Raw genomic sequence first — 144,179 nt, 5'->3', positions numbered from 1 at the left:
AGGATCTGTACCCTAAAAACTGCAGAACACTTCTGAAAGAAATTGAGGAAGACACAAAGAGATGGAAAAATATTCCATGCTCATGGATTGGCAGAATTAATATTGTGAAAATGTCAATGTTACCGAGGGAAATATACACGTTTAATGCAATCCCTATCAAAATTCCATGGACTTTCTTCAGAGAGTTGGAAGAAATCATCTTAGGATTTGTGTGGAATCAGAAAAGACCCCAAATAGCCAGGGGAATTTTAAAAAAGAAAACCATATCTGGGGGCATCACAATGCCAGATTTCAGGTTGTACTACAAAGCTGTGGTCATCAAGACAGTGTGGTACTGGCACAAAAACAGACACATAGATCAATGGAACAGAATAGAGAATCCAGAAGTGGACCCTCACCTTATGGTCAACTAATATTCGACAAAGCAGGAAAGACTCTCCACTGGAAAAAGGACAGTCCTTTCAATAAATGGTGCTGGGAAAATTGGACATCCACATGCAGAAGAATGAAACTAGACCACTCTCTTACACCAGGCACAAAGATAAACTTAAAATGGATGAAAGATCTAAATGTGAGACAAGAATCCATCAGAATCCTAGAGGAGAACACAGGCAACACCCTTTTTGAACTTGGCCACAGCAATTTCTTGCAAGATACATCTATGAAGGCAAGGGACACAAAAGCAAAACTGAATTGGTGGGACTTAATGAAGATAAAAAGCTTCTGCACAGCAAAAGAAATGGTTAACAAAACTAAAAAACCTACAGAATGGGAGAAGATATTTGCAAATGACCTATCAGATAAAGGGCTAGTATCCAAGATCTATAAAGAACATATGAAACTCAACAGCAAAGAAAAAAACAATCCAATCATGAAATGGGCAAAAGACATGAAGAGAAATCTCACACAGGAAGACATAGACATGGTCAACACGCACATGAGAAAATGCTCCGCATCACTTGCCATCAGGGAAATACAAATCCAAACAACAATGAGATCTCACCTCACACCAGTGAGAATGGGGAACATTAACAAGGCAGGAAACCACAAATGTTGGAGAGGATGCGGAGAAAGGGGAACCCTCCTGCACTGTTGGTGGGAATGTGAACTGGTGCAGCCACTCTGGAAAACTGTGTGGAGGTTCCTCAAAGAGGTAAAAATAGACCTGCCCTACGACCCAGCAATTGTACTGCTGGGGATTTACCCCAAAGATACAGATGCAATGAAACGCCGGGACACCTGCACCCCGATGTTTCTAGCAGCAATGGCCACAATAGCCAAACTGTGGAAGGAGCCTCGGTGTCCATCGAAAGATGAATGGATAAAGAAGCTGTGGTCTATGTATACAATGGAATATTCCTCAGCCATTAGAAAGGACAAATACCCACCATTTGCTTCGACGTGGATGGTACTGGAGGGTATTATGCTGAGTGAAGTAAGTCAATCGGAGAAGGACAAACATTATATGGCCTCATTCATTTGAGGAATATAAAAGTTAGTGAAAAGGAATAAAAGGGAAAGGAGAGAAAATGAGTTAAAATATCAGATAGGGTGACAAAACATGAGAGACTCCTAACTCTGAGAAATGAACAAGGGGTAGTGGAAGGGGAGGAGGGCGGGGGGTTGTGGTGACTGGGTGACGGGCACTGAGGGGGGCACTTGGTGGGATGAGCACTGGGTGTTATGCTATATATTGGCAAATTGAACTCCAATAATAAATTAATTAATTAATTAATTGGGGAAAATAAGTAAATAAATGAATGACCCAAATCATCTATATTATCCCTGGAGCTCCAGGATTCTAAAGCTAGTGATATTTTTCGTTAAATGTCTAATGTTTGTTGCAAGTAGCATATCAGTTAATGGTATTAATTCATGACGGAGTAGAGTTGTTCTTTATATGCCATGTGCAGATGTCATAGCATGCTGGAGACTACTGTATAGATATTTTATATATCTACTGTAGTAGATAGTATAAATATTCTACTTTAGAGGGTTTTTATGTGTGTGCCATGGTTTTAAGATCTACTGATTAGAGTTCTGGTCCCAAATTTGCTCTTGTAACCATGACCTACATCTGGCAAGTCACTTAACCCTTTGGAGCCTCAGATTTGCCATCTATAAAGTGAGGAGTTGCATTAAAGAATCCCTCTGGATTTGATATTTTTCTCTGCCTTAGTTGATAATTTTTATTTTAAAATTTACTTTAAAAAAGATTGTATTTATTTATTCATGAGAGACACACAGAGAGAGGCAGAGACACAGGCAGAGGGAGAAGCAGGCTCCTTGCAGGGAGCCTGACATGGGACTGGATCCCTGGTCTCCAGGATCACGCCCTGGGCTACAGGCGGCGCTTTCTTTTTTTTTTTTTTTTTTAAGATTTTTAACTACCAAGTCTTATAGACATTTTCTGCTTTTTGTGTTCATTAGAGAAGTGAATTGACAACCATTGTGCCAGGAAGTGTTCCGATGGTCTCTCTCTATAAAATGTAAGCTAGGCCTTACAACCCTTGCAAGTGTTGTGACCATCTCCCATCCTAACTGAGGAAACAGACTCACAGGGAGCAGTGGCCTTCCTCAAATTTATATTGCAGAGCCAAGATTTGCTTAACTTCTAAACCCTTGCTGCTTCTACTAAAACAGTCTTTTATTAATCAATGCCTGACTTATTTGTGTCCAAATACTAAATCTGAATGCAATCTTCAATTGTATTGTTGTTAACGTGTAAAGATACTAAAACTTTATGAACATACACTTCACGACGGGGCTCTCAAGAAAGCACTGGAGTGAAAGCAGCAAGTATGTATTAAAGCAAACATCCAGGGTGATATGTCAATTCAACAAAATAATGTAAACAGAAAGCCAATGCTGTGCATAGTAATAGGAAACTTATTTTCATAACCAGCTGGCAATCTACATTGAGATAAAATTTTGAAATATTAATCTGTGTATGTTTTCTCCTTTCTTTATATAACTTGAGACTGCCTTCAAGCAATCAGGAACATTCACATAGCATTGAGGAGAAAGAGAGTTATCAGACAAAGAAGAATCACTGATACTCAGTGTTACAATGTACAAACTAAGCTTTTTAGAAAAGGGAATGTCTCTTAGGTAATGAAACATAGGGACCAAGGGGAGCATCCCTGTTGACTAATCCCTACCCTGCACTAAGCAAATGACAGCAAGATTTAGTATCCTTTTCCCTTTCAGCCAGGGTACAAGGGGGAGACTACAGACAGGAGGGATCTAAAGAAAAGAATCCTTCAAATCTGTGTATGAATCTTAGGCTCACCCTCAGATGGCCTAAGATTCATAAAACCAAGCAAAATCAAAATAGCTAAATGAAAGCAGAGCTGTGGTATGGAATACCACCCAGGTTTCAAATTGGTCTCTCTATGGTACACAAGTAAGTCAAACCAAAATACCGCTGCAAAATCTTTCTAATCTAAATTGCTATTTGAACCACAATTCACAAAAGAGGGATGGGATGTATATCTTGAACCTACATATTCTCAGCTCAAATGGAAGATTTAAATGGCAATCAGAGGCACAGAGTATAATATTCAAAATGTCTAATCCCGAATTACTCAGCATACCAAGAACTAAGAAAAACCTCAAGCCAAATGAGAAAAGACTAGGGATATCAATACTAAGACAAATATTAGAATTATCTGTCAAGAATTTTAAAGTAGATACAAAAATGTTCTCAAAAGCAATTACGAATACTCTTGAAACCATTGGAAAAATGGTTTCAGAAAAAAATTAGGAGAAGAACCCAATGAGGACTTTAGAAGTGAAAAGTATAATAACTGAAATTTTAAAAACTCATTAGATGGGCTATTTATATATTGAGAATATATAAAAGGTTCTCAATACTCAAGAGTAAGAACACAAATGATCTAATTAAAAAACAGGCAAACATTAAGAAACAAAACAAATGAGCAAAGAAAAAAAGAGAGAGGGAGAGAGAGAGAAACAAACCAAAAAACAGATTTTTATCGATAGAGAACAAACTGATGGTTACCAGGGGGAAGGGGATGGGAGCATAGGTGTTATAGGTGATGGGGATTAAGGAGTCTGCTTATTATGATAAGCACTGAGTAATGTGCAAGAATTGTTGAATCACTATATTACATATCTGAAACTAATATGACACTGTATGTTAACTATAATGGAATTAAAATTTAAAAACTGAAAATAATAAAAGCAAACAATCAGACACTTCCCAAACAGAATATACAGATAGGATAGGTGCATGGAAAGATGTATTATATCAGTAACCATTAGTTAGACACAACTTAAAACCACAATTAGATATCACTCTGTCGCTATTAGAATTTCTAAGACACAAAATGTGGACTATCACAAGTGCTAGTGAGGATGAGGAACACTTGGATCGCTGATACAATACTTCAAAATGTAAAATAGCTCGTTTTGGAAGAGATTTTGGAAGTCTTTTATTAAGTTAAACATTTACTTATCATATGACCCAATAATCCCACTTAACCTAGAGAAATAAGAACTTATATTCACAAAAATATGTGTACATAAATACATGGATGCTATGACAGCTGTATTTGTAATGGTCAAAAACTGGAAACAATCCAAATATCTTTTAAGGATAAATGGATAAACAAACCATAGTGTATTCTTTGAACACAATATTACTGAACAGTAAAAAGAAACATACTACTGAGGTCTGCTATAGCTTGGATGAATTCCAAGGGAATTATGCTAAATGAAAAGAACCAATCTCAAGAGAACACATATGGAATAATTTCATCCATATAACATTCTCAGAAGAACTAAACTATAGTGATGTTGAACGGATGAGTGGTTGTTGGACATTAGGTTTGTGTGGAAGGCATGAGTACAAAGGAATAGCATGAGGGAGTTCCTCTGGGATGCTGGAACATTTTTTATTCTGATTATGGTAGTGTGAATGTGTATGTATGATAAAATTCAAGAACTGCACACACACAAAACACTGCACATAAAAAACCTGACGAAATCTGAATTCTGAATCTCACTGCTGAATAAAAAAACTGATGAAATCTGCAAGCAGTTTAGTTAATGCTATTTTTATGCTAATATTAACTACTCGGTCTTGACTATTATACTACTGTTTTTAAAGATATCACCAGGGGAATCCAGATGAAGGGTAAATGGGAACTCTGGAGTTTTTGCAATTCTGTCTAAAGCCTAAAATTACTTCAGAATAAAATTCTTAAAAATGTCTAATTCTTATAGATAGTGAATTTGTGTCAGTTATTATTTAACTAATGAATGATGGAACAGGCAAGATGACAAAGCTGTGCCCCTCCAGGCACAACCATGGCACATAAGACCAGGACATTCGTTAACATCCTCCTCTAAACAAGGGTGTGTTATTTGACTCTCAAAGGAGCAGTGGTAATGTGAAAGGAAAAGCCCCACCAGTAGTACTTGGGAGGAAGCGGACTTTGGGAAAAGCTGCTTACATAAACCGATTATGGGAAATCCCAATGGTCATGCACTGATATAATCCAATAAATCATTAAAATAGCATTTTTGATATCAGGTATTGTGATACAAAATCATTTTATCCAAATACCAATTGAATTAATAGAAAGAAGGTATTGAAATGCATAATAAACATCAGATTTTAAAGAGAAAAACAACCCCACGATTTTGCAACAGTGAGTGAATTTGCTTTACTGCTATAACTTCTCCAATAAAGAATATGCCGAGTGTTGATAGAAGATTGTTATTTGTTATTGTTTTTGTTATCGATCTGGGTAAAGGTACATCTATGCAAGTGAAGCTATGCTGCAAAATCAACTTGGCTGAAAGATAACCCTGGGATCACAGGAGAATTAGATAATACGATAGGCCAGCAATGGGTCGTTCGGATGTGGTGCCTTTCTAATTAACCAGAGAATGAACATTTCATTTTTTTCCTGTTAATTGTACAATGTTTGATTTCTCTAGAGAAATTTAGGTCTGGTAAACAGTTTCCCCGAATGCCTTGCATGCAGGTTCTAATGTATTGACACTGAAGGAATGATCCAATTATTATGTGATTAACTGAGGACTGCTGTTGGTCTTAGACTGATTACATTGATAGTTTATGGAGCAGAATCTGTATTTGGCTCGGATGTCTTCACCTAAACTGGCAACTTCTACCTAGGGATCAGAACTACATTGAAAAAATATTGCAAGCACAAGCACATGTAATAATTATTCAGCTAATTCCCATTGTCACTCAGAGACATGCTGTTACCAAGCAATGGTAATTACAATTGCAGCATGTGTACGCTGTTGCCATGTTTAAAATTAATGAATATTTTATTGTCAATACACATATACAGAAATACCCTGCATTTGTTGTGCAGATAAATCTTCAGTGTTTCAGCAACAGAGACAAATAAAATTTACTCCCATGCAAATTTAATTACAATATGATACATGAGAAAATGAGTGACATTTCATAAATTAGAAAGAGAATTAGAAATTCAAAAATGCTAATTTTTAATAAAGCCAATTAACACACACTAGAATTAAACACAATCTTTGACTTCATCAAATGATTTCTCCATTATTCTTCAGTGCAACATTAAAATTCAAGATGTGAAAGGAAGCAAACATCCAGGAAATACTGATTATAACAAGAAAAGAGGATGAATTCAGGTCTCCCTTCAGGGGTTATTTTTAAATAGGTGACTGATAACTAGAAAAAAAATTCCGTCTGCTACTTCCAAGATGCCAGTCTGTCTTTTCAATTTTTTCTACTAGTTTATTTGTAATATCGTGGCTGGCTGGCATCTTCTAATCCATCCTTTGATACCTGTCTCATACAGTTCATTTGATCATGGTAGAGATGGGGACCAACTAAGGAAAATGAATAGTCTGATATTAAGGCCTCAGAATGAGGGATGCCTTGATTGCTACTTAACAAATGGCATTTTTGGTAAACCTTTAAAAAGAATTTATTGTTGAATAATTTTACCCACTGTATAGGGTAAAATTACCCTTTTCCAAATTTTGAGGTAGATAGAGTTTTTTGCTGCCCTACATATGCCACTAAGAAATTTCTGTTTGTTTTTGCTTTCAAAGGAGGGAGAAATATACACAAAAGTATAAAATTTACTAAATGTGTAGAATGTATAGTAGGACCTTGATCTGAAAAGAACACCTCATAAAGAGGATTTATTATTTTACAATAGAAGGGAAATGAAGTATCCTGCTATGTTGTAACAAATGAAGTCTTCCATTATGTTTTCTTATTGTTTTTAGAAATGTGAATCACAATTTTCACCCTTCCAACACTGGAAACCTGTCCAACACTGGAAAAAATTACTATCCAATATTTGATATGTATCAGTACTATGTACATTTTCTATCTTAAAATATACATACATTTTATATATGCACATGTATATATATAAATCATTGTTTTATATGAATAATCACATGCTATATATATTTTTCTGCAAATTGCCTTTTTTGGCCAATCTTATCTTTGTGAGATTTATTCACAGATTGAAACATGTAACCCTAATTCATTTTCACTACTGAATAGTATTTCACTTACACATGTATAACTCAACCTATGTATCTTACTACTGATGCATGTTGTGTCGTTTCCACTTATTTTTCATTACAATGCTGCCACAATAATTTTGGCATAAGTATTCCTTTGTGCACATATACAAATTTCTTTAAGGCAGTTGTCTGGAAACAGGAGTATATTTACCCCTGATGGCATGCAAAAACCTCCCAATGGTATGCCAATATAGGTAATTTTAAGGTATGGAGTTCCATATCATAAGCTTCTCCGGAAACTCATTCTTAGTTGTGATAGTTTACAAAAGAATTGACATCTTTTTAACAGCAATTCTTCTGATCCATTAATCTGATGCAGCTCTTTAATTACTTAGGTTCTCCTTAATACACTTCAACAGAATTCTGTAAAATTCCTCATAAGGTCTTGCCATATTTTTGGTACAGCAAGCCTCTTTTCCTAAATTATACTTTTAGCTATTTGTGCTAATAGATAGGAATGTGATTGATTTCAATCACAATATACAATTGCTAGACTCATAATTGCTGATAGTTTTTCTATACATCCTCGGGGGATTCCAACGTAGGACAGAAAAATTGTTTTCAAATGACAACTTTGTTTTTTTTTCCTTTTGATTCCTCAAAGCTTTTCTTTTTCTTGTCTTACTTCAATTGTTAGACTCTCTGTTATAATTTTCACCTCGTGAAATATAGAAATATTTACACCTGTTCTTTTTTGTTTCTTTGTTTAGCTTTTGAATTTGTATTCATTCAATTTCTTTGATGACTACGTCTATTCAGGTTTTCTACTTTCTTCTTGAGTTTTCTTTAGTAAGTTAGAGTTTTCCAAAAAATATTCTATGTTGTTAGGTGAAGGGGAGTGGGAAGTACAGGCTTCCAGTTATAGAACGGATATGTCACAGGGATGGAAGGTACAGCATAGGGAATGGAGTCAATGGTATGGTAATAGCATTGTCTGGTGACTGAAGGAAGATGCACTTGTAGTGAGCATAGCATAACACATAGACTTGTTGAATCACTATGTTGTATGCCTGAAAGAAAGGTAACATGGTGTGTTAACTATACTTCAATTAAAATATAAAAATATAAATCTTCCTTTTTTCCTGTGAGTTTTCAAATTAATTGTCAATTACCTCTGATATAATAGGTAGCCATGATTAGACTGGTCTCAGCCTAGGCTGAGAGCTCAAGACAAATAATAAAATAGCTACCAAGCACTTCACTTCTTAAAGTAAGTTATCCTTACAAGATTGCCAGCATATTTTCATCACCCACTGTTGTGGTATAAAGAACAGGGGTAAAAAAAAACAAAACAAAACAAAAAACAAACAAAAAAATAAAAAACAAAGGTTAACAATGTGTGGGGGGGAACAAGCCAAGATACTTTTTCATGTCTTCCTCCCTCTGTGTGAGACGGAATTAGTTTCTTCTTCCCCTTTGCCTTAGGAAGTTGAATGAAGAGGACTGAAAGATAACCATGCCAAGAAGTTCAGACATGCCTCCCAGAGCCAAGACTATGTGTGGAATGGTGTTTAAAAGCGACAAACTAAACATAAGAGATGGTCTGGAGCTAACACAGCAGTGGCAGAGAAGGCTGCATTTGAACCAAAGACTCTTCCTCCAAAAGGGCAAAGGTGGATCTATGTGTCCCCAGAAGGGAATAGCCAAGAGTCATCTTAAAAAGGGATTCAGTTCAAGAGGATCATCTGGGGGAGCAATATGACCCAATTAGAAACTCAAGTGCGGAGGGGGAGTTATAACTGGCCAGACAACAGGGATAGCCTCTATGAGGAGGGCCCCGGTGAGGATGTCTGAGGAACGACTTATTGTTTTTCATGAAATAAACACTGAAGAAGAGTGTATCTGCCCTACCCAGAGGCAAACTGTGTTAGCCACATTTGCATTTCTCCTTTTCTTTTAGTCCCCTTTACCCTTCATGTCTTCCCTGAAGGAGTAGAACTCTGCGACTAGTCAGTTGGAAAAGATAGAAGAGAAAGGAAGATACAAGAAGACAACAGCCTCCCCACTCTCATCACTTACTGAAGACTGAGCCAGGCCCTCATTAGAAGAGGTAGAGAATCTTTTAAGAAGTTCAGAGCACTGACATTAATCTGGACTGGACTTTTACTACTAAAAGTAAAGGCTATTTTCTAAGAAACTAGGAGAATTGTAGAATTTGCTAGAGATCTTTATCCAATGGCAAGGCAAACTATTTTTCACTATATCTTTGCAAGGCAAGTGTTAGAAAAAGCGAAGATCATTTCTGCTCACATCCAAAGAGGTCTAGTCCATTAAATAAATTGGCAAGTTCTCCAGCATTGTTTTTAAAAATCTCTGCTGTGTCTGTAGTTACGTCCCACTTTGTCATTCATTTCATTATTTATTTATTCCCTTATGATCCATATACTATACATTAGCGTCAAAGAATGTATTTTTGGCTTTGTTGGTCCTCTTTATTATCTTTGTTTCCTACTCCATTACTTTATATGCTTTAAATTGCTGTTTGTTGAATTTCTTTGGATTTGTTGTGTAATCATTCTAACTTTAGCAAACTGAACTTTAAGTTCATTGCCTTTCAGCACTTCTTTTGTTCTTCCCTACTATAATCTTATGATATTATGTATTTTTATCTAATGCTCACTCACCATCACTCCAACAACTATTCTCTAGTTCACATTAAAATTCTTGTCTATCTAGTTATTTAGAAGTTCAGGGTCCTTTTTAATTATAAGTTTCTTTTTCCTTTTTAGTTATTTTTTAAATTGATTTCTAACTTAATTACATTGTGGTTAGAGAATGTCACCATATGATACCAGTCCTTTAAAACTGCCTGAGATTTGTTTTATGCCTTATTATACAGTTGGTTTGCAGAAATATTCCCCATGTTCTTGAGAAAAATATATTAATTGCTGGGCAAAAAGTTCTATTTTCATTTATTATGTCTTCCTCATTAATTGTATTGTTCATATTTTTTCCTGCCTGATCTCAAATATGGGAGAACTGTAAAAGGGTACATTTGTCCTTATACTTGTCAATTCTGTTTTATTTTTATTCCAGTCTTTTTCTTTTCATATCTAATAACTAGCCAACTCAAGAATTATTATAGCTTCATGGGAATAGAAATTTTAACTCTTAAGATTACCAAAACTGGAAGTATAGATGTTCTCTGAAGATTAATCCTATCCAAGGAAGGTACAAAGTGAGAAAAGGTAAGAACTCTCTAGGCATCCAAGAGGTCATGAAGAAGTCTCAAGACATGAGACTAGGAATACTCTTCACCAGGCCTTGATCCTTCTAAGTGCAAGAGTTCAGAGAAATTCAGAGTGCTCAAAACAAGAGTATCATGGCCCCCAGCCTCCCACATACAAGGTATCTCATATGTTGGCAAATTGAACTCCAATAAAAAAAAATACAAAAAAACCCCACAAACAAACAAGGTATCTCAGACATCCTTTCATTTCTATTTCCTTGAACTTATGGCCTAGACTCCACTACCTCTCTTGAGACTACTGGTATAATCACATTGGGCACATAAGTGAGCTCTTCTGGGCCATATGGTAATGCTGTGTTTAACATTTTGGGAAACTGAAGATTGTTTTCAATATTCCACTGCAGTATGATTTATTATTAGTTTTACCATTTGGAATGTTCTCACTCTACATTTTATTCTTGAGGTGTTGGTAGTCAGATGATGCATGGAGTAAGAAAAGTGCAAAAAATATCTATAAAAATGTTTTATTCTCTATTGTACTTTATATTAACTTTATTACTTTTGGAAATGATGATTATTAGTATTAGAAAAAAATGGAAATTTGGGAACTGAAAATACAGAACAGAGGGATTGTGCAGAAATAAATATGTGCCAAATAAAGAAACAAAGTAAAAACAAAAAAATCGCCAGGGTCTTTAAATAAAAATATCAAAATCAAAGGCAAAAAATCCCCAAAATATACTCACATATTGAACAGAAAATGGATTAATTTCTTAATAAAAATATTTTGCAACTCACTGAAAAATAGGTACACATACCATAAAACTAAGATTAGAGAGTTGACAAGGATTTCATTATAACATATACAAATGAGTAAAAATATTTTTCAACATTCAAACTTACTTCAAATTTTCAGAATGCAAATCAAAACAGCAACCAAATGAACTCTTCAGCTAAGAACTGGAAAAACTTGATCATTTTCCACACCAGTTCTTGTGTGGAAAGACAATCAAATATCACTGTTCATTGATAATGTCTGTTGCACACAGTACAACTCCAAATTGAAAAATTTTATACCCATCTGTCTGTTCATCAATGTAAACACATACATACCTGCCTTCCTGGAAAATATATACACACTAATTTTCTATCAACAGTGAAAATATAAAGTCCTTATAATCAAAACAGTATAATGATCTCCTTTGTGAGCTATTCATAGATACTAATAGAATGTAATTATAATATTTCAACATAGTTAGGAACTTGTCAAGTCAATCCACTAATTTAGGAAGAGCTTGAGTATGTTAATGGAGCCTAATTGGTGGCCTGCTGGGTTCAGCTGCACTTTGGTAGGTGGCACTAAAGCACTGGTATCTATTTTGGTTAGATCACATTTTTGGAGCAAAGGGTGCCTCTTTCTGCCCTCAGTGAATTCAGTTAGCATGCCAGTGGCATCTCAAGCCTTTGTTTATCAAAAGCATCTTAATCTCTCTTTGCCTCTTAGCCTGGCTACTCTCTGAGCTGGAATAAAAAGCGTATACAGAGTTTACCATTTTCATAGCTCTTTCAATGCATTATCTCATTTAATCCTCATAACATTTTGGGGGGTAGGTCTTATATTATAGGATATGAAACTTAATTAGTTTTAGAAAGTAGAATTGGTCCCCCAAGGCTAATATGTTCGATGTCACAATTAATAAGGGGCAGTATTATAATTCAAATTAGTTTCTCCCATCTCCACCATTATATACGCTTTCCACTATACATTTCAGCTTGTCCAGAGCTTTTTGAGTCAGGTGAGTATAGAAATATCTCCATTTTACAGAAGAGAGTTTTTTAAATAACTGATTTACAAATGAGTCATTACAAGAGGGAGTAGAGATTGTATTATTCCTAACAAAACGTAGAATCCAGAATTCCTAGCTCCTGACTCTGCTTTGTCATCTTTCCTCCACATGATGATGCCTCTGGGGATACACTGACAGTTCCCTGAGATACCACTCAAATTTTTTACTTTCTTTGGGGTAGAGTTATATCCCTTCCAAATAGCACCATAAAACATGGGCTGCCCACACAATACACAGTTCTCAGTACTCAGGCAAAGCCAACATCCTATTTACTTTTTTTTTTTAAGATCTTATTTATTTATTCATGAGAGACAGAGGGGTTGGGGTGTGCAGAGACACAGGCAGAGGAAGAAGCAGGCTCCATGCGGGGAGCCTGACATGGGACATGATCCCAGGACCCAGGATCACGCCCTGGGCTGAAGGCGACGCTAAACTGCTGAGCTACTCGGGCTGCCCTATTTACTTCTTTAAAAAAAAAAAAAAAAAACTGTAATGATAAATATGTATAACTGTCAGCTGAGACTTCATACCTAACCAGGTAGGGATTAAAAAAATAATTTCAGCAAAAAGTGAGAACGCCTGTTCACTTCATAAGAGTTTAGTTTGAAATGATCTTTTAAAAACCAGAAAGGTAAAAATTCATTTTCAAGTAAACAAAAGATGTTTGTGTTTGTATATATATTACTTTTGCCCAGAAAGAATACAATGTAGCTTACAATGATATATATATGAAATAAGGGAGCACAGATTAATTTTAGAAGCAAAATGATAAGCTGTAAAATTAGCCAGAGAATAGAGAATGAATATCTTTTGATGCATACATGACAAATTTGGTGAAAGCTTTTAATTGGAGAGATAGTTATCAAAATCTTTGTGTGTGTGTGTGTGTGTGTGTGTGTCATCCAGCTTCCTATAGTTTTGTGATATATCAACAAAGGAAATTACACTTTTGGGGATATACAATAAAACTTGCAGTGAGGAAATACCTTTTATTGCATGACTAAAAATACTGCTCTGCAATGTTGGATTTATATAGTATAAAGGGTTAAAATGTTAAGGATAAACCACAACTCTGGCCTGCATACAAAAAATTTACTCAAGCACCAGTTAGAAAATAAATATAAAAACAAATAAAAATATAGAAGTAATTAGGTCACCCAAACGTGCTGACAGACTGTTTCTCCAGGTAGGGTTAAGTCCTTTAGCAGCTCACACATCCCAGGAGAATAACTATGGTAAATAATCAAATCCCGAAGGGAGGTGAACAGGCACCGGGGTCAGTAAGTTCTTAACAGCTGACTTAGATGATCCCTCTGGTGGCATTTTCTTGGTGTGTGTGTTTTCATAAACTACTGCATTTCTTAGTAACCTAGAGCTTGCAGGTGTTCTGTGCTTGTTGTCCACTGGCCCTCACCACTATGCCTTTCACTACTTTAAGGGTTCTGTTTTTATGAAATTTGGAAGGGAGAAGAGAAAGGAGACACCATTAATATCCTCTGGAAGCAATGGTAGGCAGATATATCTCGGCAGAAGATAAGGTTTTGAGAATCATCTACTTTGGGTGCCAGCCAAGATTGGAAACTGCGGAAATGCTAGAGAGTTACCAAGGCTTCCAGGTGAGCATCTGTGTGTCACCTACCTCTACAGCGCTGTGCCCAAGCCTGCCAGTAGCTGTGTAAGCCATGAATTCTCAGTGTTAAAACCCTATTGTTTGGAATATCTGGAACAGTTTTTGTTTTCTGGGTCAATCTCTAACACTCCACCAAATGTGCTGACCAAAATACCTCCTTGTTAATGCTATTATGAGAAAATCAGAAATATTACATAATTTTATGTCCATAAAATAAAGGAGAACCATATACTCATAAGACATACAACTACTCTTAGTGTAAGAGACTTTTCCCTCAACACAGCCTTCAGATAAACAGAAGTTTCAAAGTGCTACTTTTCTAAATATCCATGGAGGCTTGACTCCATGGGATGGTGGTGTGGAAGGAAACAGGCAATACACTGTTATCATGATACTCAGCTCCCTGTTGGCACAGCTTGTGTCAAGAATATATTTTAGGATATGTAAATGAGTAGAAAGTCCAATCTTCAGGGGTTCCTTTGCTTAGTTCAGTCTTAACACACATCTGTTGATAGAGAGTTACATTATACTGGAGAACATGTTAACCTAGCATGTGTTTTGAATTACCAGTTAAAAAAATATAGGTTCATAGGCTTTAAACACAACCAACCTAGATGTGATACTACCTATCTCTGAAAAAGTCTGAAGTGTCTGACGGGATTGAATTCCTGATTAGAGATCCCCCACCCCCACCCTTTTCTTACAAGTTGCAAAGGTAGGATCTGTGTGCAAAATCATGACTCCCCTTAGAAACTTGTTTTACACCCTTTCTAGCACAAGGATACTTGGGTAGTCAGGGCCCATTGACAAAACTCCCTTAAATGAAAGTTCTAATGAATTTAGTTATGCAGATTTTTTTTTTTTTTTTGGAAAATGTGAATACTGCTAAGAAGCATGGTTCATATTACAGTATTTTGTATAAAAATGTTTTAATTATTACTTAAATTCTGATAGTAGATACTCTTTATAGATCGCCTCCATAAATCAAATAAAAAAGACACCTATCTGGAAACTAGAATACTACTGACGAGAATTCTTCCATCATATAGACACATTCTCATCTGTGGGAATTCAGATTGTTGCTATTTAAAGCTTCTAAAGACCAAAGAGTCATGATTGTACTTTTCAAACTAATAGTGCAAGTTTATTAAATCATTCAAGAAAGTATTTCTTGGATACCTACTATGTTTCAGTCAGACACCGTGTTTGCGTACCAGGGTATATCAATGAACAAAACAGACAAAATTATCTGTTCTTACATTCTAGTGGTAGAGGTAGAAAATATGTCAAAATAAGTAAAATTGAGTTGTATGTTAGAGGGTAGTGAGTGGCCCTGAAATACCTTGGGAGGAAAATGGAATGCAGAATGGCAGGGATGAGAGCTGCAATTTTAAAGGGGATTATGACTGAAAGCCTCAATGATAGATTTTAAAGAGCCATGCAGATAAGTGTGGAAAGAGCATGCCACACAGAGGAAATAGCTGTGCAAAGGCCCAGCAGTGGGAATGTGCACACATGTCTGGCAACCGACAAGCACAGTGAATATGGGGGAAGTATGAAGAGATGGGACCTAAGAGGATATCAGAAGCCAGCTGATAATGGGTCTTACAGACAATTTTAAGGATATTGGAATTTATTCTGAAGGACATGGGTCACCACTGGAGAACTCCGTGAAGCCAAATGATACTGTCTGATTCACATTTTATCTAGATCATTCTGACTGCTGGGTTGAGACCTGGAAGCAAGTATTTCTAGGGGCATCACTTTACATTTGTCTCACAGATGTCTCTTTTCCTCTTTGTCTCCTTCCTGGCATTTATCTGTTTGAAATCCACTAATGCATTATGTCCACTTGAAGAAGAGCTCCATCCAGTAGATTTATATTTCACATTGTATTCCTTCGTCCAGATTCATTGTAAAATATTAAATAAGATTGGACTATTTAGCAATCAGAAGCCTTCACAATTAACACTTTTATACCCCGGCGTGTAACAAATGTGTTAAACATTTATGCTATGATTTCAGCTGACAAATGAGGTCTTTCTATCTATAGTGGATACATGCAAGTTTCCACTATAATCTCAAATATATGAACATAACGTAAAAAGAAAAAAGATCAAACAGAAATATCCCAAATGTCTAAAAGATTAATTTCTTTTTCCCCCATCCAACTTTCAGTATTTTTTAATTCATGTGAGGAAACAAAAATTATTAGAAGGTGACTCAAGTCATTCTGTACCCATGTTATATGTTGAGTTCTCTGAAAGTAGACTCTGAAAAGTTTGGGGTATGAGATGCATTTTTAGGGACCAACACCTGTGAGAGGAAGGTGGGGATATAGAAGCAAGACTGGGGAGAGGGATAAGTCATATCAGCAATGCAGGTCTGACAATCTCAGGCAATCTGGTGAGAAATTCTGAAACAAAAATTGCCTGTAAGACTTCCACGCTGCTTATCCACCAAAATGGCCTGGCCTTTCTGTCCTCACCTCAGTCCGCCGGTGGTTGAAGGTATGGCCTCAAATGAGATAGTTTTCTAAACAAAGGCATACCCTGAGAAGTTAGCAGCTAGAACTGTCTAATGACTGAACTTCTCTCACCGCATCCCTTCCTGAAGGGTGGCACATTTCTGTTTTTCCCATGCACAGATGCCTTGTGACAAAACATGTCACACTCATACCAGGTGACGGCACTGTCTCCCTAGCCTCTCATTTTACAGCCATTCCCTGAGTAGAAAAATAATTAAAACTGAGCAAACAGATTCCGGCGACTAAAGCAAATGGAAGAAAAGGATGGGATTCTCTTAGGCATCTCTAGATGGGTTGGGGGAGGGAGAGAAGAGATCAGTTCACACACTGCAGTGACTCATGCGGGAAGCAACAGTGCTTTGAGGGCCTAAGGTACTGGGACTAGGAAGTCATTAAGCAGAAGAGATGAACAGTCTGACACCTGCTTTCTTCCCTTCTTTACCTCCCATTATGGCTTCTGACCCTGTAAATCCCTTGTGATACATCGGGCCAAAGACAACCACTGCAAATCTAAAGCACATTTTCAGTGCCTACCTTTGCTAGGTCTCTTGTTAGCCTTTGACATCTTGCATTACACACTTTTTTCTTAATTACACACCACCACCCTTTCTAGCTTGAGGCTCTCTCTTTGTGTGCTCCATCTTAACTTTTTGATAATTTCTCATTGTCCTTCCAAGAGCAAAATTTACTCAGAGCCACTTCCTATATCGCTTCACTCCTTTCTCTGTATGAAACTCCACATGATGTCATTATTTTGCATTGAGTTGCATTGCACCTCTATAAGATGATTCCCAAATTTACTTCTCCAGCCAATCTCTTGAGTTTCAAACTTGTATATGAAAGTTGTCTTTGAAATTTTCACACACTTAACACGTGCAAAACTGAACATTTAATCCTTTCTCCCCACTCCAACACACAATAGCTTTTCTCAAATCTTCCCCAACATTCTTGTAACTAGAACACACAGTTTTTTAAGCCAGAAATCTTATACTCATATAGTTAATATATAAATTCCAAACTATACACTTCCTTTTCTCTCTGTGGTTACTACCATTAACTGTAGGACACACTGGCATCAGATCTTATCCCGTTTCCTATAATCTTCCTAACTCTTTCCTACAAAAATCCATTCTCTAAGGAATAGTCAGGGTGATATTTTAAAATTGCAAATAGGATCATATTTGAAACCTTCTAAATGAGTCCCTATCGTACTTAATATAAAAATTCAAATTCCTTACCACAACTTACAAGTACCTGCATAATTTGTATCTAGTCTGACTCTTCATACTTATTTTACTCTTCTTCCCTGAGTTCACTCTGTCTACACATTAGCTTTCTTTCTCTTTCTCTAACACACTGGGCTCTTTCCCATTTTCTAACTTTTGCGTATTCTTTTCCTGGATTGCTCCTTCTCACTGTCCATGTTTATAGTCAATATCATTTCTTCAAGCAGTTCTCCATTGAGAATTTACTCTTGAATAGACTCCTTAAGTTACTTTATCTGTTCTATTTCTGTAGATCACTTACTGCAACTACAGATTTATTAGTTTGTTTAATAATCTCATATTATCTCCCCTATTATAGTATAAACCCCACGAGGGTCAGGAAAGTATCTATTTTGTTTCCTACTGGATCCTCAACAATTAGTACAATACCTGACATTCAGTAAATCCTTAAAATATAGTTGTTAGATGAATTAATAAACTCTTTAAACTATATAAATATTAAGAAATAACATTTTAACCCTTTCATTTTAGGAAGATAAAATGTCTTGCAAATTTGCTCACATTTTGTAAATAGTAAAAAGAAATGAAACAGAGAATCTTGAGGACCTTCTCTGGTACTGGCCAAGTAAGTCATCATAACTCATTACTTCAAGAGCCTCCTTAGTGATCTCCTCATTCCCTCCTTGTCTTTGCTAAAATTCACTCTCCACAGGATCATACATAATTTGAACTTAGTCTTTTGCCATGTTTTAAAGAAAAGGCAAAGGGGAGGAGTTAACATGGGGGAGTAGGAGGAGGATGCTGGGCTTGCCTCATTCCTTCAGTACAGCTAGATTAACATCAAAGCATTTTGAACTAGGAAATTGATCTGAGGATTAAGAAAACAATCTGCATAACTGGAGGGAGAGAACATGGCAGATATGAGGTTCAGAGATATGAATTGGGGGAAAGGAAAGCCATGGTACCACGGAGGGGAGGGAGCCCTGTTTGTGGAGAGAAGTCAAGGAGAGAGGGAGAGAGTGGAAGAGAGAGAGAGAGCACAATGTGTAGGGTTTGCATAAGACACCCTGGTATGGGGATCCCTTGGGTTACGCCGCTAGAGAATGAACATTCCCCTTCTTGGAATACATTTGGAAGAGGGTATATTGCCTTCCCAAGGACAAAGGACCCGTTAGGTACCACCGAGCAGACATTGAACAGCAGGGGACAGAGTCATGTGCAGAGAGTAGATGACCTGGTTGCAGCTTTTTGCTATGCTTCACCATAGACTCCAGGCACCTCCGTGACCCTCTGACTGTTTTTTGGGGACAGAGTGTTGGGTGCAGCACTGAGAGGCTCTCTTCCAAGGAAGTAGAATGGGTTTGTGCCTTGCTCAGTCCTTTAAGATTTGGAGTTTTGAATCCCAGCTGCAGGCCAGAGATAAAAAAACATAGAACTATGGCATGAGGCATGTCAATGCCCTAGGCACAGATAGGTTGAGTTTAGGGATCTGAGGAGGGCCTGGGACAACAGAGGGGAGAATGTTCACTTTTCTGTGAGGGCCTTCTCAACAGCAGTGGCAGGAAGTTCCCCTCCCCAGGGACAAGAGGGCAAGGTGACATCATCTTCCACCCCCTTAATCCCGGCCTCTGCTCACTAGCACCCTCAAACTTCAGAGAGAAATACAGTACCTCCAGTGGATGCTGGAGATATCTACACCAGACCCCATAGCCCTGCACCAGGCAGGGGCATCTTTACAAGGACAGGTCTGACTGTGAGCCAGCACAGCAAGCCTCTCCCTCAGAAGACCAAGACAGGCCTCCTGCGTGTACCAAGTTTACTGATCATATAGTGCCCCAAAGTGTCAGTTCAATTCTGGTGGAAATAAGACCAGGCTTACTTCCTTGCTTGCTTTTTTTTCTTACTTTATTTTATTTTTTAAATTTTTATTATTTTTTCTTTTTTCTTTGAAATCTGGCTTGCAGTGTTTTTGTTCTGTTGGTTTGTTTCCTTTTCTCATTTTTTGGGGTCAGGCTTTATTTTTCCTTCTCCTTTCTTCTTGGATCAGGCTTTTAAAAAATATATATGTAAGGCTTATCTTAATAAATAAGTCAAAGCACACATACTTAAAGGTACAAACATGCCCACTGCAAGCAAGGAGGACCTCTGCAGACGATGGAACTGTGGGAAAGAGCAACTAAAACACAACAGCTCAGTGCACACAGCACACACCAGAAACACTTCCTGAAGTGCTAGCCTGTGGACAGTTTATGACCCTTTCTTAATATAGTATTACTTTCAGAAGCAGGAAACACAAGCTTTTATAACACAAGAAAAGACAGAAACGTGGACATAATGACAAGATGGAGGAAATCTCCTCAAAAGAAAGATCAAGAAGAAATCACAGCCAGGGATCTGCTTAAAACATATATAAGCAATAAATCTGACGAAGAATTTAGAACGACATTCATAAGAATACTAGCTGGATTTGAAAGAAGCATAGAAGACATCAGAGGAATCTTGGCTGCAGAGTAAAGGACCTAAGAACTAGTCAGGACCAAATAAAAAATGCTATAACTGAGATGCAAAACTGGATGTAATCACAAAGAGGATGGAAGAAGCAGAGAAATGAGTAGGTGATATAGAAGATAAAATCATGGAACATAATGAAGCTGAAAAGCAGAGGGAAAGAAAACTATTAGATCACAAATATAAATCTAGAGAATTCAGCGATTCCACAAAGCACAATAATATCCATATCATAGGAGTCTCAGAAGAAGAAGAGCGGGAAAAGGGGACAAATTACAGCTGAGAACTTCACTATTCTTGGGAAGGAAACAGGCATTCAAATCAATAAGAAAAGGTCAACACCAAGATGTACCCTAGTGAAACTGGCAAAATACAAAGAGAGAATTCTGAAAGCAGATCAAGAGAAAAAGTCCTCAATCTACAAGGGTAGACACACAGGGTTAGGAGCAGATCTGTCCATAGAAACTTGGCAGGCCAGAAGAAAGTAGCATGATATCTTCAAAGTGCTGAATGGGAAAAATATGCAGCCAAGAATACTATATTCAGCAAGGCTGTCATTCAGAACAAAAGGAGAAAGAAAGAGTTTCCAAGACAGGCAAAAACTAAAGGAGTCTGTAAACACTAAACCAGCCCTGCAAGTAATATTAATGGGGACCCTCTGAGTGGGAAAGAAAGACGAAAAGCAGTATAAAGGCTAGAAAGGAACAGAGACAATCTATAGGGACAGCGAATTTCCAGATATTACAATGGCACTAAACTCATAACTACCAATAATTACTCAGAATGTAAATGAACTCAATGATCAATCAAAATACATAGGGTATCAGAATGGATTAAAAAATAAGACCCACTGATATGCAGCTTATAAAAAGACTCATTTTAGACCCAAAGACATCTCCAGATTAGAAGTGAGAGGGTGGAGAACCACGTATCATGCTAATGAACATCAAAAGAAAGCTGGAGTAGCCATACTTATATCAGACAAACTAGATTTTAAACCAAAGACTGTAATAAGAGATGAAGAAGGGCAAAGGAAAGGAGAAAAGGCAATGCAAAAATAAAGTACAACTTAAGATGAAGACTTTAATGGCTACTCAAATCCAATTAGTTCTTTCCTTCCAAACCCCTTGAGTTTCTTAGTTATTGAGAGAAAGATTACTGTGGACAAACTTTCTAAAGGCGATATTGGTGGCTTCCTTGAAAATCAGGAAAAGTCAATACTGAGATGGCAGTGAGAAGCAGCATAGATACAGTCTCCAAAGGGAGCTCATCAGTAGATTTCCCTTAGTATCAAAGACACACAGACACAAGCTCAATTGACTTTAATTAAAATCTCCCTAGACTCCCCAAGAGGTAAGCCTTCCTAGCATCCCTCGCACAATAACTAAGTAATTTGCCAACCAGGATAAGTGTGAAAGATACTGCAGCCCCAGGGTAGCTAGATAATCCTTGGAAGTAATTAGTAAGAGATTATAACCTGTTATTCTGCATTCACAGCAAAAACACCTTGTTATCATAGCAATGGCCTAGATATGTGTTAATTTGACACCTACTGAACAAAAATCATCACATCAAAAAAATATAGAACTAGGCTTGTGCTTTATTTTTTTTTATGTTTTTTAGGCTTGTGCTTTAATATCATAATGCTTTCTATGACAGATACTGATATTTAAGTGCAGTACTCCTTAACACATTTCTTCAACTATCATGCTCCATAATGATAAATATTAGAAGCAAACAGTACTTTCTTGGAAAACAGACTTTTAACATCTAAAACCATGAAGACTACAGAAATACTTGGCAAAAAACAAGAAAGTTTAGTAAGAAGCTGGAGTTTAAATTTATGTTGGATGCCAAATTTCAAAGACCTTTCAAGAATTCTTATTCATTACCCCTCATAGCAAGTTCAGTGCTTATTAGCATCGCAATTTTACAGATGAAGAAAATAGACATTCAGAGAGGTTAAGTGAGCTGCGTGGGGTCTCTTAAAAGTCAATATTGGCAGAGAATGGATTAGAGCCGAGAGCCCTTCTCCTTTTCAGGCAAGCAAGCAGTACTCACTCTGTGGGGTTCCTTTCCTGAGGAATGGAATACACATGACAAGCAACTATGGACATGTATAATGTATAAGAACTTCTTAGAAAGCAGTTCTCTCTGTTGATTAAACATCTGACTCTTGGTTTCAGCTCTGGTCATGATCAGAGACTTATGGGATCTAGCCCCACCGTGGGCTCTGTGGTCAGTGTGCAGTCTGCTCAAGATTCTCTCTCTCTGGGCAGCCCGGGGGGCTCAGCAGTTTAGCACCACCTTCAGCCCAGGGTGTGATCCTGGAGACCCGGGATCGAGTCCCATGTCAGGTTCCCTGCGTGGAGCCTGCCTCCTCTCTCTCTCTCTCTTTCTCATGAATAAATAAATAAAATCTTAAAACAAAACAAAACAAAAAAAGATTCTCTCTCTGTGCTCTCTGTGTCCCCTCCCAGCTCATACACACACACACACACACACACACACACACACACACTCACACTCACTCTCTCATAAATAAAATCTTTTTATTTATTTATTTTTAATAAATAAAATCTTAAAGAAAAAGAAAGCAAGCAGTTTTCTCAATGCAAAAAGTTCTTAAAAACGAATGATAGGGGCCCCCTGGGTGGCTCAGTTGGTTAAACATCTGCCTTCAGCTCAGGTCATGATCCTGGGGCCCTGGGATCGAGCCCCACATCGGGCTCCCTGCTCAGTGGGGAGCCTGTTTCCCCTCTTCTTGTCTCTTGTCTCTCTGCCTGTGTGCACTCTCTGTCAAATAAACAAATAAAATCTTTAAAAAAAAAGAATGATAAAAGAATGATTTTCTATATAGGTAGAATGGAAGTTGCAGTAAATTTCAACAGGAAAATTTCTCTTTCATTCTATCATCCTCCACTTACTAAATTATCTGTTCTTGGGCAAAACAACTCCTGTATGACTCAGTTTCTTCACTTCCAAATTTGATACAGTAACTAAAGCTACTTTCCAGGATTGTGGAAAAACCAAATAATTCCTTGAAAGGTGAACAAACAACTCTTTGAGTGTCTAATTACCTGGCAAGCACTCCAAATACTAAGATTCAGAGGCCTGGTCTCTAGCCAGGAATGCAGTGCTACTGAAAAATTTAAGATTGTTACTTTTATATTTGAGCAGCCATATGTCCTATCCAAATGTGGAAATGGAGCGGTCCAAGTTGTCTCATCTCAGGCATATATTTCCTTAGTACATCAATCTTTAGTTCTGAACTAGGGGTTAAGACAAATGTAAAGCACAAGGCAGCTGTGAAGGTAATTCAAAATTTGTTCAGAACCTAATTTCCTGAGAAAGGAGACATGTAAATAACACTAAGAAAGCAACTCCAAATAGAATATACCAGGAAACCTCATGCAGGTGAGTAAAAACTCTACAAATAACAAATAAATCAAGCTAGACACCTATTACCTAGATTGCTAAGAATTAATGTGCAAAATCTTTATCGTACTAATGTATGAATGATAAAATCCAAAACAGTAACTCATTCTTTTTAAAGAAAAAAAAATTAAGAATCCACACAGAAACAAAAGTATACTAGAGTTTGCCTTCAAAATTCCTTTCCTTTACAAGTAATTTTTCAAACAATTTTTTAAGACATTTTATTTATTTGAGAGAGAGAGAGAGCATAAGCGAGAGCAGGAGGAGGCGGAGAGGGACAAGGAGAAGCAGACTCCCTGCTGAACAGAGAGCCAGACCCAGGGCTCGATCCCAGGACCCCGGGATCACGATCTGAGCAAAAGACAGATGCTTTAGCCAACTGAGCCACCCAGGAGCCCCTCAAATAAATTTTTTAATCTAATAAGATTTATTATGTCTTTTTCTGCAAAATATGTTCCTGAATTTTCAGAGCATTCTGATATATTTTATGATTAAAATGTCTGCATTCACAGATTTTAGTTTACACACAGGTAGCGTCTGATTCATTCATCATAAATCTTGTAACTAAAAAAATGTCCAATGATTTAAAAAATACTTTTTCATGAGCACTGTATTAGTCATCAATTGCTGCGTAGCGATTGATTCCAAAACTTAGTGGTTGAAAACCATAAACGTTCATTAGTTCACAGTTTGAGCTGTTCAAGAACAGATTAGCAGGGCATGTCCCATTAAATTGTAGTCAGGGTGTGGGTAGGGGCTTCAGTCATCTGGAGGATTTATTTAAACTATAGAAGTTGCTTCCAAGATGGTTCATTCCCATGTCTGTTGGCAGGAGGTCTCAGTTGTCCTCACACAGGAACCAACCCCCCCCCCTCCGTGGCCTGCTAGAGTGTCCTCAAGGCAAGTCATCAGGTTTCCCTCACCATGATCCTAGACACAGGCAGACAGACCTACACGGTCTCCTAGGACTGGTCTCTGAAGTCTCATGCGCTCGCCTCCTCTTTTTGTATCTAGTCCTAAGTGAGTCACTAAATCCAGCCCTCACTCCAGGGGATGTGATTAGGAACCACTTTGTAAAAGGAGGAGCTTGAAAGAATTGGTGGACACATTTTAGAGGATCACAGGAGTTCTATTTTTAGAACCATTTCTAGAATTTGGTTATTATAGGGAGTCTAGCAGGTGTTGGTAACACCCAATTCTCTATCAGTTACCTGTTAGGTTGTACAAGCTAGTGACCCGGAGCTCAGATTCTGGATCCAGAGGGCCCTGGTCAAAACCTTGGCTCCAGGGGCACCTGGGGGGCTCAAGGGTTGAGCATCTGCCTTGAGCTCAGGGCATGATCCTGGGGACCCGGGATCGAGTCCCATTTCGGGCTCCCTACATGGAGCCTGCTTCTCCCTCTGCCTGTGTCTCTGCCTCTCTCTGTGTCTCTCTTGAATAAATAAAATCTTAAAAGAAATCTTGGCTCTAATATATAGACTAGCTGTATAATCCTGGGTAAATTACTTGACTAACGGGTGCCTCAGTGTTTCCTCTTCAGCCAGGAGCTAATTAGAGGTGTTACCTTTTAGTCTTTTTTTGTGAGGATAAAATGAATGAATGTGAATAAAGCACTTCGAATATTGCTGGCCACATTGTAAACCCTCAATAAGCTTTAATGACTATTATTGAGTTGGTGTTAATCATAATAGCCCAGCTTAGGTACTAATATGTTTATTTTCATAGTCAGAAATAGATTTTGGGGGAGATCAAAAATAGAAGATTTTGAATTGAACTATCAGACAACGAACATATCTTACCTAAGAACAACACAGGTGATTACTTGGCATTAAAAAAGAAAAATCAATTTGAGAACATTTCATTATTTATTTTTCCACAAGGCTTTACCTCCCCCTCTCTAATTTGGGAGTGATTTTCTTTGGCATTTTGTTTCCTGTAAGTAGTTTTATTCTTACCCCTCCAGCATAAGGATATTTATTTATCTCCAGGAGTTGAATCAAGTGAAAACAATGCTGTCTGCAATTAGTTTGGTTAATTTGTTTTTTTCTCTTTCCAAAAGCTTCTGTCTCAGCTCTACCTGAATGTACTTGGTTTTATTCTTTTGACAAGCTTATCCCCTCCGAAGCTGTGTTTCTTTACAGCTTGATTGCAGTGTGTCAAAACTGCTGGGCTCTAATCATGAGCCTCTTTTCAAAGACTCGGTTGCTTCCCAGGAGCTGAATCCTTCCATCCATCCTCCGACTGTTACTGTCAGTATCCTGCTGCCTCCTCATGGGAGGAGTTCCCAGGCTCTTTTTACTTCAGCAACTTAATGAGCACTTTGAGTTGTGAATACTATTTTCTCTGTGAGGCCAGGGCCATAAATCCCTTCAAGTCTCCCCCCTTCACCCATATTAGGGGCGGGGGAGGCTTCCTCTCTCCCCACCCCACCAGTCTTTCTCTTGGCAGAGCAACAAAATGCTCTCAGCTCTTCTCAACTGGCCATTACCAATCCTGCAATCTCAGTGTCTCTCTCTGCTTCCTGTTCAGAACCGAATGTAATTTTTCTAGACGGAATATGTGACAGCAGATCTGTCATACACCCAGATGATCAGATTGGGGCGGCCTTTCCAAGACTGGGTAGAAAAATATGCTGTGCACACACAAAGGGTGTACCTGCAAAATTGTATCCTTGAGCTCTCCTTTCACTTCTTCCTGAGAGTGTCTGGCTAGGCTATTTTTTTTTTCCGAAGACAAAAGAGGATATTAAATCATATTTCTATCCTATAATTTGCAAAGCTTCTGGTATTATTAGGAATGTACTACTCAGTAATTTTAGTGTTCCTTTCCCTTTCTACCTCCTGTGCTGTATACACTTCCACCTTTCAAACATACGCACACTTTTTCCCAATGTGGCCTCATAGCACAGAATATTCCTTAATCTGCTGCTTTCTATAACTAATATGTGGTGTAGCATCTATCCCATCAGTACCAGCAATGCACGTGGGATTTGTAATTGCCCTGAGTATGCATACACATCATCTCCTCCTTGCAGCGCTGTGTTGCAAATTTGTTAAATAATAGTGCTATGACAGTAATAATTATATTGATCGCCAAAGTACACAAATTGCTTTCTAATCCTCACAATAATCCTAGAGGTAGGTTAGACAGATAGGCAAGGGTTAAAAACATGAATAATTTTCCCGATTTAATAAATTTGCTTCATTTTGTTAAATATCCAAAAATAGTATTCCACTTTTTGAATTAACGAATCTCAGTGCATCCAACCATTTTCCTATTAATGGCTCTTTAGTGGATTCTAATTTTTTTGTCTTAGAACCTATGATGATGGACAGTCTCACATGGTCATCTCTGCATACTTATGGCTTTTTCTCTTTTTGCAATTTCCCCCAAATTCTTAGTAACACTGAAGAGTGTCCACAGAGATTAAGAATTTTTTTCCTTTTGCTAAAATTCCTCTTGCACATCTTTTTTTTTTTTTTAAGATTTTATTTATTTGTTCATGAGGGACACAGAGATGCAGAGAGAGAATGGCAGAGACACAGGCAGAGGGAGAAGCAGGCTCCCCGCATGGTGCCCGATGTGGGACTCGATCCCAGGTCCCGGGATCAGGACCTGAGCCAAAGGCAGACGCTCAACCACTGAGCCATCCAGGTGTCCCATCTTGCACATTTTTTTTCTGGCCTGTGCAGTAAAACTGCAACCTCACCCGACTATTGGACATTGCCTCCAGTCCTACCTCAACAAGAAGCTTGGTCAGAGAACCTAGACAGCCATGAAGCTCTTCCTATAGCCCTGCTCAGGCAGAGAGCCAAGGCAGCAGCCCTGCCCACCTGTTGAGCCACATAACCAGTCTGGGTAGCTTCTAAGTCTGACCAATGATACTGCTCATCATAGAGCCCAGCCTACGACCCCTCCCTAGTGGTGCAGCCCAGCCAGTGACCCCACCCAAAGGTGGAACATAGCCTGCAGTCTCACCTAACCACGGAACTTAGACGGCAACCCCAAGGGACCACTGAGCACAGTCTTCAGTCCCACTCTACTGTACAGCTAGAGGCCTAGGCCAACCAGAGAACCTAGCCAGCAGCCTAGTCTGACAGTGGAACACAGCCAATGGCCTAACCTGATGATGAAGCCCAGTTTGAAGCTCCATGCAACTTTGGAGCACAGTCTCAGGCCTCATCTAATGGCAAAGCTCTGCTCATGAATCTGCCTTAACAGGGAGTCAGCAGAGGCCCTGCCTGAATGTGAAGTTAGCCAATGGCATCATCAGGGTCACAGAGCACAGCCTGACCAGAAGTGACTACAGAGCCCAGTTGGTGGTCTCACCTGATGGTGGAGGATAGCCAGCAGTCCTGCCTGACTAGTAGCCCTACTTGAATATGTAGCATAGCCAGCTGGCCAACTCAACCACAGAGCCTAGCCAGCAACACCCTCATTCCCAACTCAGAGCACTGGCAATGGCCTCACCCAAATATAGGCTCTGATAGCAAACACAGCCTTCCCATGGACACTCTCAGCTCAACTAGTACCTCAAGCTAATCTGTCTCTCCCTACCAAAGTGAACCTATAAAATCTGAAAGAGAAGACCACTTATTCAAATGCAAAGATACCAACACAAGGATATATGGATCACAAATAATCAGGTAAACATGACACTACCCAAGGGAACTAATAGAGCTCCAATAATTCACCCTAAAGAAGTAGTAATATGAATTCTCTGAGAAAGAATTCAGAATAATCTTAAAGAATTTCAATAGACTGTAGGAGCACACTGACAACTAAATAAAAATAGGAAAACAGCAATAAGCAAAATGAGATCAACAAAGAAAGAAAAACCACACACCAAAAAACAGGAACCATAGAGCTGAAGAATGCAGTGACTGAAATTAAAAATTTGATGGAGAGCTTCAACAACAGATTTGACTAAGCAGAGAAAAGAATCAACATTTTGGTATCAGAATTAATACTGTTAAAATGTCCATATTGCCCAAAGCCATCTACAGATTCAATGCAATCTTTATAAAAAATCCAATGGTATTTTTTTTCAAATACAGAAAACAAAATCCTATAATTCATGTGGAACTACAAAAGCCAAATAGCCAAAGGAATCTTGAGAAAGAAGAACAAAACTGGATATATAGTTGACCCCTGAACAACATGGGTTTGAACTGCACAGGCCCACTTACCCATAGATTTTTTTACGCCACAGTACTGTAAATTTGTTTTCTCTTCCTCATGATTTTTTAATGACAGTTTATTTTCTCTAGATTACTTTATGCAAGAATATGCATTGTGTATATAATACATATAACATATAAAGTATGTGTTAATTGATTGTTCATGTTACAGGTAAGGCTCCCAGTCAATAGTAGGCTGCTAAGTTTCGGAGGAGTCAAAAGTTATACATGGATTTTTGACTGCATGGGAGTCGGTGCTCCTAACCTCTGCATTGTTTAAGGGTCAACTATCTATGTCTTAGCTATATATAAAAAGAGTAATGTTAACCTACTATTCCCATTTGGAGCATCAAAATCATAATTTTTTTAAATTTTTATTTATTTATTCATTTATTTTCAAAATCATAATTTTAAAAAAGTATTGGGTAGTACAAAATATTAAATAACACAAAAGAAAACATAAAATGAGAAAAAAGTCAAAACATTAAAAAATAGCTTATGTTAACATTGTTTACCTATTTCTTTAATGTATGTTTTTTCCTTTTACTATGACAAAAAAAACTTGGAATTTGGCACAGAATTACTGGTCAATAAATATTATATGTATTGTTCATAGTTGTGGGCATCTGAGTTCTGAATATCATAATGAATTGGTCTATCGAAACCGGGGAGCTTCCCAAAGCATTATCTGGAGTGTGTGTATGTGTGTACATTTATATATATAAATACATATACATAACTTATTAGAGCAGTTTTAGGTTGACCGCAAAGTTGAGAGGCAAGTACAGAGATTTCCCATGTATCCCCTTACTGACATATATGAATGGCCTCTCTCACTAACAAGAACCAACGTGGTACATTTTTTACAATCAGCCTACATTGATCATAATCATCCAATGTCCATAGTTTCCATTAGCATTCACTCTTGGTATACATCTGTGGGTTTTGGCAAATGTATAACGACATGGATCCACCATTATAGTATCATATAGAATAACTTCACTGCCCCCTACATCCTCTATGCTCTGCCTATTTATCACCTTATACTCCACTCCTACCCCCTGACAATAAATGACCTTTACTGTCTCTATAGTTTTGCCTTTTCCGGAATGTCATTTAGTTAAAAAAATCTGAAATCAATTTTCAGATTGGTTTCTTTCACCTAGTAATATGCATTTAAGCATATGCATAAGTAATATGCATGTCTTTTTATGATTGCTAGCTCATTTGGTTTTAGCAGTGAATAATTATTGTTTGGATGAATATGAAATATATATTTATTTAGTTCTTTGATTCTGTTTATTGGAGTTTTATAGTCTTCCTCTTATGTGATCTTGTACATGTTTTGTACTTTGCATCCTTGCTATAGTCACATATCAGCCAGGAGTATTTTTTGTTAATTCTCTCAGATTTTCTACCTACATGGTTATGTCATCTGTAAACAAAGATGGTTTTATCTCTTCTTTCTCAATTAGTAAAACATTTATTTCCTTTTCTTGTCTGAATTATCCAGGACTTGTAGCACAATGTTGAAAAAGAGTGCTGATATTTGTTCCTGATATTAATAGGATTGCTTCTGGTTTCTTATCATTAAGTATGATATTAACAGATTTGTAGACATATTTTCAAGTGTACTGAGAGCTTTTATGAACAGGTGATGGATTTTGTCAAATGCTTTTTCTGCATCTATTGATATAATCAAATAATTTTTCTTTCTTTTGCTTGTTGATATAATGGATTATATGAATTGAATTTCAATTGTTGAGCCAGATTTGCATACCTGGGATAAATTCCACTTGGTTATGATGTATAATTATTTTTATACATTGTGTTGGATTCAATTTGCTAATATTTTGTTGAGGATTTTCTATATTTATGTTCATAAGAAACATGGCTTGCACTTTTTTTTCTGACAATATGCTTGTCTGGTTTTGGCATTAGGGTAATGCTGGCCTCATAAAATGATTTAGAAAGTGTTCCCTCTGCTTTTATCTTCTGGAAGGGACTATGAAGGATTGGCATAAATTCTTCCTTAAATACTTGGTAGAGTTATCAGTGAACCCACCTGGGCCTACGCTTTCTGTTGTGGAAAATTATTACTTATAGATTAAATTTCTTTAACTGATAATATACCTACTGAAATAGTCTATTTTTTTCATGTGTGAGTTTGGCAGGTTGTATCTTTAAAGGAATTGTTCCATTTCATCTTTTTGTTAAATGGATGGGCATGAAATTGCTTATAATATTCCTTTATTATCCTTTAATGTCCATGGGATGAGTAATAATGTTTCTTCTTTTATTTCTTCCTTTATTTCTGATTTGAGTATTTTGTGTCTTTTCTCTTAGGTAACCTGGCTACAGGCTTATTAATTTCTTTTTTTTAATATTTTATTTATTTATTAATGACACACACACATACAGAGGGGGTGGGCAAAGACACAGGCAGAGGGAGAAGCAGGTTCCCTCTGGGGATCCCAATGCAGGACTCGATCCCAGGACCCCGGGATCATAACTTGAGCCAAAGGCAGACAATCAGTCACTAAATCACTCAGGTGCCCCAAGGCTTATTGTTTCATTGATGTTTTCAAAGAACTAGCTTTTGGTTTTGTTGCTTTTTATTTCCTGTTTTCAATTTCATTGGATTCTATTCTAATTCCTATAATTTCTTTCTTCTGTTTACTTTGCAATTAACTTTTCCTTTTTCTAGTTTTCTAGGCGGAAATTTAAATTATTGATTTTAGGTCTGTCTTATTTTCCAGTATTTCATTCTATGCTATAAATTTCCTCTCAGTACTGCTTTTACTGCATCCCACACATTTTGATAAATTGTATTTTCATTTTTATTTCATCCAAAATATTTAAAAACTTTTTAGATTTCTTCTTTGAACTTCGTGTTATTTAGAAGTGTTTTATTTAATCTGTAATTTTCAATTTTTCTAGCCATTTTTTAAACCATTGATTTCTAGTTTAATTCCATTGCAGTCTAAGATCAGACACTGTATAATTTCTATTCTTTTAAATTTTGTTTAGGTATGTTTTGTGACCCAGAATATGGGTCACAATGACTGTTCCTTGTGAGCTTGAGAAGAATGTGAATTCTGCTGTTGTTAGATGAAGCAGTCAATAAATGTTAATTATATCCAGTTGATTGATGGTACTGTTGAGTCTCATTATGTCTTTACTGATTTCTTGACTATTATATCTGCACGTTTATGGAAGAGTGATGTTGAAGTCTACAACTATAATAGTGAATTCGTCTATTTCTACTTATAGTTTTTGCTTCAAATATTTTGACACTCTTTTTTAGAGCATAGACATTAGGTATTTTTATGCCTTTTGAAGCACTGACCTCTTTATCAGTATATAGTGCCCCATTTTACTCCTAATAACTTTCTTTGCTTCGATGTCTATTTTGACTGAAATTAATACAGTTACTCCTATTTTCCTTTAATTAGTGTTAGTATGGTATATTTTTCTTTATCCATTTTCTTTTAATCAACATATGTCTATGTATTTGAAATAGGTTGTTTTTTTTTTTTTTTTTAAGTAGACTCTATGCCCAGCATGCAGCCCAACATGGGGCATGAACTCATGACCCTAAGATCAAAACCTGAGCTGAGATCAAGAGAGTGGTACTTAACTGGGCCACCCAGGTGCTCCTAAAATGGATTTCTTGAACATAACATATACTTGGGTCTTGTTTTTCTAATCTACTCTTTTGTGGTTTTAACTGAGCATTTTATATAATTCTATCTTTTTTACTCCTCTCTTAGCATATCAGTTATTTATTGCTTAAAATTTGCAATATACATTTGTGACTTATCAAAGTCCAACTTCAAGTAACACTATACCACTTCGCAAGTTATGGAAAGAATTTATAATAATAATGATCATAATTATTCCCTCTTGTCTCATATTATTCACTTTTATATGAGTACACACACACAAACATACACACATATATATGCCCACATAATTGAATACATTGTTGCTATTATTATTTTAAACTGATTGTTATCTCATGGGTCAATTAAGAATAAAGAAAATAAAAGTTTTGTTTTATTTTCACTTATTCCTTCTCCAGCATTCTTTCTTCATTTAGGTAGATCTGAGTTTCTAATCTATATCTTTTTCTTCTCTCAGAAGAACTTCTTTAAATATTTCATGCAAACAAGTCCACTAGCAATAAATTCCCTCAATTTTGTTATGAAAAAGTCTTTATGTGTACATTACTTTTGAAGGATAATTTTATAAGGTACTTAATCCTAGGTTGGTGGTCTTTTTCTCTTAGTAGTTTAAATATTTCACTATATTCTTTTCTCACTTTTATAGTTTCTGAAGAGAAATTGGATGTAATTCTTATTCTTGCTCCTTTATAGATAAGCTGTTTTTTCTCCCCTTGGGCTTCTTAATTTTTTTTTTTTTTACTTTATATAGTTTGAAAACAATATATCTAGATGAGGGTTTTTTGTTTGTTTGTTTGTTTTGCATATATCCTGCCTGTTCTCTGAGCTTCCTGGACCTGTGGTTTGGTGTTTGACATTAATTTAACAAAATTATCAGTCAGTAATGCTTCAAATATTTTGTTTGTTCCTTTTTCTACTTTCTTTTCCTTCAGCCTTCCCATTATGTATGTTGTACACCTTTTGAAGTCGTCTCACAGTTACTGGACATTCTATTTTTTTTTCAGCTACCTCTTTCCTATAGAACATGACATTACCAACACTTTGATTTCAGACTTCTAACCACAAATTCTGTTTTAAACCACCTAATCTGTAGCACTTTGTTATAACAAACCTAAAAAGCTAATACACTATTTCCATCTCATCATCTAATCCAGGCTATTATCACCTCACCTGTACTGCTGCAGAAGCTCTTTGCCTTTATCTAGGCAAAGATTAAGTCCTGATGCTTGATTTTTGAGGTGCCATCCCAGGGCAAGGAGACTGAAAATATAGCAAGTAAGAGAGGGAAAGATGGGAAGTAATGCAAGGCGATGATGCATTGTTATGTTGGTCTCATCATGATGAAGCACAAAGCAGACATGCCTAGTTACTCAATCACACGAATTATTTCTAGACATGATGTTCAAAGAAAATGTGCCAAGGCATAGTCTACAGGAAAGAGAAAAGAGATAATTTATTCATTTGGCTTCCTCCTATCTCCTGCTTACAATGATCAAAGTGACTTCACAAAGAATTAACTTTCAAGCACTTTGGAGTACCATTATCTGGCTCCTGTGGCTCATGTCCTCTAAAGTGGACGTCATACAAATCCAGAATTAGCTGGAAAAACCAGAAACTCACAGGATGTGGCTAACTGATTTGTTTTTTCAGCAGACATCAAAAGAGAAGACTGGGCCTTTCTGGTAAGTGTCTAGTAGACTCCAGGGATTACAACCACAAAAGGCCCAAGCCACTGAAGCTTGAATGAAGCAACTAGCTGAAGGTTTAAGAAAGGATGGTACAGAGGGAGGTGCATAACTGGTATCTGATACATGTCCTAACAGTACTTTCTACATCTGCTGATACCCAACTATTCCACTATCTACACTGTAGCCATAATAACTTTCTAAGATATAGTCTGATATACTTAGAGTTCTTCAATGACTTTCCAATGCTCTTAGGATGATGTCTTAGTCTATGTGGGCTGCTATAAAGGAATATCATAGACTATGTGGCTTAAACAACAGGAATTTATTTTTTCATAGTTTTAGAAGCTGAAAGTACAGCTGGACTTTGGTGTAGACTCTTCTTTGTTTGCAGATGACCTCTGGCTGTGTCCTCACATGGCAGAGAGAGAGGCAAAGAAGAAAGAGGGGAGGGGGTGATGAGGGAAGGAATGGGGGGCGGGAAGAGGGAGGGAGAAAGAGAGAGAGAAAGAAAGAGGAGAGAACGAGAACAAGCTTCTGGTGTCTGTTCTTATTAGGGCACTAAACCCATCATGAAGGCCCTTTCTCATGACCTCATCTAAACCTACTTTCCTACTAAGGTCCCACCTCCCAAAATTATCAGATTAGGGATTAAAGCTTCAACATATGAACTGTGGGGGACACAGCCTTTAGTCCGTAGCAAAGACTGGAGTCTTTAATATGACGTACATGGTTCGGATTCTATTGCCTCAAGCCCCTCTCACACCTTGTCCCTATGTTCTCTGCACCGCAACCATGATGCTATGCTTTCAGTTTCCTGCAATTGCCACTCTATCTTCCACCATAGGAACTTTGCATCTGCTACTGCCTCTGTCTGGAATGTTCTTTCCCATCCTCAAACCTCATTTTACCTAGTAAATCCCTACTATTCCTTCAGATCCATGGCCAATCTTCATTTCTTTAGGGAAAACTTTTCTCACCTACCTAGCTTCAAATTCTCATATCCATGTACCTCATCTTTGTTGTGTGTGTCACAAATATGTTTAAATATATTCATGTAATCTTTGATTAACTTCTAGATCTTCCAATATAATATAATTTCCATGAGGGCATAAATCTGTCTTTTTTTGTGGAGATGTTTTACCATCACCATCATAAACCTAGAATGTAGCACTGTGTCTAGTGTATGGTAGGCTAGACATTCAAAAAATGTTTGTTGAAAAATCCCTTTAAGGGTTAAGAACTAGTTTTACGGACAGGGAATATCCATAAAAGATAACATATACAAATCTGACTTGATATTTAAGTGTTCAAATAAAAACTTAATCCAAGAAGATCTATAATAGTATAGAAGAGAGCACAGTCCTAAAGGATAAGGCAACTTGAAGCTGCCAAAGAGGATCTGAGAATGGAGCTAGGAAGTGAAGAAACAGTGAAATTTAGATAATCAGGAAAGAGGAAGTAGGGCCTTCTCTGATGAAATATGCCAGTGTTAGTTATTGTTTATTTTATTTTTTTCTCTTTGGCCATGAACCATAAACCTGTGCTATTCCTATGAGTGATGCTATCTTAGCATAATATTTCATTCTGGTAATTCTCAACCTACCACTGTGATATAATTTATTTATTTGGTTAGAGTGGAAAAAAATTAGGCATTTGTGATAAATATGACATAAACTCATTGTAAATAATAGCTTTATGTACCACTACTACCACATAGCTCACATAATTCCATTTGCATAGCAGTCTTTATGTTAGTTATATAATCACAGAAATACTGGACAATAAGAATACAATTCAAAAGTTATGTTATTAAAAGAAACTTATCATAGAGGACACACCTGAAACACTATTATACTTAGATGACCATACATGTGTGTTATTTTTATGATTGTTAGTGTTTTATTTAAGAAGTGATGATGCTTCAAATAAAATTTGGGAAGAATTATTATTTTTGGGGGGGAAGAATTATTTTTGTTATGATATAACTAATTCTTCAGGCTTAAGTTTTCTAATACACTATGATGCATTTGAAAGATATATCTGCAAATTGCATTTTGGTATTTCAAATTGTAATTACTAGAAAATTAAAATGTAGCACATGTTATAAAATAAGGACCTATTAAGCATGTTAACACCATCAATTCCTCTACTTGTTCTAAATCCTCTCTCCTAAATGCTAAACATCTGAGCTTTTCCACAGTCTTAATTTTCCTAATTTATCCCTTCTCAAATCACACCTTCACCTACTTCTTTTGAGGGAACATAAATCATCATGTTCCCAAACATAAGATTGTTCCTGTGCCTGTGATTCCCTTCTGATCTAGTAGTGAACCAGTGACTTAAAAGTCCCTTTCCCACTTTGCAGTTCCCAAAGACCCTCCTACCAGGATAAAATGTTCATAGGTGTCACATACCTGCAGAAAACTGATTTGCGATTGCCTTTGGAACTGGGTGACAGGTAAAAGCTATAATGGAGCTAAGGAAATTATTATGAAAACAACATCAACTGTTAGATTATAGAAGATGAGTGAGGAAAGTGTTATTGGAGTCTAGAAAAAATGGTGAGCTGTGTGCGCAGTAATGAAAAAATTAACAAAAAGGTCATCTATGAAATAGAAAATATATGTAATTGTGAATCTGCTAAGGTTATTTCTAGGCAAAATGTTTGAAATGTCAATTGTCTTCTTTCAATGGTATATGATGAAATGCAGGAAACAAGAGATGACCTCAGGAGAGAACTGCTAAGTTTTCAAGCAGAATTAGATGAAATACAGAGAAGCCAGGAACTCTTAAGTTGGAATATAAAAACTATTTCACATCTCCAGTCCTTCTAGACAGACAAAGATTCTCGGAGAAAGAAATGGTTCCAGGGTAAAATTCCCATCAAGGCTAAAAGGCCTGAAATAGTAAGGACAATATCTATTAGACCCTCTCACTTTGACAGAAGGCATCAAGGAGTCTTAAAGTTATAATTCCCTGAAAGCCTAATTCCAAAACACTTTTGAAGATGACTAGGAAAGCAAATCTCAAAAAGAATTGTGTATGAGGCATTTGTCTAATAGAGTGGAATATCATCAAATTCATAGAAAACCTACGACATTTTTGAAAGAATTGGATCAGGGATAGAGATAGCTCAGAAGCAAAATTAGTCTCTGGGATTTAACTCTTAAGGTGGGAAACTGGATAAGAAACCTACTCAGCCATTTTTTATTAAAAAGAAAAGATTGATCAGAGGGCAGAGCCAAGACTTGGTGAAGGCAGTAGGTTAGAGAACTACCCAGGAAGCAGACAAACTGGATCTAATAAAGGAATAGTCCTCAAGATAGCAGTAGGCATATGGAGATCTGGCTATATTTCAGAATTTCTATGATCCTGCAACTTATATGCCTCCCATTCTTTGAATGGGACTGTCTATTGCAGTTATCCTTTTTCCTGTCTCATCACTGCATATTGTGTTGGGATGGAAGGCAAATAACTCTTTCTGTTTTAGTTAACTAGTAGGAAAGACTAGGTTCATTGGGGCCAGAGGGCATCTGTGGTATTATGTTACTATATAGTGACCCTAAAGGATCAACCTCCACAAGATATTCATATCTTTTGGCAGGACCCTCCACAATCCATCCTGATCTTGGCCATATGACTTGCTTTAGACATGAGACATTAGCAAATGCGACAGAAGCAGAGAATCAAAAGCTGAACTAGGATTTGCTGTCTCTTGGAGCATTTTTACTTGCTACATGGAACAGTTGGAACTAGCTTCCCCATGAATAAAATAGCATATGTGGAGAGGTGCGAGTCCTTTCCATCACAAATTAAGCCCAAAACACACATGAACCCAGCCAACACTGCCTGAGCAGCACCAAGTCAACCCAGATGAGATCAGCTCATATTATCAGCATATAGATGGTTGTGTTTTAAGCAACTAAGTTTTGAGGGCAGTCTGATACGGAGCCACAGATAATAGACATACCCACTATCTCAACCTCCTACATACACCTTATGAAATATTCTGTTCTCTGTGTCTTTCAAAAAGGAAGATTTCTCAGCCATTTTACTATTTAACCAAACATGCCAAGTATAACTTTATTGTATCTCTCCATAAAAGAATGTAGGCACTGAATGCAAAACTTAGAGCTTATATTGTATTCTTAGCACCCAACATAGTATTGGCATAGACCAGAACGTTATGAATTTGAATATGAATGAGTGGCCATAATTTTTTCATATGCCCAATACTAGATTTTGACTTGTTATCAAGCACTAATGATAATAATTAAAATAATTTATCTCAGGAGGACAACGAGTTTTGTCATTGCATTATACAATTTACATTAAAAGATTTCATTTTGCACAGGATCTTACTAATATTTTACATACTTGGATGCAGGCTGTGGAGAATGCAAGTCTAGAGATATTTTGTCCTAAATCCCAGATCTTATCTAGTGATATCCTTGTTCTAAGACCAAAGATAAAGGCTGTATATCAAAGGGATGTTTTGCAATTAAAAATATTTTGTAATAAGCAAAAAAAATGTCCTTATTACAGCCTTCTATGATAAATGACATTTGCAACAAAGTAAAAAATTACCCACGCTATGTTCCCAGAATTCAAGAGTCTTTCCAGACCCCTTGTCTTTCATTCCTCACCCCTGGTTCCAAATCCTCCCAGTGCTATAATCCATGAAAGATTTAATATTTGGAAAGGAAGTTTGGATAACATATGATTGGGGTTATCTTAATTTAATCCCTGCAGATACAGGAAAAAAATAATGTTAATTTTTTTAAATTTCTCTCTCTTTTTTTTTTTTTTAGAAGGAAGACAGTATATTGGCATTATACTGGCAATGCCTGCCAGGCTATTAGTCATTTGTTATGGTTGAGAGTCTTTCTACCTCACATCAATGAGGAGTGGATCTAGAACAGAAAGCTGCCTATTTTCTCACATCATTTTATTTCAGTTCATTATGTTTGTGGCATATCAATTTGGATTTATTTGTTTCTGCTCCAAACAGGATGCCTTGAGCCGGTTTAGAAGAGAGTGCTATAATTACTAGAAAATACCATGTGTTCATTTTCTTAATAACATTTTCTTTTCTCTAGCTTACTTTATTCTAAAAATATAGTGTATAATACGTATAGGAAATATGTGTTAATTGACTGTTTACCCATAAAGCTTCTGGTCAGCTGTATACTATTCATGGTTAAGTTCTGGGGGATCCAAAAGTTATATGTGGACTTTTGACTATATGGGGATGGTTCAAAGATCAAGTGTATTTTCATTATTCTTTAAAATGATTGAGTGGAAATTTTCTGCTCCTGGAAGCTTAAAAACTTCCTGAGAGACAGTTTTTCAAAAACCTAATACTAAATATTATCTCAAAAGTTTTTAATGTTTTTCCTATGGATAATATGAGGCTATTTATGTAATTTTATAGACTATTAAACTAGTAATTCTCATGAAAATTGGTTTATGGATCAGTTAAACAGGAAAGGGGTGGGCAGCCCAGGTGGCTCAGAGGTTTAGCGCCACCTTCAGCCCAGGGCCTGACCCTGGGGGCCCAGGATTGAGTCCCACATCAGGCTCCCTGCATGGAGCCTGCTTCTCCCTCAGCCTGTGTCTCTGCCTTTCTCTCTGTGTCTCACGAATAAATAAATAAAATATTAAAAAATAAAACAACAGGAAAGGGGTCTTTCCAGGCATCCTATTCAACATTTCTGTCCACTTTTGTCATGGATATAAAGGGAAAAAAAGCAGATTTTTACTACCTGGAGACTGAAATCTAAAGTTTGTGCACTAAAAAAATAAATAAATAAATACATAAATAAATACATAAATAAACAAATAAATAAAGTTTGTGCACTAAAAAAAAAAAATTAAAAAAAATACAGTTTGTGCACTGTCAAGGCCATTGGTGATATTTACTTATGGTTCCAGCCGTATTTTTCATTTGTCATTAATATTCATGTGTGTATATACATATTCATTATGTTATATATAGGATATTTATATATTATGCATTCTCTGTATTATATATATTTATCATATATATATATATATATATATATATATCTGATAAAATGCTAACAGAATCCCATTGTGGTCTATTGTTACACAAATTCATGTTTCCCACACCACACTGGGTTTTTTGTTGTTGTTCAAATATGCTTCCCATTTTTATTGATACAGTTGATGCTCCTGATGTTCTGTCCAGGTCTTTTCTTAATGGGTCGGTGGATGGCAGCCCCAATTCCTGTGCTATTGGCTCACAGCTATCCCCTTTTCCAGAGCATTGTCTTTGACTGAACAGGAGCTGCCTTGGGTAGGAAATTAATTCCACTTCCTGTAGCGATAACCAATTAGTGACTATCATAGGGGTACAAAAGATAGCCATTTTGCTTCAAGTTAAGACCAAATAGTGCAATTCATGGTTCAGAACACCCCATGGACAGGACTGAAGCTAATCTTCAATAGAATCTGAATCCCTGTTTAGTTTTCTTCTCCTACCCTATCTTGTTTCTTTCCTTCCCCTGCTCCTGAGAGTACTTCTCAATAAATCAATTTTACGAGAATCTTCATCTGAGAACCTGCTTCTAGAAAAACACAGCTAAGATAGTATTCCTGGATAATTTCTGACTATCTTCAAGATTCAGGTCTAGTGTCATTTAATTTATAGAACTATTAAAATTAAACTATTAAAACTATTATCATTTCATCTACGTAACTATTAAACTATTTAAAACTATTAAAAATAGCAATAGGCACTCTCCCACCTTCTGTTTACGTAATTAATATGTCAGCACTTACAACACTGTTTTAAACACATTTAAATCCCTTGTTAATCTTTCCTTCACACAGTAGGTTCTGAGAAGGAGAGATCTGCATCTACTAAATATGTGCATTCTCCATAACACAATGTATGGCAACAAAAGGGGCTTAAGAAAAATTTGAATAAGAAAACCATGATTTAGATTTCTTGAAAATAAGTCTTAAACAATAGGTAATAAAACAAAGATTTAAAACTTTTTGATATATATTTACTCAAGCCAGCAAAATGAATTTACAAAGTACAAATGTAAAATATTTAGTAGTGTTTTAGGAATTATTCGAAATAACAATTTTAAGCTTATCAGCACTGGGTTGGTTTTGATTCTTCAATTTTCCTCATCATAATGGGTCATATTTTCTTGCTTCTTTGCATGTCTAGAAAGTTTTTTAAGTTTATATTGGAAATTTTATTGCAATATACACCTAACAGCCAAAAGACTAGGAGCAAGATATGTTTACCTCTTATTAATGGTTCCAGGAAGAATTCTATAGTTCCATTTCTGATGAGCTATGTGCTTTGGAAAGTTCTAAATGTATATTCTGGCTTCAGATTTTCCTTTGAGCTACTGACTCACATATTCAATTGGCATATTTGTCAACTCCATCTCGATTTATTAGTTTTGCCCAACTCTGTTCTACTCACCCCAGTCTTGTCTCCCTATTTCAGTAAAGAGCATCACTGTACATATTATTGCTCAAACATTCAGAGTCATTATTGATCTGCCATTTTTGTGCCTCATCTCTTCTTACTACATCCAGTCTATTAGCAAGTCTGCCTGGAGATTCTTTATTAGTTGATACACAAAGTGATTTTTGCTTCTTTGAATGCTGGATATTTTTGTTTTGTTATTGGTTGTAGTTAAATTACTTGAAAACAGTTTAATCTTTTCAGGTCTTGCTCTTCTGATTTGATAGGTAGGAAGGAAGTAGTGCTCTGTCCAGGTCTAAGTATTTCTCAATACTGAGGCACAGCCCTTCTATGTACCAGTAAGCAAAGGATCTGTAATTTGAACATGTATACCAAATTCCGGACTCCTGATTCTGAAGCCTACTTTCCTTTTTTTTTTTTTTTAGATTTTTAAGTTTATTTATTCATGAGAGAGAGGCAGAGACACAGGCAGAGGGAGAAGCAGGCTCCATGCAGGGACTCCAGGATCATGCCCTGGGCTGAAGGCGGCGCTAAACCGCTGAGCCCCCCGGGGCTGCCCCCTTCTTTTCATTACATGATTCTGCTTCCTCCCTTTTTCTCTTACCTCTCATTACTCTTGAAAATTTGGAGTACAATTCACTAAATGACCTACATCGCACTTTTGCACTTGACCTGAAGATGTGCATTTCTCCATCCTGGGTTTGCAGAAGACTGGGCTTGGCTTGTTTCCTTTGCTGTCTACAGATCATCAGAACTTTATGTTTATCCCTACATGTTAGATTCAATGCATCGAATGGCTATGCCTGTCAAAACACTTTTAAACTCATATTCCAATTTCTATCTGATTCACGGTTTCTTGGAACTTTATATCATCAGCAATTTTTAAAAATTGTCCCCTTTATATTTTCTTCTGGTTATTGATATAAGCACTAAATAAGACAAGACCAAGAATAGTACTAAAAAGCTTCCCTTAAGTTATCCTCAATCCTTTAATTAACACTATGTAAGTAGGTTATTTTAGCTAGTTACTAATCCATCAAATCATACAACCATTCCAACAGCATTTCTCCATTTTTCTACAAGTAAAATAAAAAGTCCTTGTTGAATATTTTACTGGATTATAGTCTCATTATATGTGCTATATTTGACACATTCTCCCATCTAGAAATCAATTTCAAGTCACTTGCCATGGCCAAACTGAGAATATGCTATAAATCTCATGTGATTTTACAAGTGGATTATTTTACTATCCTTCTTAAATGTCAGTATGAAATATTTCTCACTGATATTTTAAAATCATTAAAAGTGATATTAAACATAAACTTAGTTAAATCACAGCATTAGCTCAGCCATCTGTTTTATATATGGTGTTTTAGTAATTTTAAAGATTCCACAGATTGCTTCATGAACTTGCATACCTATCCGTCTTCTTTAAGAACATGAACCTTGTGGTTAAGACAGAGAGACAGAGGAGCTGGATTCTACTCCCAATTCTGCCAATAACTACCTTAGTGATAGTATTATATCATTACTAATGTGGGTTTCATTTGATTCATTTATAAAGTGAAAACAATGGACCATATTAGCATTTTCCAAAATGCCCCTACAATTTTAATCCCAGAGCTTAATAAAAATTGCTAAAAATATGATATCTATGGTAAAATAGCTCTGGGAAATATCAATAAATTTCCTCACTATTGGATTATCAGAGCCTTAAAATTAAAATGACTTCTCCAACAAAGAGCTATGTAGTGTTTTCCAAACTTTCTAAGACATAGAACACCTCTACACAGTTTATTTGTTAGGTAGTTTATGCTGGGAAAAGTAAAAGATCTTAAGCATTAAAGATTTAAGTATTATTTCTACTTCATAAGATTCTACAATTACCATATATTCTGAACCCCATTACAGTACAAGATCCAGAATTTTTATTAGAAAGGCAAAATCCATGTGGACTGAATAAAAAGCAATGGCACCTGTAGATCTGAACAAAATTTAAATTGAGTCTTTATTGGTGAATGAATTATGAGTGTACTACTGGCAAATGGCTGTCTTATACATAAAAATAAACTCAGTTATTGTGACTGAAAAGTTGCTGTGATGAGGTGTGAGATGGCAACTTTAAGGATTATTGTAAATATTAAAAAAATAAAAGAAGGCCAAATTCTTCTTAAGTAAACTGGGAAACCAAACCACATTCTGCTATAGTTATTCACATATTGTTTGTTTGTTTTTTCAATAACAAGTAGGTATGCATAAATCAGGTAATCCTAAGGATTTTTGATAACTGAAATGGTTTGTAGCATGAACACCACAAACATAAAATAATTTTATAGCCACTCTTCCCTTTGCTTGTTTCAAGAATTATCTTACTCTACTACTGATTTTCTATATAATACCCTGGGGTCATATTCTGACTTTTGAGTTGCCTCCATATTATGATATCCTCTGTAAAGTGAATGACACTTGAGAACAATTTATATTTAGAATTTATCACCTAAATTCAGGGAACAATTCACTGCCAAAGGTCAACTATAAATGTCCAATTTCTTCAGAACTAAAGAAAGAGAACTCTATAGCCATAAAAATTTAAATTGTGTATTCATACAGTAAGCCATTCCATTCAAAAATAATATTTTCCATACAATTTAAGGGAGGAGCATTCAGAACTTTCAAAACCTCTTTTTAATATCTTTACTAATTCTATAACTTACTCTCCTATAATGTACAGGACACTCTTTTGTTGTGTACTCTCTCAAAACAATGCCTAGGCTCTTGTATACCTAGTCAACTAATGTGTGAGATATTTCTAATAGTTTTTCTTTTTTCCTGATACCTATGTAAAATCTGATACAAAAGTAAACTTGATCATGAAAATTGGGACAAAAATTCACTAGATCTCAATAGTCAAGAAGTAAATCAATTGGGAATAAATCTACTTTTATTGCCAGTGTTCATGATCCGCTTTCCTTTAGTAACATGGAGTTAATACTTATTAATGGCTTTCTAGTAAGTTTCCTTACATAAACCTTTATTTTTAATTTTTATGTCAACTTTCTTTAAAGAAACAAAGATGCATGTTAAAAGCCTAAAAACTATTTAAAATTTGATATGTCTTATTCTTTTTTAATGACTATGTTGTAAAGTATTTAACATTTTAAAATTTTATTAAGTTTTTAAATTTTAATTCCAGTATAGTTAACACATAGTGTTATTTTACTTTCATGTGTGCAATATAGTGATTTAACAATTCTATATATTACTCAGCTTTATCATGATAAGTGTACTCTTTAATTCCTATGACCAATTTCAACCATCCTCTCATACCTCCCTTCCGGTACCCAGACCATCAGTTTGTTCTCTGTAGTTAAGGGTCTGTTTCTTGGTTTGTCTCTCTCTTTTTTTCCTTTTTGCTATTTGTTTTATTTCTTAAATTCCAGATATAAGTGAAATTATATGGTATTTGTCTTTCTCTGATTTATTTCACGTACCATTATATTCTCTAGCTCCATCCTTGCTGTTGCAAATGGCAGGATTTTGTTCTTTTCAATGGCTGAATAATGTTCCATTATATGTATATATACCACTTCTTCTTATCTACCATCAATCAATAGAAATTGGGACTGCTTCCATCAAATGGCTATTGTAGATAATGTTGTAATACAGATAGGAGTGCATATATCCTTTCAAATTACTGTTTCTGCATTTTTTTAGTAACTCAGTAGTGTGATGACTAGACTATAGAGTAGTTCTATTTTTTTTTACTTTTTGAGGAATCTCCATACTGTTTTCCACAGTGGCTGCACCAGTTTGCATTCCCAACAACAGTATAAGAAGGTTCCTTTTTCTCCATATCCTCACTAATACTTGTTGTTTCTTGTGTTTTTGATGTTATCAATTCTGACAGGTGTGAAGTGATATTTCATTGTAGTTTTGATTTGTATTTCCCTGATGGATGAGTGATGTTGAACATCTTTTCATGTGTCTGTTGGCCATCTGGATGTCTTATTTGGAGAAATGTCTGTTTATGTCTTCTGTCAATTTTTAATCAGATTATTTGGGGGGCTTTTGGTACTGAATTATAGAAGTTCTTTATATATTTTGGATAATAATCCTTTATTGTCATTGCAAACATCTTCTCCAGATCAATAAATTACCTTTTAGATTTGTTCATTATTTCCTTCACTGTGCAGGAGCTTTTTATTTTGATGTAATCCCAATAGTTTCTTGCTTTTATTCCCTTTGCCTCAGGAGACTATCTAGAAAAATGTTGCTACAGCCAATGTCAGAGAAATTACTGCCTGTGCTCTATTCTAGGAATTTTATGGTTTTAGGTCTCACATCTAGACCTTTAATCCATTTTGAGTTTATTTTTGTGTATGGTATAAGAAAGTGGTCCATTTTCACTGTTTTGCATATTGCTGTCAAGTTTTCCCAACATCATTTGTTGGAGAGATTTTGTCCCACTGCATATTCTTGACTTTTATTGAAGATTAATTGACCATATAATCATGGGTTTCTGTTTTTTATATTGTTCTATTGATTTATGTGTCTATTTTTGTGCCAGTACTACATTGTTTTGATTACTACAGCTTTGTAGTATACCTTGAAATCTGGAATTGCGATACCTCCAGCATTCGTTTTCTTTTTTAAGATTGTTTTGGCTATTTGGGTTTTTAGGTGGTTCCATACAAATTTTAGAATTATTTGCTCTAGTTCTCTGAAGAATGCTGTTGGCATTTTGATGAGATTGCATTAAATCTGTAGACTGCTTTAGGTAGTATAGACATTTTAACAATATTTGATCTTCTAATCCATGAGCATGAGTATCTTTCCATTGCTTTGTGTCATCTTCAACCTCTTTCATTGACGGTTTGCAGTTTTCAGAGTACAGGTCTGTCATCATGGCTAAGTTTATTCCTCGTTATTTTATTATTTTTGGTGCAGTTATAAATGTGCTTACTTTCTTAATTTCTCTTTCTGTTCCTTCATTATTAGTATATAGAAATTCAACACTGTATACTGTACATTGTACAACATACAAGAAATTCAATTTCTGTACATTGGTTTTGTATCCTATGACATTCGTGGATTAATTACCAGTTTTAGTAGGTTTTTCTGGTGGAGTCTTTAGCATTTTCTAAATATAGTATCATGTTATCTACAAATAGTGAAATTTTTACTTTTCCTTACCAGTTTGTATGCATTTTATTCATTTTTCTTGTCTGATTGCTGTGGCTAGGACTTCTGGTACAATGTTGAATAAAAGTGGTGAGAGTGGACATCGGAGCTTTCAGGTTTTCACCACTAAGTATGATGGTAGCTGTGAGTTTTTAATATATGGTCTTTATTATGTTGAGGTAGATTTCTTTAAACCCTACCTTGTTGAGGGTTTTTTTCTATTATGAATGGATGTTGTACGTTGTCAAATACTTTTTTGCATCTATTGAAATGATCATATGGCTTTTATCCTTCCTCTTGTTAATGTATCACATTGATTGATTTACAAATATTGAACCGTCCTTGCACCCTGGGAATAAATCACACTTGATCATGGTGAATGTTATTTTTAAAATATGGTTGGATTCAGTTTGGTGGTATTTTGTTGAGGATTTTTGCACCAATGTTCTTCAGAGATACTGGCCTGTATTTATCTTTTTTGGTAACATCCTCATCTGGTTTTGGTACTAGATGCAGACCTCATAGAATGAATGTGGAAGATTTACTTCCTCTCATATTTTTTGGAATAGTTTGAGGAGAATAGGTATTAACTTTTCTTTAAATGTTTGGTTAAATTCACCAGTGAAATTATTCGGTCCTGGACTTTTGGGAATTTTTGATTATAAACAAACTGGAAAAAAAAACAGAAATATTCACAAATAGAGACACAAATTGGTTGGTTGCCTGTTGCAGGAAGATGGGTGAAAATAGAAGAAGGGCATTAAGAGGTACAAGCTTCCAGTTATGACATAAATGTCACAGAGATGAAAAATATAGCATAAAGAATATAGTTAGTAATATTGTAGTAACTTTGTATGGTAATTACACGTGTTGAGTATTTCATAATGTACATAGATGTCAAATCACTATTTTATATATTTGAAACTAATATAAGATGGTATGTCAACTATACTTTGATTAATTATATTTTTAAATTCATTAGAAATGTATGTTTTAATGAGATGAGAGTTATTTTATTCCAAATTAGATAATGTATCCAAGAGTAAATATTACTTTGACCAGAACAAGAAAGCTTTTAACACCAATCTATTCCTAATTTAAAAAAGAAAATAATCACTGAGGAACATTGTTCACATAAATATGTGGATGGGATTGGAAAGAGTTTCATAATAGCAATATAACATGATTCTTTAAACTTCTTTTGAGTTATTTGCCAAAAACTTCAGTAATCTATTATCAAAAATTATGTTTAATGATCTAGAAGCTGATAACTCGATTGGTTTTGTTTTAATTTTGTTGAAAGAAAATAATTAGAAGCCAGTGTGCTTGCAGAAAGATTTATTTTCTAGTCATTAGTGGCATTTGACTTCTCAACATCAACATCAATATTTTAAATTATCTCTGTATTTGGCACCCTGGCGGATTTACATATTGGAGTCACTGTGACATTGTTAGATTCATGGTGGGTAAGGCCTTGTTTTGTAAACTAGATGACCTGGTATAAGAAGGGATATGAGAAAAGAAAACCAGAATAATCCAAATATATTTTCAAGCAGATTAGCTTTAGGAATAGCACATGTGAAAATAGAGAATTTGAAAATTGATTCTCTGAGAATTATTTGAGCCTCCACACTTCTTTTCAAAATCTTTATGTGCCCCTAGAGATATGTATACCTTTTGCTAAAGCTGATGATTTAGGGTAGTTACTAAAAATTAAGATATTTAAAACCTAATCTCAGAAACTACAATTTCATAGGTCTCTTATGGGGCCAGCCAGGAATCTTCTCTCTCTCTCTCTCTCTCTCTCTCTCTCTTAAACAAACTCATACCAGATGATTCTGATGCAACTTATTCATAGACTGTTTTGCAAAAACAAAAACAAAAACAAAAAAAACCTTTGTGTGGAGAAAGTTAATGCTTAGATGATAACACTAGGTAACAGTTATTGATTGCTTTGCCTGTAGGACTGCTATATGTTACATGTTATAAATATTTATTAAATCCTTACAATTCTATGAAGTAGGTAGTACTGTTATTTTCATTTTGCTTGTGAAGAAATTGAATTAAGAGAAGTTAAATCACTTGTATAAAATATACAATAGAAATAGAGGTGACATGAGAAAACATGAGGTTGGAAAAGAGTCAAGCAAGGTATAGTCTAGAATTCTAGGTTGAAAAGTAGAGATGTTTTTGAGAATGCTATGGGAATCTATGGAATGGTTTTATAAAGGAAAATCATATACTCAGACCAGTCATATTCAATGAAGAAATAGATTTTGCATTTCTAGTAAGTTCTCAGGTGATGCTGATATTGCAGGTCCATGGACCACAGTTTAAGTGGTAAGGGGTCAGGACTACGTGGTTCAATATGACAGCTACTAGCCACATGGGGCTTTTTAATTTTAAATTTAAAATAGTTAAAATTAGGGGTGCCAGGGTGGCTCAGTCAGATAGGTATCCAACTCTTGGTCTCAGCTCAGGTCTTGATCTCAGGGTCATGAGTTCAAGCCCTGCACTGGGCATCATAGTGGGTGTGGAGCCTACTTAAAAATATTAAAATTAAATAAAATCAAAACTTAGTTCTTCAGATATATTAGCCACATTTCAAGAGCACAACCACAGCAAAGATATAGATAGACTATTTCTACCATTGCAGAAAGTAATAGACAGTGTTGAGTTAAAATAATATCGAAATAGTTCAAGGAGATAACAGTGATACTTTAAACAAATAGAAGATAAATGAATCTCAAGCCTGACTGGATGTGGGTAAAAGGGAAGAAGCAAGGATGAGTCCTGAGTTTTTGAAATGCACAGAAAAATGAGAAACAAAATAGCAGTCATAAGTTTGAGCTGATAAATACTATTTTGAATATACTGAAATGTAAGTGTCTGTGAAATATCCAGATTGAGATGTAGAGTCAGCTGGGCATATAGACAAGGAATTTAGGAAGGATATTGGGCTTAAAATATAAAGGTTTGAAAGCAATCATTTAATTAACATGTATCATTATGGGAAGCCATGGACTTCTTAAAAATCTGATACATATATATCCAACATTGGAGAACCTAAACATGTAAAACAAATAATAAACCTGAAGGGAGACATAAACAGAAATACAATAATAGTGAACTTCTATATCCACTTTCAATAATGGATAGATCATCAAGGCAGATAATTAATAAGGAAACACTAGACTAAAACTACACATTAGACTAGATGGGCCTAACAGATATTATAGAACTTACCATACAAAATCAGCAGAAAACACATTCTTCTCAAGTGCACATGGAACATTCTCTAGAACAGATGATATGCTAGGTCACAAAACAAGTTTTAATAAACTTGATTAGAACCTTATCAAGGCTCTTTACCAACAACAATGTCATTAAACTAGAAACTATAAATTATAAATAGAAGACTGGAAAATTCACAAATATGTGGAGATTAAACAACATGTTACTGAACTACCATGAGTTGAAGAAGAAATCAAAAGAAAAATTAGATATCTTGAGACAAATGAAAAGATAAACAATGCAAAGATAAACAAACAGATAAATCTTTAATCAGAGTTATCAAGAAAAAAGAGAATCCAAATAAGTAAAATTAGAAATAAAAGAGGAAACATTACAACTAATACCACAGAAATATAAAAGATCATGAGAAACTACTATGAAATATTATACAACAAATTGGACAATGTAAAATAAATTCTTAGAAGCATATAATCTACCAAGATTGAATCATAAGAGATAAAAAAAAATCTGAATAGACCAAGTACTAGTAAGGAGACTGAACCAGGACTCTGAAATCTCCCCCAAAAACAGCTTCATTGGTGAATTCTATCAAACATTCAATGAGAATTAATACTAGTATTTCTCAAACTCTTCCAAAACATAGAGAGGAAGGGAACACTTGAAAACTCATTAATAAAGCCAATATTACCCTGATATCAAAATGAGACAAGGAGGGATCCCTGGGTGGCGCAGCGGTTTGGCGCCTGCCTTTGGCCCAGGGCACGATCCTGGAGACCCGGGATCGAATCCCACGTCGGGCTCCCTGCATGGAGCCTGCTTCTCCCTCTGCCTGTGTCTCTGCCTCTCTCTCTCTCTCTCTGTGACTATCATAAATAAATAAAAATTTAAAAAAATAAATAATTTGATCTAAAGAGATGAAGAGGGATCCCTGGGTGGCGCAGCGGTTTGGCGCCTGCCTTTGGCCCAGGGCGCGATCCTGGAGACCCGGGATCGAGTCCCGCGTCGGGCTCCCAGTGCATGGAGCCTGCTTCTCCCTCTGCCTCTCTCTTTCTCTCTCTCTCTCTCTCTCTGTGATGTGACTATCATAAATAAATAAAAATTAAAAAAAAAATGAGACAAGGATGCCATGAGAAAAGAAAAAATATAGGCCAATAATCCTGATAAACATAGATGCAGAAATCCTCAACAAAATTTAGCAAACTGAATTCAACAATACATCAAAAGGACTATATACTATGATCAAGTGGAACATGTTCCAGGGAGGCAAGGTTGGTTCAACATCTGCAAATCAATCAATGTGTTACACCACACAAACAAAACAAAGGATAAAAATTCTATGTTCATCTCAACAGATGTAGAAAAATTATTTGGCAAAATTCAACATCCATTCAAGAAAAAACTATTAACAAGCTGGCTATAGAGAGAATAGAAAGATCATCAATAGAACATAGGCCGTATATGATAAGATCACAGCCAACATCATACTCCATGATGAAAAAGTTGTAAGTTTTCTTTAAAGATCAGAAAGAAGACAAAGCTATTCACTCTTGCCACTTTTATTTAACATAGTACTAGAAGTCCTAGCCAGAGGAGTTAGTCAAGAAGAAAGAAAGGCTTCTAAAGTAGAACAACAACAACAACAAAAGGTAAAACTCTATTTGCAGATGACATGATATTATACAGATACATAGAAAACCCTTAAGAGTCCATCAAAAAACTGTTAGAACTAATAAAGAAATTCAGTAAATTGCAGGATACAAAATCAGTATATAAAAATCAATTGCATTTATATCTATTAATACCAAACTATCTGAAAAAGAAATTAAGAAAACAATCCCACTTATGATTTCATCAAACAGAATAGAATACTGAGGAATAAATTTAATCAAGGAGGTGAAAGATCTGTACACTAAATATAGTAAGACATTAATGAAAGAAATTGAAGAAGGCATAAATAAATGGAAAAATATGCCAAGCTCATGGATTGGAAAAATGAATATTGCTAAAATGTTAATACTAACCAAAGGAATCTCCAGATTCCATCCATTTCCTAAATTCCAACAGCATTTTTCACAGAGAAAACAATCTTAAAATTTGCACAGAACCATAACAGATTTTGAATAGCCAAATAATCTTAAGAAAGAATTAAGCTAAAGATGTCAAACTTTCTGATTTCAAACTGTATTACCAAGTTATAGTAATCAACAGTATGACATTGGCCTAAAGACAGACACATACATGAATGGAACAGAATAGAGAATCTATAAATAAACCCATACATATAGGGTCAATTAATTCATGATACAGGAACCAAGAATATACGAGGAAAGGTTAGTCTCTCTAATAAATGGTGTTGGGAAAAATGAATGGCCACATGCAAAAAGAAAAATAAAAGAAAGAAAAAACTGGTCTCCTATATCACATCAAACACAAAAAATAAATCAGCCCAGAATGGATTAAAGACTTGAATATAAGACCTGAAACCACAAACCCCCCAAAAGAAACATTGAGAAGAAGCAAATTGATATAGGCCTTGGCAATGATACTTTGGCTTTAATACCAAAAGCAAAAATAAATGTTGGAACTACATCAAACTGAAAAGCTTCTGCATGGCAAAGGAAACCATTAACAAAATGAAAAGACAACCTACCTAATGAGGGAAAGAATCTGCAAGTCATATATCTGATAAGAGGTTAATATCCGAAGTATATAAAGAACTCATATAACTTACAGCAAAAAATCAATCTGATTAAGAAATGGGCAAAAAAAAATGAAAATCCATTTTCCAAAGAAGACATAGGGCCATACAAATGGCCCACAAGTATGCAATAAGGTGTTCAATATCACTAATGATCAGGAAACACAAATAAAAACCATAATGAGATAATGACAATTATCAAAAAGAAAAGAGATAAGAAGTGTTGGCAAGGATGTGAAGAAAAGGAATGCTTGTGCACTGGTGGTGAGAATGTAAAGTGGTTAGCCACTATGAAAAAGAATATGGAAGGTTAATTAAAATAAAACCACCATATCATCCAAAAATTTCATTTCTGAGTATATATCTGAAGGAAATCAAATCACTTTCTCAAAAAGATACCTGTACCCCATAATCACTGCAGCATTATTTACAACAGCTAAGGCATGGAAACAATATAAATGTCCATTGAAGAATGAATGTACAAAGAAAATGTGGCATATGTACACAATAGAATATTATTCAGCTATAAAAATGAAGGAAATCCTGCCATTTGCAACAACATAGATGGACCTTGGGGGTGTGAAATAAGTCTGACAGAGGAAGAAAACACATTACCACACTTACATGTGGAATCCAAAAAAAAAAAGCAATCTTATAGATAACAGACAACAGATTGCCGGGTGCTGGGAGTGAGGGGTAGGTGGTGGGTCATGTAGGTAATTGGGATCAAAAGGTACAAACTACCAGTTTGAAGATAAATAAGTTCCAGGGATGTAATACACAGTATGGGGACTATAGTTAGCAATACTGTATTGTGTATTTCCAAGTTGCCAAGACAGTACATCTTAGAAGGTTTCGTGCCAAGGGAAAGGAATTATAACTATGTGAGGTGATAGATGTTAACTAAACTTACTGTGGCAATCCTTTTGGGGTATATACACATATCAACTCACTTTATATACCTTAAATTAAAACAATGTAATATGTCAGTTGTATCTCAGTAAAACTGGGACAAAATCTGATACAACAAAATCTTTTTAAAGTAAAATTCACACAACATGTAATTAACCATTTTACAGTTTGGTGGTATCTAGTACATTCACTATGTTGTGCCATCACCACTCTTCAATTTAAAACCTTTTCATCACCTGAAAACACACTTTTCCCATTAAGTAATCATTATCAATTTCCCCTTTCCTCAGCTCTGACAACCACTCTTCTGCTTTCCATCTCTGTAGAGTTACTTATTTGGGACACTTCGTATAAATGGACTCATACAATATATACATTTTTGACTCTAGCTTCTTTCATTTAGCATAATGTTTTCAAGGTTCATCCAAGTTATAGCATGTTTCAGGGCTTCATTCCTCTTTCTGTGAATAATATTTTATTATATGTATATACCACAATTTATTTTTATTTTTGTGGGTTTTTTTAAAAAGATTTTATTTATTTGAGAGTGAGAGAAAGAGAGAGGCACAGAGTGAGCATGAGCGAGGGAAGAAGGAGAGGAAGAAGCAGACTCCCCTGAGCAGGGAGTCTGATGCAGGGCTCGATCCCAGGACTCTGGGATCATGACCCAAACTGAAAGCAGATGCTTAACACATGGAGCCACCCAGATGCCCCCAGAATTTATTTTGAATGAAAGTTCTAAGGATTCACAAACCTTTCCAAAAGGCAATGCATGAAGTCCCCTAAAAATGCACGGACCGTCAAGGGCTCCCAGATTACAAACCCCAAATATGACTGTGCACTGGCTAAGTTCATATGGTGTGAGAATGACAGTAAAAGAAGAGACAAGGACAGAATGCTGGAAGACACCATTATTTAAGGAATGGGTAAAGGAAGAGAAGCCTAAGTCGATACTGGAAGAGAGAGAAAGAATGATACAGTCAAAACAAGCCTCCAAAAAAAGTGAAATTAGTGATATTGTCATATGGTAGAGTAAGAAACAAAACAATACAAAATTTTCTACTAAATTTAGCAAAAGAGAGATCATTGTTGAAATGACTTAATTGAGGTCATAAAGATAGAGGCTAGATCGAGTCATTTGAGAAACAACAGAGGAAGAAGAATATGTAAAAAGTGCATAAAACGGATCCAAAAGACTTAACTGTGAAGGATAGAAGGGCTTGCTGCTAGTGCAAGGCTGAAGACTACGAGTATTTTTGAATGTGAGAACAAAGTATTTTTATATTCTGAAGAACTTAATGCATGAAGAGGTTAATGATAAGGAGCTGATAAATAACTCAAGAAAATAGAAAGGTAGGGACTCCAAGTCTCAGCAGGAAGCTAGCTACATAATCATTGAATTAATATAGGATAGAAACAAGATTTGGGCAGAAGGAAAAGATGTCTGGTGCTAAAATTCTGCTTCATGGGTAAGTACCAGCAGGTTAGCAGATGGCAGTGTTGAAGAGGAATAGAAGATGTTTCTGGATTATGAAACCCTCAAATGATCAGGGATTTCTATAAGAGTGTTCAAAGGAGCATGCTCAGAAAGTGAGGAGCTATGATAATGATAAATAAGCCAAATCTATAAGAAACAACTAAATTAGGGATCCTTGGGTGGCTCAGCGGTTTAGTGCCTGCCTTTGGCCCAGGACATGGAGACCAGGGATCGAGTCCTGTGTCGGGCTCCCTGTGTGGAGCCTGCTTTTCCCTCTGCCTGTGTCTCTGCCTCTCTGTGTGTGTGTGTATCTCGTGAATAAATAAATAAAATCTTTTAATAAAAAAAAAGGAACAACTAAGTTAGAAAGGATACTCTGAGTTGGCCATTTAACAAGTCTCTTGAGTGTTACCCTTCACAGGGAACTGTGCTAAGGACTTCAGTTATAAATATGGATCTTTCGGTAGTTCTCAACCAGTGATACTACTCAAGAGAATGGTGCTCACACAAAAAAAATAATAATAATAACTGAAGAATTTACAGAAGGCCTAGAACCATATATATGTCTTTAGGAGGAATCAAAAAAATTTAAGCAGCTTTTGTTGTTTTCATTTTGATGCTACCAGATTTATTTGTTGGAGTGATTACCAGTAGCTGGCTATGAGATGCTGGAATAAAGCACATCTATAAAATGGCATGGGAAGAGGGAATGGGAGTGTTCACTATGTCTAAATGTAGAGAAGGGAAAGTAACATGTAGGAGGAGCCTTGCACGTTAAGTCTCTCCTCCAATGTATTTTCTAGGTTTAGAAAGGGGGAGCAGAATGGGGGAGCAGCCCATGTAGGCAACTGTATGGATCATGGAGTCGGAACAACAGCGTAAAGCCATATTTGGAGGGACACGGCATGGATGTTATTTGTACTCATCCCCACAAGAAATTCTGGGAGGTGAGAGTGGAGATTGGGAGATCTCAAACAAAGAAGCAAATGAAATAATGAAGTTTATCTTCGAACACGTTCACTTTGCCACAGTGTAAAGGACAGGTTATTGAGGGCAAACTGGAGTGGAGAACGTCTTCTAAAAAGGTTACTGAGATTACTTACACCAAAGCTGATAAAAACCAAAACAGAGCTGAGGCTAGGGCAATAGGGTGGAGTACAAGGATTTGGCAAAGACTTGAGAAATATAGTGAGTATTAGAAAGGGTCAATAAAGACTCCATGTTCCTCAACATCAACAGCCTAACAGATAGATGGCGGTGACACTGGCCAAGGTAAGAGAGTCCAAAGAACATTCCTCAAGCAGAGGCTAAAGGAAACCACACATATCAAGTAAAATAATGCCAACATAAGAAATTCTCTCTCTATATTTTTTGTTACACACTTAGACAATTGATTATTTCACAGAAAAGTTAAAGCCGTATGTGTGACTTGCTGACAATTCGTGCATCTGTTTTTCAGCTTTCAAAGAAGTTCAGCTGCAAATGATGTGAGCCATTCTCTAGCTCACTTACCACATCACATAAACCAGGAGTTGCACAGCCAGGAGAGTTCTGGGAAATATGGACCTAAAGGAAGTCCTCCTCCTTCCTTCTTCCTCTTCCCCCTTTGTCTGTCTAAGGCATGAACATTGATCAGACATTTACAGCAGCAACTGGCAGGGTCTTATTCGTTGTGGTGTGAGGATGATTGCTGTGCTCCTCCAACAAAAGCAAAATGGCAGCATTTAAATGAACTGACACATCAGATCTCTTCAGCTGTTCTTTAAAGTAATACATTAATCAGGGGATAAACAAGGTATTGTCACCCTGACAAAATTCTAGAAGGACTGCATCAGAGAAATCTCCTGAAATTACTCCTATCGAATACAAACCGGGGCCTGACATTTTCCAAAAAGGACAATATGTCTCAGAAATTTTCCGCTGCTTCTTTTCTAATCTTTCTAAAGAAGGAATTGATTAGTGGTCTGATTCTACAGAATACGGTGAGTCTCGTCCAACATATTTACCGCTTATACGTTGAATTACTACCCAATATGAGTGTAGTGCAAACGAAATATTAAAAAGCTTCTGTTTATTCTTAGCTTGAGATGAACAAAAATTTGTTACCAAACGAAAATACAGTTTTTGCTTGAGAAAAACCAACACTACTTTGGGATAATCTCATGACCTATTTCAACACATGAAATGGTTGCTTTTGAGTGTGTTTTCAAATGCCACAATTAATGTAAATCTTAAATAATTTACGAAGTACACAAAATACAATGATATACTCTGAAGGTATGTATAGATTATATACAAATAGATCAATATTTGTTTCCACAAGAAATTCCTGTGCCCTTTTTTTACTTAGCTCCCTTATTTATTGAAAAAGGTGAAGTTTTCCTTTATTTCCTTGATTTTTATCAAAGCACTATCAGAAGACTTTCCTATTAGATACTTTCCTATTAGATATTAGACTTTCCTATTAGATACTTTCCTATTAGATTGGTGGTAACATAAAATAGTGACTTATTAATGATCTTCAATATATGGGGGCTAAAATCCCATAGTTTGTTACCAACTCGATAGACAAGAATAGAGTAGATCTTAAATATTTGCACCACAAAAAAGAAATGGTAATTATTTGGCAGGATGTAGGTGTTAGCTAGTTGCTGTGGTGGTAACCATTTTGCAATACCTAAGTATATCAAATCAACATGTTACACACCTTAAACTTAATACCACGTTATTTGACAGTTATGCTTCAATGAAGCTGAGGGAAAAAATAGAATAAAAGGTAGATGAAAACCATGTGGAGTAGATATATGATTGACTCTATTTTACAGCAGATAATTTTTAAGATAATTATGGTAATCTCATCACCTTTGCCAGAAATTGCTTCGGGTCCAATTTTTTTTTAATGATCCACAAAACCTGCTAAGATGTGGAAATGTGTTTCTTGTTCTTCTTCTTTTTTTTTTTTTTTAATATGGAATGATTCATGGATTTGCATGTCATCTTTGCATAGGGGCCATGCTAATCTCTGTCTTGTTCCAATTTTACTGTAGCGCTGCTAAGGGAGAACAATGTATCTTGTTCTTAAAAGAGATATATAAGAAAAGAGAATCTCTCATCCTTATCATCTCTGATATGTGAAAAGTGCCACCTTCCTACCAACATAATGATAGATGCCATTAAGGAAGGCAAGAGGGGAAAAAAGGAAGAAAAATAAAACTTGAGTCTCTGATACCATTCTTGAATCGCTAAATCAACCAACACTAGAATCTATTCTAACTCTTACTGTCATGTGAAGTAACTGTACATCCTATTGAAGGTCTTTGTCACCGGAGTTTGCTATTTCTTATAGCCAAAAACATACTAACCAGCATGTGAAGCAGTATGTGGAAGTATTAAACAATCTAGAGAGGAGAAGCCAAGTGGGAACACCGAAGCTGTTTCCAAAAAGATAGATTTAGTGCATGATTTTGTAATTTATAGAAGTCACAAGAAGATGAAACTCAGCTGAATAGAAACCTTGTTAGAGCTGTCTGAAAAGGCATATCTGCCCTAGGAAGTAGTAAATTCCCTCTCACCTGAGATTAGCTAACCATCTCTTAGTTATGCTGCAAATTAGAGAAGTTAGACTATATACCTCATGAGTCATTCCAATGCCAGGATTTCTTTGTTACTGTGAAAACTGAAAGAAAGAGTTCCCAAGGGGATGCAAAATCTAGTCCTAAAGCTTAACTGTAAAACAATCTTGCTTTTGTTGTCTATACGGGAACTGCCCTTATATTTTCAGTTCTCTAAACTAAGCATTTGTTGCATCTTTGCAAAGTTTCTAGATAGTGCTAGTGAGAATAAAAAGACTACAGAATTACTATATTAAAGAGTTTAATTCCTAACTAGGATGTATTTTCATTCAGTGAAAAATAAATTCTGGGCTACACATTGACTGTCAAAGTTTATGACGGAACTAATAAAGGATATGGTTATAACAGCAAGTAGGGAAATTAATATGAGCTAAAATAGTTGACCTCGAGCTTGACTTTAAGAGTGGATGAAAATTTACCAATGCTGATCTTAATAACATTGCATAGGTGTTATAAAGAGTGCTTTAAAAATGGAGTCAAATGGATACCATAGCATTTTGAGTTAGAGCTAATTATGCAATTGTCAATAATAATAGCTCTCACTATATGTAAGTATTAAATAAAATGTTAGAACTAGGTCAGGATTAAAAATAAGACACAAATTGAATTTGCCTTTGTCATGTTTGAGAAAAATCTATTTTTAATAGCAGGGACAGAACCCGTACCATTAGGAGGCACCTGGGTGGCCCAGTGGTTGAGTGTCCGCCTTTGGCTCAGGTCTTGATCTGGAGGTCCTGGGATCGAGTCTCGGCATCAGGCTCCCTACAGGGAGCCCACTTCTTCCTCTGCCTGTATCTCTGCCTCTCTCTCTCTTATGAATAAATAAAATCTTTTAAAAAAAGAACTCATACCATTATCTAAATAATGAAATTAGGAACTGTTAGTTATTTTACAACACTTTTTTCCTGTTGATGTTATTTGGGAGAAATAACATTTCCAGCAATGTTCCTTCTTTTTTACCTTTTCTACCACATTATTTGTGGTTTACAAAGACCTTGACTATTCACTGTGACTATTTTATAATCCCACACTCTTCTATTGTACCTCACCCTCTTTGCACTGGGCATAAAAAAGCTGAACACTACAAAAGTTCTTACAAACAACAGCAGCAACAATGGTTTTTAGGACTGTTGGAGAGTATATCAAAATTAACCAGGAGAGTACAGTGAAGGGATTCAATAAATTAAACCGGTAATAGGAGAACTACACAGAAACTCCAGCAGGAGTTGTTTATCTAGCTTCAAATCTAATAAATCACATTAATTTAAAAGACAGATATTCTGGTTTTTATTGATATAAGCTTTCTGATTTTCCTGCTGTCAGGTACATTAGTCCACTTACCATGTGCAGAGTTCTTAAGAGGGAATAAATGGAGAAAGTATAGCACAAAAAGGCAGAAAGAAAAAGGTAGGGCCAATCCTAATCATGCAGGGTTACTAATAATTCTATAAATCATCCGATCCAACATGACCTCCTGCTGTTACTAGCAGAAATCATGCTCTCATTTGCATTCTAAGAAATTTTCTGTCTTACAAGTAGTGAGAGAAAGATGAGTTCAGCTAAGAGTTCATTATTTTTCCCACAGCCCTCCCTTCATACATGGGTTTTGGTAAAAGAAAGCATTTGCAAAACATGTTCTGAGTATGCTGTGCTCCTTTTGCCTTCCATGCAACAGAATTGATTTCAAACCATTCCATTTATTTAAATTTAAGTTTTAGTTAGTGAACATACAATATAGTATTAGTTTCTAGAGAATTCAGTTATTCATCACTTACGTACAACACCAACAAGAGTTGCCCTCCTTAATACCCATCATTTGTCTAGCCCATTTCTCATCCACCTTCCTCCAACAACCCTCAGTTTGTTCTCTATCATTAAGAGCCTCTTTTAAAAAAAAAAAAATTACTTATTTAAGAGACAGAGATAGCAACAAAGAGCACAAGCTGGGAGGGGAGGGGGAAGAGGGAGAAGCAGACTCCCTGCTGAGCAGGGCTTCATCTCACGACCCTGGGATCATGATGTGAGCCAAGGGCAGATGCCCAACCAACTGAGCCACCCAGCCACCCAAGAGCCTCCTATGGCTTGTTTCCCTCTCCTTTTTTTTCTTTTCCTCCTTCCCCTACGTTCATGTGTTTTCTTTCTTAAATTCCACATATGAGTGAGATCATATGGTATTTGTCTTTGACTTATTTCACTTAACATAATACACTCTAGCTCCATCAACATCATTGCAAATGACAAAGTTTCATTTTTTCTTGATGGCTGAGTAATACTCCATTGTATATATACCACATCTTCTTTACCCCTTCAGCAGTTGATGGACATTTGGGCTCTTTCCTTAGTTTGGCTATTGCTGGCAATGCTGCTATAAACATCGGGGATGCACGTACACCTTCAAATCTGTATCTTTGTGTCCTTTAGGCAAATACCTAATAGTGCAATTGCTCTATTTTTAACTTTTTGAGGACCCTCTGTACCATCCTCCAGAATGGCTGCACCAGTTTGCATCCTCACCAACAGTGCAAGAGGGCTCCCCTTTCTCCACATCTTCGCCAACAGCCCTTGTTTTTCGTTTTGTTAATCTTACCCATTCTGACAGGTGTGAGATGGTATTTCATCGTGGTTTTGATTTGTATTTGCCTGGTGATGAGTGATGTTGAGCATCTTTTCATGTGTCGGTTGGCCACCTGGATGTCTTCTTTGGAAAAGTATCTATTCATGTCTTCTACCATTTCTTAATTGGATTGTTTGTTTTTAGGGAGGTGAGTTTGATAAGTTCTTTGTAGATTTTCGAAACTAATCCTTTATCAGATATGTTATTTGGAGATATCATCTCTCATTCCAAAGGCTGCCTTTCAATTTTGTTGATTGTTTCCTTCACTGTGCAGAAGCTTTTTATCTTGACGAAGCCCCAATAGTTCATTTTTGCTTGTTTCCCTTGCCGCTGGCGATGCAACTAGTAAAAAGTTGCTATGGCCACGGTGAAAGAGGTTTCTGCCTTTGTTTCCTTCTAGGATTTTAATGGTTTCTTGTCTCACATTCAGGTCTTTCATCCATCTTGAATTCATTTTTGTGCATGGTGTGAGAAATGGTCCAGTTTCATTCTTCTGCATGTGGCTGTCCAGTTTTCCCAACACCATTTGTTGAAGAGACTGTCTTTTTTCCATTGGATATTCTTTCCTGCTTTGTTGAAGATTAATTGAACATAGAGTTGTGCGTCCAGCTCTGGGTTCTCTATTCCATTGATCTGTGTCTGTTTTTGTGCCAGTACCACACTGTCTTAATGACTACAGCTGCATAATATAGCTTGAAATCTGGACTCATGATGCCTTCAGTTGTTTTTCTTTCTAAGAATTGATTTGGCCATTCAGGGTCTTTTGTGTTTCCATACATATTTTAGGACTCTGTTCTAGCTCTGTGAAAAATATTTGTTCTTCCAATCCATGAGCATGGAATACTTTTCCATTTCTTTATATCCTCTTCAATTACTTTCATAAGTGATCTTTAATTTTCAGAGTACAGATAGCTCTCTTATCTCTTTAGTCAGCAAACCATTCCATTTTTAACATAAAATCACATCCCAAGAGGATGGACCTACTGCCCTAAAATCAAAATATCTGTTCCTTTCTCCATTGTGTATTCTTGGCGCCCTTGCCAGAGATTAGCTGACTCTGTATGTGTGGGATTATTTTGGGGCTCTTGATTCTGTTCCATTGGTCTATGTGCCTGTTTTTAATGCCAGTACATACTGGTTTGACTACTATAATATAATTGAAGAGAAACTTCTAAAAGTAAACTTGCTGGTCAAAGGATATGGATATCTATTGTGAATTCCAAAAGTGTTGTGTTAATTGACCTCCCACTAAAATCACCTGCAACTTCTGTTTCTCAACACTTTTGTAAACATTTAGTAAATTTTCCTTAACTTTTGCTATTTTGATAGGTTAAAAAAATGGTTCCTCATTTTTATTTGCATTTCTTTAATATTAAAAATGTTTAAGTAACATAATTTATTTACTGTCAATTCATATTTTTTTTATTCTGGAATCCAACTATATGAATTATTTAATTTCCCTTGGTTATTTTAAGAAATTTTATATTATTTAGATTAAAAATCACATCATGAGTTACATAGATAAAATGAACATGTATTGAATAACAATCCTAAAATAGGACTTGAACAAAATAATTTTAGTATTATTGACAAGAAATACTATTGTATATAATTTTTCACAATATTTTAAAAATAAAATTAGAAAATTGATGGGTACAATATTAAGTTGGCCAGAATATACAAAAATACTTTCCAATTGTAAGACATTCTATGACATATAAAGAATGTTCTGATTGTATGAAATTTGGGCAAAACTAATATTTAAGTTGGGATTTGAGAAGGAAATGAAACATTCTCATGGCATAGTCTCTGCAGCAGATTTTGGTAAAAGAGTATTCAATTGGACTATATGGCAGACTTAGCAAGTCACTGCAAAAAAAAAAAAAAATCAGCCCATTGTAGCCTATGAAAACAGAGAAGAATTATGAGCAAGGGGTCAGAAAACAGAAAATAGAGGCTAGCTAATGAATAAAAATTAAATATAATAAGATTTCATAAATAATGAACTCTTTTGAAATGTACTTTTCTACCAGGGTCCTTTAAAAAATAAGTATTCATTTATTATTCAATAATAGAAATCACAGTATAGCAACAAAACATGTTAACTTTAACATCTTCCTGATGTCTTCAATAACTTCTATATAAATCATTTTACATCATTTACCATGAAGACAAAGTGAAATAAAATGCAGACTTTGAATTTCTTTTAATTTATTGTGGATAGAGTTCATGCTCTACAGTACTTCCTAGATATTATCCTATATGTATTAGGAATGCTGTAAGATGACATTAGATTATTAGAGATTTTGTAGAAATTGCCATCCTCATCTCGTTGTAGATTAGACCAACGCCTTTAAAGGAAGCTACAGAAATTTGAAACTGGATTTAGATTCAGATCTTGGACCCTCAATATTTAAATATATCTATAAAGAACTAGGCCATAAAATGGTACATCTCACCAGTTTTTTTTTTCTCTTCTTAACAACCAAAGGCTTTATCATTATATTTAGTGGCTTAGGCTCTTTCTGTGATGATCTACTAGCCTTTGTCTTTTTCTTTTTGTACAAATAAGAAAAGTGATAATGAATTATATTCTTGAAACTACACAAATAATTACATTTCAGGGCTGAAATGAAACTAAACAGATAAAATTGCATCTCTCAAATGCAGTAAGTCAGATGTTTTTAGACAATTCATGTTTTTCCTGCACCCTTGAAACTAGGCTGTGTAAAATATATATATAATCTGCAAAAGTGTTTATTCACTTCCTTTATTCTCAGAGAAAACTCCCTTTGGCTGTGACCCTGATAGGAAGGAATGTATCTGTGCGCAGGTGAGCCAGGATGAGTAGATTACAGAAAGCTCATAATGATTTAGAAAATGTAGAGGAGCCATGTGTTCAGGGAATCAGGTTAAAGACAGCCAAATACTCTGCTAACACTACACCTATCTGCTCCGCTGGAAACCACACATCAGTAAATTTCAATCTCTCACAGTTTTCTATAATGATAGCTTGAAGAAAGAAGAAATGTGTTTAATTTTTCTCACTCAATCTTTCAATTTCCTTTAGGAAAGAAGGAACAAATTTATACACCAGGAAGGAAGTTAATCGATACATCATCAACACAGCAAAGACATATGGGGAAAACGTGAACACGTGTGCCTGTCATCTGCAAGTTTTCAAATGGATGTTTTGTATCATGTTAACTAAATATTGGACTTGCTGAAATTTTTCATTTGGAATTTTTGGTATCATATAGATTTTTTTCTAACATACTGCTATCCCTGGATGCTGGTATGGTAGGAAGTAAGGTACTCTATTGTGGAAAAGTTATCAGGATTGGATTGAAGGAGACCTGTTAAGATTCATCAGAAACCAAAGTGATGGTAAATAAGTGAAGCCAGTTGACATCTCAATTGTCCATGTGTAGTAGGCACAACTCTCTTCATCAATCATTTCTTGGTAATGATTTTGCTTAAATCACAATAATATCAAAATTTAATTCAGGAGAAAAAATAGTGTGCCTTTGTTGGATAATATAAATTGGAAAGGAGGCAGGATGCCTGGGTGGATCAGTGGTTGAGCACCTGGCTTCAGCTCAGGGTGTGATCCCAGGGTGCAGGGATAGAGGCCCACATCGGGGTCCCTGCATGGAGCTTGCTTTTCCCTCTGCCTGTATCTCTGCCTCTCTCTGTGTGTCTCTCATGAATAAATAAATAAAATATTTTTAAAAAATAAATTGGAAAGGGGGGGAAGTGCCTTCTTTTGTGTGTGTGTGTGTGTGGTTTTTTTTGTTTTTTGTTTTTTGTTTTTTTTTTGAAAAGTGCCTTCTAACTGACTTAAGCCAATGCCAGTTAACTCGAGGGCAGTTCTTTCTGGCATATTGAAGATCTTGTTTTTTTATAAGGCTCTAGTTTCTTTTATCTGCTGTGATAATGTACTCAGGAACTCCAGGACTCTAATTAGTAAATAGAGGTCTTCACTAATTGACAAAATCAGGCATAGTGCCTCATAATCAGCTGACAAGTCCCACTTAAGCATGAAAAACAGCATTTACTGAGAATCTGCAGTGAACACTTACAGAATGAAATAGAAATGAAAATAAAACATGACACAAACAGGTCCTAAGTTCTAGCATTTTATGATCTAAAGCTAATAGAAATATTCTGAAACAACTAAACTATGAGATTTCCTTTAATTTGTTTATATTGTCATTACTTTCCTTTTCATTGTAGGTGTCCTTAAGAAAAGCATCCAAGTGGACGTCAAAAGGTATGGGGTCATGTGACACCAGATGTAGACACACACGTCTCATTGGATAGAAAATACTTGCAAGCACAAATGTGAAATGCCATGGGCTATGGAGGCCTTAGGGAAGGCACAGTTGATAAGAAACAAAAGAAAAAAGAGGTGCATAGTGTACATGTGTGTGTCAGAGAAAGGGGAATAAAAGTGAACATAAAAAATTTTAATTAAAGCTTTTATATTATAGCTTGAAATAAGGAGTATACAACTTTATCAGACATTGGACATGTTAGGGAGTTCCGCTGTCTTTGGCTAGTAGCCTGCAAGAAAGAGTTCCTCAGTCTGATAGTTTTCAGGGGGCTGAATGCTGCCAACACCATGTCTGTTTGGGAATCAGATCCTTCTTCAGTTGGGTTTTCAGCTGAGAACGCAGCTCTGGCTGCCCCTTGACCCCTTGAGTGTAGCCTATGAAAGACTGAACAGAGGACTGAGCTAAGTCACGCTCAGATTCCTGACCCACAAAAAAGATGAGATTGCAAACATATGTCGTTTTAAGCCATTAAGTGTATGTAAATTGTTATGCAGAAATGCACAATATAGATTCCAAACTCCTTAAATGCAGATGCCATGACTATAATGTCTTTGCCCAGCTCCTAACAGAGCTCCTGATCATAATCCAGGTTTAGTAAAATGTTAATAAAACTAATGTCAACTTCACACAAATAAAATTAAGGGTTTAAGTCACTGGCATGTGCATGAATGGAACTTAGGCTATCTTTTAATGCCTAATTTCTAGAAGAATAGTCTTGTGATATAAGACATCTAGGCCTATTTGCCACTTTCAGAGTAAAATAGCAATCAGGTAAATTTGATGATACTAAAGGCCGTGATGGAAAGTAGTTTCTTAATTTTGAGGCATTTTGCAGAGGTTTTGTTTCCTTCAGTTTTTTTTTTTTAATATAACCACATACCATCGAAAGATGAATGGATAAAGAAGATGTGGTTTATGTATACAATGGAATATTCCTCAGCCATTAGAAACAACAAATACCCACCATTTGCTTCAACGTGGATGGAACTGGAGGGTATTATGCTGAGTGAAGTAAGTCAGTCGGAGAAGGACAAACATTATATGTTCTCATTCATGTGGGGAATATAAACAATAGTGAAAGGGAATATAAGGGAAGGGAGAAGAAATGTGTGGGAAATATCAGAAAGGGAGACAGAACATAAAGACTCCTAACTCTGGGAAACGAACTAGGGGTGGTGGAAGGGGAGGAGGGCAGGAGGTGGGTGTGAATGGGTGGCAGGCACTGAGGAGGGTACTTAACGGGATGAGCACTGGGTGTTATTCTGTATGTTGGCAAATTGAACACCAATAAAAAACAAAATTATAAAAAATAAAGTTGGTTCCAAATAAATAAATAAATATAACCACATACCACTTGCTTATATATTCACTACCAAGTCAAACAGAATTCCTACTGACTGAGATACATTTAAAAGATAACTTTTAAAGACAATACTCAGTGAACAAGAAAATGTTTTCCTCTGTAGCCTTCAGAACCAAAAACAGTCTCCCTACTCTGTCTCTTTTTCTTTTAAAAATGTATTTATTTCTCGTAATAGTAAAGTGCTGGTTTTAAAGAAAGGGGTCTTTATCTTGGCAAATAAAGGGAGAAACCTGGAAGCAATGTATAAAATTGCAGGTAAGCAAAAAGAGGCGTTTAGTTATCAGAACAGATTTCAGCGGAGCAAACGTGAGCAGGGGAGAAAAGGAGTGGATAATAGCCCTTCTGTTGGCATTTCAAAAACATGACATGATTGTTAATTTGCAGTCACTCAATCCTTAGGAGGCAGTTTCACATTACAGATACTTTTACCAAATGCCTTAGTGGGGCAAGTTCAGTGGGCTGGTTTAAACAAATGTCAATCTAGGATGGACTTGGAAATTGTGCGTAAGGCCAGCATGCATTTGACCCCAGGCTTTACACTTAGAGAACCCACTTTGCCTCAAAAAGTATTAACACAAGAGCCATGTAATGGTTCTCGCTGCATATTTGCAAATAGAGTCAGGACAGAGTCAGGACATTCAGGTGTTATTCTATTCTTAATACTGCAAAGGATTGTAGCCAAGGGAAAAGACTATCCTTACCGTGAAGGGGCAACCCTTACTGTACCTTCTCAAGGGGTACAGATGCCTGGCATAGATATAATTAGTACAATACAGTTAATTCATCCTTTCTGAACTCAAATGTCATATTATCTAAAAGGAATAATTTTATAATTGATGTCAAGGATTTCAAGATTTTTTTTATCATCAGTGTTTACTTTCAAACCTAGAAAAAAATTATTGCAGAGCCTGTAACTCCCCTCTAATTACAAGTAATTGCAAAATTTTGTCTGACAGTGTTTTGACATAACATCACACTAGCTTTTATTTTAAAATCATTTCCCTTTATGAGATCATCTTGAAACATTCAAGAAAGGTTTGTACATTGTGCTTAATTTTGTTGACATCTAGAGAGATGTTCCTTCATTTGACAAAGAGCAATTTTTCAATTGTCAATCAAGACTTTGTAAATTGGTCTCCAAATATTTATCTCTCTGGAATTTCAATGGTTATAAGGAAGAGAAATGAGATTATATATTCATACTGCAGTTAAAACACAAAAGTTTCAAAAATACTCTAAGGCATTCTCCCTTTTATTCAACTCTTTAAAAGAGAAGAATTTAAGCAGTGGAACCATCATCAGTTTAATTAACATAGGAAATGTCTAAGGCAAAGTAAGCAATCTGGGACCTAATAAAAATGCCACAACTGAGTAAAAAAAAAAACAACCTTCAACTTGCTTTGGCATAATCAGGTGTGGATTTTTCTGAGTATATATTGTGCACAATGAAGCCTTGATTAGAACTATCTACGATACCTAACAGAAGTCTCTAATATTCTCATGATAGGAAAAGCAAACAAAAGAGCTTCAGGGAAAGTTTAGAAGTAAATAAAACTCTGAGATAATAAGGAAATATGTCTTCTATCTTAGAACAGAGATGGAAAGATAGCTCTACACTCTCCTCAAATGAAACCTAACATTCACATGCATTGAACATGATTAAAAAGACTAATCTTTGTCTTTTAAAAATCAAATTTGCATTCTTAGTGGGAACATATACTGATTCCCTTCAGAATGCCTCATCAAAACCTTCCTAAAATTAGCCCCAGATAAGCTATGAAACATCACTCAAGAAATACTTGTCAATTGATCTGTCATAAAAATAACATAAATGAAGTGGCTATTATCTACAGAATGACTATGGGTGGCTGTGAAGACTGGCGTGTCTCCAATAATATTTATCACACCTTGCCCCCCTTATAAGTCAAATAGGGGTACATACACATGTCTATTTCATGGGGTTGGAATGATGAATACTTGAATTAATAAGTGTAAAGCATTTAGGATTGTGCCCAAAACAATCTCTGCCCAGTGAAAGACTTTAGATGTATGCAAGAACAGAGGAAGAAGTCAGTAGATTAGCCGTGGGGAATACCAGAAAGCTTCACAAAGGAAAATGCATTTGAAATATGAATAGGATGTCCTTACCAAGGAAAGAATGTGAGGAAATTTTAAACACATTACTCTCCTGCTGTTTAAGTCCTTCAATAGCTTTCCCAAGCTATACGTACATGTTTGTGGATAATGTATGTGACATCCTCCACATATATAGACAATATGTAAATAGTCTACTTTGGCTTTAAAATCCCATCCTGGCCTGGCTGGTTAGATTTTGCTAATTGTGCACACTCATTTGTCACGCTTCTCATCCGATCTCTCCACTCAACATGCATGTATTTTTTTTCAATTTAGTCCTTTGCATGTCTCTCAACCTGAGTTTCTCTTCCCACTGCCTTTTTCCTTGCCAACTCTTACTCATCGTTTCTGGACTCAGCTTCATATCATTGCCTCTAGGAAGCCTTAAGGATCTTTCTAGATTTAGCTGGATGAGCCTGCTGTATATTTCTACTGGACCTGTGCACTTTTTTCTATCGGCATGTTACTAATTACCAGAAACTTAGCAACTTAAAATAAAATAACATTATTGTCTCAGAGTCTGTGGGGGCAGATGTCTGAGCAGGGTTGGCTGTGATTTCTGTTTGGGGATTCACAAAGCCGATCAAAGCACTGGCCAGCTGGCTGGGCTCTCCCAAGTTCATTCAGAGTGTTGGCAGATTCAGTTTCTCGTGGTTTTGAGGGTTCTCCTTTCCATGCTAGCTGTCAACCAGGGACTACTCTCACCTGCTAGAGGCCTCCTACCTGGTGGCCTCCTCCATCTTTATTTAAATCAGCAATTATACTTCAAATCTTTCTTATACTTCAGTATCTCTGACTTCCCCTGCTGCTATAGCCAGAGAAAACTCTCTGCTTCTAAGGGGCCTACATCATTAGATTGAGCTGACCGGATACTAACTAACCTAAAACTAACAGATTAAAAATCTTAATTACATATGTAAACATTCCTCTCACCATAATGTAATCACAAGGAGAGTGATATGACACAGAAGAATGATTTTTTTTTCAAAATTGTTTATTTGAATTTCTTTTGGTAGTAATACTCAATATTTAAGAAAAACAAACTGTGAGATTGTTTGAAATGTAGCTATTTTTCAAAAAGTGAAAATTGGTTTCTATATTTAATCAAGGCAAGAAGTGGGACATCTTCTACTTTGAAAACACCATTAAAAATGTAGTATTTTAAGAAACATATACTATGATTAACGTGATGTGTTTTATAGAATGGATACAAATCTAAGTGCCAGGCTGAATATGTAAGAAATACTTATGTCTTAAAATCACACTGGAAAACCAAATGTTCTTTTTCATAAAAAGTAGCTCGAGGGCACCTGGGTGGATCAGGTGGCTAAGCATCTGCATTTGGCTCAAGTCATGATCCCAGGGTTCTGGGATCGAGCCCTACATAGAGATCCCTCCTCAGCGGGGAGTCTGCTTCTCCCTCTGCCTTTCTCTCTGCTGCCCCCCCACCCCACCCCCGTTTGTGCTTTCTCTCTGTTTAAATAACAAAGACAATCTAAAAAAAGTAGTTCAAAATAAAAAGAAACCTGCTAGTAAATCCAATAAAGTTTTACATATGCTGTTTAAAGGAATTCTCACCTCCTCACACCCTTGAGGGGAAAAAAAAATGGTAGATTTGGATAGAAGCATTACATGATGGCTCATTTCTGTACAGGATGGTAACTGGTTATACAGTCAATGTTAAGTTCCTAAACTACATCTTTTGAAGACTTATCTAGTAAAACTACATATCAAATATCCACTCATAGTTAAAGAAAGGGCATTATACAAGGATGAGGATCATTGGGGGTCAGTCTTAGAATCTGATCCACTACAGAGGTCATATGCCCTCTTCTATTACTGACAGTTAATGGTAAATGCTTGTTTTTACTGTATTTAGCAAGCCATAAACTAGCACTTATTATGTGCTATGCAGTGTCCTGTTATTTTAGGAGTATACCATTATTATTCCCATTTTTCAAATGAGGAAAGTAGAAGCACACAGAGGTTAGGTAACCAAGCTCACAGCTGTAAAAATAGGAGAAATGAATTTCAAACCCAGTTAGTTCTGGTTCTAGAGTCTGAGCTCTTAACCTTATACAGCTCTGCACAGCTAAGGTGCAACCTCTTCAGTATGTGGCACTTAAATATTTACGTTATAAATCATATTAAACCTCTAAGTATTTTTTTCAAACAATGTTATTGAGCAATCATGGCGTGATTTGTGCCACATTGAGCAATCATGGCTGCATTATGCCACGGACATACCAGGCATGATTCTAGATACTGGGAAGATAATACTTAAAATCTGGACATTGAGACACACAAATAAATACCCAAATACAATATGATGTGGTAAGTGCTATAATAAAATTAAATTTCATTATCAGGTGAATTAAAGGAATATGTGCTGAAAATATGACGTCTACTTTCCTATATTTGAAGGTTCCACATCCGATCATCTAAAATAGTAATTTGGGAAATGACTTGAATAAAAGTGAAATCCTAAGAGCTGAAACATTAACTAATCAAGAAATTAAATTTAAAGTTCTCTCGCAATGTATTCTCTTTGTTACACTTTGAAATTAATCATATTCCCATAGGCAGAAAAGCTAATATAGGTAAGACCAGCAACAGGGATTTGCCCCAATTGCTACTGTTTGTGAATATATTACTTTCCCTAGGTGGAGTTTGAGTGGAGGTACTTCAAATCACATCAGCACCAGAATTAGTCTTCTTGATTAATGTCATGTTTTATAACAAGCATTTGTAAAGCAGTGAGCCTTTGCTACTATAAAATGGGGCATCTGTTAATATGTGTTTATATCTGCTCATCGATTAAACGTAATTATGCTTCCCTCTGGTTTTCAACCAAAGAAGATTTACGTGTAAATGTATGGATTCTTTTGAGATTACTAAAAATTCTGCATAAAGAGGAAAGGAGGGGGAGCAAATGAAGTTAGCATTTATTAAGTAATTATTATGTGCCAGGTACTTTTGATATATTATACCATTTAAACCTCACAATATCTGCATGACGTTTCTAGTAAACCCCTCGTTTACAAATAAAACCCCCTGAGCCTTAGTGTGGTTAATTGTTTAAGATCATGCAATTCACATCTAGCTCATTCATGCCTAGCATTAACCACCTGTAGGCATCTAAAAAAATACATGCCCATAGATTTTAGAATAAACACCCCGACTTTGCTACTTCCAAAGGGTGTTTTAGTTTAGTTTTTTTTTTTTTTTTAATTTCTCACTTTAGTGTGACTCACAAACACTGTGTAAGCATAGTTCTCTGGCTGGTACATCCAGTCCAGACAAGCAAATGTTCCTAACAGCTTTCCCTCTGACATTAGCAGAGTCTCTATCACGTCTCTTCTGTTCTGATGATATTTTGATAACCTTCTGGCTCCACCCTCATAATCCTCTATTCTTTTGCACTCCAGTTCCAATTGTCTGATAAAAATGGAAAAAAAAAACCATATGATTCAAAGTCTAGAGATTTTTGGTTTTTTGTTTTTTTTCCTGGGATTCAACTGAGGGCCAACTTTATGCCCCTCTCCCTCTCAGATTATAATCTATCTAAGCCATGATCCAAATGGCCCAGTAATAATTAAGAAAACAGTTTAACAAATAAAATGTAATTTGAAAATAAGTAAATGTGAACTTGCATTTCTCAATATGAAAATCATACTTAGATCACAGCAATGCTTAGTAATAGCCCCCTTTCTCTCTATAGTAACGTGAGTGCCTTTCTTTAAATGATCTGAAAAGTTCCCACTGAAGCCTTAGTACATGCATGTCTTATTTTTATAGTGTTCCTTTCCTTTTCAAAGCCTGCATGAGGGATAAAAGAGGAAGAAGTTTTCTTACAACTTAACCCCCAGAGGAACAGGTGAAGGGAACAAAATTGCAAGCAAAGCAAGGATTCATTTATAAGTAGAGAAGGGAAAGGTTAGGAATAACCTAATATCAATAATTTACAGGGTTCATGACTCTATGAGTGTATATATTTACCCAGAAATCTAAACAATGAAAACATCTAAACAATGAAACTCCACAAAATATTTTAACGGCTTTATTAGTATATAATACGTACAGTCACCCCATTAGAGGGTACTAATCCAGTGTCGGTTGCTATATCCACAGATGTTTAATATAAGCACAATCTAATTTTCAACAACTCTCTTATCCCAAAAACAAACTGGTAGAGCACGGAGGATTTTTGTGACAGTGAAACTATTCTGTGTAATACCATACTGGTGGGTACATGTCATTATACATTTGTCAAACCCACGGAATGTAGAACACCAAGAGCGAATCCTAATGTAAACTATGGACTTTGGGTGATGACGATGTGTCAATGTAAGTTCATCACTTATCACAAATAAACAATCCTGGTGCAGGATGTTGACAACATGGGAGGCCATACGCATGAGGAGCAAAGGGAGTATATGGAAAATCTCTGTACCTTCCACTCAATTTTGTTGGGAATTGATACTGCTTTAAAAAATACAGTCTATTAAAAAAGAAAAGAAACTATATCCATAAGAAGTAATTCCCGATCTCTCTATCCCCTAAGCTCTTGGCAACCACAAATCCACTTCCTGTCTTTATAGATTTTACCTTTCCTGGCAATTTCATATATGGTTATTTTAATTAAGTATGACACTAATGTTAGTAATAGAAAATTATTTGCTAAATTGATGGGATGTACTTCTGAGTTGTGCTGGAATAATGCCAGCTTTTTAGATCAAAATCTTTCCATACTTCCTCCAAAAAGCACACGAATCAACAGAGGGTAAATGAAACCACACAAGGCTGCCTTCTCTGGCATCACTTGGACACAGAATGTGTCACAAACCCTAACCTTCCTATAAGGAATGATGTAAACACCAAATTCCAGCAGACATGATTGTGACCTCATTCCATGGGGCTAGATGGAAATAAGTTGGTACCTGAAGAAACGCGGTAGCAACAGGATGATGGAGCTCAGAAGACATCATATCCCAAATGGCAACACCTAATCAAACTACAGAAATTCTGAAAAGTGTGAGACCTGGCAGTTCTGAGCACTGGCTCTAGGAAAAGTACTTGGAAATATGCAGGATCTGAAGAGGCAAATTCAAAAAGTAAACTCGGGATCCCTGGGTGGCCCAGCGGTTTGGCGCCTGCCTTTGGCCCAGGGCACGATCCTGGAGACCCGGGATCGAATCCCACATCGGGCTCCCGGTGCTTGGAGCCTGCTTCTCCCTCTGCCTGTGTCTCTGCCTCTCTCTCTCTCTCTCTCTGTGACTATCATAAATAATAAATAAAAGAAGAAAAAAAAATTTCAAAAAGTAAACTCTTCCGGAAAAGAATGAATAACACAAAAACACAAGACAAACTTTCCAGATTGCGAAAAAGAAAGAAATCTTCTTTCTTTCTCAGAAGTCTCTATGCCTTTTATTTTTCTTTATTGCCATACTGTACTGTATCCAGAACAATGCTGAATGAAAGCAGTGAGAGCAGGTACCTTGCCTTATTCCCAGTTTTAGAGGATAAGCTTTCAGTTGGATGTTAGCTATTGGGTTTAGTTGAGGCCCTTAATTAGTTTGAAAAGTTATTTTATTCCTGATTTATTGAGATTTTTATCATGAAAAAGTTTAAATATGATCTAATATACTTTTTTCCAATATCTGTTGAGATGATCATCTATATTTGTTCTTTATTCTGTTAATATGGTAAATATAATGAGTGACTGACTAAAGTTAAATCAACCTTACAACCCTGGAATAAATGATAGTCATGATACACTGTTTGGTAATAGAAAATAAATAAATAAATAAATAAATAAATAAATAAATATATATTAGCATATCTACGCAAACAATTTTCAAATATTTCAATAAATATTTTGTATCTGTTTCTTGAGAGTATTTTTGTGCCTATGTTTTTTGTTTTTTGGGGTTTTTTTTTGTAGTTTTCTTGTAATGTTGCATAATTTTACCATTAGCATAAAATATACTGGCAAGTATTCTCTCCTATACTACTTTTTCCGAGGATTTTAAGTAAGGTTAGGAATTACTTAGTTCTCAAATATTTGGTAGAATTAACCAGGAAATCCCTGGACCTAGATTACCTCTGGAGAACTTTTCAACCAGGAATTTAATATCTTTAATAAGTATAGGTCTATTCAGCTATTTATTCTTCTGCCAAATTTGACATTTTGCATCTCTTAATAACTTTAAATTGTCAAATTTATTAGATAGCCCCTGGGATTGTGCCCAATGAAATATCCCTGTATTTGATAACCTATAGCAACACTGATCTTTCTCACTGGTATAGTAAGGTAGGAGGGAAAAGAGAGGGCTAAATCTGTCATTTTTTTCCTGGGAGGGAGGGCAGGCAACAGATGAATACAAAAGAGTAGCTGGTATGTGGGTGTGTAGAAAGTTTGATTCAGAATATAATTTTGGATTGACAGCCTACTGCAGTTCAGATTTCCCCAAAAGTAGATATTGACATATACATTAGCATGAGGAACAGGGATTGGCCAAAGAAGTAAGCTGATTTGTGATTCAGTCCCAATCAAATTCTCAGTTGAGCCTGTCGGGAATTCTGGAACTCATGAATCTTAAAAGCTCTCTTAACTTGGGGACTGAGGACTTAGCTTTACTGTTGCTACATTGATCAGTCATCAAATGTGGGCTGCCTCTGGAAGGAGATGTGACCTCGAGTGAGGCAACTCTCTATTTTAAGGGCTGTTCCTTTCAAGAGCTGGCAATGAAATGTTCAATCCCCCATCTCTCAGCAGCTATGGGACTTAGTCATTCAGTAGTGCAAGGGGGATGCATCCCAGAGTCCACCCCACAGCCACCTTCTTAAATTGGTACAACTGATGGTTCAACTTACTCTAAAATGTTTATCATGTTGTGTTTCCTACCAAAGCATGTCTACTTATCAACATGCTCATGCATGAAAACAATCCATTGGCAAACTCAGCTAGAATCGTAAAGAAAGTGCACAGCCAAAAGTTACTCATGTCACACAAATCAGGCAGTCTATTCCCCAAATAAAAGTATAATTGTAAGACATTGGCCTGCCATTAATTTTTAATATGCTATCTAATTTAGGCAGTATATCAAGGATCCTCGTTGAGTCACAAAGTAATCTCTCTCCTTGAAATTTGTTAGAGGTTTGCTAAATATTACACTGTTGAGGCTATTAAAGTGACTTAGTATAAATCCCCAAAGAACAATTCTAATAAATGATGTATTATTTATTCCATTAGCATTATTTGCTCTCCAACACCTCAGTGCTAATAATTCCATGCAGGCTTCCTTTTTTTTTTTTTTTTTTTTTTTTTTTTTTTTTTAACAAACAACAGATTTCAAATAATAAGGAAGAGAGACTCCGTGGCCCAAATGAAGATTAACAGTCATAGTCTAGTCAAGACTGACTCATTCTGATGAATTTCTCATTGTTTCCTCTTTTAAGAAATAGAAGAGGTTAAAAAATGGCGTATTCCCAGCTATCAGGATAATTATTGTGCTCCACCAAGTGTCATCAAAACATTTAAATAAAGCATGCCATTGCAGTGTAAAGAATAGGGTTCTCATTTGTTACCATTCGCAAATGTGTTAGGAAGGTGTGTCTTCACAAGAGAGGGACAGTGCATACGTCCACCTTACTTGCACAGTAGTGCCTTGGCCTCTCGCAGGCTGTTTTCTAATCTAATTCCAGAGGCCATGGGAAGGGAAAAGTGATAATGTCACTGGTCCCTGTGGGCAACATTACACCTTGGCATTTTGCAACTAAGGTAAAGGCTCTTTGCCGGGGACCAGTTTAGTTTTGTCTAACTTCACCACCACCTGCATAGTCTCAGCTGAGTCTAAAAAAGGGCGTGTTTTGCAAGACTTGAAGACAGCTTTACATACCTATAGACTATGATATAGGACGTAGAATGGACAGTCTTTTCAAGATAACTGTCTATGTGAGATATGCCTCTGAATAATAGCACAACAGACTCCTTACCAGGAGGAAAATAGGTGCTCTCTCACAGAAAGATTGCAGTCACAAGCTTTTGGATTTGTTAGGGGACGGTGGAGGATGGGAGTGGAATCCTGCCCTGAAATGTTTCCTTCTTTGGGCATGGTATTCATTAACATCACACTCTCCATTCTCCCTTCATTCCTCCCTGGCGAGGCGGAAAGACATTCACAAGGGCTAAATTTGTGAAGAATAAACTGGGCTTTTCAGCTGAAAATGGGAGCTGCCAACAAGCTTCCTTGGTCACTCTAACGGCCTGTGGAAGGAGATCCACCAGTTCAGTGCTATCTGTGATCTTGTGGGTAGTTCTAACTCTGAAATAGAGCGTTAGGAAGCTGACCTGCTTGTATATGTGTAAGCCATGTACTCCAACTTGGCATTTACCAAAAATAAGCTGACATTTAAAAACTCCATCTGTATTCCTTTGTTTTATCTCTGAATTTGTTCAGAACCTAATTATAGAAGAGGAGTATATTGCTCCCTCTCCCCCAAAGATACCGTCCCTGCATGGCCCAGGAATTTTGAAGACTGAAATAGAATAGTGAAATGGAAGACCAAAGGTCCATGTGGACAGGCTTTGGGATGTTAGGCTTGGGCTTTACCATTTGGGAGGGGCGTTTTGAACTTGCAGTTTTCTTTTTTGAGATGTATATGAGGTTCAGTTTTAATTGTTGGGACATGAGGAAGAGATGCTAAACCTTGGGAAACATTATATTTTGACTTTGGTGTCTGAAAATGGTTTAGGGCAGCTTCATCCATAGGCAAATGACTGGATTTTTTTTAGACACTGGAGCTTAAGCAAAGAGTTCTGGCTTCAGTAAAGGTCTGACCTCGGTCAAATTCCTGGCCATCTGGAGGCCTGATAATAGACCCACTGGGAGGCCCTCACTAGTTCACTATAAAAAGCAAATCCAACTTCTTCAAAATAGTTGTGGCTGAGGCAATATTCCATTGCTGTGGGTCTTCCAGGTCTTATCAGTGCTGTGGGACAGAATCAGACTCCTTTAGAGTGAAAGTGCGCAGATTCTCCTAGTGTTATAGAGAGCACTAATGAGGTTCTGGCTTTAAACTTCTCATGCCAGGCCTAAATAGGCTTCCAAAATGTTCTTCCTTTGGATGCTTTGAATTGTGTTCAGAATGCAGGAAGGGGAACATGCTGAGGTTAGCCTTGGATATATGAGGTTTGGCCACAAACTCATTTTGGTTCTAGACTGGTTAATCATAATGTAATTAAAATGACAAAGACTCTCAGTGAAACAATTTGGGGGGCCCAAATATGACTTTAGATAGGAGGGCACGGCAGCAATAATAGTGGCTCGAGAACTAATCCTGCTCATAAAAGAAAGATGCTGCAGCACTAGATGGAGTCTACACCCAGTGTGGGAAGCAGTAGAAATCAAAAGGTTTTGAACACACAACCAAGTGGCTAGAAAGGCACCTTAGCTAACTCCTGATGTATGGGACTGTCAATGATGTGAATTCTGGGTGTCGTATACAGGCAAGAATGACTCTCATGCCCCTCTCTGAGCAAGAAAGTAGTATGCACAGGGGAGCACCCTACCCCCAGATTTGTGAATTGGTAGTACCTTCATTGGTTTCCTGCTGGAAGATTCCTGGATTTGATGTTTCTAGGTAGTGGAGTGCAGGCAACTGGTATGGACTGACCAGCATCCTTCTATCCTTCTGTCACAGAGCATTGAATCTCTGCAAAGGTCTCTGGTAACACTGGCTCCCAGCAACATAATCTTGTGTGAGATGAGAACTCAAGGGACTACGGATTAGTTTGTTTTCTAGATTTGATGGGTGTGGAGCCAATGCTGTAATAATCTCATTTCTTATTAATCCTTTGGTTTCTTTAAAGTGAGGTGCATTAGAGATGATATTACAAATTCTGAAGCCGTAAATGAGGGAACTGTACCTATTCCTCTGAGATCTCAAAGGCAGCTGTTGAAAGAAGACCAATTCTACCCAGGCAGCCAGAAACCCTCTGCTGAGACTGAGCTGAATAATAAATTTGGGAGGATAGCTTTGGTCTTAATTACAACTTAGAAATCTCAAACTTCAAACACTTAATTCCACAGGGAAAATAATTTGATATCAGACTTTAATTCATTTGGATGTTATTATATTTTGACTTTAACTTGAAAGGAGATTTAATCTTTGAACTTCAGTTTTGCCCTGGGACTTTTATGATGGTGGGGGTCTTTATATTCAGATTTGGGGTATTTCTAATGGTGATGGCATCTCCCTAGTAGAAAAATTTCATACTACTTATTTCCTTGTTGTCATTAAATCTCATGAAAGAACCTCTGATATGCTATAGGGAAATACAAGTGGACATAATCTGGAAATGGAAATAGAATAATGAATTTTAAATTTTGGATTGAGATTGGCCATAAAGTTGATTTACTTAATGAAACATGCATATCCATTTCAAGGAGGGAATTCTAGAGGCAAATTTTATAGTGACCAGGGATCCCAGGGGAATCCAAAAGGGCAGGTACAAGAACGTAGAGAACAACTTCATGAACATAGGGGCAAACTGTCCTGGACAGCTTGTGTATCTTCTCCTCTGAGGGCTAGCTATGGTATTATCATTTCAATGTAATGGTTAATCTGGGAAATTGGGGGGGGGGTGAATGCTTATTCCCCATTCTTGAGGTTTCTTTCCATGCAGATACAGAAGTTTTAGAGTTATCTTATAGACTTTTTGTGATTTTTCACTCACTCTACCCCAAGGAAAGCTCAGTAACTTAAGTGATGAGCAAATTGGGGAAGTCTGAGCTTAGAGTGCTTATCTCCTTCTGAGATTCTGTGACAGTGAGCTACTTTCAGGGAACAAGCTTTGTCCTTAGTTTCTCTAGACTAGTTAATATTTAGGCTCTATCCTTGCTGGGAATGAGAAGGGATAGGGAGAAAGCGAGAAAAGAAAGGAGAGGCAAAAGGGGTGGGAGTAGAAGGTCTGTCCCAGTTCTATGTGGGCAAATCTGCCTAATTCTAGGATTTGGTATTGGCAAGCATATGAGCTCCAACTTAACACTTAATATAAATACTGGTGATTTTTGTCCCCCTGTCTGTCACTTCTTGATTTATTCCTCAATTTTCTCAGAACTGGGCTCAGGGAAAAAGATATGATACTCCTAATTAACCCTCTTGAAGACTCTCAAAAGGATCAGGACTGGTTTCTACATTTGCTAGTAATGTGTTCTGACCATGCTTCCGAAACCTACTTTGCCCACCTGTAAAAATAAAAATATAAAACCTACATTACTTCAATGGTAGTGAATATTAAACAACATTTAGGGGATTACTGTGGACAAATGGGCTGGCTCACACATAGGCACAAAAAAAGAAAGATCAATCCAGTCTCAAGCAGAATTGGTCATTTGCAGGTGTTCTCACAGAGGATGAAATCAGCTCAGAATCCCCTCTGTGGGAGAGAAGTTCAGGGGCCAGCCAAGCATGTCCATCCCATTCTTACAGAACCATCAAACAAGGAAGAGACCTGTTCCTCTGAGGAAGAGTGGGTGAGGGTACAAGGAACATAAAGGGCCAGCAGTGTTATTCTAATAGAAATTCTTTTACATGAAAACAAGAGTGGAGATTAAATATCCCTATCAATGATATTTAGATACTGAATGAGCACATTAAATGAAGGAAAATGCTTCTTTAAGACTAGTCAATGCAAACATTTGAATCCCTAGCGTTAGAAGATCCAGACTTATCCTGTGAAAATGTCCTGGCTGTCATATAAATAATTAGAACTTTTCAATCACATTGAATAAAAGGAAACAAAATACCAGTGTGAATTTCCTTTGAATTCTCGTATTTTTTCATAGAAGGAACTGAAAAATTGATGTATTACTTCATGTTTAATCTAATTAGTGGAGAGGATATTTTAAAATAATGAATTAGTGCTTAACCTAATTGTTGACATAGTAAATGAGGGTTTTTTTTATTTCCTTTTATGACAGAGAATGTCCTCCCCACCCCTGACAGCAAATTCATTTTAGGCAAAACAGATTCATCCGTTTACTACAATTTGTATGTTTAAATAAATAGTTTGTAGAAGAATATACAGCAGAACAGAATTGGAGTTGGATTGTATTAAATTGGATTCCAGGAAGACTGTATCAGATGATGGCCTATCTGAAAAGATAAGGAAAATGAGGCCACAAGATTACATAATCTGCCTAAAGTCACTCCCCTTATTACTGGAAGATTCTGAGAAGGAAACCAGATTTACTGACACAGCAACACACTCTTCCTTCCATGCAGTCTGACAATTTGCTCACTTCAGAAGCAATGTTTTCATTTGTTTGTTACTATTTTTATTTTTGTGCCTAGACTTTTCACCTTAAGTAGGATTATGACAGAAATCAGTGGAGGATTTCACTCACATGTGGAATTTAAGAAACAAAACAATCATGTGGGGAAAACAGAGAGAGGCAAACCAAAAACAAACTCGTAACTGTAAAGAATGAACAAGTGGTCACCAGTGGGGAGGTTGTTGGGGGTGACAGGTGAAATAGGTTTTGGGGATTAAGGAGTAGTGTACTTATCCTGATGAGCCCCAGGTGTTACATAGATGTGTTGAAGCACTACACCATATGTCTGAAACTAATATTATACTGTATGTTAACTAAATGAATTTAAATAAAAATTTTAAAAAATTAATCAAAGAAGAAAGGAAGAGAGACTTAAGAGCCCTTTTTCCTGGAAAAAATTTTTAATTGTTCTTACTTTATTTAGGAAATTCCTTTAGAAACTTGCATAACCAGGGTCAGCCACTGTAATTTACCAGAGTGGTAAAAGGAATTTACCAGAGAGGAAAAGAAAATATTGCCCTGAAAGTAGGAGGCCCAAAAATTATCATAAAGTAGTTCAAATGCATTTTTTTTTAAAACTTAGCATAAAATTTTAAATATAAAGTTTAAATATAACGTTGAAAATATAAAGAACTCCCATGTCTCCATCACTCAGTTTCTACCATTACCAACACATGGTCAATCTTATTTCCTCTGTGTCCCTGTCTGAGATTACTTTGAAGCAAAGCTTAGCTATCAGAGCATTTTTGGCATCTATCTTTAAAAGATAAGAACTGTCTTCTTTTTTTAAACACAAGCACAACATCATTATCACACTTAAAATGTTAACAAAAATTGCTTTAAATCATCAAATTACCTTATTGTCTCATATATTACTTCAATGGTTTGTTCAATCAATCAAAATAAAAATAAGATCTATTGCAACTCCTTATCTCTCTTCTAAATTCACTGATTTTCCTCCTTCTCCTGAAATACATTTATTTAAAAGATCAGATGAGGTGTGCCTGGGTGGCTCAGTCAGTTAAGGGTCCAACTCTTGGTTTCAGCTCAGGTCATGATCCCAGGGGTGTGAGAGAGAGCCACACTCAGTATGGAGTCTGCTTGGGATTCTTTCCCTCCTCTCCCCCTCCCCTCATTCCTCCCCCCTAATCACTCTCTCTGTCTCTCAAATGAATAATTTTTTTTTTAAGTGAAAAATATGGGACATCTGGGTGGCTCAGCAGTTGGGCCTCTGCCTTCAGCTCAGGGCATGATCCTAGAGTCCCAGGATCGAGTCCCACATCGGGCTCCCTACATGGAGCCTGCTTCTCCCTCTGCCTGTGTCTCTGACCCTCTCTCTCTCTCTCTCTCTCTCTCTCTCTCTCTCTCTCTCTCTGTGTCTCTTATGAATAAATAAATAAAATCTTAAAAATAAATAGATAGATAGATAGATATATGATAGATAGATAGAGAAAAATAGAAACAACACAACCCAGGAATTCCATTACTGGGTATTTACCCAAAGAAAATGAAAACACACACTTGAAAAGATATATGCAGCCCTATGCTTATTGCAGTATTATTTACAGTAGCCAAGATATGGAAGCAACCTAAGCACTCATTAATAGATGAATGGATCAAAAAGATGTGATATATATCTCACATGTATAGCTATGCAATGGAATATTACTCAGCCATAAAAAGCAATGAGATCTTGGCATTTGTGACAACATGGATGGGCTTAGATGGTATTATGCTAAGTCAGATAGAGAAAGACAAATGCCATGATTCCACTTATAGGTGGAGTTAAAAGCAAACAAACAGAATCATAAATACAACAAACTGGTGGTGACCACCGGGGAGGGGGTTAGAAGGATGGGCAAATAGGCAAAGATTAAAAGGTACAAACTTCCAGTTGTAAAATAAGTAAGCCAAGATTATGAAAAGTGCAGTATAGGGAATATAATCAATAATATTTTAACAACATTGTTTGGTGACCACTGGTAACTACAATTACTGTGATGCGCACAGCATCGTATACAGAACTATCAAGTAAATGTGTTGTACACCTGAAACTAACATAACATTGGATGCCAACTATATTTCAATAAAAAATAAACAATAACTCTCCTATCATTGTCTCTCACAGTTCTAGAAGTTGGTTATACTCAGCTCATTGATTCACATTTGGAATTTTTTGTGTGATTGTAGTCAGACTGAAGTCAAATGGATAAATAAAATCTATTTATTTTATTTAGGACTCATCTTGAAGGCATATCCTCCATCACATGCATGGTCGTTAATGATGATTAACCACTGGGACCTCATATAATTTTGTCTGTTGACATATGCATGTCCACTCCACATGGCCCGGGCTTTCTCTACATGGTGGTTGATTTCTAAAAATAAGAGCTGCATCATCTTTTATGACCTAGCCTTAGAAATCACAGAGCATAGTCCTGTGCCTCATGGACCTCACATCTCAACGGAAAGAATGCCTGTCATAGAGTAAGAGGATCACACGGAATGATAAGTGTTGTCGCCATCATCTTGGGAAACACAATCTGCTACATTTTACCAGTTTTTAGTATAACCAGTTATTACAGCAACCACTAGTCAGTTACTATTATGATCATCATGAACTTCTGGTAGTAAATATGTTCTAGTCAATTACAGTTTTGTTTTTATTCATGTATGAATTCATTCATCTTAGCAAGTGAGAGCCTCTTTAAATGGATACCTTAGTTCTTTTATTTTTTTATATTTTTAAAAGATTTATTTATTTATTTATGAGAGACAGAGAGAGAGAGAGAGAGGGGCAGAGACACAGGCAGAGGGAGAAGCAGGCTCCATGTGGGGATCCTGACGTGGGACTCGATCCGGGGTCCCAGGATTAGGCCCTGGGCCAAAGGCGGCGCTAAACCAGTGAGCCACTCAGGGATCCCCCCTTAGTTCCTTTAATACAACTCCCCTAGCTTTTGAAAGTCTCTTTGTTTTCAGGTACTTCATAGCATTCGAGGCTTCTCTTAAATAATTCTCAACCTGGAACTAGAATCAGCTACTTCTCCAAAAGTTTCAGTTTTGTTTGTTTTTAGGTAAAATACAGTATGAATTCCTTCTGGTATTTCAAATTCAAATTTGAAAACACAGTTTTTACCACTCTTTGTGCTCTAATATCTCTGGCTCATTTTTCCCATACCTAAAACTTTTATTCCCAATAATATGAACATAATTTTGTATGTTTTATTTTACAAACGCACCAATCTCAAATACCAACAATAAAATTACTGAAAATAGTTCTTATACCCAAATTTCTTATACTCAAAACTGTATTTTTTTTTAGTCTGTCCCATAATGAATATAAAAATCAAACTTTTGTGTTTTAAAGTCACTTGAAATAACTCTTCTCTGTGATTATGCCACCATCTCTCTATAGAGGTAGATTCTTATGCTTTGTCATTTCAGGAATTGTATTTTTAAAGTTTAACTAGCTGTGTAAAATATTTACATAGGGCCAAAATCAAATCTGCCGAAAAAGGTATACTGAGGGAAGACCAACTTTCATTCCCATTTTTTCTGCTGTGCTCTCCTTCCCCACAATGAGAACTTTTTTTCAGTATTGGTTCATATTTTTAATATGAGGAAATGCATTTTTTATCTCATCCTCTTTCTTAGATAAAGTAGAAACACATAATACATGCTTTCTCCTCCCCCCCACTTAATAATAAATAAGGGGATCACTCCACGGCAACATATAAAAATGTTCCTCCTTTTCTTTGACAACTACATATCCCTTTGTTTGACTGCACCTTCTTTTTTATTTATTTATTTATTTACTTACTTACTTATTTATTTATTTTTATTTTATTTTATTTTTTTTTGACTGCACCTTCGTTTATTCAACTGAACCCTACTGAAGACATCTGGGTTGTTTCAGTGTTTTGCTATTACAAGATGGCCTTCAGTGAATAGCCTAATGTTATGTATTTTTTTGTATCTTTGCCAGTGTTTTTAAAGAACAGAGAGTTAGAAGTAAAAGCTTATATTCACATGTAATTTTTCTGGATAGTGCCAAATTCCCTTCTGTAGGTAATGCAATATTTTGCTTTTCCAGCAGCAACATGTGAAACTGCTTATTTTCCACAACCTTATGAAACACATTATGTTGTCAGACTTCTGCATTTTTGCCAATCTGATAGGTTTTACAAGCATTTGAAACTGTCTCGTGCCTCAAAGAGGTACATTTAAATACTGAACATGAAAATAAGTTATTGTCTTAACTGGAGGGAATTCAATAATTAAAAAAAAAAGAAGACAATTTCCTTCTTATTCCCATGACTATTCAGAGGCAAGTATTGTGTTGTGTTTCATTGCACAATATCTAATTAAATACATGTCCATGGTCTCCTGCAGGTAACAGAACAGGAAAAGAACTTGTTTCTGGGATGCATTTCACTGGAATTTATGCTCTTATACACACCTTGTCAGACAACTCCTAGTTTGAGATATTACTTAGTAAAACTAGGTTGACCCTGGGCCGGTGGCTAAATCAGCTGATTGTCATCTAGCCTCCGGGGGTGTGACCTCCTCCCTGCCTGGTACACTTCTGAGTCACTGCATTGCTTCCACAGAAAGGGACCTTAACAACCTGCACCAGCCAGCCTCATAGCCTTATCCTGACAAGTTAATTTTCTCCCATCTTACTACTTAACCTTCCTATAACCCCAATCTGTGCAGGTTTGATGATCAGGACTTTGGTGACCCCATAGAGACACAGCTTCTCTACCTAGTTTGTCTCCTATTTTTAATGAATGGAGAGGGAAGAACAAGAAGTGAAAGAAAACAAATACTCTTATTGCATGTATTTTTAGTTACTTAGCCAGTCATGAATGTTTTGTACAAGAATAGTAGAGTGTCCCAATTTGAACTATAGTTTTCTATTTATAATTAACCCAGAAGTTGAAAAATAAAATTGCTTATGCTGGAGGAGGAGGGGCAAGACGGCGGAAGAGTAGGGTCCCCAAGTCACCTGTCCCCACCAAATTACCTAGAAAACCTTCAAATTTTCCTGAAAATCTATGAATTCGGCCTGAGAATTAAAGAGAGAACAGCTGACACGCTACAGTGAGAAGAGTTCGCGCTTCTATCAAGGTAGGAAGACGGGGAAAAAGAAATAAAGAAACCAAAGGCCTCCAAGGGGAAGGGACCCACGAGGAGCCGGGCTGAGGCCGGGGCAAGTGTCCCCAGGACAGGAGAGCCCCGTCCCGGAGGAGCAGGAGCTGCACCAACCTTCCCGGGCGGAAAGGGGCTTGCAGGGAGGTGGAGCAGGACCCAGGAGGGCGGGGATGCCCTCGGGCTCCCGGGGACCCTAACAGACACCTGCGCCCGGGAGAGTGCGCCGAGCTCCCTAAGGGCTGCAGCGCACGGCGGGACCCGGGAGCCAGAGCTGGCCCCGCCACTGGGGCTGTTGCTCCTGGGGCCTCACGGGGTAAACAACCCCCCCGAGCCCTGCACCAGGCAGGGGGATGAACAGCTCCCCCAAGTGCTAACACCTGAGAATCAGCACAACAGGCCCCTCCCCCAGAAGACCAGCTACACGGACAAGTTCCAGGGGAAGTCAAGGGACTTAAAGTACACAGAATCAGAGGATACTCCCCCGTGGGTTTTTTTTTTTCTTCTTGATTTCTGATTGCTTCCCCCACCCTTTGTTTTCGCCTTTCTTTTTCTTTCTCTTTTTCTTCTCTTTTTTCCTTTTTTCTTTTTTCTTTTTCTCTTTTCTATCCTTCTCTCTCTCTCTCTTTTTCTCCTTTTCCCAATACAACTTCTTTTGGCCACTCTGCACTGAGCAAAATGACTAGAAGGAAAACCTCACCTCAAAAGAAAGAATCAGAAACAGTCCTCTTTCCCGCAGAGTCACAAAATCTGGATTACAATTCAATGTCAGAAAGCCAATTCAGAAGCACTATTATACAGCTACTGGTGGATCTAGAAAAGAGCATAAAGGACTCAAGAGACTTCATGACTGCAGAATTTAGATCCAATCACGCAGAAATTAAAAATCAATTGAATGAGATGCAATCCAAACTAGAAGTCCTAACGACGAGGGTTAACCAGGTGGAAGAACGAGTGAGTGACATAGAAGACAAGTTGATGGCAAAGAGGGAAACTGAGGAAAAAAGAGACAAACAATTAAAAGACCATGAAGATAGAATAAGGGAAATAAACGACAGCCTGAGGAAGAAAAACCTACGTTTAATTGGGGTTCCCGAGGGCACCGAAAGGGACAGAGGGCCACAATATGTATTTGAACAAATCCTAGCTGAAAACTTTCCTAATCTGGGAAGGGAAACAGGCATTCAGATCCAGGAAATAGAGAGATCCCCCCCTAAAATCAATAAAAACAGTTCAACACCTCGACATTTAATAGTGAAGCTTGCAAATTCCAAAGATACAGAGAAGATCCTTAAAGCAGCAAGAGACAAGAAATCCCTGACTTTTATGGGGAGGAATATTAGGGTAAGAGCAGACCTCTCCACAGAGACCTGGCAGGCCAGAAAGGGCTGGCAGGATATATTCAGGGTCCTAAATGAGAAGAACATGCAACCAAGAATACTTTATCCAGCAAGGCTCTCATTCAAAATGGAAGGAGAGATAAAGAGCTTCCAAGACAGGCAGCAACTGAAAGAGTATGTGACCTCCAAACCAGCTCTGCAAGAAATTTTAAGGGGGACTTTTAAAATTCCCCTTTAAGAAGAAGTTCAGTGGAACAATCCACAAAAACAAGGACTGAATAGATATCATGATGACACTAAACTCATATCTCTCAATAGTAACTCTGAATGTGAACGGGCTTAAAGACCCCATCAAAAGGCGCAGGGTTTCAGACTGGATAAAAAAGCAGGACCCATCTATTTGCTGTCTACAAGAGACTCATTTTAGACAGAAGGACACCTACAGCCTGAAAATAAAAGGTTGGAGAACCATTTACCATTCCAATGGTCCTCAAAAGAAAGCAGGGGTAGCCATCCTTATATCAGATAAACTAAAATTTACCCCAAAGACTGTAGTGAGGAGATGAAGAGGGACACTATATCATACTTAAAGGATCTATCCAACAAGAGGACTTAACAATCCTCAATATATATGCCCCGAATGTGGGAGCTGCCAAATATTTAAACCAATTAATAACCAAAGTGAAGAAATACTTAGATAATAATACACTTATACTTGGTGACTTCAATCTAGCTCTTTGTATACTCGATAGGTCTTCTAAACACAACATCTCCAAAGAAACGAGACCTTTAAATGATATACTGGACCAGATGCATTTCACAGATATCTACAGAACTTTACATCCAAACTCAACTGAATACACATTCTTCTCAAGTACACATGGAACTTTCTCCAGAATAGACCACATACTGGGTCACAAATCGGGTCTGAATCGATACCAAAAGATTGGGATCGTCCCCTGCATATTCTCAGACCATAATGCCTTGAAATGAGAAATAAATCACAAGAAGAAGTTTGGAAGGACCTCAAACACGTGGAGGTTAAGGACCATCCTGCTAAAAGATGAAAGGGTCAATCAGGAAATTAAGGAAGAATTAAAAAGATTCATGGAAACTAATGAGAATGAAGATACAACTGTTCAAAATCTTTGGGATGCAGCAAAAGCAGTCCTGAGGGGGAAATACATTGCAATACAAGCATCCATTCAAAAACTGGAAAGAACTCAAATACAAAAGCTCACCTTACACATAAAGGAGCTAGAGAAAAAACAGCAAATAGATCCTACACCCAGGAGAAGAAGGGAGTTAATAAAGATTCGAGCAGAACTCAACGAAATCGAGACCAGAAGAACTGTGGAACAGATCAACAGAACCAGGAGTTGGTTCTTTGAAAGAATTAATGAGATAGATAAACCATTAGCCAGCCTTATTAAAAAGAAGAGAGAGAAGACTCAAATTAATAAAATCATGAATGAGAAAGGAGAGATCACTACCAACACCAAGGAAATACAAACGATTTTAAAAACATATTATGAACAGCTATACGCCAATAAATTAGGCAATCTAGGAGAAATGGACGCATTCCTGGAAAGCCAGAAACTACCAAAACTGAAACAGGAAGCAATAGAAAACCTGAACAGGCCAATAACCAGGGAGGAAATTGAAGCAGTCATCAAAAACCTCCCAAGACACAAGAGTCCAGGGCCAGATGGCTTCCCAGGGGAATTCTATCAAACATTTAAAGAAGAAACCATACCTATTCTCCTAAAGCTGTTTGGAAAGATAGAGATGGAGTACTTCCAAATTCGTTCTATGAGGCCAGCATCACCTTAATTCCAAAACCAGACAAAGACCCCACCAAAAAGGAGAATTACAGACCAATATCCCTGATGAACATGGATGCAAAACTTCTCAACAAGATACTGGCCAATAGGATCCAACAATACATTAAGAAAATTATTCACCATGACCAAGTAGGATTTATTCCCGGGACACAAGGCTGGTTCAACACCCGTAAAACAATCAATGTGATTCATCATATCAGCAAGAGAAAAACCAAGAACCATATGATCCTCTCATTAGATGCAGAGAAAGCATTTGACAAAGTACAGCATCCATTTCTGATCAAAACTCTTCAGAGTGTAGGGATAGAGGGAACTTTCCTCGACATCTTAAAAGCCATCTATGAAAAGCCCACAGCAAATATCATTCTCAATGGGGAAGCACTGGGAGCCTTTCCCCTAAGATCAGGAACAAGACAGGGATGTCCACTCTCACCACTGCTGTTCAACATAGTACTGGAAGTCCTAGCCTCAGCAATCAGACAACAAAAAGACATAAAGGCATTCAAATTGGCAAAGAAGAAGTCAAACTCTCCCTCTTCGCCGATGACATGATACTCTACCTAGAAAACCCAAAAGCCTCCACCCCAAGATTGCTAGAACTCATACAGCAATTTGGTAGCGTGGCAGGATACAAAATCAATGCCCAGAAATCAGTGGCATTTCTATACACTAACAATGAGACTGAAGAAAGAGAAATTAAGGAGTCAATCCCATTTACAATTGCACCCAAAAGCATAAGATACCTAGGAATAAACCTAACCAAAGAGGTAAAGGATCTATACCCTCAAAACTATAGAACACTTCTGAAAGAAATTGAGGAAGACACAAAGAGATGGAAAAATATTCCATGCTCATGGATTGGCAGAATTAATATTCTGAAAATGTCAATGTTACCCAGGGCAATTTACACGTTTAATGCAATCCCTATCAAAATACCATGGACTTTCTTCAGAGAGTTAGAACAAATTATTTTAAGATTTGTGTGGAATCAGAAAAGACCCCGAATAGCCAGGGGAATTTTAAAAAAGAAAACCATATCTGGGGGCATCACAATGTCATATTTCAGGTTGTACTACAAAGCTGTGGTCATCAAGACAGTGTGGTACTGGCACAAAAACAGACACATAGATCAGTGGAACAGAATAGAGAACCCAGAAGTGGACCCTGAACTTTATGGTCAACTAATATTCGATAAAGGAGGAAAGACTATCCATTGGAAGAAAGACAGTCTCTTCAATAAATGGTGCTGGGAAAATTGGACATCCACATGCAGAAGAATGAAACTAGACCACTCTCTTGCACCAGACACAAAGATAAACTCAAAATGGATGAAAGATCTAAATGTGAGACAAGATTCCATCAAAATCCTAGAGGAGAACACAGGCAACACCCTTTTTGAACTCGGCCACAGTAACTTCTTGCAAGATACATCCACGAAGGCAAAAGAAACAAAAGCAAAAGTGAAGTATTGGGACTTCATCAAGATAAGAAGCTTTTGCACAGCAAAGGATACAGTCAACAAAACTAAAAGACAACCTACAAAATGGGAGAAGATATTTGCAAATGACATATCAGATAAAGGGATAGTTTCCAAGATCTATAAAGAACTTATTAAACTCAACACCAAAGAAACAAACAATCCAATCATGAAATGGGCAAAAGACATGAAGAGAAATCTCACAGAGGAAGACACAGACATGGCCAACATGCACATGAGAAAATGCTCTGCATCACTTGCCATCAGGGAAATACAAATCAAAACCACAATGAGATACCACCTCACACCAGTGAGAATGGGGCAAATTAACAAGGCAGGAAACCACAAATGTTGGAGAGGATGCGGAGAAAAGGGAACCCTCTTACACTGTTGGTGGGAATGTGAACTGGTGCAGCCACTTGGAAAACTGTGTGGAGGTTCCTCAAAGAGTTAAAAATAGACCTGCCCTACGACCCAGCAATTGCACTGTTGGGGATTTACCCCAAAGATACGGATGCAGTGAAACGCCAGGACACCTGCACCCCGATGTTTCTAGCAGCAATGGCCAAAATAGCCAAACTGTGGAAGGAGCCTCGGTGTCCATCGAAAGATGAGTGGATAAAGACGATGTGGTTTATGTATACAATGGAATATTCCTCAGCCATTAGAAACGACAAATACCCACCATTTGCTTCAATGTGGATGGAACTGGAGGGGATTATGCTGAGTGAAGTAAGTCAATCAGAGAAGGACAAACATTATATGTTCTCATTCATTTGGGGAATATAAACAATAGTGAAAGGGAATATAAGGGAAGGGAGAAGAAATGTGTGGGAAATATCAGAAAGGGAGACAGAACATAAAGACTCCTAACTCTGGGAAACGGACTAGGGGTGATGGAAGGGGAGGAGGGCGGGGGGTGGGGTGAGTGGGTGACGGGCACTGAGGGGGGCACTTGATGGGATGAGCACTGTGTGTTATTCTGTATGTTGGTAAATTGAACACTAATAAAAAATTATTTTATTAAAAAAATAAAATAAAATAATAAAATTGCTTATGCTTCCTGTTGCCTACTCTTGATTTTTGCTTAGTGTTGATTATTCCCCCTTTCTCTACTCTTCTGTTCCCAATTAAATTCAGGCAAGAATCTCCTTTTTATTTTGTACTTTATTTGGTTTTTTAGTTATTGCAGTCAAATGCTCTGCCACTGAGCTATACCTCCGATTTTTTAGTTATAGGATAGTATATACTAGCTGAATGAGAGCAAAGAGAGTTATGTCTCTAACTGTTTAAAACAATAGAGGGCGTTTGTTCAGGTAGGAGCTATTTCAGGTTACTCTTTTAAAATAGGGACTTCCTGGGGGCATCTGGGTGGCTCAGTCGGTTAAGTGTTCGACTCTTGATTTCAGCTCAGGTCATGATCTCAGCATCTCAGTGTCATAGGATCGAGCCTCGTGTCAGACTCCACACTTGATGGGGAGTCTGCTTGGGATTCTCACTCTCCTCTTCTTCTATCCATTCTTACTTCTCTAAAATAAATACATACATCTCTAAAAAAAATTAAATAGGGACTTCCCTTAAATAAACTTTAAGGAGATATGGATGTGCATTTTTTTTAAAGAAATTGGAATTAGAGATGGAAAATGCATTAGCAGGATCTATAAGTTATTCATAATTCTTATTAGATTCTAGGCTTAGAATTTAATGATACTGTCCCAGAATCAGTCTCTTTATATCATATCATGTGCAACTTTTTGCTTCAATTATAGCAGTTCTAAATGAATCCAAATAGAGGAATGTCAACTAAAGTATCTCAAATACACACACACACATACACAAGATTTTGTTGGTATGGGAAAAAGTTGGCTAAAGTCTTGCAAACTTGCCTTTTTGTAAACTTCTACTAATGACAAAAAAAAAAAAATGTACTGTGCTCTGAAATTCTCAAGATCAATCAACTAAACAAACTTAAAAATTTAACCTTCCACACAGTTTCATTGGCAAACATTGCTCAACTAGTCACTTTCAAGAAATACCGTCTACCATGTTATTTTATCAACAGAAAACTGACACTTTAATACATGTGCCTTTGAGGATGGCATAAAATAGAGAGTTAGATTTTACTGTTGATTTTTCCAGGATTTGAAAAATGTATTTATAGCCTGACTAAGGAGAATAAGCTTTATTTAGCTAGATAAAAGCCATGAAGAGCAGTATCAGGTGTTGGTCGTATGGCCGACAGTTTCTTGTTCCTCTGTGGAGTGAGGAAGAGTATTTATGGGTTCCCTGTCCTTACATGCTCAGATGAGAGACACAATGTGGATTAAGAAGGTCATTTAGTTTGTAAATTATTTCCCCACATATCTTAAAATGCTTGTGAATTATAACTCACTTTTATAAGTAGTACAAACTACTTATTTCTACTCATTTTCTATCTTGTCCTCCATCCTGGCAAACTGACATACATACACAAAGTATCACTGAGGCTTAGGTAGAAGCAATGTCCTTGAAATAAATTACCAGCTATGAGTTTTATGCTATAAAAGGAAACAAAAGGAAAAAAGTCACTGTGGTCTCTGAAGAAAGACAAAATTTGCCCAAAGATAAACCAATAAAGAATGGGAACACTCAAGCTTTTGAACGGGGGTTATATCTGCCCATCATACTGAAAGTTTCTCTAACACGTACTTAAGCAAATGCTTGTTTATCTAGTATATTGGTTATGACAAGTTAAGGGACTTGAGCAGTGGCACTGGCAACATGACCTTCCCCAAACGGTGACAATCTCAACTTAATTAACACCGTCACCACGTGAGTCACTGAAAATGTGGAAATAATTTAATTTCTCCCAGAAAATCTAGATCTCAAAATCTTTACTTTTTCCTATTTTCTGTATCTTAAAAGTAACATACATTTAGAATGAATTTGTACTTTAGTTTTTTTATTTTTATTTTTTAAAGGGAACCATGAAATCTTGTTATAATAACTCAAGCAGAAGTTAGACACTTGTAGAAAAAATACATTTAGATGAAATTTATTCAAGATGTATTTTATTATACTAGTTTGCATATAGAGATCAAGGACTGCGATACCTGCACATTTGCTTAGGTTTTTTTTTTTTTAAGATTTATTTATTTATTTATTCAGAGAGAGAGAGAGAGAGAGGCAGAGACACAGGCAGAAGGAGAAGCAGGTTCCATGCAGGGAGCCGACGTGGGACTCGATCCCGGGTCTCCAGGATCCCACCCCCAGCAGCAGGCGGCGCTAAACCGCAGCGCCACCGGGGCTGCCCACATTTGCTTAGTTTTTTTTTTTTTTTAATTTTTATTTATTTATGATAGTCAGAGAGAGAGAGAGAGAGAGAGACAGAGACTGCTTAAGACTGCTTAGTTTTTTAATGAGATGCCTGGCTGCCTTTTATCTCCTGTGTTGTAACAAGTGCAATCACACCTTCCCCATCCAATACTCTCCTTCACCATTTTCCTCAGCCAAGACACATGCATGAAGATACACTTCTTCACTGGCTTACATTTAATTGTTGTTGCTGCTGTTGTTATCTAGTGGCTTAGCAATAGATTTTTTTTCTGTCACACACACATGCTTGGACTTGGGCATGTATACATTTATTAAAATTAGTAAGAGTTACTCTCATTTTCATACTCGTAGTTTTTTTTGTTTGTTTGTTTGTTGTTTTTTACTTTTTACAGATTGTGGTACAAAAGAAAAAACAACACTATAATAATATTCTTCCTGTCAATGGATCCATAAAATGATACAGAGGATGTAACTCTTCAGGAATGGATGAGATATTTGGAGTGGGACTTTCATGAAGAGCTCTTGGTAGATGGCATAAAAATGAAAGTAATTTACTGAAAGCACTTTAATTCAAACATGTATATCCAAATGTACAGATTCATCCAATAAATATTCATAAGATTTAATTTACTATTATTTCAATGCTTTTTAAATGGCCTCTCAGAACACAAGTTAATGAAGTTCCTATGTATGAATTCATTTCATCTAATCATGAATAATAACCCCTATTTTTGAGGATTCCAATGTGTTCTACAAAGCGCTCATTTCTTCACATGCATTATTTCAATTTTATTCACCTGCCTTTTATTCTTTCTCTTTCCACTTCTTCTTCCTAAAATCATAATACAGGTTTGCTCTCCAGGAAAAAGATTACTCTCTGTACAGGATGGAGCAAATTTGGCAGATTTGTAGCTCATAAAAAGATTAAGTCACTTAAATTCAAAGCTTATTTAAAGCCGAGTATGATTCAGGGTATTGAAATGGAAGAAGCCAGCAGGTGAATAAAAGAGGGAGTAGTGTCTACGCAACAGCATAAGGAATATCCTAACCCCAAAACTCATTATTGTACCTTCACATGAACCAACTATTATATAAATATCCCAAATCTTTGACTTATAGCATAATCTGTTTCTAAAGTGTTGATCTTTTGTTTTGCACAAAAGGGTAATATTGTCCTTGCAAATTGTGATAATTTGTTAGGGTAGGTGTCTAAAGATCTTCACGTGCAAATTAGTGTTAAATTTGTATAGTGACATCTATACTTTTAATATAGGTAACTTTCCTCTCAATTCTCTGTAAGCATTACTGTTTCTCTAATGTTTAGTTTTTTTGTGTGTGTACCTATGCTTCTTGACTATCCAGCAGATTTTAACAGGCAATTCTCTCACCATAGAGTATAAATAAATTCGTAATTTATATTAATTAGTTTGTTTAAAAAATACTAATAAAACTGACCCAATATGTTAAAATTGGCCCATTATTATGTTTTGTATACCTATTGGGTTAGAAGTTTTTATTATGAAAATATCTACCATTAAAATTGCTTGGATCATCTAGTCTTTATAATCTCATCTTAATTAATATGTGTAAAGGAGAAAAAAGTCTTTTTTCACCTCACAGGCTGTGCTTTTTATAAAATCCTGAGGATAAAATTCAATGGAGCATCTGCTATATAGATGAGAATTTCTGTAAAGTAATGGATTCTTTTGTTCCTCTTTTGTTATAAAAAGGTCATGTTGATTTGCAGAGGGAATTATTTTATATTCATTATATCATTAAGCATATTTGAAAAATAAGAGGCTATTAGTGTCCCTAAATGCTTCAAAAATTCGATGGAATAACCATCTTGCTCAGTACATTTTCCATTAGGCATGATACAAGCAGTTAAATACAGTACTTCATTCTAAAAGAGACGTCTAGAATCCTGAGACATGACGCGCCAAGATAGGCAAAGCATAATTTATGCTGCTCAAGAAAGAATTTATTTGGTTTGATTAAGTTGGAATCTCATTTGTACAATTTAATCAAATATTTTAAAGAAGGATTAATTTTCTCAAGTCAGCAGGTATGTCACTAAGCTGGCCCCTGAATGCCTGGTTTGTTGACTTTCCAATAATGATCCAGCTAGCCAGTCTTTATCTTTCTTTGTCTTTCAATTTAGTGACTCTTTATCTCTTTTAGGGGGAGGCTATGTGTTAATAGCAAATATTTTCAAGTAGTAAATTTTCACTTTTAATGTATTTGCTAATAGGCTCTATTTATTTTCCCAGTTTCTATATATACTACATTTTCCAGTCTGAAATAACAGCAATATATTTTCTTCTGTCCTTTCAGATAAAAATTCAAACAAAAAGTGAAGAAAAACTCTTTAAAAATTCCAACCACCCTAAAAATATTCTTCCTCTAAATATATTTCCTACTCAGGAAACTAGGGGCACACTTATCTTGGCCTAATTCCAAAATAATTCTTAACCTATTTAAATGTACTCTAATGTAATGGTCTACTTATCAATCCATCACTTGGTACATCTGCTTAGAAATGGGCAGGTGGTCTCCTTCAGAAATATCATTAGATAATGGTAATGATTGCAATTAGATGATAATGATCTTGGTCATTTACAACATGCAGAGTTGTTTGTATAAATGAGTTTTTATAAGTATAGCACAGAGTTGGTAAGAAATCAAAAGATACTTCTTTTGGGGCACCTGGGTGGCTCAGTTGGCTAAGTGTCTGCCTTCAGTTCAGGTTATGATCCAGGATTCTGGGATCAAATCCCACATGAGGCTCCCTGCTCAGTGGAGAGCCTGCTTCTCCCTCTCCCTCTCCCTGTGCTGTTCCCCCTTGCACACACTCTCTCTGTGTTAGATAAATAAATAAAGTCTTTAAAAGAAGATACTTCTTTCTTATCTTAGTTTATTTCTGTTTAGGTTGCAATTCCTCTAAGTAGGTGAGATTAGTTAGTTCTATGGTTTTGGAAGTTTCTTGCATTTTCCTGTTCAATAAGGCAAATAATGTAATTCTTTTCAGGGTGGCAGGGGGCCTTGTACCAAATCCAATATATATATATATTGGATTTGGAACAAGGCCTTGGATATATATCCAAGGATTTCCCCTATGGATTCAATCCTTGGAGATTATATATATATATATATCCACCTCCCATCCAAGGCTGTGCCATTTGCCTCACTTCCTGTTTGGATGAAGGGCTCCTACTCAAACTGCTCTCATGGTCATAAAACCCTGGCAATCACAACACTTCATCTCCTGATGACACTAGGGCCTCAACCTCTTCAGGGGTGAGATATGATCATCTCTACCACACAGTCTCTGGCTTCCACAATAGCTGCCCTCAGAGTCCACATAAAATGACCTACATGTGCAGAGGAGTTAACATCTTCTGGTTCAGACTTTGGCCAATGAGACAAGAAACGGGAAGGAGGAGGAGCCAGCAATTAAGTTTCACTTCTTTCTCTTCTGAGACTTCACCTGTGACCCAGGAGCTAATTGTGCTTTCTTGAGGAGCTGCGGCCAGCTTGGAAATGCCCCACTGTCTCTTCGTTTTCTTTCTCGTCTCACTTCCCTTTTCCTTTACTTCTGCTTCCACTGGAATAGCATCCTTGATAAATTCTTAGCATATAATAAACTATTTCTAAGAAACGCAGGCTGGGACAGAGCTCTTTAAGTAACTGCTCACATGTATTTCCATCTGCTTATCCTAGAAATTGTGACATGTGCCTTTTCCTAAAACAACCAATCCCAATCTCTAGCCCTTCCCATCGGAGATAAAACCAATTGACAATGTCTAATAATTGGCTGCCACACTTTCCAAAATGAACACCTGGGAAAATAGTACCAAACTAGAGAGTTGTTTTTTTAATTTACCACATATTAAGGTTTATAGCATAGCTAGGTTACCCAAATTATATTTGATTTTTAAAAGTACAATATAAATTTTTTAATGAGCTATACTCTCATGTGAAATCTAAATAAGATATGGGGCTCTCTGACTGAGCTTCTTTCTTCACCACAGGTCAATCAATCCCATAACATGTACTTTAGAAATATTGGTGTTTCTTTATTAAATAAAATATATGTTGGGGCACCTGGGTGGCCCAGTAATTGAGCGTCTGCCTTTGGCTCAGGGTGTGATCCCAGGGTCCCAGGATTGAATCCCACATCGGGCTCCCTGCGGGGAGCCTGCTTCTCCCTCTGCCTGTGTCTCTGCCTCTCTCTTTGTGTGTCTCATGAATAAATACATAAAACCTTAAAAAAATTTTAAAAAGCATATGTTTTGCATTTTCCAAAGGATTTTCACATATAAGATCCACATATTTAACCTGAGACGTAGATAAAATACATATTAATGCTGTTACTCTTAACATTTTACCTAAGGTTAAATTGCAGCTCAGAGTGCTTAACTGAGTTTCCAGAGTTGGCATGTAGCAAAAATAAGATACAAAATTAGTTTTTATTTTGGGCCCTTTGCTCTTTATACCCTGTCATGCTGCTTTAGCTCACTAAATAGGGAGAAGGAGTAGACCATTCTAAAGAGTAATTTGGACATAACAAGATTCTTGAATAGAAATATATTGTATACCTGCAAAGAAATGAGATTTTCTCACAAACCACACAGCAATAGATAACATTATTTTAGACTCACACAAGTGTATGCAAACTTAATTTCTATGTTTTTCCCCTAATATATGAGAAAATTCAACTATTTAAAGAAATTCTGTGGTGAATTCCTCGGTAATCTCTCCTTTGGTAATACCATCTAGCAGACAACATAGTCTAAAGGTAAAATGGCTTGCTTCAGAAAGAAGTCCTTGAGGTTTTCTTACATTTCAGCTGGATTCAATCCTTGGAAAGATATGAAAACCAATGACTTCTAAGGTCCTAAGATCAATTGATTACATGGGGGGATATTTGAAAAATGACAAGACGTTGGAACAAATGGGCACTTTTCTGAACAGAAAAGTTAATGATGGGAATCCTCAACAACAAATATACTTAACTTTTTAAGATCTAAAAAGGAATTGCAGAGAGAAATCTACATATTTTCAGATTCATATAAAGACCCTCCAGGGGGTCAAATAGACCCTCCAGGGGGTCAAATATGAGTCATTAGGGAAGCCATGAGAGCATGTGAGTGTCACTTTGGGCAAAACTAAAATACTTTTTGGAAAATCAGCAAAAGGATTAGAATGATTGGATTTGTTCCATTATGTTTCATAGTTAACATTCATTGTAAACTATTCTCTGAAGATATGAGACTCCTGAAGTAAAAACAATCAACTATTAGGTTTTATCAAGAAGGAAGACAAGAAACAAAGACACACACACACACACACACACACACACACAAAATCAAGCTTTTTAAAGGAAAAACCTGTGTTGACTCCTTCCTGAAATTTTTGTCCCCTTTCCTAGCAAAGGACACAATCTAGTTTATGTGTTCAGAAAATCAACCTTATAGGAGGAACAGATGAAATTTCAATGCAGAGAATGAACACTGAGTGATAGGATATTTATCAATTCACAAAGTATATGGCTTTGCAGAAGTCAGACTTTTGACCAAGTCCAAAACCTAGAAGTGAAAAGCATCCACTAGAAAAGCAGTTTTACTATCAGTGTATGGTGATTCTACTTTAATGGTTGCAATTATTAAAAACGATGTAAGCCAAGGCTTTAAAAAGGTATGATATATAAAGATTATCACTGGGCTCAAGGGATTATCACAAACTTCCCCCCATAACTGCAAGGATTAGTCTTTATAACAGTAACAATATGTCTGCACCAGAAACCAGGTCCTCAACAAATGGCCACATGACTTTCTGATCTAGATAAGTAGAGACATGGAGATATTATGTAGCAGGTTTATACTCATCCACAATGATGGATGTGGAAGGATGGGAAGCATCAGAGGCTGAGTTATTTTTGAAGATATTCCAATTTCTTAAAATGAATAGATATATATAGTCATAAAATAAGTGAAATATTAAGCTCTGTGTATTAGCTACTCCCAGGAGGAATAACTAACACATTAGGGAATAAACTTTCAATTTTATAATATCTCAATAACTCTTCACATGCACATGCATTTTAAGAAGCACATCAGTTTCTATGTTGCTTCTAAAAGTAGATTGAAAACATTATCAAACAATGGCATAAGCCGAAAGATGGAAGCTACAAATTTTGACAGATGCTTATAGAATAATATCCTAAGGTTTTCGCTTGAACACTCTTTCACAAAGAACCTCCTGCACGCTGTAAATGCTTAAGAAGCAAGTGTGAGCTTAGGAACAGAGTGCTACATTTAACTGCCAAGGCAATACGCTGCCTCTACCCTTAGGGCATCAGATCACTTCTGAAGAATTGTTTCTTGTCTGGGGTGATATATTTTAAGGAGGACATTTATTATCTATATTGTATATTCCATATGTTGTGTGTGTGTATATATATTTCATATTGTACGTGAAATGTAATACCAATTGTGAGAAATCTGTGAGAGAGACAGGTTATTTTAAAAAGCAACACACCTGCCTAGTAAATAATGTTTCCTCAACAGTGAGAGACTTCGAGCTAGACTCTGGCTTCATCTCTTATCACCATGAGAAGCAGAGGGTTACTGAACTGTACCCATTTTTTTCCCACTATAAAATTAGGACATCAAAATTTTGTGTTCAACATGAAGGATCATTGGAAAGTTGCATGAACTAAATCTTCTCTATCACGTAGAACACTGCCTGGCATGTGTTCTAGAGCCACGGTTGCCATCAGAAGGCGTCCAAACACGAGTTAGAGGACTCGGTCAGTGAGGTTACAGGAACTATTACTACTTACGAAGCCTGAATTACTTTGTGACTAATGCACATTTGTTTATCCAAATCCATTATAACTTCTTTTGAAAGAAACATCTTATGTTTTATATATTCTATTCAAAAGTATTTAAGAAAATAAATACCTGTTAAAGACTCAGTCTGAATAAGCATGGATGATAATTGCTATTTTTTTTAACTTGAACAAGTCTCATGAAAGAGGTCACTACTGTATTTTATCTATTCTAATACACTTTTTTATTTTACAGGTTAACATTTCTGAAATGGAGATGCCTCTCAGTAGTATAATTTGTCGTCTTTTTCCTTACCTGTGGTAAAAAAGTAATAATAAATAAAATAAAATAATGGCACATTTTACAATGATGGCATCTCAGATTTGATGAAATCAAATTTTGAGCATCTATTGTATACCAGGTACTAAGTGCTTTACAAGCATTATCTCACTGAATTATCATAATAACCTTTACGTAGGTATGGATATCTCTATTTTACAAGTCTGGTATACAGATATAAGAAAATGCCTATGATCATAGCTAGTAGGGACACCTGAGTGGCTCAGTCATTGAGCATCTGCCTTGGGGTCAGGGCATCATCTGGGGTCCCGGGATTGAGTCCCGCATTGGGTTCCTTGCATGGAGCCTGCTTCTCCCTCTGCCTGTGTCTCTGCCTCTCTCTGTGTGTCTTTCATGAATTAATAAAATCTTTTAAAAATCACATAACTAGTAAAAATTGAGTTAGAATTCAAGTGAGATTTGTCTGATTGCAGAGTTCATACTGTTAGCCAGTTCATCAACATGCTCTTTTAAGAAAGGTTTAAAGATTTTTTTTTAAGAAAAAAAAAAAACAACTTTTAAAGTCTCAAGGATGCCTCTATTCATTTACTACTGCTTCTCACGCTCCCTGTATATCCCTGTACTGGGTCAGATCCTGCAGCTTCAGAGCCGACCAGCACTGGGAGCAGCTGGGTCATTTAGTGTTGATTCCCAGAGCTAAACCAACATTAAAATGCAATTTAATGTGGAGGTGAATCTTGGAAGCCAGAGCACCACTGAAGACTGTCTTCTTTTTAAAAGTGAGATAGAATATTTATTCAGTCCCTTTTTGACAATATTTTAGTATAGTCTAAAATTCCTGATGATATTCTCTACGGAAAAAAATATTTTCCAAATGTATATACTTTTATATCTTAAAAAAGATTTTATTATTTGAAAGAGAGAGAAAGCATGAGCAAGGGAGAGGGGCAGAGGGAGAGGGAGAAGTAGGCTCCCTGCTCAGCAGGGAACCTGACATGGAGTTCGATCCCAGGACCTTGACTTGAGATCATGACCTGAGCTGAAGGCAGATGCTTAACCAACTGAGCCATCCAGGTGCCCCTACTAGCTATGATCATAGGCATTTTCTTATATCTGTATACCAGACTTGTAAAATAGAGATATCCATACCTACGTCAAGGTTATTATGATATTATGTTATGATATCCTAACAAAGTAACTTTGTTACAGTCTTAAAATTGCCAAACTAACATGATTTTTTAAAGTGAATTTTTAAATTAACTAGAAAGGCCTTTCAAAAGTTGTTTACATTAGCATGATAATTTATCATTAAACCTCAAGATTTTGAAAATATTTTAAATAACAGAGACAACAGGATTGATTATGTAGTTCCTGTCTAAACTGCCTTAATATTTGCCAGTGTAAGGAGCATAATATAATCTTACTTTTACAGTAATTTCAATACTAAACTGAGGCAAAAACAAACTAAGCTAGAATTAGGACCAAAATGAAGAGCTCAGAAAAAAATATCACAACAAGAGTGGTACAAATAAAAATCTATTTGTGATGCGATATCTATTGCTATTTTAATATGCATAACCATTATATTTTGGGTTGTTACCAAATTACTAGTTCAAGACATAGCAAAGGGCTGAAAATCATTGTATTTTAATAGCAATTCATTATGAAGTGAACAGAAATACGACATAGTTATAGTGGTCTTATCCTTACTTCAGTTACTCAAGATAAAATGTGTGTTATCAAAATGCTGAACAAACTTGGAAAAAGTACTTGACATGTATTTCTCTAGTCCATGATTGCTACTAAACTAAGTTTTACTCCTTCAATTTAACTCCATGCTAGTCCTAATTTAAGAGCCTTTTCTGTCATAGATCCTTCCCTAATTTCTGGTAGCAACAGTGAGGCCATTCTTTTGTCCATTCTTAATAAATTATAAGTGATCATTACAACTAAAAAAAATTGCATTCTTTTTTTAAAGATTTATTTTAGAGAGAGAGAGCACACAAGCAGGTGGAGGGGCAGAGAGGGAGAGAATCTCAAGCAGACTCCCCACTGAACACAGAGCCCATTGAGGGGCTTGATCTCATGGCACTGAGATCATGACCTAAGCTGACAATAAGAGTTGGATGCTCAACCGACTGAGCCACTAGGCACTTCAAGAATTTGCACTTCTAAAAAGAATCTCCAATCTCTAATCTTATACCTAAATGTTTAGGTATAATATGCAATAGACATATTTTGTATATATTATAAAATACAGATATATTTATGTATTACATAATAAAACCTATTTATATGTTATAGAGAATGTATACACATGATATGCATATACCTTGAAAATGTTAACATAATACAAGAAAGTTTGGTCACCTTTTAAAAACCACAACCAATCTGAGAACACTTCCAGATCTCACTGAATAGCATTTGCGTGCATTACTCCAGTACTTTCTCTCATTTCCGCATTAGATATACAGCATTTTCTAAGTGTGAACATGTGTTTTATAATGGTACCACTCTGAAGAGATCAGTTTGAAACTTGCATTATTCACTGAAAAGTAGGTCATGTGTTTTTCCAGAGAAATCCTTAAGTTTCACTTTTTAAAAACTTGATTCCTACCTCTGAAGATTCATGAAAATGTGTTCCAGATGGACTGTGATTATATAAAGATATAGTAATTCTGCAGGACAACTGGATAGTTTCTACGAAAACTTTAAACATTTTTAATCTCCAATAATTACCCTTCTAAATATTTACTCTCCAAAGTATTCCATACATGAATGTGCCATAATGTATTGAATAGTTTTCTTTTGATAGTTATTTAAGTTGTTTCCATTTTCTTTTTGGTTTTACATTTCAGATAATATTGGAACACATTTTTAATACTGGAACATTTCTTGGTCATGCTACCTTCTTTAGATGTAGAAATTTCTTTGGAGTAAATATTTAGAAGGGTAATTATTGGAAATTAAAAAGGTTTAAAGTTTTCGTAGAAACTATCCAATTGTCCTGCAGAATTACTGTATCTTTATATAATCACAAGCAATACAGAGAGCACTAGTTCCCCAGTTGTTAACACGTGGTACTTAAAGAAATTTAATTTGTTGCTACTCTGGTGAGTACAAATGGTAACTCATACTTTCAATTTGCATTTCTCCAATCCAAGTAAGTGGAATTGATTTTTTCCGAGTAACGTATTCTTGTCTTCTTCTCATTCGACATTTTTTTCTCATCGGACTTTTGACTGTTTTTTACGCCTTATTTTTTCTCAGATATTTGTTAAAGTTTTTATATTGTATGCTATGATTTTTTTGATCAGCTTATCACTTGTTCTCTTACTTTGCAGTGTTTTTGTCTTTGAAATTATTTTGATATAACCAAATTTATCTATTTTCATGTATTTTCTTTTTTTTTTTAATATTTTCCCTGCTCTAAGGTCACAGAGGCAGTTTTCTGTTTATCCTGTAATATATTTATATACTTTTCATTATGGTTCTCATATATTGGTCTTCAGTCCATCTGGAACACATTTTCATGAATCTTCAGAGATAGGAATCAATGTATTATTTTTACAGATGGATAGAAATTATCCCAACTTCATTTTATTAAACTGATCTGAAAAGACATTCTTAGTCTATTAAATTCCTATACATCCATTTTTAGACACCTATTTGTGTTGTATTAAGTATCTCCACTTACTATTTACATTTTCAATCACTTTTTAAAAATGATTTATTTACTTGAGAGAGCAAGTGAGAGCACAAGTAGGGAGAGGGGCAAAGGAATAGGGAGAAGCAGACTCCCTGTTGAGCAGGGATCCAGATGTGGGGCTTGATCCCAGGACCCCAAGATCATGAACTGAGCTGAGGGCAGATGCTTAACCAACTGAGCCACCCAGGAGCCCTTTTTTAATCACATTTTGATATCTGATAGGACATCTCTTTTTCCTTCATAACTGTTTTCACTTATTTTTTTGTATATTTTTTATTGGAGTTTGATTTGCCAGCATATAGCGTAACACCCAGTGCTCATCCCGGCAAGTGCCCCCCTCAGTGCCCGTCACCCAGTCACCCCAAACCCCTGCCCACCTCCCCTTCCACCACCCCTTGTTTGTTTCCTAGAGTTAGGAGTCTCTCATGTTCTGTCTCCCTCCCTGATGTTTCCCACTCATTTTTTCTCCTTTCCCCTTTATTCCCTTTCACTATTTTATATTCCCCAAATGAATGAGAACATACACTGTTTGTCCTTCTCCGACTGACTTACTTCACTCAGCATAATACCCTCCAGTTCCATCCACATTGAAGCAAATGGTGGGTATTTGTCGTTTCTAATGGCTGAGGAATATTCCATTGTATACATAGACCGCATCTTCTTTATCCATTCACCTGTCGATGGACACCGAGGCTCCTTCCACAGTTTGGCTATTGTGGACATTGCTACTATGAACATTGGGGTGCAGGTGTCCAGCCCTTTCTGGCCGGTCAGGTCTCTGTTGAGAGGTCTGCTGTTAATTTAATATTTCTCCCCATATAAGTTAGAGATCTCTTGTCTCTTGCTGCTTTAAGGATTTTCTCTTTATCTTTGGAATTTGCAAGTTTCACTATTAAATGTCGAGGTGTTGAACGGTTTTTATTGATTTGGGGGTGAGAACCTCTCTATCTCCTGGATCTGAATGCCTATTTCCCTTCCCAAATTAGGGAAGTTCTCAGCTATGATTTGTTCAAATATGCTTTCTGGCCCTCTGCCCCTGGAATCCCAATTATACATAGATTTTTTCTTTCTGAGGCTATCATTTATTTCCCTTAACCTTTTCTCATGATCTTTTAATTGTTTTTATCTTTTTCCCCCAGCTTCCTTCCTTGCCATCAACTTGTCTTCTGTGTCACTCACTCTTTCTTCTGCCTCGTTAACCCTTGTCGTTAGGACCTCCAGTTTGGATTGCATCCCATTTAATTGATTTTTAATTTTGGCCTGATTAGATCTAAACTCTGCTGTCATGAAGTCTCTTGAATCCTTAATCCTTTTTTCCAGAGCCACCAGTAGCTTTATAATTGTGCTTCTGAATTGATTTTCTGACATTGAATTGTAATCCAAATTCTGTGACTCTGTGGGAGAGAGGACTGTTTCTGATTCTTCTGTGGTGAGTTCTTCTTTCTAGTCATTTTGCTCAGAGCAGAGTGGCTGTATGAGTGGGCTGCATCAAGAATATGAAAAACGACCTAGGTAAATTTCACCCTAGATGATTCTGACGAGGTCAGAGACCAGAAGTTGGAAACAAAGACCAGAACGAAATAAAACCAAAGGACCAGTAAAGTGAAAAACAAATTTTAAAACAAAGTAGTAAAAAAACAAAAGGCCAAGAATTCTAAAGAAGAAAAAAAAAGAGGAAAAAAAAGAAAGAAAAAAAGGGGGGGGGGGGGGAGACTGGGAGATGGTGGTGGTGACGAAGTTGTAGTGGAGGGAGAGTATAGTCTACCTGAGGGGTTCTAGAGGGTGTTCCTCTTGGCTCTGAGTATATTAAGTTCTGTATGTTAGAAGATGCTCTGTCCCAAATTTATACAAACCAGAAATACTTGTAGAAGGCCCCACCATTGACCACCAAAACATAAATGAGATAAAAGAGGAGAGCAGAATGGGAATCAGGAATCTCACAGAAGGATCCAGCACAGTATACCACTTGGTTCTGGGCGCATGCTGGTCATGTTTACAAGGTATTAACTTACGCCATTGTAGAACAAAATGAGGCAGAGAAAACAACACAAAACAAAAACCCATATCTCGTATATCTCCCCAAATTAAGTTGAGTATGTTGAAGGGAATCTAGAAGTGGAAAATATATCTAGGACCTGTAATTGTAGAAATATGAAAGTCAAAAAGGAAGAATCTTAAAAATGAAGAGGTGGTGAAATATTGTAGTTAAGGTGGGAAAAAAAATGGAAATTTACAGTTTGATATAAAAACGAGTTGTACTGGAAAAAGGAAGAAAAGAAAAAAACAAGGAGGGTACCCCCGGTTCTATATACTGTAAATCCCTGGACTTCCCTGGAGCTTTCCAGCGCCGCTGGGTCCAGAACTTGCTCTTCCCCTCTCCTTCTAGCTGGTGACTGTGGGCCCTGCTCCTCCGCCGCCTTCGCAGCTCCCTCCATACCTGATTTTACTATTCTTCTGTGTTTTCTTTAACACAGGAATTTTTTTAAAAATTCCATGAAAAATTCTGTCAAATTTTATGACTCTTAAGAATTATTTTGAAAACTGAAACTTTAGAATATTGATGTTTTACGTCTACAAACATGATAGTCTCTATTGAGATCTTTTAGGTCTGGTTTTGAAGTCTGTATTTTCAGCATAAATAGTTTGCACATTATTCTTATAAGGTTTACTCTTATGACTTAATTTATATTCTTACTTGAATGGAAATTTTTAAAAATAAATTGTTTATTTGTAAAAACTGATTTAAAAATTTTTATTTTTATATAAGATCACTTTGCCAATTTTAGTATTTTTCAGAATTTGTCAGTTAATTGTGTGTGTTTTTTTTTAATGTATAGTACTGGCCACAAAGAAGGATGCTTTTATGGTTTTTTTTTTCCCCAACATTTATTTTCCACCTTCTGTTGTTTGTATTGCAGTCTAGGATCTTGAATAAAATATAAGATGCAATGCTTATCTTGTTCCTGACTTTATGAAATCCTCCTAATTTTGAGATGTAGTGCTTGAGTACATCAATGCTGTGCCGGATGTGAAGTCTGAATCCTGACCTCATGAGTTACTAGCTATGTGACTGCAAGCAAGTTTTAATTTCCCTATGCCTCAAGGAAAAGTACCTACTTCATAGTACCTGTGTGAGGACTAAGTGAGTGAGCATATGGACGGGGCTGAGAACAGTGCCTGGCACACAGTAAGTGCTATGTAAATATTAGCTATTATTATTCCTGTCTTGACATTAAATATGATGTTTAAGAGTGGATATCCTTAGGTCTAGACACAAGTCTCTGGGATCTGAACCATTTATTAGCAAATATTAGCAGAAAGAATTGCACAGCTTCGGCATCAGTACTCCAATTGTACCTTGAATAGAATGCACTGAAGCTATTTGGGGTGAATTCTAAGAAAGGGGGGTGGAGAAAAGTATTTATTCTGTTTATTGAATTTCAGGTATGTCCCAGGAACTGCACTAGATCAATGCAATTATTCCCCATAACCACTCTTTACAGAGCTGCAATCTTACTTTCAAAGGGAAGGTAACTTAACAACCAAGGTTACATATGAAGTTGACAAAATATTTAAATACTGGTTGCAGTTCTCCAGATGGAGCAAACTCTACAGTCTGCAGTACTGCAGGTTCTGCTCACCTCACAGATAACACTAAGGGTCTGTGCATCTTTCTTCTCCTTTCCCCTATTTGAGGGGAGATCACTGTTGAAAAGACAGAAGTGCTCATCCTATTAAAACATAAGTTTCCCTGGGAGCAAATTTTAGTTAATCTCAAAATGCAGTGCTCAGAACAGTGCAAGATCTAAAGGCATCAAAAAATTTTTTCTGTTTGACAAGGAAACATATATGCTTATGCCATTTGAACTGAAGATTCTTACATATTGTGCTAACAAAATAACTTTATAGTTTCCTTTCTGAAAGATTATCTTTGTAATTTTCATGTTGATAACAGCTTTACATTTTAAAGTTTTCAGTTCTGTATAGACAGGAAAGCTGTCAAAACAGAAGCACCATACAGGGAATCTTTCCACACTTAGAACTTGAGACTTGGAATTGTATATCTGTATATCTGTCTTGAATTTTAGGTAGTTTGCTTTCACTTTTTTTTTTTTCCTCAGAAAAACTATAGTTGCAACTTTCTGGAAACAAATCAAGTTGGTTTTGGTAAAAAAAAAAAATAGGTAAATATAAAATATTGGATCGATATTTAGTAAAATTATGGGGTCAAGGTGCTATTTGTTTAATAAATGAAGTTTCAGTAATACTCGTTGGGTATAACACTATTCAGATTAGCATTTTTAGTTATTTCAACTTGACATGAGAAGAAATTGAAGCCCAGAGTGGTTAATTACCCAAGGTCACTCAGCAAGGGAATGGCAAGATACAATTCAAAACAGAAGGGACAGACTCCAGAGTCCTCACTCTTAATGCTAGGTTGCCTTACAAGATAGTTAAAATGTCATAAGTTTGATACATCTTTAACACATAGAAGAATGTATCTCAAATCACTACTGGTGATGCTATATTAGCTTCCCGAAGGATGGCTGAAAATTCAGAGAAAAATGTGATTCCGGGCTTCCATCTAAGCTCCAACTCCCACCTCTAACAATGTTCATTCTTATTTAAAAAAGATGAAGTTATTTAGGCATCTTCAGTTTTCATGTTTTCAGTATGTGGTCCAGCTACTGCATCAGTGTGTCCTGTATAACGAAGTTCCTCCAAACTGTACTGCTGCTTTATTTTGCACGGGGGAAATGGAGTTCCCCTCTTGGAGTGAACAATCACTTGGCAGCATAAGTTATTTTAATGGACATCTCTTTACACTGAGCCTTTGCCATCTGTTTCACTCTCTAATTACAAATGCAGGAAGAACACAATTCACAATTGTGTCTATAAAGAAAAATATAAGGGACTTAAATGCAGGTTTATATCACTGCATCTGTTCAGCGATTTTAAATTCAGAGGAACAAAAGGGCAGGAAACGTTTCTTTCCCTTCTCAATCCAATTAGCATAGACAAGAATTCATAGCACAAAGTTACCGAGATTGGTTCATCTAGCAAAAAATTGAAATACTAGCATATTAATCTTGATATGTAGTTTTACTTTATATTCCTTTTTTTTCTCTGATTCTAATTAATAATGGTACAGGAATTATCACCTTTTTTTTTTTTTTTTTAAGAGGAAAGGCAGAAAAGTCCCATGACTTTAACCAGCAGAACAGCTCAATGACAAGTGTGACTCAGAAGCAGGACCTTTGTCATTTACATGTAATTAATTTATTCAAGAAGAAAAGGCAAAATGTTCCCCTCCCTATTCATAATGTTCTGTTTGATAAAGCTCACAAACCTGTAAGTGAACAGGAATCTTAAATCTAGGTCATTTGGTAACTGAGTAACAACACTTCCTCAACCTGGTGCCTAAGGCTAGATTCAGAGTCTAACAAGGAAGGGAGATTAAATAAAACAAGATTGTATATGCATAACTGGGCCACTCACTTCACATTTTGTAGGTTCAATTTATTACAGATGTATCTTGTGTCTGTGGTGGCTTAAATGTCTTTCCTTCTTAATTGTGACAGCTGCATTCTCTTGATACATCAATTAGTCCTTGAAACAGAATTTGCTCAGACCCCTAACCAGCCCAGCTATTATCAATGTCAAATCAGTTCAAAATATAGTGAGCTATGTAGAAACGATTTAAATTACCCAACCGTGCAGACACTGATCACTAAGGCACTAGGATATCTTAACTCTTTGGGACCCCTAGAGTATTATCCTACAACTATACAGCTCACTCAGTGGCAATCCCGCTCACCAGCAAATAGCTCAAACACACACTAGAAGACTAAAACACAAAGAAGTACAGGAAGTACACAGTTTTTCTCACTATTACACCAAACTAAAGCTCCTAAAACCATAACAGTTAGGGAAATAAGCAAAACTGAACAATAATTTGTGCCCATGAACACACATTTACCACCCTATTAATGTGCTGACTGAAAATGAAGAGAAAATATATAACTCAGCGATTTTTTCAATCCAGATTTTTTTTTCTTTTTCCCCTATGCACATAAATGTTCTTCCTTCTAAATCCCTCGCACATGAGGGTCACTCTACATATGCGCCAATAATGTAGGGATTATCACCCCATGTTCCGGGGCTATTATCTGGAGTGCTAATGCTGTGAAATGGAGATGAGAGCCATACATTCATTCACCCTGTTAAAGTTAATAACCCAGTGATTTACAAGATATGACACATCTGAAGTCAACTGATTCACTGTCTCATTAAACAATGCAGACAGGGTTGAAAATATTATCCCCCAGCGCTTTGAACTTGCATCTGCCCCATTGCATTTGCATTAATGGGGCCTCAAAAAAGCCATAGGCAGGTAGCTAATTGATGTCCTTAAAAGAAGATTCCAATCCTTAGTTTTGAAAATATTAGGGAGATAGGATGCGAAATCAGTTGGGCACATTCCATACACTTGCAGAAAATTTTACATGTGATCATTTTTATCTTCTTTGCAATTTCCACTAAATTAACACACCTGACTTCGTCCCAGTAGATGCAACCTATTCATCTACCCTTAATTTACAACCCCAGCCTCCGGTCTATTCTCTCCATACACCAAGACCCCTGCCCAAAAAGGTCTACTGAGTTGCCTAGAAATAAAGTCTGTTACTGGAGAGCAGAAGACAGAGCTTCTTTTCCTCATACCCTAGAAGTGTGCAAAATCATGGATGATGATGAAGAAGCAATGCTTTCAAAACCCAGTTGGAGATTTACTTCCACTGGATTTGTTCTGCTAGCTCTCATTTTATTCATCATTTTTCTTAAGTATATATTAGATCACGTTATGGTTCTGTTTAAAATTCTTCAGTGGCTCCTCAGTGCAACCCAAACCATTAGGCCAACTTCTGATTTCCTCTCCTTCCATAATTATCCTTTTCACAATCTTCAGTCACATAGGCCTTTTTTCTGTACCTTAAACATGTCAGGTTTTTTCTGTCTTGGACCTTCGTGCTTATAATTTTACCTGCTTCATATACTCTTCCTCAAGATTTTTGCCTTCTATCACCTTGTTACAATTCAATTGATAATTCAGAAAACCTTCCCAATAAACTTACAACCTTCTCATCCCTATATTATCCCATTTTAATTTTGTCATTGTATACAAGTATCTAAAGTGTTCTTCTGTTGTTCTTAGACTTTATTTTTTAAATGTTGTTTCTTACTCTGTTAATGTTTACTGTAAAAGGAGAACTTCTTAGGACAAGGACTACGTCCCCCTCATGCTGATGATTACAACTGTGTATAACACACAGTAGGCGTCCAACACAGTAGTCATTAGCACATGTGGCTATAGAGCATTTGAAATGTAGTTGGTGTAACCAAAGAATTAGATTTTTAATTTATCTAATATAGTTAATTTAAATTTCAATAGCCACATGTGGCCAATAGCTACCATAATCAAGAGCACAGTTCTAGATAATCGGTTCTAGCACTCCAAAACAAACAGCTGCTACCTTCGATGGTGCTGGAAATGCACCAAAAGATTTCGTCCCCCTTCAATATCTTTTTCTTCCCCCATGACCACATACCAGCCTCTGCCCTTTTGGTAGGACATCGTTAGTTCAGCAGTGTTATCCTCTAAAGAGAATACACTCTAATCATTTTGATTAATGTTGATGGGCATTTTCAGTGGACTTACAGCAATATGGAAGAATGGATATGGACTGTGGCCTCACTAACTACAAGTCACAAGGGTTAAATAAATTTCAACACTTTATAAACCCTGAGAAAGTAAATGCCACTTGTACTAGAGATGAAGAAAGGGAAAAAAAGGAGATAATGATAAATGAGAATGGATACTCAGCAACCCTTAAGATTTTACACCCTGATATCAGATCTTGAGAGCAGAACACTAGGATTTTCAATCCAGTAGTTGGTAAGGGAATATCATAAATCCCAGACTATGAAAAACCTCTATAGTCTGTGGGAAAGGGATAAGAAAAATAATTATGCTTCAGGAGAGTTTGCCATTGGTCTGAAGTCTTGAGTCCAAGTTCAATAAAACAAAAGTAAAAACACAAACACTCACCAGAAATCTAATTCCAGGCTCTCCGCATAGATTGGTGAAGTTAAAATTTATACAGCTATAGGTGATGGCACCTCAAACTGTAAATTAACATACAAAAGCAGATTCACGATCATTTAAAACCCAGGTTACTGAAGAAAGATCTTTAACAGAGATTTAGCAGCATACCCCAATGTCTAGGTCTTTGTTAGAGAAAACAGAACCTTCTTGAGCTAGATTAAGGAGAAAGGGAATTATTTCAGGGTATTAAGGTAACTTTTTCTTCATTTTTTTAAGATTCTATTTATTTATTCATGAGACACACACAGAGAGAGAGAGGGAAAGACACAGGCAGAGGGAGAAGCAGGCTCCACACAGGGAGCCCGATGCGGGACTTGATCCCGGGACTCCAGGACCAGGCCCTGGGCTGAAGGCAGGCGCTAAACCGCTGAGCCACCCAGGGATCCCCGTATTAAGGTAACTTAAAGAATTTTTGTAAGGACCAGGAAGCCAAGCATGGTTGCTACATAGCCAAGAAGAATCACACATCTTGAAGAAATAGACAGTAGCACAGCACAGGAGCCCACTGCAACCAATGTCCACTCCCCGGTTCCTGGGTTGCTGGAGACCATACACTAGAGCTTTCAACATAAGAGCCACAGCTAACGGTTCTGGGATGTTACCTCAGAATATCCATGCTTGCCTTTCTAATTTTACCTGGGTTCTTCTCCAGAATCTAACTTATAAGCGGAGGCCCAGGACTAAGAATTCTGAAAAATATAGATTTTAGCTTTACAGACTTCATAGTACAGAAGGGAAGTCTATAATGAGAGGAGTGGAAATTGAATGAACCAACCTGAAAAATATGCCCTTATTTCTGACCTGCTGAATTTGCCCCAGATTATGGACATAGCAGTGTAAGATTATACAACAGGTTGTGATAATTTGTGAATAATGCCCTAAAATCTCTCCACTAAATTACGAATTCCATAAGATCATTCTGTGTGTTGATTCTTGATTCTTAGCACCTGGCATAAAATATGCACAATATTTGTTAAATAAATACATTCTAAATAATAGATTATAAAACTCTAGAACTCAGGAGACTACAACTCTTTATTTTAACACAAACAGGAAAAACAATAGGGAGAGAGGATAATATAAATGCCATGGTAGATGAAGCATGAATCTGACTTTTAAGAAAGTCTATCATATTCAGATGCTGAGAGTTTACATTTCATGAAAAACTGCTATTCGAAGATGTTTGGGTACAGACACCCAATAGGCATAAATTTTAGAGCATCTGAAAGCAAAGAGACTAATGAGTATTTTTTAAAGATAACTAATGTTCTATGGAGTAAATAATAAAGACATAAAAAATACAATATAGCAAGCTAGAGAACCAGCCATTTAAACCTTAATGCTGACTTTAGATTGATGAAAATCATTGATTATGTTTAGACCAAGGGAGCTCTTTACTCCTTTTCAACTTTGAAGATCTTTAATTACTAGAATATACATAATAAGGGTTCTTAGTATTTCTATTACCTGAGTTTTTTCTATTATAAAGTAGGATTAGACTGTCAAGATCACTAATCTTCTCTGCATAGACAGCATAAGAGAATATTCCTTAATTAGTCTACGTTATTAGGGAAAAGGCAGCTGGTATTTTTGTTAGTGTATGAGATGGACTTCTGGTTCCCAGTTCTGCATGAAGAATCTGTAAAGGGCCACTCCATCCTAAAATGGAAAAGAGGAATATGCTGCAAAAAAATCAACAACTTTCCTAGAATCCATATGAGAAGCGAGGATACAGGGCAAACCACCGCCCTCAATATTGGAAAGATCAACAAGCAAATATGGAAAATAACAATTTACCAGAGCAGAGATTCGCAGGCAGAAACCATGGAAAAAGCCAGAGGTTTACGTCCGGGAGCTCAACCAGGTTCCTACAGTATACAGGAGAAACTCCCCTCATGCTTCTGGCAGAAGAAGGGAAAAGGAACCAGAAGGCTCTGTTCTTCTTAAGAAGGCCTGACATCAGGGAAAACTAATTAACCAGAACCTAACTCACCTGGAGGAAAGGAAATATCCAACCCCAGCCCACTCTAGCCGTCCCCTTCCCCTTAGGAAGGGATAATAAAAATTAAAAGCACTTGTGAAGTTCACCGTCCAGGGAGGCATAGGCATAGAACTCTTCCCCTCCCCACATCCCCACCCCAAACCACATTACTAATGGCTTATTCACAGCAATTCGTTTTACCTGGTAAAACCATCACCATGTCTGGTGATGAAGAAAAAAATGACAAGGCATACCAAAATGCAAAAACCAGAGTCTTAAAAAATAGAGCAAGCATCCGAATCAATCATGGGAGGGATGTTGGAATTATCAGACTGGATGTAAAGCAAATGATTAATACGCTAGGGCTCCAATGGATAAAATAGCATACAAGGACAAATGGACAACGTAAGCAGAGAGATGGAAATCCTGAAAAAGAACCAAAATGAAATGCTAGATCAGAATTCTGTAACAAAAAGGAAGCATGCCTTTGATGGGCTGATTAGTAGTTTGGGCACGACTGAGAAAAGAATCTCTGAACTTGAAGATACCACAATATTTCTCCAAAACTGAACAGCAAAGAGAACAAAGACTGAGAAAAGCAGAACAGGATATCTAAGATCTATGGAACAATTAAAAGAGGCATAATATACATTTATTGGGTATACCAGAAGCAAAAGAGAGAAAGGAATAGAAGAAATATTTGAAACAATAACTGGACACCCCCCCCCATTAATGTTAGACACCAAACTACAGATGCAGGAAGCTCAGAGAACCATGAGCAGAATAAATGCCAAAACAAAACAAAACAAAACAAAAAATCTTACACCTAGGAATATCATTTTCAAACTGCAGAAAATCAAAGATAAGGAAAAATTTTTGAAAGAAGCCAGAGGGAGGAAAAAATACCTTACCTATGCAGGAGCAAAGATCATTGTATCCAAATTCTCTTCCGAGACCATGCAAGAAGGAAGAGAATGGGGTCCACATTTAAAGTGCTGAGAGGAGAGAACCACCGTCCTAGAATTCTGTACTCTGCACAATTATTTTTCAGAAGTGAAGGAGAAATAAAGACTATGTCAGAAAAAACAAAGATGAAGGAATATGTTGCCAGCAGACCTGCCTTGCAAAAAATTAAAAGCAGTTCTTCAAAGACAAGGAAAATACTATAGGTCTGAAACTTGATCTACACAAAGAAAGCAAGAGCATCAAGGAAGGATTAAGCGAAGGTAAAACAAAGATTTTCATTTTTCTTAATTGATCTAACATAATAGTTTGTTCAAAATAATAATAGTAATCAGAGAATGGATCTGATGATGTATGCTTATGCATACATCATATAAGTGTACGTATATGCATACGCATATGTACGCTTATGTATAAAAGTGATAAATGAATGACAGCAATTATTGGAGGCCAGGAGGGAGGAATTAGAAATATTTTCTTATTTAAAGATACTCAGTCAACCAGTAAAGTGGTATTATGTTATTTAAATGTGTGCTAGTTATTAACGTATATTGCCAACTATAGGGTAACCACTAAAAAATATTTTTTAAAAACTATAATGGATTGGGGTACCTGGCTGGCTCTGCCCATGCAGAGAGCAACTCTTGACCTGGGGGCTGTGAGATTGAGTCTACTATGTTGGGTGTAGAGATTATTAAAAATAAGATTTTAAAAAATTATGCAATAGATATGCTAAGGAGAGACAATGGAATCATTTAAAATGCTTAATTAAAAACCACAAAACGCAGGGATGCCTGGGTTGCTCAGTCCGTTGAGCATCGACCTTTGGCTCAGGCCATGTTCCAGGGGTCCTGGAATTAAAACCTATATGGAGCCCCATTGCAGCTCCCTGCTCGGCGGGGAGCCTGCTTCTCCCTCTCCTTCTGCCCCTCCCTCTGCTAGTGTTGTCTCTCTCTCTCAAATAAATAAATAAAATATTTTAAAAGAACACAAAAGGCAGGAAAAAAGTTGAAGACAAAAATAGAAACGAAGAAAGGGAGGCGATGCAAGTGTGAGGGCAGGTGTATGTGGGAAATCTTTTACCTTCCTCATAATTTTGCCACGAACTTAAAACTACTCTAAAAAGTTAATTTCTTTACAAATTAAAGTGTAAGACAACAGATAGGAATCTTTATTTCTAAATGCTTACATGGAAATTCTAAAATAATTACCACTCACTGTTTATTGATAATAAAAGCATCTAAGCAAATATATGCAACTATTACTGGTATAAAAGTGAGACATTCTTTGGATTTTTTTCCTACACAGTTACTTTGAATCAGCCTTTGATCAGAGTAAATACATTTTTATGTTAATGTGGCCTTCGTCTCCCCAATCCAGTAGGTGGCACTCTTTCTTTTGCTCTAAGAATCAAAAAGACTAAAAGTAAGGATGGAGAGACCAATGAGCCCAACAAACCTTATCACTCTAAAATGTGCTTTACATTTTCAGCTAAGTAGTGACTTGAATATCTGAGTCTGAGCCTAGCAGATATTCCAAACTTAAAGCTGAAGCAACCTTGTTGTTGACAATAATATAGGTCACTGGGACACCTGGGAAAATGGAATAAGTGGGTTGTCTGGTCTGACGGGAGATTATTGCAGAGCTCTGTGGCGTGTCCATGCCTCAGGCCATAGAACAAATTTTTAGCTGATCTAAGAATCAGTTCAAGAGTATAAAGATGGTGCCAAAATAAAATTGTTTCATTAAATCTCTGCTGAAGCTGTTTAAAAAAAACAAGAGTGACTTAAGTTTTTCATCTCTTTTCATTTTCCATTCTTAATGGCATGGAGATTTGATAATAAGCAACAAAACAATAAAAATATAAATAAAGAGATAAAAAATAGCAAGAGTAAGTGCCACATACTGCCTCTCGAAGGGCTTAAAGTACACTTACAGATATCATCTCATACTGAGAGAGGATATTTAATTTTTCAAAGCCTTAGCAAGCAACTTTAATAATATTTGAGATATACACAGTTTGTTCTATTCTTTTGGTCTGAAAGGAGTCAACATTCTACTCTTCTTTTTTTTTTTTTTTCTTAGTCTTTTCTTTGTCTAGCCTCACTTCAAACTTGGTTGGATTGCAGTTTATCCTTTGGAAGGAAAGGTGCATATTTATTTCCACCTTAGTAAGGGTTATATTTTCTTTTTCCTTAACACCCCAGATTTCATATTTGTTTCATTGTGTCTATCTCATTCCTAAAACATTATTTCTGGAATAAGATAAGGTAAAAATCAATAAATCAACCATTGTGGATAGATGGCCTACCAGACTTTAATTCCCAGCACATTGATCACACAAATCCTTCTCTTCGTGTACTTAGTTTTTTTATTATCATTCACTAGACCATGACTGAGTGCCCCCAGGCAAGAGACATGTTTTATTCATCCTTATTCTACCTGCAAGGCCCAGCACAAGACTTACATGTGATAGGTATTCATGTAATATTTATTTAATGATTGAGCAAATTAATGAATTAATTAAATCAAATTTCACTTCCCTCCAGGTGTATGCCTCATAGACCTTCCAACATCTACTCCCATAATAGATAGGTGTTTATTTCCATACTTTGTAATAATATTCCTAGCATTTCTACTTTTATTAACTCCAAAGTTGTCCTGGTAACGATAAAGCGCCATATCCTTCACATTTTTCATAGCCGATTTTTCCAACTATTAAAAAAAAAATCCAACAGGTAAATGTATGCTTCAGGTTAATTTTTACCACATCTGATATTACTCTTCGTTCACATACTGGCCCCAGGTGGTTTTTGGGAGAAGAAAGGAGTAAACAGAATAAATAAGGATTTATTCTATTCTATATAGTAATAGCCATGTACTGTGGGGCATGTTGCCTTTTCAGGGGGACCTTTCATGAGTCAACTCAAGTCCTCAAGTTATACAGTAACAAGTTCAGATAAAAAGTTCTATAAATACAAAAAGAAATTTTTAAGTGGCTTTGTAAACGTCCAAAGAAAACTGGTATTATTGTGAGTCAAGAACCACCTCCCCTTCTGATCGTGCTCATTGCATTCCTCACTAAGCTTTCACTGATAAACAGGATGAATCTGTCTGGCTTAACCCTACAAACTGCCTTTCTGTAAGCATAGTATTGAGAATTATCATCATTAGAATCTTCCATCTTTGCCATCTGTATTCAATACTCACGTGGTTAATTCTATGCATGATCACAGCCTCTACGGATAGAAAACTACAGATATCTCCCCAGGTTCACGTGTATAAGAAGCAATCCATCCCTATGGGGAGGTTTTCAGTTCAGGTTTTCTTTCATTCATAAAAGAACGATATTATTTAATTTAATATTCTATGTTTCATTTTGGCACTTTGGGTAATTAGTGCCTAATTCTTGTCTTGATTCTTCCATTGGCACCCTCTGTTAGTTTAAAAAATGAATTTTCTCATTTTTTTTCTTCATCTTGGTCTCTCTCCAGGTTAGTAAACTCTCTACTTTGGTTTTCCTATCTATAAAGAAGAGAACTTGACAGTAAAATTCAAAAGGAATATTTGAGGCATATTATGCCACTTGTAAAGCATGTTCAGAAAGTTTTAAAGGATTTAGATGCAACACATTTATTGAATTTCTACTGCTGATGTTATTCAAATCAGTGGCTTGATCACCATTTGTATGAAGATGATTAGTGCAAATTTCTTTCCTGGTTGCCAGGTTTCCCTTCTGAAAGTTTCTGAGATGGATGTGCATTATCAGTTCCTACTGTGTTCATCTTTTTTTCTGGCTTTTGTCGATACAGCTTTGGAACTGTTGAGTGTGTTTGTTAACATAGATGTCTTAAACAACAACGAACTTGTGGACCTGAAAATCATTTTCTTCCCTCTCACTTTCACAGCTTAAATACCTTCCTTCCCTACAATTACAAAAGAGAAAGATTTTCTCTGGAGAAACTGAACCAAAGAATCTCAGACTTCTGGAACAGGCAGGACGGCAAATGTAAGACCTGTGTTTAGAAGATAGGTAAGTAAATGTCTACATGCTGAATGGAGGGATTCCCCAATACTCTCCTAGGATTCTACAGCGCTTGGATACCCAGTGCTGGGCCCTAGGAGGCTGTAATCTGGCCTGTCACCCAAAATTTGAGGTCTTCCTTTGACTATGCAGGCTGTCCCAAGAGAAATCCTAATGTGAAATCCAACAGGAGCTTATAAACTAACAAAGCATACCTTCCATTTCTCCACTTTTGCCTCATTGCTAGATATTACTCAATTTACTCAAAGCATCTCTATATAAGTTCAATAAAGTTTCCAACATAAATGAACAGACCAATACAAACAGATGAAAACAAAATGCAGAAGAAATAGAGAAACTCAAGAAAAATACAGGCAGTAAGTAGAAGACATTTTCAAAAAATATAAGTTTTGAGTAAGAGATTTTCATCTGTGAACAGGATAGTTTTAAAAAAGTAATGATCAGAATACAAACATAACTATTAAAATCATGACACATTTTAGACATCAAAAAAGGTTGAGAAAATCATCTACATAGTACAACAAAAGACAAGATATTTTTTAAAAAATTAAGAACTTGAGACCTCATATCCAACTAATGGAAGTTCTTGGAGAAGTTCTTGGAGAAAGAGAAGGTGGGAAAGAGAAAGAAGGAAAGAGAAAGAGAAAGAGAGATGGAGGAATGAAGAAGGAGAATGTAAGGAAAACATTAAAAAGAAATAATAAAATGAAATTTCTCATAACTGAAGGGCTGGGTTGAGAAACCACCCAGTAAAACATAACAAAACAAAAGGTGAAAAAAGGTATCTTTTTTTCAAAGGACATCATCATAAAATCCTAAAAGTGTATAGAGGAAGAGATCATAAATGCTTCCAGAGAGTCATAAAAAAATGGAGGGTCAAGGATCTAATATATGCCATGTCAAGAATCAGAAAGGTATGGGTCATAAACATTGGAAAGTAGAAAACAGTAGTACAATGACTTCGAAATCTGTAGGAGAATTATTTCTAACTTCAGAGCTATGTTTTACCCTGACACAATTCAATCACAAATGAATAAAAAATGAATAAAATATTTCAAACATGCCTGGGCTCAAAAATACATTTTTCAGAACCTGATTCTTAGGAAGCTAAGGAAGAATGAGCTCCAGCAAAAGATGGGATTAAAAGAGAAAGGAAGAAAGCATGAGATTAAAAAAAAAAAAAGTGAGCATTCAACACAAGAGAAATGCCAAGGTATGATCCTAAAAGCAAAGGTATGTCACTGAAGGGGAGAGTTAAGCTGACAATGGTGTAGTGAGCCTATGGAGCAATTAAGTAAGACTGGCCTAAGAAGAAATTAGCCTGGTATCATCCCCAGCATTGGTGATATGGCCAGCTAGGCCGAAGACGACCGGTTAGGGCTCCAGGAGGGCTCAGTCCCTGTGCTACACAACAGCTCAGATGGGATTAAAAGGATCCTCATAGTGGTATCACAGTCGTCTCTCCGGAAAGCACCAGGTATAATGTTCTCAGTCATATATATTTGGAGGCGGCATACATTTTAAAGCATTGAACATCAATTCATGGCATTTATTTTACAAGTCTTGTGGCTAGGGGTGCCTGGGTGTCTCAGTCAGTTAGGTGTCCAAAAGTTGGTTTCAGCTCAGGTCATGATCGCAGGGTCTTGGGATCAAGCCCTGGGTGGTGCTTGGTGCTCAGTGAAGAGTCTGCTGCTTCTTCTCTCTCTATCCTCCCCACATACATGCATACATGCTCTCGCTCTCTTTAAAATTAATAAATAAATCTTTTAAAAAAATCTTGTGGTGGCTAGATATGGGTATAGAGATAGAAAAAATACACTTAACATTACTATATTCTGGAAAAACTAATCCAAATTAGGTTAATTGTAGGACATTTCAGGTACATAATTGCCTTTTTGTTGAACTTCAGCTTAAAAAGTCCATAAACTACATATAAGAACTATTGAATCTTAAGGAAAACATATGAATTATAATAACTTCCTTTCAGTTTCTAATACATTAGTGGTTCATTATCATATTTAAAATACAATAAAGAATATTCTTCAATATATATTTGAGAGGTTTAATAACATCTCTATTATATACCATTTTATTGTCTCCACTTTCTGGGGCTTTATATGTGAAAAAAATCTGGAGTAAAATATAATAATTTCTAAAATACATGATAATTAAAAATAATTGAATAAAAATGATAATGATATTTTTCAGGAAATTATTGTCCATTTGCCTAAACTTGGGTCTTCCTCCTCCTTCTATGCTCTTTTTAAATACTTTTCACTTAAAATAAATAAATAAATAAATAAATAAATACTTTTCACTCGTTAGTAACTATTTCAAACTAGAGTGTTATGAAAAAGATCTCTTTTATACAACTTAATTTTTAATTTCGACTTTATTTTCATTGTCTAATTTAATTTTTTTTTAAAATAATTCATTGTTAGCAGTTTAGGGGAAAAATATCAGGTGTGAAGCTATTGGCCAAAATGAAGCTTTTGGATTATCCCTGAATCCAGCAATCCTTTCTTCCCCTGCATTCTTTTTTTTTTCCCCCACTCCTATGGCCCTCAAGTTGGGAGTTTACTATAGTAGGTACTGATGTTTATACAGCATCTTCCAACCTTATAAGAGGCTGAGGATATATTTTCTCCTTATAGCAATGGATTGAATTCATCTTTTTGAATTATCAAGGAAAGCTATTTCAAAACCATAGGATTTGTGTAGACTTCTTATAATAACCCTTATTATTAGTGAAATCACAAGCTTAAAAAAAACAGGAGAACTCACATTGACCCTGTTACAACCTCTAGATAAAAATGGTCGTCTTCTGCAATTAGGTCTCCTCCCCCTCACCACCAAAAACAAAGGCATCATAAAATAAGGACTTATACCACAGTTTGCATAATAGATGAGTGAAAAATAAAATAAGCCAACGCTGATTTAGCCAGAATGTACAATGGGAGGAAGATTCAAATTCACTGTGGCTATGACTATAAATTGATCTAGAGAAAATTTTGGCAATTGTATAATGCACAATATATATGCATAAGGTTTATATAATCCTGTTATTCATAGAAGCGTAAAATGGGAACATAATGTCTATTTGACACATTAAGCAAACTGTAGTACATCCAAACAATGAAATACTATGTTACAACTTAAAATAAAAAGGTAGCTCTATATTCACACTCATGAAAGGACATTCATAATATATTAATACATAAAAGATTCAAAATATATATATATATTTTTTAAGATTTTATTTATTTATTCACAAGAGACACACAGAGCGAGGCAGAGACATAGGCAGAGGGAGAAACAGGCTCCTCGCAGGGAGCCCAATGCAGGACTCAATCCCAGGACCCCAGGATCAAGACCTGATCCAAAGGCAGATGCTCAACCGCTGAGCCACCCAGGTGTCCCTCAAAGTATATATTTTATTCTGAAAGCATATACACCAAAATCTTAACATTGATATACTGGGTAGTGATATTTTATGTAATTTAAATTCTATCTAATTTCCTAATTTATGTCTACAATTATCATTTGTTATTTAAATAATTTAACAAAGAAAAATTATATCCTATAAAAATTAAGAAACTTGAAATTCCTCATGAAGTCTTGGTAATTGTGATACTTTTCATGAAGCCATGATAATTTTATACAAAGTAGTATACTTTCTAAAAATTGCTCAACATTTTACAATGGTTTTTACAAATAATGCTGATACATTTGTCAGTGAAGCAAAATCCCACTGATTTGATCCTATTCTGTTATGGAAAAGCTTACAAATGTAGTGATTAAACACAAGAGCACAAAGAGAACTCCCTGTATTATTTTGTTCATCCCACTTCTTCAGAAAGACAGTAAGCCTCCAGTTCCCATCATTTAGAGAGTACTGAATTTATTGCTCTGTTTTACTAATTGACCCCTTTTTATTTATTTTTTAATTTTTAATTGACCCCTTTTTATTTATGGGTATGGACATGAACAGATTTATGATAATTTTAGAATGAGCACTCTAAAATCTGAATCTATTCAAATAGCCACAGTATCATGCTATTTAATGACTTTGAATCTTTCATTTCATAAATGTCAAAAATAAAAAGGCCTGTAGTTATTCTTGGATATTTGGAGAATTGCCAAAAATTAAAGGAAGCCAGCTCTCTCTTACTTTTTTGAGACCAGTGACTTTTCCCCTTCTGTTTGTTTGTGGATTAAGTTGAGAATATAATGAAACCTACGGACCCTCCCCCAGAAAAATGTTCTTATGCACATATAAAAATTATTTTATACCATTTCAATTGTTCACAGAGTCCCCTGGAGCACAAGTTCTTAATGGATAAGTTAGAATTAGTGGGTGAAACTAAGAAAGAAGCTGACTTCACTGCTACATTAGAAGGAGTTTCTAACAAAGCAGAATTTTCCAATGACGTGTGTTGATTCATTAGGTACTCAGTGAGGATCATTAAGTATATTTTGGAAGCAGATTGAGTGAAATGGTATAGAAGGAATTCCAACCTCCAAACTGAAGTTTGGCAAGATGATTTCAGGGAGCACTTTAACTGTTAATATTTTATTATTGGATTTAAGTAAAGATAGCATATTGAATCCAATAGGTGGGCTTCAAGAACAGGAAGGGAATCAAAATACAATGGCAGAAATACTCTCTGCCTCTATTTTCTCATTACAAAGACAATACAAGTGTTTGGTGTTCTCTGTCTTGGTCCTTCTTGGGACTTCTGTTTCAAAATGGTGGCCTGACCACAAGGTATACCTCTTTCCAGCCCTACAACCTCTTAGAATCGATAGGAAAGAAAATAAAGAGGTATAAATTACACAGCAATGATGAAACGGTGAAGACGTAATCAATGAGCACGAAACTCAACATTTTGGAAGACAGAAGGAAAAAGAAAAAGCCAGGATTGGCGCTCAGCATTATAATAAACTGGGAGGGATACAATAGGAGACAATGTCAAGGAGAGTTTTAACCTCCTCAAGGAACCTCTTGAGTGACTGATTCACAGGCCATGAGCCACACAGAGAATAGAAGCCTCCCTCCACGACGTGCAGAACCCTTGCTACCCGGCTCTTGGTTATGCATGAAAATCCTAGGATTTTTCTCTAAGGAAACTGTATCATCTAGCTTTGGATACCCAGATGAACTCTTTGCATCAAAAACTATAGAGCAAAACCCTCCTTATTCCGACATTTAGAGGAGTTCTAGTTTAATGGATCCTCCCACCCACTCATTACAATATGAAATCTCCTGAACTTTACACATACACAGAACTTCCAATTTAGCCTTTCTTAAAAGTGAGCATAAAATCAATATTTGACATAGATTGGAAAATACTGGCAACATGGAAAGAAAGCCAATGGAAACATAATTTGTGTATCATGATGATGAGACTTTGTTTAAAACTAAGTATGTTTTCTTTTCAGTGAGACTAAAGAAGATACAATATCCATAAAATAAGAATGGTATGCTGTGAAAAAGAAATGATCCATAAACAAGAAATTGCTTTTAGAAATTAAGAAGAAATTGTAAGATTATTCAATTGAAAGATGAAAGCAATTGTCAAAAAGACCTTTCCAGAATGTATAAAGAGAACATATGAGAAAAAAGATAAAATGCAAAAGGACCTAGCCAAAATCTGTAGTATCCGACTAAAAAGTGATCTGGCAAAAGAATAAAAAGGTAAAAAATTAAAAGTGCAAGGCAAGTTTAACGGTTATTTTTTTTTTTAAGATTTTATTTATTTATTCATGAGGGACACAGAGAGAAGGAGAGGCAGAGAGACACAGGCAGAGGGAGAAGCAGGCTCCACGCAGGGAGCCGGATGTGGGACTCGATCCCGGGTCTCCAGGATCAGGCCCTGGGCTGAAGGCGGCGCTAAACCGCTGAGCCACCCGGGCTGCCCTAACGGTTATTTTAAATTAAAAAAGAATGTTCATAGCAAAAGTTTCTCAGTCCTCAGGAACACGTTAAACAATGCTAAGTTCCTTAATTGGGTTTCTAAAAAGTACCAATCGAAGCTATGATCAAGCTCCTAGGGGTCACAAAATTGCACACGTACAGGTCTAATATGGCTGAGAATTCAGTATTAGAAGAGGGAGAGGGAGAGATTTTAGGAAGAGGGAGCACCACAAAGCTCTGCAATGGACAAATAAATACTGCCTGTTGCCCTATGGTGATGTACTTACATCCCATAAGTACCAGCTCACTGAACAGGTGCAGCAATCAGCTAGCACAGATGATTCCACAACCAGTGTGACCAAACCTGGCTGAGTGTCATTCCTGCTGGTACAAATAGTGCAGGGCAAGTTCCTTGGCTTAACTGGAAAGTTCAGATGTTTGGTTTCCAAACCAGTTTTTTAAATGAGCAAAAACGGCTGAGAAAAATAAGAATAATAAAAATTAGAGAGAAAAAAAAGATGAGGTAGCTTTTCCAGTGTTAAGGCATGTGGTCATATGAAGTGAGAACAATTTTAAACTCAAGAAAGGATTTCGCATGTTTCTACCACTGGGCAAAAAAAATACTGACCTTATTATCAGGCTATAGATGCCTAATTTACCTTTCAGCGGAGGTTTTACTGGTAGGGTCTGAGGGTTTCTTGGACACCAGAGGGAGCAAGAGAAAAGGAAAGGGTTAGAACAGGTGTTGAGAACAAAGACCTAGTAAGGCCCACCATCGTTCAGGTACAATACTCTACCCTGGAGATTCAGAGATAGATTACTGAGAAGATAAACAAGAAAAAAAACACTCATAAGAGCCATGAGAGGGGTTATTTTAGGGTGATGGGACAAATGGAAAAAAAATTAACCTATTCCTAGAAACAAGACAACCGTACCAGAATCTTCAAATCTGAGTATTGTGAGCTACAAAAGAACAAGAATTATTTATTTTGTATTCACCCAAGAGCTGGAAGAAAAATAGGTTATGCTCAATTAATTTTGGATGAATTAATTGAATGAGCGATTATGGAGTTTATGTTTAAACTAAGTTTAAAGGGCAGTAAATTTACTATAGGCAACTTTATTTTTATATTTTAAGTCACAAATATTTCTTCTTCAAAAATGAAGGTTCTTAAAAAAATTTCAATCTCTGCTGAATGTCTGTGATTCAGTGGCCAGAGTATCTGCCATAGTGAATATAATTCATTTCAATTTAAAAATTCTTATTTTCAAAAAATGACTTATTAGAAGTTTCCAGTTAAAGAACTGATAAATTGAATCGCATATAAAATATAACCATAAAAAATTTCACACTCCTTATATAACACATTCATTTAATTTAACTTAATGATCCTATTGATTATCCATAATTAAAATTGGAGGCAAAATTGAGGTGAGTTCTTACATCCTAAATTATAGTTGTTATTAAATCAGGCTTTTGGCTGAATTTTGTTTTTTAAAAGTAAAGTAGATACGTGATTCTTTTTTTTTTTTTTTTTTTTTGGTTAGACTTTTACAAGAAGGAATTTATTTATTTATTTATTTATTTATTTATTTATTTGAAGCTCGATTTGCCAACTACCTGATTCTTAATGCAATGTTTTCCAGTGTCCTCCGAAATGTCTTCTGCACAAACCACTAGAGGGCAAGACAATCTAATATATTAAAGCATACCTAATTTTATCCGACAGAGGGCAGTCATACATACACTAGGCAAACAAGTCAGTATATTATTACATTACATTTCAGCAATGCGCATCTACCATTTCCTTTGGAGATTACAAGAAACAGAAAGAAAGGAAGAAAGGACATAACCCTCTCAATAAACAAATCATTGGCTAACTTCGCTGAAATTAAGTAACTGAGTTTAATAAGCAATTTGCTTTTCCTAAACTTACATAGTTTAATTTTGCAATAAAAATACCCCACAAGTTAGAAGATAAATCTTAACGAAAGGGGATGGGAATATGTGAAAATCATTTCCAATCAAAGGGACCAAGTGTCAAAAACTTTATTTTTATGTGTAAACACAATATCGAGTTAGCTATAAGGGCTAAGCAGTGAATCAGCAGCATAAATAATTCTTCAAACAAAAACTAGAGAAGGCTGTAAGTGAAATGACAGACAATGATAGCCATTTATCATAAAAGATCCTGAAGAAGAAGCCTGGGTTAATGGAAAAAGTCAAGAATCAGGAAGCCCAGATTTTATCCCTGACTAGTATCCACTGGCTGCCTGACAATGGGTAGGTTGGCAATCTGCATAGCCTTCAGTTGTCTCATAGGCAAAATAATAGAACTGGTGACATGAATGATTCCTCAATCTGGTTGGTTATCAGAAATCTTGCTTTGCCAGTCTCCAGATCTGCTGAATTAGAACTGAATCTCCAGAAACAAAGCTCAACAACGTTAATATATATGTATATATGATATACATGTGTGCGCAACACACATGCATATATCTACACACATATATGTACCACTTTATATATACACACACATATGCATGTAAGTGTGTTCAATTCTAGGTAATTATAATGATCTGCCATTATTGTAAATATTGGACAAAATGATGTTTAGTTTTCCTTTTTCACTTTAAAATTGCAAGTCTTTATGATTATACGTTAAGTTGGTATATTAAGATATAAGACATTTTCTGGCTTAACACTAAAAAGTAAAAGTCAACCAACAACAAAAATTATACCACTTAAAAAAATTGAACTAAAAAAAATAAGTTTGGAGACAAATTTTCCATGGATACTTTGGTATTTTTTCACTTTTCCTCAGAAATTTCATTTTTTTAATGCATATTTGTCAATACTACTTCTGATATCATGTGGATGCAATGGATTATGTACATAATCACACTTACTTTATTTTTATGTTGTTATACCTTGAATTTACAATAGCTAATTGCCACAGGATGACATTAGCATATATGCTCTGGCTCTGGGGAAAGTAGTAGAATTTCTCTCTTATGAATCACAATGTCATCAGCACTACTGAAATCCAACTTTACGATAAGGCAGGAGAAAACAGATGAACCCAATAGCAATATCTGAAGAAAGAGAAAAGGATTTTGGAGATGATCGGTAAATTACTTTCCATGTAAATCTTATCTTTTTACAGTCTCACTCCAAATAGGATTCACAAATTTAACTCTCCCTTAGATATATCGAAGAAAACGTCCTTGTAAGTCACCTAACTACCTAATTAGGTCTAGTGACAGAAGATGTAAAATTAGTTCGCTTTTGGTGAATATGTTATTTTTTTAATATACAACTTGATCACAAGGGCAGGTCAATCTTTGTGTTATGTTAGTGCTTCAGGAAGCAGTTTAGATTCTTGTGGGATTTTATATACTAACTGACAACAGGAGGTAAGTCTCATTACAAATGAAGCACTAATAACCTTAGAATATTAAAGGACAATCAAATCAATGATATTCTCAGAAAATCTCCTGCTTTGGTCACTGCATTATTTTGTAATCAGATTTTACATAATTTTCCCTTAAGAAGATATGAAAATTTATAATTTTAGTGATTTTATGTGACATAGCACTTCCTGTTTCTATGGAAGAACAGAGCAGAGGAATTCAGAAATCACATGCTATATAAATGGTTTCCCTTTCCTTATCACATTTATCTAATTGTAATTCTCTATCCTTTCCCCCTTATCGGCTCTCTCTCTCTCTCTGATGTTGTAAAAAAGCTGCTCCATATTTAATTTTGAACTAGCACTTAAAATATATATTTCTATTTCCAGATAATGCTTTAAAAATTATTCTCGTATAATGGCAGCAAAAAATATAATTCTGCAATTCCAAAAGAGCTAAACCAAAATCAACAGTAATTCGGTGTCCTCGTGTTTCATTTTAAAATGATTATTTAAAAATTATTCATTATTAAAAATGAAAACTTCTGAGCAGCTCTTTTTCTAGCTGTTCAGGTTCATTATATATGTATAATATATATACAGATAAACTTTATATGTGTATTATATATTTATATAATATGTTTATATTTATTTATATTATATTATATAAAATATATGTATATATATATACATATATATATGTATACACATTTTTGGTTTGGGGAAGAAAACTACAATGTTTCATTCCAATGCACTTTTTTGAAAGCATTCTTTAAGAGCCAACCAGCTGAGAAAATGAAGCACTCAACCAACTCAGAAGATGAGCAGAAAAAAATTTAACTATTAGGGTAAATAGCACTCCCACATTATACCTGATGTATGCCATTTCTCGAAGCAACTGGAAGTACAAATGAATTAGAACTAATCTCATAATAAGAAGTTAAGAATGTGGATGTTTTACACTAGCGAGTAAATTTGTGAGGCATGTTCATTTTATGCTAACTTGACTCTGCTGAATTACCTAGTTAGTATACTAGTTGCTATTAATTTGGCCATTAGGAATCAAACCTACAGAAAAGAACTAAGATATTCAGAAGATTATGTCATTGTCAATCATGTACTGTGTATCAAAACTGCTCAAATAATTTATTTTCAACATAAATATATACCCTCAATACAAGTTGTCCAATTAAATCAACCACCATCCTGAGTCAATGATGGTGGTCTTTCTTCTAGGTTTAAGTTTTGCTCTTTGTACCTGATTCATGGAGTAGCTCATACACCCTTACACTGCCCACATTCATCTGTAACAGGTATACACAATTCTTGTTATTTTCTTTATTCTTCAATTTTTATTTAGTCCATGTACTGTACTGCAATTGGTATAAAAGCCAGATTTTGGCTTTCCATTTGGGACAAACAGTGACTCTTTAGTTTTTCAGGTATAGTGAGATGTCTATCTTCATCACATGAATGAACAGAAACAACCTTGTAAATTGTTGAAGAACCTCCATGGCACATACAGATTCCTCGCCTCCTACCAAGTTCTCTACTTGACCTTGGATATTTCATATCAGTATTATGCTAAGAAAAAGCAATTATTGGGGCACCTGGGTGGCTCAGTGATTAGCATCTGCCTTTGGCTCAGGTCGTGATCCTGGGGTCCCAGGATCGAGTCCCACATCAGGCTCCCCTCTGTGTGGGAGCCTGCTTCTCCCTCTGCCTGTGTCTCTGCCTCTCTCCCTCTCTCTCTCTCTCTCTCTGCCTTTTATGAATAAATAAATAATTAAAAAAAGAAAAAGCAACTTATCAAATATAAAAATTTTAGACCATACATATTCTAAAAATAATCTTAAAACAGATATTCTGGAAGTTCATTCTAAGTATCAAAGTGGGTATTTATATTTGTTTTTTGTTTGATTTAGTGGATAAGAACCAGAGCATTTGTTGCCCTAATGGCTGACTTCTCCAGATAAATTATTTTCATCACTAATTTCTAAGATTGTATGATATACCACACCAACCGTAATTGTCCTCTGAGGATTCAGTCATCTGTGACTCTACCAGATTACTGCACTCTAATTTAGCACTCTAGGGAACCCAATTCTGAGTCATGAATCAAAAAAAAAAAAAAAAAAAAAAAAAGGCAGGCTAATTCTCAGGCTCCTGAAATTTATATTCTCTCTTTTCTTCTTTCTTCCACTTTTTCTCTTCCTTTTCCTAAATGCTTTGAAGAGGAAAAATCCAGAAGCTGTTGTAGGATAGAGAAACACAACAAATTTCAATCTGTTGAAAAGAGAGATTATCTCAATTCTTTGGCAAATTCAAAGGTGAGCCAAAGTGTTAGGAACAAAGCATTACCATATTTTTAGGAAAGCGCTTCTCTGATGGTGTGGGCAGAAGAGATGTGAGAGCATCCAACATGCCCTATATATACTTGCTTTGCTGTCTAGAAAGTCATATGAAGTTGTGACATCATTTTATGTTTTAAAAGGAAGCAGATATAAAGTGGTGAATTGTGAAAAAGCATGGTGTAGTGTCCCAATACCACTTCTACTCTACCTTCAGGTTTATATAGAATAATCTTATATTCTTTAATTCTAGAAATGGTCTCCAGATAGTTTGCATCTTCTATTTCATTAATTCTGGAACTATCATGGGGTGGACTAAACTAGTGTCTTATCAGATATTAGAATACAGTGGTGAAGTTCCTGAGCTCTAGAATTCGATTGCCATAACTAAATCTGCTGCTAAGACTAAAGCTGCTCTTCTATATGTTAACCATGCAACTTTGGGCAAGTTACTTCATTACTCCAAGACTCAGTTTGCTTATCTGTAAAATGAAAACAAAGTAGCTGCATCATATGATTACTGTAAGCTAAATCACTCAAGTAGATATGCCATGAATGGCATTTAATAATTACTTATTGGAGAAGTTAAGATGGCAGAGGAGTAGGGGGACCCTGAGCTTGTCTCATCTCTTGAACACAGCTAGTTATTAAATCATTGTGAAAATCCAAGAAATCAGTTTGGATTGATTAAAAGAATAAAATTTTAAATTTTATTTAAAATTTTAAAAGAATAAAAACTATAAGTCTACAGGTAGAAAAGTGACCACCTTTTGGAAGGTAGGAGGTACAGAAGTTGTGGATGCACTGGAAGGGAGGGAGACTACTTAAGGAGGCTACCATGAAGTATTAGAAGCAGTGGAGCGCAAAATATGAACTTTTAGAGTTCATTATCATGGGGACGTGCCTGGATTAAAGCTGCTCAGGTGGTGAATCCCAGGAGTGACAGGGTGGTCTAAGGATCCCCTGGGTTGCAGGAAGAATGGGTGACACAAAGTGCTATGTTGTTCCCAGGCGTAGGAGCTGCGAAGCCAGCAGAGAGCAGCAGGTCATGGTGCTGGCTTTCTGCTATAAACTGTGAACGCTGGGCAGTCAGGCATCCACTTTCCTGGGACAGGCCAGCAAGCTTGGTGAGACCCTGGGGGATAGGAGGAACAGTGCAGTCACACCTTGGGAGTTCCTGAAATTTGGAGTTTTGAAACTCGGTTACGTGCCTGAGATGATAAGGGTTGGACTCAGACAGGGTGAAGGCAGGGCTCAGGTGGAAACTGGGGACACAAATAGGGTGACTGATTGCTCTTCTGAGAGGGTTCACTTGAAAGTAGGCAGTGGGAACTTGTAGCTCCAAGGCTAGAGCAGGGCTCAGCCAATTTTAATCCCGCCCAAAAGTGCTGAAAGCCTTCAGAGAGCAAAACAGGGCCGCCTAGTGGAGGCCAGAGCTGTGTACAACAAACCCCACCTTCCTGCACCCTAGAGATGCATTTCCACTGAAAGGAGTCAGCCTGAGAGTTAGTGTAGCAGGCCCCACCCCCAGAAGACAAACAATGAATGAGTTCACACCGAGTTTAGCGATCATAGAGTGCTACAAAGCTTCAACTCTAGGGGAAATAGCATCTAGCTTACTTTTTTACTTTTATTCTTTGTTTTCTTTTAATTATTAATATTTTTACTCATTTTCTTATATTTTCTAATTCCTTTTTTATTTTTATTATTAATTTTTAAAATTTGTATTTATATATAGTTTATATTTTTTATTTTTTGTTTACTTTCATTTTATTTTTAAAAATATTTTTTTATTTATTCATGAGAAACAGAGAGAGAGAGAGAGAGAGAGAGAGAGAGAGAAGCAGAGGGAGAAGCAGGCTCCATGCAAGGAACCCGAGGTGGGATCTGATCCCAAGACCCCAGGATCACACCTTGGGTGGAAAGCAGCCGCTAAACCGCTGAGCCACCCAGGAATCCCTATTTTATTTTATTTTATTTTATTTTATTTTATTTTATTTTATTTTATTTTTTTATTTATTTTATTTTATTTTATTTTATTTATTTTATTTTATTTTATTTTATTTTATTTTATTTTATTTTATTTTATTTTATTTTATTTTATTTATTTTAGGATGTAGATTCTTTTAACAAGCACACCAAAACACCCAGAATCTCGTTTTGGGTTTTTTTTGTTTTTGTTTTTGTTTTTGTTGTTAATTTTTCTCTTCTTTACTTTTCTGGACAAAATGATAAGATGGAGGAGTTCACCCCAAAAGGAAGAACAGAAGGTAGAACTCATAGCCAGGAATTTAATCAATACAGATATAAGTAAGATGTCTGAACTAGACTTTAAAACAATGAATATAAGGATACTAGGTGGGCTTGAAGAAAGCATAGGAGACACTACAGAATCCCTTACCCCAGAGATAAAAGAACTAAAATCTAGTCAGGCCAAAATTTAAAATGCTATAACCGAGATGTAAACACAAATGGAGACCCATAAAAATGAGGATGAACAAAGCAGAACAGTGAATCAGTGATGCAGAAGATAAAATGCTTGAAAAGAAGAGGTAAAGAAAAATAATGGACCACGAAGGTAGACTTAGGGAACTCAGCAACTTATTAAAATTTAATAACATTCATATCATAGGAGTCCCAGAAGATGAAGAGAGAGATAAAGAGGAAGAAGGTTTATTCAAACAAATTATAGCTGAAGCTTTCCTAATCTGGGGTAGGACACAGACATCAAAATCCAAGAAGCACAGAGAACTCCCATTAAATTTAACAAAAGCCAGCCACCATCAAGGCATATCATTGTCAAATTTACAAAATACACAGACAAGGAAAGAATCCTGAAAGCAACAAGGGAACAAAGGTCCCTAGCCTACAAGGGAAGACAGATCAGGTTTGCACAGAATCTGTCCACAGAGGCCTGGCAGGCCAGAAAAGAGTGGAAGGAAATATTAAACATGATAAATGGGAAAAATATGCAGCCAAGAATGCTTTATCCAGCAAGATTGTCATTCAGAATAGAAGGAGAGATAAAGAGTTTTCCAGACAAACAAAAACTAAAGGAGTTCATGAACATTAAACTAGCCCTGCAAGAAATTTTAAGAGGGCTTCTTCAAGTGGAGAAAAGAAGACCAAAAGTAGTAAAGACTAGAAAGGACCAGAGAACATTACCAGAAACACCAACTCTATAGGTAACTCAATGGCACTAAATTCATATCTTTCAATAATCACTCTAAATGCAAATGGACTAAATCAAAAGACATATGGTATCAGAATGGATAAAAAGCCAAGATCCATGCCCACAAGAGACTCATTTTCACCCTAAAGACACCTGCAAATTGAAAGTGAGGGAATGGAGAACCATCTATCATGCTAATGGACATCAAAAGAAAGCCAGAATAATCATACTTATATCAGAAAAACTAGATTTGAAAACAATGTCTGTAATAAGAGATGAAGAAAGGCATTCTATGGTAATTAAAGGGTCTATGCATCAAGGGTATCTAACAATTGTAAATATTTATGCCCCCAAGTTGGGAGCACCACATCTATAAATTGATTAATAATAAACATAAAGAAATTCACTGATAATAATACAATAATAAGCACACCAAGTAGAGAACTTTAACACCCCACCTACAGCAATGGAAGACTGACTGACCAAAAAAATCAACAAGGAAACAATGGCTTTGAATAACACACTGGACCAAATAGACTTAACAGATATATTCAGAACATTTCATCCTAAAGCAGCAGAATATACATTCCTCTCGAGTGCATATGGAACGTTCTCCAGAATAGATCACATACTGGATCACAAAGCAGCCCTCAACAAGTACAAAAAGATTGTGATCATACCACATATATTTTCAGATCATAAGGCACTGAACCTGGAAGTCAACCACAAGAAAAAATTGGAAAGAAAGACCTCAAATACATGAAGGTTAAAGAATATCCATCTAAAGAATGAACCGATTAACCAGATAATTAAATAATTTAAAAAATACATGAGAGCAAATGAAAATGAAAGCATGACAGCCCAAAACCTTTGGGATGCAGCAAAGGCAGGCCTAAGAGGGAAATATATTGCAATACAGGTCCTATCTCAAGAAACAAGAAAAGTCTCAAATACACAACCAGACCAAATACCTCCAGGAGCTAGTAAAGCAACAACAAATAAAGCCTAAAGCCAGAAATAGAAGGAAAATACTAAAGATTAGAGCAGAAATAAATGATATAGAAACAAAAACCAAAAACCCCAGTAGAACAGATTAATGAAACTTAAGAACTGGTTCTTTGGAAGAATTAATAAAATCAACAAACCCCTAGCCAGACCTATCAAAAAGAAAAGAGAAAGGATTCAAATAGATAAAATCAAGAATGATAGAGTAAGGATCACAACCAACACCACAGAAATACAAACAATTATTAGGTTGCTATACAGCAACCTGGAAGAAATGGACAAATTCCTGGGCAATCTGGAAGAAATGGACAAATCCCTAGAAACTCACAAACTACCCAAACTGAAACATGTAGAAACAGAAAATTTGATGAGACCCATAACCTGCAAATAAATTGATTCAGGAATCAAAAGTCTCCTAACAAATAAAAGTCCTGGGTTCTGATGACCTTCCCGGGGAATTCCACCAGACATTTAAAAAAGAGTCAATATCTATTTTTCTCAAACTGTTCCAAAAAATAGAAATGGAAGGAAAGCTTCCAAAATCATTCTATGAAGCCAGCATTGCCTTAATTCCAAAACCAGACAAAGACCCCACTACAAAGGAGAATTACAGGTCAATACCCTTGATGAACTGTGATGCAAAAATTTTCAATAAAACACTAGCAAGTTGGGGCAGCCTGGGTGGTTCAGCAGTTTAACGCTGCCTTCAGTCCAGGGCCTGATCCTGGAGACCCGGGATCAAGTCCCACCTCGGGCTCCCTGCAGGGAGCCTGCTTCTCCTTCTGCCTGTGTCTCTGCCTCTCTCTCTCTCTCTCTTTCTCTGTGTGTGTGTGTGTCTCATGAATAAATAAAATATTTTTAAAAAATTCCTAGAATTTTTTAGTTGAATTCAGCACTACATTAAATTATTAATGTATTTATTTATTTATTTATTTATTTATTTATTTATTATTTAATTATTCACCACAATCAAGTGGGATTTATTCCTAGGCTGTAGGAGTGGTTCAGTTTTACAAATCAATCAATATGATACATCATATTAATATAAGAAAGGATAAGAACCATATGATTCTGTCAATAGATGCAGAAAAAGCATTTGACAAAATATAATATCCTTTCCTGATAAAAACCCTCAACAAAGAAGGGATAGATGGAACATATACCTCAATATCATAAAGGCCATATATGAAAGACCCACAGCTAATATCCTCAATAGGGAAAACTGGGAGCCTTTCCTCTATGGTTAGGAACAAGATAAGGATTTCCATTCCCACCATTGCTATTTAAAATAGGAAGTCTTAGCTTCAGCAATCAGAGAACAAAATGAAATGAAAAGCATCCTAATTGGCAAGGAAAAAATCACACTTTCACTATTTGCAGACGACATGATACTCTATGTGGAAAACCCGAAAGACTCCATCAAAAATTTGCTAGAACTCATACACGAATTCAGCAAAGTCACCCAATATAAAATCAATGTGCAGAAATCGATTGCATTTTTTTAAATGGTTTTATTTATTTATGATAGTCATACAGAGAGAGAGAGAGAGAGAGAGGCAGAGACACAGGCAGAGGGAGAAGCAGGCTCCATGCACCGGGAGCCTGACGTGGGATTCGATCCCGAGTCTCCAGGATCGCGCCCTGGGCCAAAGGCAGGCGCCAAACCGCTGTGCCACCCAGGGATCCCCTCGATTGCATTTTTATACACTGCTAACAAAGCAGCAGAAAAGAAATCAAGGAATTGATCCCATTTGCAATTGCACCAAAACAAAAAGACACTTAGGAATAAATCTAACTCAAAAAGTAAAAGATCTGAAAACTATAGAACACTTATGAAAAAAATTGAAGAGGACATAAAGAGATGGAAAATATTCCATGTTCATGAATTGGAAAAACAAACATTGTTAAAATGTCTAAACTATCCAAAGCAATCTACACATTTAATGCAATCCCTATCAAAATACCAGTAGCATTTTTCACAGAGCTGGAACAAACAACCCTAAAATTTTGTGTGGAACCACAAAAGACCTGAATATCCAAAGCAATTCTGAGAAAGAAAAACAAAACTGGAGGCATCCTGATTCTGGATTTCAAGCTATATTACAAAGCTTTAGTCATCAAGACAGTATGATATTGGCACAAAAACATACATAGATCAATGAAACAGATATAGAGAACCCAGAACAGAGAACCCACAACTCCATGGTCAACTAATCTCTGACAAAGCAGGAAAGAATACCCAATAGAAACAATACCGTCTCTTCAACAAATGGTGTTGGGAAAACTGGTCAGCAACATGCAGAAACTCTAGGAAAAATCCTAGAGGAGAACACAGGCAGAAGCCTCTTTGACCTCAGCCTAGCAATGTGTTCCTAGACATGTCACCAGAGGCAAGGAAAACAAAAGCAAAAATGAACTATTGGGATTTCATTAAGATAAAAAGCTTCTGCACAGCAAAGGAAACAACAAAACTGAAAGACAGCCTATGGAATGGGAGACAGTATTTACAAAGGACATACCGGATGAAGGATTAGTATCCAAAATCTACAAAGAACTTATCAAACTCAATACCAAAACAAAATCAAAAACAATCCAGTTAAGAAATGGACAGAAGGGATCCCTGGGCGGCTCAGCGGTTGAGCATCTGCCTTTGGCCCAGGGTGTGATCCTGGAGTCCCGGGATCAAGTCCCACATCAGGCTTCCTGCATGGAGCCTGCTTCTCCCTCTGCCTCTCTCTTTCTCTGTGTCTTTCATGAATAAATAAATAAAATCTTTAAAAATAAAAAAAAAAAAGAAATGGACAGAAGACATGAATAGACTTCCAAAGATGACATCCAGAAGGCTAACAAACACAATGAAAAGATGCTCAACATCACTCATCATCAGGCAAATACAAATCAAAATCATGAAGAGACATCACCTCACACCTGTCAAAATGGCTAAAATTAACAACACAAGAAACAAGGGGTATTGGAGAGGATGTGGAGAAGGGGAGCTCTCTTGCACTGTTGGTGGGAATGCAAACTGGTGCAGCCACTCTGGAGAATGGTATGGAGGTTCCTCAAAAAGTTAAAAATAGGGGATCCCTGGGTGGCGCAGCGGTTTGGCACCTGCCTTTGGCCCAGGGTGTGATCCTGGAGACCCGGGATTGAATCCCACATCAGGCTCCCGGTGCATGGAGCCTGCTTCTCTCTCTGCCTGTCTCTGCCTCTCTCTCTCTCTCTCTGTGACTATCATACATAAATAAATAAAAAAAAAAATTTTAAAAAAAAGTTAAAAATAAAGCAATTGCACTCACTACTAGGTATTTTATGCAGAGAATACAAAAATACAGATTTGAAGGGATACATGCACCCAATGTTTATAGCAGCATTATCAACAATAGTGAAACTATGGAGAGAGCCCAAATGTCCATCGGCTGATGAATGGATAGAGGAGATGTGGTATATATATACAATGGAATTTTACTCAGCCATCAAAAAATGAAACTTTGCCATTCGCCACAATGTGGATGGAGCTAGAGTGTACTATGCTAAGTGAAGCAAGTCAGTCAGAGAAAGACAAATATCATATGACTTCACTCATATGTGGAAATTAAGAAACAAAACAGATGAACATACGGGAAGGGGTAAAGAAAAAAAGGAGAGAGGGAAACAAGCCATAAGAGGCTCTTAAAGATAGAGAATGAAAAGACGGTTGATGGAGTGAGGTGGATGGGGGATGAACTAGATGGGTGATGGGTATTAAGGAGGACATTGTTATGATGAGTATTGTACGTAAGTATCACTGAAATCTACTCCAGAAACCAAAATTGCACTGTATGTTAACTATGTAAAATTTAAATTAAAAATTACTTATTAAACATTACTTGTATTATTTTTCCTTATACCAACACTCTGATACTTGCAATCAAAAGCAGGGGAAAATTCCTAAGCATCTGGGCAGATGAAAATCAAACTGGATAATCAGTTTTGAGCTACCTTTAAGTCATAAAATATTATGGCTATGAAGCCAAAATGCCATCAAATATAGAGAGTGGTTTGGGGAAAAAACACGAGAATTGGTGCCAAGGAAATATTTTTAGCTCCGGTTTCTCCAGATCCAGCTATGTGACCTTGAGTAAGTCACTTCATCTTTGAGGCTCAACCTGCTTATATATATGCAATACACATATATCAGACATTTGTCATGGGAATTAAAAGAGAATTCTACTTATGTAAAATAAAAAATATGAATGCTAAATTGAGTAAGATGAATTTCTTTCATTTTAGGAGATAATAAAAAACAGAAACAAATAAATCTAACAAAAATGCCACATGCTTATCCCAAGCTTCCCTCCTCTGTGGAGCTTTTCCTGTTTCTACAGTTTTCTCTCCCTAAGATCAGTGTTGTTTATTGTTGCATCTTTTGTTATATCCTCAGGCATATCCTCCTCATCAGTCCCATAATTAATTGTTTATGAGTCTGTGGCCTATAGAAATAAAACATGTCTTCCATATATGGAGCACTCAGCACAGAGACAGCGAATGGGGCGGAGCAATTATTTTTTTAAATAGCTGATTGAATACTGAAATGAAAGAATGTACTCTCTTGACATTAAAGATAGGATATAAAAAATAAAAAAAATAAAGATAGGATATATCATTCCTTCTAATGTGTGGCCAAGAAAAAAGTTCCATACCCCTACTTAGCTTACAATGTTCCTTCTACGTATATATTTCCAGCTGCAGGATTCTGGGTATCATCATAGTTAGAAATGGCAGGCTGACCTTCCAGAGTCCAGAAGACATCCCTTGTGTTGGGGTGATAAAGACTCCAGCCTGCTGGTGGGGCTGAAGCTGCATGGCTCTATGGAAAGGAGACTTGGAATCCTGTATGTAGTAGGGCCAGAAAGGGGCGCGGGCTTCACGAATATGGCAGTCGTACAACTGTGTTAGAACAAAGCTGGCTGCGAATCAAACCCTGGGCTTGTCTGCCTGTCCTCCTGGAAGAGTTTATTGTTACATCAGTTATAAAAGACAGGCAAGGGTTTTAAGAGACAAGAAGAATGATAGAATATCATTTAAAACACATTTCCAGACTTTTTCTCAAGTGAAAACCCAGTAACTTTGAGTGGCCCAATGCCAACAATGTGTAAGCATTTCTTTACATGTCCAGATCACCCTCATCTCCTCTTGGCTTCAGTCATATGTGAACCAAAGCAGACTGTACTGTCTCGGATACTGTAAGCAGAGACTCAGCCCTTACGCTCAAGCGGAACGGATTTGGGTGAAGAGTGCTGGTTAACTCATAAACAATTTATGAACGAAAGCATTTAGCAATTCTTGATTAAAGATTCAAATCCTTATAGCTCTTTGCCAATGAAATGTAGTTTCACTGTTTTCAATAACCATGCTTTGGAAATCCTGGGAAAAAATTCCACTTCACAGCTAGATAAGATTTTAATATTTAATCAGCTGACCTAAAAAATGCTTATGAAGAAAAGCCTTAGTATTGATAAGTGTATGAAATGCTTTTCTTAAAGCTCTTCATAATATCCCTCTGAACTACGAAGAGACAGGTTTTGTAGTGATAGTGGCTAGGAGATTCAAACCAATTTTGAAAAAAATGAAAATAAAAAAAGAATCAAAGCAATCAGATTGAATGCCAGAAAATTAATTGTAATTTTTTTATGCATAGATAATTATGGCTTTCCAAACTCTAACTCTTCCACATTTGACAATACTGAATCAGTGTAAGCAATCAATTCTTCTTTAAGGTTGCTTTTATTACCCCTGAAGTCTTCTTTTTTTCCCCTGAAGTCTTTACAATCCATGTGATCTGAGCCATTCCTTCACTTCCAATTTAATGTAATCAGTGAAATTCCATTGTATGGCGTGTCAGAGTTGCACAGTGAGGGCTACATCCAAGACCTACTAAAAATATTTGCTAAAAATCTGGAAATAGGCCAAAAATAAACCAATATACTCAAACTGGAACATTATACTCAACCCAAGGCTTCTTAAGATCAAGAACTGGGTCTTAATCATCTTTTAATTCCCAGCACTTAAACAAATAATAAAATCTCAAAAGATTTTGGTCAAGAGCGTGAAGGATCTGATTAAAATTTTCACCAAATTAAAAAAGGTTCTCAGCTCAATATATGCTTATAAAGTCACAATCAATACTGAAAGAATGTTAAATACATTACTCTATTCTTCAAATCTTGACTTTAAATGCCCCACTACAAGGATGAAATGTGTCTTTGCAATAAGCCTACCTTAAGTGAGCAGAACAGAGATTAAAGCATGGAAGGAATTAGAACAGCCACTTGGGGTAATGGATGTGTAGATGAAGTAAAAGTAGATAAGAAGAGGGAGTTCCAAGCACTGCAAAAGAGGAAAAAGTAAGTAGCAGAACTTAGTTTTTTTCACAAAATCAACCTTATTCATTTATGAAGTATTTCCTAAGGGATTTTTTTTTTCAAATAACAATCAATGAAAAGAGCTTTAAAGAAGAAAAAAGAAATGAATCACTTTAATTCAATCCAATAAAAGCTTTTCTTTATTTTCTGAGTAATAGATTCTCTTTTCAGGCCCTCCAAGGCCAAGTCTCTGTAGTCAGCATAAAGTGAAGTTGAGCAATTATTTGTTGAATTTTAATTTAAACAGTTGTAGATCAGAATAATTTAGGTCAATTATGATCAAGGATTCATGTCAGCAGGATAGCCTCCAGTATCTGGAGTTAATGATCCCCTCCCTTAGTGTGGTAGTGAAAAGAACACTGGAGAAGAGGTCAGGAGAATTGGATGCTTTTTTCAAATTCACTACTTAACGATCAACTGTTAATCTCCCTGGGCAGTAGTATCATCATCTGATCACTGTAACATTTGCACAATTGAATTATTTTGATGAATAATGAAACGTTTATGTAAATAACTATGTAAATACAAAGTGCTAAAACGTAAATGTAAATATAATGAATTCATTGTGAATTCCGTCCCCACATCATCCCATTTTACTTCGTACAGGTTGCATGAACTTTTCTTCAATAAGACATTATAAGAGACAAGACTGAAGGGCAAAGTAGGTCGATATTAAAATATAAAAGCAAACGTATTAGAAAAAAAGAAAAAAACATGCTCCCATGCACGTGCATCAATATAAAACAAGGCTCCTAAAAAAAAAAAAAAAAAAAGGCTCTTTTTGAAAAAATTATTTCCTGAACAGTTAGCAGGTTCTTTCAGGGCATATAAATACCTGTATGATTGAACATTTTATGACAATACTGTATAA

At 36.3% G+C, this 144,179-nt stretch overlaps 1 non-coding gene across 1 annotated transcript; it reads right to left on the bottom strand.

The window, feature by feature from the left end:
• Nucleotides 1-58,463: 58,463 nt before the first annotated feature.
• On the bottom strand, nucleotides 58,464-58,566 carry LOC119876757. Its single transcript, XR_005366324.1, has one exon. It is a non-coding gene; the product is annotated as a U6 spliceosomal RNA (small nuclear RNA).
• Between the last annotated feature and the right edge of the window lie 85,613 nt (nucleotides 58,567-144,179).

This window comes from Canis lupus, chromosome 10 (genome assembly GCF_011100685.1).
Source record: "Canis lupus familiaris isolate Mischka breed German Shepherd chromosome 10, alternate assembly UU_Cfam_GSD_1.0, whole genome shotgun sequence".
In the NCBI taxonomy this organism is placed as follows: Eukaryota; Metazoa; Chordata; class Mammalia; order Carnivora; family Canidae; genus Canis; species Canis lupus.
Note: the sequence above shows the minus strand (reverse complement) of the source record. Positions and strands in the feature narration are given on the sequence as shown.